General features: G+C 41.2%; 1 protein-coding gene and 1 long non-coding RNA gene across 7 annotated transcripts; one reads left to right on the forward strand and one right to left on the reverse strand.

Moving 5' to 3' along the window:
- The first annotated feature begins 286 nt into the window (after window positions 1-286).
- Window positions 287-113,706, forward strand: TBC1D4 (TBC1 domain family member 4). Of its 5 annotated transcripts, none has more exons than XM_069880063.1 (20): window positions 287-724; window positions 69,892-70,494; window positions 72,099-72,188; window positions 75,789-75,893; window positions 78,772-78,904; window positions 80,725-80,816; window positions 81,594-81,704; window positions 82,335-82,454; window positions 86,901-86,975; window positions 87,970-88,196; window positions 89,989-90,138; window positions 95,405-95,565; window positions 96,464-96,673; window positions 99,832-99,990; window positions 101,766-101,924; window positions 102,258-102,502; window positions 105,338-105,497; window positions 107,576-107,745; window positions 109,368-109,544; window positions 111,456-113,706. In XM_069880063.1, exons 1-20 carry the CDS (start codon window positions 302-304, stop codon window positions 111,681-111,683), a joined length of 3,798 nt encoding a protein of 1,265 aa, XP_069736164.1. In that variant the 5' UTR covers window positions 287-301; the 3' UTR covers window positions 111,684-113,706. The 5 variants fall into 5 exon arrangements, with proteins under 5 accessions (XP_069736164.1, XP_069736174.1, XP_069736201.1 ...); XM_069880100.1 differs by having other exon boundaries at window positions 308-393; XM_069880091.1 differs by lacking the exon at window positions 287-724 and adding an exon at window positions 63,282-63,332.
- Window positions 24,572-28,965, reverse strand: LOC138733147 (uncharacterized). 2 transcript variants are annotated; one of them, XR_011339378.1, is made up of 3 exons: window positions 28,553-28,965; window positions 25,291-25,407; window positions 24,572-25,028 (listed from the first exon to the last, which is right to left on the reverse strand). It is a non-coding gene; the product is annotated as an uncharacterized lncRNA (long non-coding RNA). The 2 variants fall into 2 exon arrangements; XR_011339377.1 differs by having other exon boundaries at window positions 28,652-28,740.
- Window positions 113,707-144,179: the final 30,473 nt, after the last annotated feature.

Below are 144,179 nucleotides of genomic sequence, written 5' to 3' on the forward strand. Positions count from 1 at the left end.
CAAAGGGAGCGGCCCGCTCAGCTCCTCCCTCCTCCTCCTGCTGCTGCTGTCCCCCCGCAGCCGGTCGCGGCGCGGAGCCGCGGGGACGCGGAGCCCGGGTTGTGCTTCTGTTGGGAGCCCGGGGCGCTGCGGGGCCGCCCCTCGGCCGCCCAGCCCGCTAGGGACGCGGCTTCTCCGCTCCTCCCCGGGGCGTGGAGGGAGGTGGAGAAGGAGGAGGAGGAGGACGAGGGGGGTGACTCCGCCGCCCTTCTCCCGTCCGCGGGGAGGGATGCGCGCTTAGCGCAGCCGCGGAGCCCCGGCCATGGAGAGGCGCGGGGAGGGCGAGCCGCTCTCCCACCCGCTGGAGCCGGAGCCCGAGCCGCAGCCGCCGGCGGAGAAGCGCTTCAGGCTGTGGTACGTGGGCTCGTCGTGCCTGGACAGGAGGACCACGCTGCCCATGCTGCCCTGGCTGGTGGCCGAGATCCGGCGCCGCGGGCAGAGGCAGGAGCCCGGCGGGGCCCGCGAGGTGCTGCTGCTGCTGGGCTCGCCCACGCTGCGCTGCGTGCCCGCCGGCCCCGGCCCCGCGCCCGCCGTCTTCATCTTCGAGCACAAGGCGCAGCACATCGCCCGCTTCATCCACAACAGCCACGACCTCACCTACTTCGCCTACCTGATCAAGGCGCAGCCCGACAACCCCGACTCCCCCATGGCCTGCCACGTCTTCCGAGCCACCGACCCCAACCAGGCGAGTGGCGGCGGGAGGGACCGATGCCCGGGACGCCCCCAACCTTGGTCGCTTTGCTTCTCGCCCGGCGCCGCGCGTTTGCGAGCGGGACGGGGCTTGCCGCCCCGTGACACCCCTGTCCACCGCGGGTGAGCGGGGAGGGGGGGAAACACCCACCCGTGTCCGCGCAGAGACACCCCCCAGCCCCGCGGAGCGACGGCTGAGTGCGCTGACACCCGCCCCGTTCCCCGCCGTGGGGCGCCGAGTCACCCCTGCACCGGGGCCGGGGGAGATAGAATCAGAGAATCACTCGGTTGGAAAGGACCCACCGGATCATCGAGTCCAACCATTCCTATCAGCCACTAAACCATGCCCCTCAGCACCTCGTCCACCCGTGCCTTAAACACCTCCAGGGAAGGTGAATCAACCACCTCCCTGGGCAGCCTGTGCCAGTGCCCAATGACCCTTTCTGTGAAAATTTTTTCCTAATGTCCAGCCTAAACCTCCCCTGGTGGAGCTTGAGGCCATTGCCTGTCATCTCATCCCCTGTCACTTGGGAGAAGAGGCCAGCTCCCTCCTCTCCACAACCTCCTTTCAGGTAGTTGAGCCCCTCAGCCTCCTCTTCTCCAGGCTAAACAACCCCAGCTCTCTCAGCCGTTCCTCATAAGGCCTGTTCTCCAGCCCCTTCACCAGCTTCGTTGCTCTTCTCTGGACTCGTTCCAGAGCCTCAACATCCTTCTTGTGGTGAGGGGCCCAGAAATGAACACAGGATTCGAGGAGCGGTCTCACCAGTGCCGAGTGCAGAGGGAGAATAACCTCCCTGCACTTGCTGGTCACATCGTTTCTGATATAAGCCAAGATGCCATTGGCCTTCTTGGCCACCTGGGCACACTGCTGGCTCATGTTCAGTCGGCTGTCAACCAACACCCCCAGGTCCCTCTCCACCAGGGAGCTTTCCAGCCAGACTTCTCCTAGTCTGTAGCACTGCATAGGGTTGTTGTGCCCCAAGTGCAGGACCCGGCATTTGGCCTTGTTAAACCTCATGTCATTGGTCTCAGCCCAGTGGTCCAGCCTGTTCAGATCCCTTTGGAGAGGCTCCCTACCCTCCAGCAGATCCACACTTCCACCCAGCTTAGTGTAATCCGCAAACTTGCTAAGGGTGCAGGGATATGGAGCCCCTTCCATTTGTCCCCACTCCCTCTTCCCCGGGACTGCCTTGCATTCCATCCAGTGGGCAGCGCATGGCTCGTTCTGCCAAGTCTGATGCAGAATTGGCGTTGGACTGGCCGTAGGGTTGGGTTGGAGGAGCCAGGATGGTACTTTGAAGGCTTTGCGGACCCTCAACGGTGTGGAAACCCTCGGTAGTTCTGTTCCCGGGTCACGGCGAGGACGCCTGGCTGTGCTCGGGCACACGGTGTGGTGCTGCAAACAGCCCTGGGGCTGGGCGGAGGTACTGCTGGGAAAGTGCCAATGGGAAAAAAAAAAAAAAGACCAAAGAGTAGGACTGTATTTTCCTGATGTTTTAGCGGGCTTTGGCTCACTCGTTGCATGTGCAGCAGAGTCCTTTCTCCTGCACGTTTAGAGTATGTGAGAGGCAATGGGTTGGCATGTAGGTTTGATCATGGATTTAGTGTGGTGACAGCAGGGAAAAGCACTTTGATTGGGTAAGTTAAGGCGCCTTTGCTGCGTTTTCACAGGCATGTATGGAGGAAAAATACGTGCAATTAGAAATGCTGGATTTTAATGAAACCACTTAGCTGACTTACTAGATCTACCAAACAGTTCCATGTATTCCATGGGTTTGGTGTTTTTCTTTTTTTTTGAGGAGGGAAGTATTAAGAGAACAACTGAAAATTTCTCAGCGTGTTAATTTTGATTTCAGTCAACGTAGTGCCATAGATTATAACATTGGAGGGATTTAGGTTGCATACATAGCCGTGGTTTGACCCATCATCAAAGATAGGACATAAGGTATCCCAAATAGAGGTAACTGTGCTGAACTTGTTGGCAACTGCTGCCCTGGTTGTGCTGTGCCAGGATGATGGCATTCAGGGTCAGGGTAGAGCACGCGGAAGGAGCGTGAAACAGAGGGGATCGTGTCTGGCAAGGGAGGAGCCAAAATGTCCTTTTAGGTGTGTGACCATATGGACTGAAGGGAAACAAGTTCCCTGCTGTTGGCAGAAGGTGCTGAATCAAATTTATTTCTGGGATAGAGCCTGCTCTGGTACCATGACTTTGTAAGACAACCTTATGCTTGTAAGTTAGTGGATCCCCCTTGCTCTTGTGAACATGCAAAATACTATGTACATTTACATTTGAAAGCCACTTTCTGATTAAACCTTTCATCCATATGCCTTCCTTTCTTTCGCTGTGGAGGAAAATGTCCTTATATGCATGGAATTAAATCAAATTACTACAGGTAAATACTACAGGTAAAGCCTTCCTAATGAAAGAAGTTATTACTATGAATGAGTTCTATTTTAGAAACTCTGATCTTGTTCTGGCAAGATTTGTTTTTTATAGCCTTGTTATCATTAATGAAGAATAAGTCCCTTGCATGAGGTTTACTCAGCGCATGATTTCCTGTCAAAAAACTACAATAAGGGTAGTAGGTGCACAGCCAGCAATGTGATTCATGAGTATTTAACAGGAGGGTTTTTTTTAAGATATCAAAAGGAACAGAAGGCAGATTTTTTTCCCCGCATGAGTTTTGCTACTAATTGTTGAGGCTCGGTTGGCTAAGTCCATGCAGGTCTCTAACTGTAGGTCTGTGCTTAAGCCTAGTCCTGAGCAGATGAAATCACGCTGCAGGTTGCTAGCTCTGAAAAGTCTTTAGAAGTTCTTAATTGTGGGGGTTTTTTTGGTTTTTTTTGCTTTTGTTTTATATAAAATAGATGCTACTATTGCTCGCTTTCAAGATCTTCAAGTATGTGCTTCTGTTTCATATTGGTTTTGTGAGCTTTGTAGTGCTGAGAAAGTATTTTTCACAGCTGTTATTTTAAGACGACCTCATTTTCCGTCTTAGGCCATAGTCACTTCCAGCCAATGTAAGTTGGCAACGCTACTGATAGAAGTGATCGTGTCCTCTTCAAGCCTCAACCCCTCGTTCCTTCCTTTTCGCTTTGTCCTCACAGCAGCCCAACTGTTTGTGCAGCCACACTGTGAACAGAAGCAGGGAAATCACTGGCGTTAAACTTGTTTTTATCCCACCTTTACTGGATTAGTTCTAAACCGCTTCACTCATGTAATTTACAATGCAACCCTGGGAACGTTTATTTCAAGACAGGTATGTTGTAGGTAAGCACAAGGTAGGAGTGAGTGGCCAGGAAGGGCAAGGAAGCCTTTCCAGTGGTTATATTGACTTCAGGCTAGCCAGAGATGACCAGAAAGCCGTGGTGTTTTCCATCTTGGCAATATTAAATACAGAAGCATGCTAAGTCATTCTGAAATGAAGGAAGAGTGCACGAGATGTCATGTGGTCTTTGAGTTAGAAGACAGCTAGCTTTAACGATGGATGTAAATTATGAACGGTTGACTTCCAGGAGGGCAGTGCTAGCACAGGAAATAAAACCCCAACATAGTAGAGAATGAAATTTTTGTCTTTGAGCCCACTGCTTTGCCCAGTCTAGGATGGATGTGCAGTCACGTGCCCTCGGAAGGGGATGTTATTTGCAGAAAAAAAGTGATACTTTTTGCCAGTCCCTGCATATTTCCTTAGTAGATGACCAATAAAAGGCCAGTGTGACATGTGCTATGATAACATCATATTGGAAGATGACATCCTTTAATGTGCTTTGCTGTGACTGAAGGAAAATGAAAGAGACAGTATAACAGATCTATTTGAAAGCCTGCAAATTGTAGGCAGAGCTGAAAAGTAGGAGCCAGTGGGTCAACTCCTGTTCTGGAATAGTGCTCTTTGGCACAGTGTCAAGCCTAGAGCTCAGCTGTCAGTGTGGGGGTGGATGCTAAGATGCTTTTATTGGGGGTGGGGTGGTGAGGGGTGTCTCTTTTGCCCTTCAGTTACAAGGGGAATGAAAACTTCTGGAGCCATCTGGCTGATGAGGGTGGTAACAAAAGTTTTTGCCTTTTTTCACTCAACTACTACAGTGTTAGCCACTCCTCATAACTTTTCAAAGCAGCAACCAGCTGAAGTGGATGAGGGTAGTGGTCTGTTTAGTGCTGGCTAGTACCTTCTGAATGGCAGACAGAGATCCGAGTCTTTTATTGCTGTTGTATTAGAATTATTTTGGATGCACAGTGTCTTTCTGTAGGCATCAGATGACAACATTGTCTTGTTTTATATTTGGCAGATTTTCTTCACAACCCCAGGAACAGATGGATTTTGTTTTTAAACCAAAAGTTAGAGTTTATAAATACAGAAGGCATAGCCTTCTCCCAGCCACCAGGAAAAACCTTCTTCAAGCTTAACTTCAGCACATTTTTACCGTGAAATATTGATTTTATTCTAAAATCAGATTTTAATTGTGCAAAACAAATCAATGCTGTTTGACAGTTGTCTTGAGCTCCTTGTTCTCTAGGGGAGAAGCTTATGGTCTGAGCTCTTTCTGCACATTTTTTTTGTAATTATTACACTGGTCTAGACTGTGCATTTTGTTCTCGAAACATGAATAAGCCTGCTTTCAGGAATTCTTTTTTTTTTATCCTGAACTGGCATCCTAAACCTAATTATACTATAATTGATTCTTATTACTGAAGATGGTTGTGTCCTCCAGTTAAGCAAGAATTTACTTGGTGCATTGCATGAAGCCCCATCCCTGGAGGTGTTCAAGGCCAGGTTGGATGGGGCTTTGAGCAACCTGATCCAGTGCGAGGTGTCCCTGCCCTTAGCAGTGGGTTTAGAACTTGATGATCCTTAAGGTCCCTTCCAACCCAAACCATTCTGTGATTCTGTGATTTCTTTTAGGAACATCGTAAGCAAGGATCCACATATATCATTATGGGGTGTCAAAACTACTCCAAGCTGTTTGTGAATGAAATATGTTCTGGTGCACAGACCTCAACAGGATTTCGCTTCTGTGTGTATCATCTGTAGTGTTCTGCTGTAACTGCTTCCTTGGGAGACTAGGCTGTCTCGAGGCAAAGGGAAAAACAATAGAGCGTTTTGCTGTCAATGAAAAGCTGTGATAACTGGAGAAATAGAGGGCCAGAGACAGGAGCCAGAGGCTGCTTGGTCCTAACCCAGCTCCCTGCTCTGTCATCGCTGCATGAGCTAAAAGACAAAAATGTTTGACTGTTACAAGGATGTGCTAATTGCCTGTTAGATAACGTTATTTCCAGCAAGGCTGTAAGATGGTTTATTCTAGAAAAGAAGTCATCAGTACGACATCTTTCATTTTAGCTACTTAAAGGAGGCATTTATGTTGTGATAATGTGTTCGGTAGGGTTTCTTACAGAAGAATGTAAGTTTGAAACATTTGAGCAAGAAAGTTCGTGAACTTTACCTTCATATTTCTTTTGTGCTTTGATTTTTATGTGAGATCGGGCTGAATGGTAGGAAATTCTTGGTGTATTAAGTGCGTATGTATGTATGTACAGCATTGTTGCAGTTCATATTAAAATATGGTACAAGTTGAGTCTTCAGCTGTTATGAATAGGTATAACAGACATGATAAGAAAGACAGGCTCTGACTTTTGATGGATTCTGCAGGAAATGAGAGAGATGCAATGTTTTGTTGCTAGATCAACTGGAGCGCACTTGGACTGCAGAGGAGAGAGGTAATGCTGTTTTCCATGAGAAAGATAAGTTGTCTGGGTTTTATCAAGAAAACAAGTCTTAGAGAGACCAAAAGAAATTCTGTCTTACGATTGTGTAGGTTAGAATTTCATTAATGGGGAGAGAAATTGAAAAACGATGACTCAAAACAAAGCGTGGATGCTGAAGGCTTGCAATGAATGCAGAATTGTTTGGTGAGCAACCTCATTATCTCCAGCCTACACGGGCTGTGCAGCCTCAGATGAAAAGTCTTGAGCTCCCTTTTCTGTTGATGGTTTTGGTTTTGGTTATTTAAACAGTGTCTGACTTAAAATTTGGGAAGTGGAACTAAAAGTTGAGAGATCAGGGGTTTAATTTTTGTTTTCCATAATGATAGATATATCAACTTTTTTTTTTTTTTCCCTCTGAAATTGAGAGCACTTCTTGTTTTAGGCTTGTAAAGCTGTCTTTTTAAGTTCCGTTTTTTAACATCTCCAGGATAATTTTGTGCCATGTCCCAAATATAAGAAATAATAAAAACATTACAATTGTGAACTGTTTCTGAATGCTGATGTGTAGCCTTTTTATCCCAAATTAATGTTTAGGAGAGGAAAGAGGGTTAATTTTAAATACTGTCATATCTGCTGTACTTACAGAAAGAATTAACTCATTTTTCCTTTTGGAATTCCTGAAAACCCCTCTGTTATTTGGAGAGTAGAAGTAATGTTATGGAGGATTCTATTTTCAGAAAGGCAAAATAAAATATAGACTTAAAAATATATGAAATGGCGTGAGCTTACTGAGAGTGGCTGTAGGTAATACAGGGACCAGATACTAAGGCTATTTTATTTAAAGGAAGGAGCTTGTATACAATCTGTCCACACCAAATCAAAGCTCCTCTTCTATTGCTGTATTTTTTCTGTCTCGTGTTTCAAATGTAGAGGCAGTTCCTTTTAAAAATAATTAAGTAATGTAAATATAAAACTGACTAGCTAAAAGGTGTGGCTGGCTTGGCAACAAGGAGATTCTGGTTTTTAGGGATATTAAAGATCTCAGACCCAAATACTTGGAGTTAGCGTTTATAAGTGCGAAGGCTAAAAACCATTCAGTTTCTAAAGAGTCGTTGCAGAATAGTAGTGTAGCTTACTCCTTTTCATCTCTACTCTTTGCTAGAGTTAGCATTTCATGTGCATGGCTCACCCTTCCTTGCGTCTCTTCCATCTGTCTTCTCTGCTTGCTTGGGACTCCCTGAGTATCTTGAGCTTATCTGAAGTGAAGTGATGCACACCACGAAGGATTTTGGAGACTGATGACAAAGATTGCTCTCTAGGCTGTAGGTCATGCAGGATTTTCAGCAGTGTTGGCACGATCTCCTCGTGGCACCAGCCATCTTCTGCCACTTGGGTTTGTTTCCTTCATGGTTTCTGATACTATTTCAATTTCAGAGACAAGAAAAAAAGGAGTGTTTATTTCCATGTGGCTTTTATTATTTGTCCAATATGTGAATTGTGGCATTATCTACCTTCATGTTCTGCAGCGTTCAGAGGCACCTTTAGAGACTTACTGTGTAAAAAGACAAAAAAAGCCGTATTGGAAGTCTTGTGTAGGTCATTATTAGATAATGCAGTGTTTGAGGGCAGCTGGAAAGTGAATTTAAGGCAACAGAGTCAAGTGTCTTAATTCATAATCAGGATCTGTGCTTTTCTGTTCTGTATAGTCCATAATATAACGTCCATTCTGATACAAATAGGTACATCAAGTCCATGCATACCCCATAGACTCTGAAACATGGGTTCTGAAACAAATTAGAGCATCACTATTGGAAGACCGTGTATGATCATGTCATGAACAGCTGTATCTGCCCTGGAGAGAAGTGTAAAAAGACAATGCTGAGTGTCAAAGGGGGGCTGAAAGCACAAAGTGAATAAGTGGTTACCCCAGGGTTGCAAGAAGTTTGTGGCCTTCTGTTTTGTGACCTGTTTGGGGTACCAGAGAACATGCATCAGTTTTGGATATGCATGTTTTTATCCGTGAACATGTATCTATTCCCTTTCCAGATAGGTTAACTAGGTGACAAGTGGCAGATCAATGAGGTGTGCAAACAAACATACTTGGAGATCCTGTAGATCTGAGGGTACTCTGGTAATTCACTTTCCTTCTTGGCGTTGTTCAGAGGTAAACTTGTTTGTGCTGCAGGACAATAGTTCATAGAATCATAGAATGGTTTAGGTTGGAAGGGACCTTAAAGTCCACCCAGATCCAACCCCGTGCCATGGGCAGGGACACCTTCAACTGGATCAGGTTGCTCAATGCCCCATCCAACCTGGCCTTGGACACCTCCAGAGATAGGTCATCTACAAGTTCTTTGGGCAACCTGTGCCAGTGCCTCACCACTCTCACAGGAAAAAAACTTCTTCCTAATATCTAATCTGAATCTCTCCTCTTTCAGCTTACTTTCATTACTCCTCATACTATCCCTGCACTCCCTAATAAAAAGCCCTTCCCCAGCTTCCCTGTAGGTCTCCCTTTAAGAACAGGAAGGCTGCTACAGGGTCTCTGTGGAGTCCTCTCCAGGCTAAACAAGTCCAACTCTCTCAGCCTATCCTTGTATGGGAGGTGCTCCAGTCCTCTGATCATCTTCATGGCCATCCTCTGGACTCGCTCCAACAGATCCACTTCCTCCCTGTGCCGATTTCTAGTAGTACATTTAGGACTACAAAGCAAAAGACAAAAAAACAAACAAGCAAACAAAACCATGTGCATTCACCCCAAAGGGCTCACTGTAGCCCGTAGTAGAGTGTTATTTTTTGTATTTTTTTTGAAGTTAACTATATATCTTGAATAATCCAGTCTGTATTCATTCTGAACAAAGTCGTGCTTTACCAGTACAAAAGCTGCTCCTGCCTGGAGCTGCGCTCCCTCACCTCCACCTCTCCTCAGCAGCTATACTGCATGAAGTGAACAGTGTTATGTCCTGCTGTTTGAATGAAAGCCTACTTAAAGCCATCCGTCTCCTAAGTGAAATCCACTGCTTTGTCCTCTCCTACTGCATGGAATTATGACTTTCAGTAAGAAGTTAATTACTCAAGCCTCTTCTGGAGGGAATGGTGCTGCTAGGATTTCCAGTGCTCCCTGAGCAAACCCTGTTTGAGCGAAAATAAAAAAGGAAACCCATGGCCACAGTGTAGTCTGTTGGTACCATTTCATGGGGCTCAGCTGCTTGAACATGACTTTTCTGTCTTATGTGGTTTTAGTTACCTAGATCAACTGAACAAGAACCAGGGACAGGTACTTCAAAGGCTGTTTGGATGTGGTAGATGATATATAGTAAGTACATATATAACCTGTCTTATGTTTTATTTTTCTGTTCAGAGCCACTGAAAGATGTCACGAACTAATTACTGTTTCCTTCAGTGAGGATCATTTGTAAGAGAGGCAAGTAGAGCCACTGCAGAAAAGGAAAAATTATATATATATTTAAATGGGTTCTCAATGCTATTTATAAGCTCTGCTTTGTGCTTTGAAGGAATGCTATCTACTAAACCATGTTTCCTGATTTTATAAGTTATTTGTGATAGTGAATTGTCTTCATCTCTGTTCAAATCTGGTTGTTTTGTCATGGAATTCATAGTTTCCTTTTTTATAATTTTAATCTCTTCAGAGTTAGACAGGCTTCTAAAAATGATCCTTTCTGGAAACTTGGAAGGACAATATAGTAAGGTTTTTCTTGTTCTGTGTCTCTGGAACCACTGAAGATAAGTAAGATTCTACAGTATTGTGAATGTGGCACTTTTCCGAAGGCTTGAATTAATTTAAAATGCAAATATGAGGGAGACTCCCGTTGAAAGCCTGTGTGTGTGAGACTTGTAGAAGCTATTAGATAAGAGAAAACCAATACCATAGAAGCGTGGCTTTTTCTCAATTCTACCATCTGTGGCTCTGTGGTTTCCCCCTCATGTTACAACTTTAAATAAAGTGCTTTTCAGTCATGCAGCACATTTTTGCACATTGATAAACCTTAACAAGCAGCTTGCTCTGTTAAAATGACTGGGGTTATGTTTTATTTCACTGCTCCTCTCGGCAAGAACGTGCAGATCTGCACAGTGCTGTTCAGAGCTCCTCGATGCATCAAAAAACATGTTGTAGGAAGTCAGAGTATTATCCCCTGGGGCATAGAAGTGACTGCCATCCAGATTGTTCATAATTTTGTTTTTCCTAGCAAGATTAATAAGTATTTATTTTTTAAGATGCTGATGCTAAATATATTTCATGTGCTCTGTGATGCCGCTATGGGTTTCCTGTTATGTTCATTTAAAAAAAAAAAACAAAACAAACAAAAAACAGACAAAAAAAGAGCAATGTCCCAGGAACTTTGGGAATAGTCAGCGGTCTGTGGGTTCTTGAGTATTTTTGAACTAGAGTAAATATTCAGTGACAGAGCAATGAAAGATTAGGATGTGCAGTGCTAGCTCGTTGGTATGTATTTTTATATGCCTCCTTATAGTTGGTTTCTTGCTTAGGCTTAATTACTCTAAGCAACTTGATCTCAAGTTACGGTAGGCATTTTGAATAAAAATAGAAGTAGAGTAGTACATGTTTAACAGAGCTGTATGTGCCAGAGAGGAACCACTTGCTTTCTTTAAAAGTGCTCAGCTGGAAAGGTAGAAAGAAAGCAGGACATAAACACCTGCTAAAACCTGTGTTGAAAGCTGGCGTGACCTTCAGGAGATTGGTGTCCATGGGTGTAATGACACCCACGTGCAAAGCTCTCTGATTCCTGACTGCCTCAGCTTGGTCATAGCATTCAAAATTAGAACTTCGGTAGTCTACGGTGAAAGAATTTGTTCCTGCTAGTGTGCAGATTAGAAGAGAAGGGATTGTGGGCATGACCTGCTGCTGTACTTGGCAATGGAAATAATATTAGACTGCCCTTAGTGTCATGAGACTTCTGTGGCAGTCTAAGCTGTTTAGGATACAAATTGCCAAATGATCATAGAACAGAATCATAGAGTAATTTGGGGTGGAAGGAACTTTAAAGATCATCCAATTCCGACCCTCTAACCATAGGCAGGGACACCTGGATCAGGATGCTCAGAGTCCCAGACCTTGAACACCTAAAGGGATGGGGCATCCATGACTTTCTGGACAACCTGTTCCAGTGCCCAGAGGAAAAAAATTGTTTCTAATTTAAGATGCTGAAATGTTGCTTTAATGTACATAGCCTATAACATTTGATAGGAGAGCTTTCTATGGAAAATACTGCTCTTTTGTAGCATTCAGTTTAGGCCTGCGTATAAAACTTTTTTTTTTTCTTTTTTCTTTTATGGAGAAAGATTTTAAACAAATATCTCTTTTGTAGAAAATACTTCTGGCCTGACTTTGTGGTCGTACTCCATGAGAATCCATTAATTTTCTGGGCAGCAAGACTGCAAGCTTGAGTGGTACAAAATAGTTTGTAAAGAGGATCCACTTTTTTTTTTGTAAACCCACTACGTTATAAATAGAGGCAAGATGTTGGCTACTCTTCAGCAGCACTTTTTTTTGGCAAACCTTGCCAAGTCAGAAAATCAAGTGGGCCTTTCAGTAAGAGCAGCACATCGTACATTTATCTGAATTATTCATGAAGACACACACCCAGGTTATCCGTGGCATATGTGTGCATGTATTCAGATATAGCCTTGAGGAAATTTGCTGACCTAAACATGGGAGCAGGGTGGGAACAAGACAATGTGATTAAAACCAGCTCAGAAGGAGTGGGTTTACACTCTGGCACTGCGCCTCAGATTCCCTGTCTGCTTAGTTCTAGGGAGAACTAAAAATATCATCTGCAATGTAGTGGGGTGGTGTGAAGTTTACAAAATGAATATGTTTCTTCCATAGTGACCTTCTGTCTGTAAAATGACTGCAGAAGAAGGCAGTGTAAAAAATACATAGGAGCACATCAGGCCATCTGTATGAATGCTGGGGTTTTCACTTTGCTCGATATGCAGGTTGCCCTTAAAATATAAAGCATGATAGTTTGGAGTGAAAAAAACGTGTAGACCAGCCCAGACTGCTGGGTTCATGAGCTTGGTGTTTATGTAACCAAGTATTTTGTTTCTGTATGTTCACACACTGTTCTGCACTTAATCTGTTTTACAGAATATCATACATTTGCTCGTTGTTGTTGTATTGAAAGGGAAGTTTCTGTGTTTACTGAAAATTATAGGTTAAAACTTCAGCAATCTTTTTTAACAATACCATCAATGGAAAGCTGAGCTCAGTAGGGTCATTTATTTCTTATCTGAGTCTAAATTTTTCAGATTGGACAGGCTGTTTGACGTGCTTCTGCTGTAAGTTCTCACATGACCACCATAAAAAAGTCAGATTTTGAGAAAAAAAATTAATACTGGATTTCTGCAGCATAGCAGAGTGGATGCTTCAGCTGGGTTCTGTTACTTCTGGAAGCGTCAGCCTTTGTTAGAATGAGTCCAAAGGAGGCCAGGAAGATGATCAGAGGGCTGGGACACCTCTCATATGAGAGAGTTGACGTTGTTCAGCCTGGAGAAGAAGAGAAGGCTCTACGGAGAGCTTCTAGCAGCCTTCCAGTACTTAAAGGGGGCTACAAGAAAGCGAAGATGGAGTCTTTATGAGGGATTGCAGGGATAGGATGAGGGGGAACAGTTTTAAGCTGGAAGAGGAGTATATTTTTTCCTGCGAGGGTGGTGAGGCACTGGCACTGGTTGTCCAGAGAAATTCTGGATGCCCCATCCCTGGGAGTGTTCAAGGCTGGGCTGGATGGGGCTTTGAGCAACCTGATCCAGTAGAAGGTATCCCTGCCCATATCAGGGGGTTTGGAACTGGATGATCTTTAAGGTCTCTTCCAACCCAAACCATTCTAGGATTCTGTGATAATAAGATAAAAACACACTAGTTAAACGCTCAACTCTGTTATATATTTTAGCCTTTTACATAATCCTTTGAAGCATACTTGCATTTATGTCATACTTTGGAGGGGGGTTACTGATTTCAAGTAATACCAGATAGAGTGTAAGTTTTAAACTTACGATCATCTGAGATTTATTTTACAGAAATTTCAAGCATTATTTCTGTACAGTAGTCTTCTGCTAGTCTGTTATAAATTATTTAAGTCTGTTACCTACGTAACATATAGAGAATACTTCCTTTCAAGCTTGTACTGGGCCAGTTTGTTGGGAATAAGGAGTAGGCTTCCTGGTGTAGCGTTACAGAGGTCACTTAATTCTCTTGATTGTACTGCTGCCACGTGGGCTCCCCAGCTGTGTTACAGGGAGCCGTGTACCTAAATTGTAATGGATCACTGCCTCTAGAAAGGCTGGTGTTATGTACCCATAAGTGCTCTGCGTGAAACTATGCAGGGTCTGCTTCATGCTTTCATCCTGAGCTTAATTGCTTTGGGTTGGTTTCAGGGATTGTTGTTCACTCCATAACTTAAGACTCTGTCCAGACAGCCCTGCTCTTAAATAGGAACCAAGTCACACAGGACGTTCTGCCCAGGTTGCACTCTGTTTTCCTGTAGGATCATCATCTGCTGCAAGACTCTATTGCTTTACTGGTCTGGGGTTTGAACTGGGTGATCTTTAAGGTCCTCTCAAATCCAAACCATTCTGGGAGTCTAGAAACATGTTCCTAGGAGATGAGCTTTTCAGATACAGCTATCAAGATTGAAAAATTTTAACTTTATTCTTTCTCATATTGCTAGTTCCAAGTTTCACATTTTAGAAATATCACCAGGACTAATTCCTGTTTTTTCTTTTCTTTTTTTTTTTTGCTACTAAACTATTTTTTTTTACTGTATGTTCTGGTAGCTGCTGTTTATTGACTAAAAACTTGAATTAAAAATATATGTTAAAATAAGCATTTCCATTTTAATATAGCTATTCTAATGTTTTTACTTGCTCAAAATTCTTTTACATTTAAAGTTTGCTTTCATCTTCATGACCTTTTTTAAAACACACAACCTGACACATTTTTATTTTTAATTCGAGACTCTGTAGGGCTGATGAGAAGTGAAAGTTTGCTTCCTGGGTGACCAAGGCAGTTGTATCACCTTTCTGAAACAAGGAGGAAGTAATAAAAAACCCACAAACAAACGAAAAAAAAAACAAACCCAGCCCTTACTGTAGAGGGAAAGGATGCTGTGCTGTATGGTATAAGGCTGTAATATTAGCCAAGTAACTCCTGGAGTGTAACCTGAACAGCTGAGTCATTTATAGCTGAGGCTGAGACAGATTGCTGCTGAAGGATGCTTGGTATTGCATGGCTGCTGCTTCAGCTAGGGGATTGCCTGGTTAAGAGCAAAGTAAATTTGAACCTGGTAAGAACTGCTGTGGAAAAGTACACTACAGATAAGTGCACTTTAATCTCTGGAACATTTAATTGGTTCAATAGCATTTCCTGGTGCCTGAAGTTTTCAGATGTTCAAACATATTAATGACATTGACATAATTATCAATTTCTAATTTATTCTTCTTTGTGAATCCACTAGAAATAGTAGCAGAGGACGCTTTCGCTCTAATAAGAGTGATAGTTTATATATCAAATTATGAAGTTAATATCTGTCCTTGAAAATCTACTGACTATTACTTCTCTGCTTCCTAATGTAGTTCAAGGCTGCTATTGTAGGTCACTGCTGACTTCCTATGTACCTAATGAGGTCTGAATGTGTTTTACATGAGCTTTCCTTGCAACTATGTAAAAATAATCCTTTCAAAAATTTGTATTCAGTTTGTGGTCTTTGAGCATCCTCTGCATTGGAATATTTTTTTTAGTGATTAGTTGTTGATAGTTATTTTTTAAGTATGTTTAACTTTTTATGAAAGGCATTCTGCTAATTATCTATCAAATGTTTTCATATATAAGATACTATCTGAAATTAGATTGCAAGATTAAGAGGGCTTTTACCTTCCTTAATAGTGTCTTTGCTTCCCAGCTCCTAATTGCTTTTTTCCAAGCAAGCAGGTTCAAACCTGAGCATCAAGAATAACTCTAAAGGCTCGGCCCTGGTACATTCTGGCAGGAATGAGAAAGTAGAGTTTTTAACAAGCCCTTGGTTCTTCTGCTGGTCTTAAAGAAGCTGGCAAGTTGACGAGGACATGAAATCATATATCACATAATTTCACACTGGCATTTTCAAGATGATATGGCAGTGTAGGTTAGAGTTAAGGGGAAAGGAGGGAGAAATTCCCCTTCTCCATCAGGGAATTTTAACACTTCCATAGGAGTGCTTGTGGTCTGCTGGAGGAACAAGTAGTGGCAGCTTGGAGGAAAGGGATGCTTCTAGTGTCCTCCATGATAATTGGGCTCCTGAGTAATTAACAAGTGACTTTGACAAATATATTTCCACTAACTTCCACTAACTGAATCATGTTGTTTCTAACACCAAGCATGATTAGTTGCCAGTTTACCTAACACGTGGCTTTACAACTTCACAGGCTAAGTCACTATATACCTTCATGGACATCAGTTTTCCTTTTGATGGTATTTTTTAATCAGTCTTGCATGGTAGTTGATCAGAAGGGTTTAATGTCATGATTATTAATTTGTTTTTCTACTTTAATGAAATCTGTGTAGTTTGAATATAGTAACGTGAAGGAAAGAAAACCCCAAAACACAGTAGTAATTTATTCAAGTAAATTATTTCTAGGCCTTTAAGTACCATAGAGAGCCAAACCCTTGTTCATTTCTCTTGACCAGAGAGCTCAGAGTGCTACAATGAGTCTTTGTCACTCATTCAATCCAGTCTCTTCTTTTGGTCAACTACGATGGTCTCAGCCTTAGCAGTAGTAGTGTATATGACAGTATACATCAGTGCATACCTCTTGCTCCAGCCCACGGGATATAAGCTAACAGATGGCATCAGCTAAGGAAAGAGAAGATATTAACAACATCAAAAAAAAATCACGTATTTTAAAGGGTGCTCTTGCATGAAAATGTGTTTGAATTGCTGAATTGCTGAAGCCTGGAAATGCCTTTCATAAAAGTATTATTTCTCTGTGCTACAGTGGTTTTTTTTTTTAATAAGCTGGAAAAAATTTTATCTAATTAGACAAGATATAATCTTTTAGAGATGAGTAAATTTAAAAGGAAGTAATGGTTGTGTAGGAGTCTTGACTTTATGTGCAGAATGCTTATTAGGACTACAAAAAAGATCATGTATTTTAAGGAATAGATTAAGTCACTAGCAATGTTTAATAGTCCACATTAACAAAAATGCCTCTTTCAAGTCTTTGGGGAGCTCTAATGCTTGTGTGTTTCTCCAGCTTTTTTCTGAAGGATGATTTTGTCTCTGTAAAATTTCCCTGAAGTATATTTTCTTAAGTGTAAGTGACTTTCACTTTCTTCTTTCAGATTCTGAATGTCTAATGTTTATATGAGAGTTACTTCTTTTGCAAGAATTTTGCAATGTAAAGGTTTGAAGTAGAAACATCCATGGCTCAAAAAAACAATACAAAGGAACATCTAGACCTTGTAAATAATCCGGATGTGATCAAGCGTAACTGAGTTTTCTGGCTTGGTTCCGCAGTTCCCCATAAAGGAATCTGCCAATGTGGGACCAATGGCTGCTTTGAACAATGTGAGTCCTGGTTCAACAAATACCAACCTCCTGTTTGTGGAACTGATCCTCCTAAAACCAACCTAGTGGCTTTCTGTGATGGGTTGACCATATCAGTGGACACAGGAAAAGCAATGGATGTAATCAATCTGGAATTCTCTAAAGCCTTTGACATGGTTCTGAACAACATCTTTCTCTCTAAATTGGAGAGAGAGGGATTTGATGGGTGGACTGTTTGGTGGATAAGGAATTGGTCGTATTCAGAGAATAGTGGTCAATGGCTTGACATCCAGATGGAGATTCATGGCAAGTAGTGTCCCTCAGGGGTCCATACTGGGATCAGAGCTGTTTAATATCTTCAACAATGATATTGACAGTGAGATTGAGTGCACCCTCAGCAAGTTTGCAGATGACACCAAGCTGAGTGGTGCAGTTGCCACACCGGAAGGATGGGATGTCATCCTAAGGGACCTGGACAGGCTGGAGAAAAGGGAGAGAACCTCATGAGGTTCAACAAGGCCAAGTGCAAGGTCCTACACCTGGGTCAGGGCAATCCCTGATTTCAGTACATGATGGGGGATGATGTGATTGAGAGCAGCCCTGCAGAGAAGGAATTGGGGGTGCTGGTTGATGAGAAGCTCGATATGAGCTGGCAGTGTGTACCTGCAGCCCAGAAGGACAACCATATCCTGGGCTTGCAAGAAGCGAGGCCAGCAGGTAGAGGAAAGTGATTCTCGCCATCTACATCATCCTTGTGAGACCCCATCTAGACTACTGTGTCCAGTTCTGAAACCCCCAATATAAGAAGAATATGGAGTTGTTGGAACAGGTCCAGAGGAGGGCTATAAAGATGATCAGAGGGCTGGGGCACCTCTGCTATGAGGACAGGCTGAGAGAATTGGGCTTATTCAGCCTGGAGAAGAACAGGATACTCCGAGGATACTTCATAGTGGCCTTCCAGTACCTGAGGGGGGTGTGCAGGAAAGCTGGAGAAGGACTTTTTACAAAGGCATGTCATGATAGAACAAGGAGGAATAGGTTTAAATTGGAAGGGGGAAGATTTGGATTCAATATTAGGAAGAAATTCTTCACAATGAGGGTAGTGAGACACTGGCAGAGGTTGTCCAGGGGAGTCATGGATGCCCTCTCCCTGGAATTGCTGGAAGCCAAGTGGTATCGGGCCTTGGGCAGCCTGATCTAGTGGAAGGTGTCCCTACCCATGGCAGTGGGGTTGGTACTAGATGATCTTTTAGGTCCCTTCCAACCCAAACTGTTCTATGATTCTCTAAAAATGTTCAGCTCTCTGTATAATGTTGTAAATAGTTCCTTTCCTGTAAGCCAGAGCTCTGGATCTCTTCCTAAGAGGGTGCAGCAAGGTTCACATATATAATTTCTAATTAAGTACCTTACTTGAGATTATTTCCCAGCTTGCAAATAACCTTTCTATGTGACCTTGCAGTTGCACCGCCTTTTTATGAGCTGCGGTTCCTGGTTGAACTCAGGGCATGATTGCTCAGTGTAACAGCTGGTCTGGCACAAATACGCCAGTTATTGTGCAGAACTAAACTATTTTGCCAATATCTGAATACTTGTAAGTATTTAAGTGATGATTCTTTTCAAGCTGATGTCTTAAGGCACAGATCTTTTAGGGGTTCTTGGACAAGTCTAGCTGACTTCAGGAAGTTGGCTCACGTTTATAAGTTTTCTTGAAATCAGCTGCAAGCCCAAAATTTGACTGGGAGTATTAACCTGAAGAGCACCATAGCTAGGTCGTTTCTACATGAAAGCTTTTTGTAAAGTTTTCTTTTTATCAAGACCTTTACTTATTTTCTTTTACTTATTTGTTAGCTGATTTGAAACATGCTGTAATAGGAGTATATCTAGGATGTCACCTATCCTCTTCCAGCAGGCAAACTTCAGTAGACTATGAGTATCAACTTCAAATAATTGCAATATATTCTTAAAAAGAAGCTGTTCCTTGATTTGCCACAAATTTAGGTACTCAAGAACCTGCTACTGGATCTTTCTTGCAAATGCTTTTTTTAGTAGATTGCAGTTTTATGTGACATTCTGATAACTCTCAGGATCTGTTGGTAAAAGCAGCTTTGCTAGAGGTGTGCCATACATAGTAAGAGTGAGGACATTGCTCTTTGACAAAGTCCTTTTTTGATTACAGGAGCCCCTGTAGACACCAGAAGGTACAGTGAGTCTGTAGAGAATAACCTGACCACAATTTCTAGTATATTTACTGTTTTTACCAAATATTACCAAATAATTTACCAAATACTTGGTATTATACATTGATGTACTCCTTTTACCTGCTTTAAAGTGTTTTCTGAGCTATTTACTACTACAGCATCTGAATGTTTTCGAAAAGCATTATTAAATGTATTTTCACATTTGTGAGAGAAGGCAAATTTGGGGAGGAGGGAAATCCCAGGAAGGGATTTTTAATTGACTAGAAAGAGGAAATATCTATTATGTGAATACTCAATTTAGGGTGTTTAGGAACTCTTGTCATAGAAGAGAATCATAGAATCGTAGAATGGTTTGAGTTGGAAGGGACCTTATAAATCATCTAGTTCCGAAGCAGCTGATATACCAACTTCTATTCGAGCTCTTACTTCCCAGCCTTCTCGCCCATCAGACTCCAGGACCTTAAATCAGTCACTCAGGCACAGAGAAGTGCACAAAGCGAGACCACAGGAGACCACAGCTGTAGAAGATGACTAGACAGTCTCCTTTACTACAGTTTATCTTCTGTAACTACAAAGTCTTCTTCTCTGCTTTTGTTTTCTCAGGCCATGTACAACAAGCTTGCATATAGATGGAGCAAGCAGATTGTCTTCCCTAGTTCTGAGATTGTCCATTTTTTAATGTAAATGAGCTGGCGGTTTTGCAGAGAGAAAACCATCCATCTTGAACCACTGATTGCAAGTGTAATATGCATTCCTGAAGTCCTGAACAGTTACACAATTGCTGTTGTGTCTTGAATGTTGACTTTGTAAGCTGGATAGTTCTACAGTGGTTTTGCATGCACCAACAGCTTTCAGGAAAAGCAAATGAAAAAAAAGAACAACCCACTACAGCATCGTAAAAGTATATGTGATACTCACAAAACCTGTAAAAAACCTCGCTAGCTTCACTGCATAATCTCTGTCCCTTTAGAGGTATAGGATAACAGATGACAATAGAAGACTCTTGCCCCCTATTGCTAATGAAAAAAAAATTATAAATTCCCAGACGTTTATTGAGACAAAACATTTCATGTGCTAGAGGGAGAATTATAGTGGGTACTATACTGCATTCTACTTCCAGATGGTCTTTGCTTCTCCATCACAGCTCCTTCCCAGTTTGCAGGCTGCTGCCATTGGACTTTTTAGCACTCAGTGAGGCTGTTACATTCTCGAGGTTTTTCTTCCCTGAGCTCTGTGGCTTTATCAGTCTTTTTGTATTGGCAGTTCCTGGTCAGAACAGGTCCTCATCAGTTTCTCTTGCTTGCTTTTAGCTCTTTCTTCCTGTCATTTGTTTGGCCACTTACTCTTTCAGCTCCCTCTGCAGTTCTTGAGTGTATTGCAAATCCACTGCGAGTGGTATTTGCCGGCAGAAATTGCTACATTTTGAATGAAAGTACTTCCACGGTCTGGTTAGCATCCAGGGATTCTTACCACTTGCATATATTTACTACCAAACACCTGTTAGGCAGCATTTGCAGAGGTTTATAATTGGGATAGATTTCAGTGAAGACAAGAACTGCACATTCTACACAAAGATGAATCTGAAGAGTCCAAATCCCCTGGAAGAGTTACTTGTAGTAATTTTTGGGTTTTTTTTACACAGGAGCCAAAATCCAAGGAAAGTTGTATTTCTTTCTTAGCAGTGATGGAACTATTTGGAAGACGTCAGTCCAGAAAGCTTGGCAAAGTTGTGATCTTAAAACAGAACCTTGTAGCATGAATTATTGGCTCAGTTGAGCAGCCTTTCATTCCAGGAGACATATGTAATTTTTATTTTAAAACTATTGATGAGGGATAAGCAGTCCAGGGTGATGCTCTCCCATAGAGGAATAGGCGTTGTCTTAAATTGTTGAATGTGTCATCGAGTTTATTCCATATGGATTTCCTGGGCTACGGAAGTGGAGGGGTGTCTTTTTCTGTAAGAGATCTTCAGCTCAGAAGGGAGGAGAATTTTACTAAAAATGGTGGGGGAAAAAGGAATGAAACTGAATGTGTTATGAATTAATTTAGTCTCAGACATGGGTATGTGGAAATGAGAAATTAAATATGTTGAAAACACATTCAGACTTAATGTAGAGAACGTTTTCTTTTTGTGTTTGAGGTTCATAGAATCGTAGTGTGATTTGAGTTGGAAGGGATCTTAAAGATCATCCAGTTCCAACTACACTGACATGGGCAGGGACACCTTCTTCTGGATCAGGTTGCTCAAAGCCTCATCCAACCTGGCCTTGAACACCTCCAGGGATGGGTCATCCACGACTTCTCTCTGGGCAACCTGTTCCAGTGCCTCACCACCCTCGCAGAAAAACATGTCTTCCTATTATCTATATAATATTATGTTATATATTCTATATATAATCTATAATATTAGGTTTATATAATAAAAGGTCATAATAGAAAAGAAAACATGATTAGAAGAAATTAAAGCTATACTAGTTTCTGTTATTATTTTGAACTTTAGACAAAGATTTCCATCTCTAAGACCAAACTTGTGCTGGTATTCAATAGTAAATGTCCCTGGCTGGTGCTAACAAGTTGATATTATAGAATGATAAATCTATATTTGAAATTCTGCTGATGAGTAAAACCAATTGAAAGCTCAGCTCTTTCACAGAAGATTCTTTCACGTCTGTCCCATTAATGCAGGTTAAACAGGGTCAGTACAAATGCTACATGTGAGGCGGATCTCCAGAAAGGGTAGAAGAGATGAAGATGACTAACGTGCCTTTTTGGCTTCTCATTGGAGTCCAGGTTTGTGATGCTGGTTCTCTGAGAGGGAAGTACAGCATCAGTTTATGCCAAGCCAAGGTGAGGGGTATTTTCTCAGGTGTGGGAGCATGTGCTCACACCTTATTGGCTGTTGCTGGATATGGCAGGGTTACTCTGTGTGTGAAAGCAAGAAATGGGCACAAAATCCACCACTCTGCTTTTCTTTCACTTAAAAGACATTTTTTTCTTTTACGACTGAAATCCACAGATGCTTTTTGTGTTTTGAAAATACAAACCATACAAGTTATTCCTAAACACAGTGGAAAGAGGATGTTTTCCTTGGAACTCAGCAGGGCATTGGGCGTTCATGGCCTCACAACTGCAGATGGGGTGGGCAGCTGGTTTTGCTATGGGAGTGTTAATGTCAGACTTCTCTTGCTTTCTGAAATTTGCCTGTTCAGAAGTGCTGTTTCTATTCATGTTTTACAAGAACGTTTTTTTTTTCTGATGTATTTTAAACACTGGAGCACTGTAGTTTCCCTCCAGATGGACTGAGAAGAGGAACTAGAGAGGAACCCTTTTCTTTGAGGGTAAGAGAAACTCCAAAAAATGGAGTTTTCTTTCTGAGATCATCTTCAGGAAGGACAGAAGATGGTAACACTGTTACCAATCATCTTCCCACTGTCTCCTAAACAGGAGGGGACAGAGCATCTTCCTGGCACTGCAGTTGTAGGGTTATGAAGAAATAAACCTCAGCTGACCTATTGGTTGTCTCTTAAGAGTAGTCAGTAAAGGCAGAACACTTGGCCTATGTATTATATGCAGTCGAGAGAGCTGGATAAACCTGTGTGTGTGAGGTACAGTGCCAAGCCTGCCTTCAAAACAAGAGAGGCCTGAAGAGATGCTTTTCAGGTCAGAGTAAAACTAGGAGGTAATCACACAGCTTAGCTAAAAGCATCTCAAGCTAGCAATGTGGTGCACATTCCCTTGATATTATGGAAATGGTCTGTGAAATTACAGTCTATATGCATAATATTTCAAACCAGCAAAACTGGTAATTTATAGATGATAGGAAATGCTAGAATTAATGAATGTCCTATGCAGTTCAGTCTAAGTAGTTTTATTTTAAAGAGGCAAGCCTTCCAATTGCATTAAAAGTAATTTCACAGGTTAAATGAATTCGGTCATGCCTGTGTACTAAAGAGTGCATTGCCCTTTTTATTATCATCTATGAAAACTGCTCTTAGCTACGTTTGAATTCAAGACACAATGGTTAGACTAGTCTGTTCCTGGTTGAAAGTGACTGATCTCGTTTTTAGAAGATATTTCCTAATAAATACATCTGTTTATCAAATGGAATTTCAGAAGGGAAATGATTAGTAATTTACTAAATTTAAATATAAAGGGCAGCTTTTTATAACCTAACTTTTAGTAATTGCTCCAAACATGCAGCAGAATAGAATCATAGAATCATAGAATCATAGAATAACCAGGTTGGAAGAGACCCACCGGATCATTGAGTCCAACCATTCCTGTCAGACACTAAACCATGCCCCCTAGCACCTCATCCACCCGTGCCTTAAACACCTCCAGGGAAGGTGAATCAACCGCCTCCCTGGGCAGCCTGTGCCAGTGCCCAATGACCCTTTCTGTGAAAAATTTTTTCCTAATGTCCAGCCTAAATCTCCCCTGGCAGAGCTTGAGGCCATTCCCTGTCATCTCATCCCCTGTCACTTGGGAGAAGAGGGCAGCACCCTCCTCTACATGCTTTTAAGGGCTCTCAAAGGGGATCTACAGGAAAGATGGGGAGGGGCTCTTTATCAAGGAGTGCAGGGTTGGGATGAGGGGTAACATTTTTATGCTGAAATAAGGGAGATTTAGATTAGATAGTAGGAAGAAATTTTTTGGTGTGAATGTAGTGAGGCACTGGAACAGGTTGCCCAGAGAAGTCATGGATGCCCCATCCCTGGAGGTGTTAAAGGCCATGTTGGATGAGGCTTTGAGCAACCTGATCCAGGAGAAGGTGTCCTTGCCCATGGCAGGGGGTTGGAACTAGATGATCTTTAAGGTCCCTTCCAACCCAAACCATTCTATGACTAAGGGCAGATATGACTGTCTTTGACAGGAAGAGGGCTGTCAGCTATTAAAAGATCTCCATTTATCTAAAACTAAGTGTAAAATGCTCTGATAGCCCTTTGAGATATATATTTAATAATTTCTAAAAATTTTTTTATAATTTCTTCTAATTTCCTTGGGTTTTCAGTGACTGTAGCACGTAGATTACCTGTAAAGACAGGGCTAATCTGTCTGCACATAAGTCAGTTTCACTTTGAAGTTTCCAGCTATGTTTATTAGTAATGGCCGCGTAGTTTCTTTTCATTCTCATCCCAGAGAAGAGAAACTAACAGTTTTTAATCTCTATCAGGTATTCCTGAATTTGAAAAAATCAGTTTGGAGAGGCTGAATTTGAGGCAAAAGCAAATTTGGTGCCCTGTATCCATTCAGTATTCCAACTTGTTTAATAGATTTAGAATAAGTATGAGCTAGGATGTAAAGATCAAAATTCTTTGCCTACTATGGACAAATGAGCTTAACACAGATTTCTGTTTAAAATATGTAACACTTCTAACTTGCGATATTGTGGACCGTATACTTTATTTTAGAGTTAAGCTTTACAGAAACGTTTGATTTTACATGATGTCTGTTGTTAATACGCTTTTCCTTTCAAGTGGAGTTTATTGTGTGCCTTCGTAGGTCCAGCTGAATTGCACTTGAGAATAATTTTGAAAAAATCTAACCTAACTAGATGCAAAGAGACAAAAAATTCCGAAATAGGCTGAAATGAGAGCATAGTGGAGTCTGATTTCTTTTGGATGCTGCAAAGAGTGCACACTATGTATATAAAGAACAATAAATCCAAATACAGACTCGATGGAGGGTGGTCCTTCAGTCTTCGTGACTTCTGAAGGTTAGAGATGTGCTTCAGAGTGTGTCCCTGTAGGTCAAGATGGTCTAGAAGAAGACTCAGTCCTGCATCCAACGGGCATCCAAAGCACCATATCCTCACCCTTTCAGCAAGAATCTTGCCATTGACTGGGAACAAAAAATGTCATGAGTCTCATTTCTGGGTTTATATATATATATGTATCTTTATATGTGTGTATATATATATATATCTCTTTATATTTATATTTTTATATATATATATGCCCTCAGAGAGAGGAGACATTTAATTAATTAAGACTCCTTCAAAATGATGGGTCTTTTTTTGAGACTGTTAATGAGCTGATGAGGTTTAGAAGCCTTTGCAACAGACTATGTAACTGGAGCAGTTGAGTGTTCAACAGTGACTTACCAGCACTTCGTTGGAATTAGGATTCCATCAGGGAGAAGGTTTCCGCAGGTAGCTTGCCTTACATGGCCAGCAGAATACTGATCCATTTTAGTTGCTTGGTGCAAGTTTTATATAGCTCTAATGTAAATGGAGAAAAATGGCTCTATTTAGCACAGATAAGCTGCCAAAATTAGAATCATAAAATGGTTTGACTTGGAAGGGACCTTAAAGATCAGGCAGTTCCAACCCCTCTGTCATGGGCAGGGACACCTTCCACTGGATGACGTTGCTCAAAGCCTGATCCAGCCTTGAGCACCTCCAGGAATTATGCTAGTTTAATTTTCAAATCAAAAGTAAGTGACAGATTTGTCTTTATTAGGAGAAATCCACAGGGATTGTGTCTTGATGTCAGGAAATAAACCAGGTTCTTACTTGGCACTTGTAAAACAGGAGACACCAGGAATGTTTTTCAGCTCATGATTCTGCTTCGTTCTGTCCGCAGCACAAGATCAGAGTTCACACTACGTCTAGTATCTTTTTTTTTTTTTCATTAGACACACAACCCCCTTGAGCAGGAGGAGAGCTATGCTGTTCTCCAGAAGACACCTCAGTCTGAAGACCAAGTCCTACCTCATTGTTCAGAGAGCACTCTGGACCAAACCTACTCACAGAGTTAACACTGCCTTATCACAGCTGTTTGTAGCATGCTATGGAAAACAGTCAGAATCCGTCTTTGAAAACTGGGTGTACCAAAATAAATCCCTTTTCCTGAGAAATTGGAACAGCTCTGTTATCAGAAGATTTTTTTTTCTGCTTTCTGCATGTTTTTGAAAGTAGATGTTTGGCAACCAACCACTCCCAGACTCCCAGAATGGAAAGATCCAAGCTGCATCCCAGATCTTTTGGTTAGCTGATGCTGGTCCCTAAGCACTAGTTCTGTCCTCTGAGCAATGAGTCAGAATATGAGAGTTCTTGACGTGCATTTCCTTAGCCCGTCATGCATATTTAAAAAAAACAGCCAAACATATATTCTTACTTTACTGTGACTTGAGGTTGACTATGTTTAGCACTTTCTGTTTTAGAGTTCCTAATCTGAATACAGGACTTCAAGCCTTTAGTGGAAACACCAAAATACTTTTGTGGAACCATGGCACCATGGACAACCATGGCACCATGGACAACTATGGTGTTACGCAAGAGCTGTTTCTAATGTATTAAAGATTAACATCTATGTAGAAAGTTAATCAAAAGTAAACGTCCTGTGCCCATAAGGTAAAAATCTCTCTCCATTTAATGATCACCCCTGTTTCTGAGATTTCCCAAAATAGATCATAAATTTAATATTTAGCCAGGCATTGTTCCATGCAGTAATCAGAGAGGAATATAATATTTCTTAAGAATGATGTTATTTACAGTGACCAACCTTTCACTTTGGATTTTCATCTTCATTATTACACAAAACTAAATCTGTTCCTTTACTTTTCCATCGTTGCATTTTCAGTTATAAGCACAGGTAGTCATTCAGACTGATGAAAATATTGATTAATTTCAAAAATATTAGGTTAATTGAACTTGCAAATATTAATTAAGGGAAGAATAAATTTGCCTCAGATCTACTTGTTCAAAAACAATTATTGATGTTTTAGTTTTGAAGTCAGTGTTTTAAAGTATGAGGTGTGTGTACCTGTTTTTATTTTAGTACATGTAGCATACTGTGTTTTAGGTTACACATTTATTTTAAGGTAAAGCATGGGTTTAGATAATAAATTGCACTATAGAGATGGGTAACTCACTATGATAGTAATTGTAGTACTAAAAATCTAGAATGATAAAAAGAAACATAGAATACAGAATACTTCATTCTACCTGTAACGTCAAAAATAATGACATTGCTGCTTCGATGGTGAAAATTTCAAGAACTTTTTTTTTTTAAATTAAAAAAAGATTAAATGGGGAAAAATGGGGCTGAGAAAAAAATTTAGTAAGTTCCTAGGAGTGAATTGAGACTCCAGTTATTAGGGAGGAAAGAACCCCAAATCTAAGGAAGCACTTACTGTAATTGACATTCTTTGATATCTGCAGCATACACAAGAGGAAATGGCCTCAACTGAGTGGTGAAGCATTGGAACAGGCTGCCAGGGGAAGTGGTGGAGACTCCTTCCCTGAAGATGTTGAAAAAATGTGTAGCTGTGGCACTTTAGGACATGGTTTAGTAGGCATAGTGGTTTGGGCTAACAGTTGGACTTGATGACCTTAGAGGGCTTTGCCAACCTTAATGATTCTATGTATATGCTGAGAAACAGTCATTATTCATTTTGGAATATTAATTTGCATTATATGGTTCCCATGAACTGAAGTTCTCAATCTGAGTTTACTTTTGACATAAAATACCACAAAACACAAGAATCAGTAAGGAAGTGCTGAGCATGAAGAACACCAGTGATGCATTCTGAAGGCTTTTCTCTAAAGACAACTTGAAAGCACAGTCATGAGATTTTATAGAATCACAGAATGGTTTGGGTTGGAAGTAACCTAAAATATCATCCAGTTCCAACCACACTGCCATGGGCAGGGTCACCTTCCACTGGATCAGGTTACTCAAAGCCTTATCCAGCCTGACCTTGAACACCTCCAGGGTATTTCCACTTGCTTGTCACTATTTTTGCAAGTCTCAAATCTCTGAGATTCCACTTGGTATGTAACCAAGGAAAAAAGAACACCTATCATCAGGGAAGTCATAGTGTAATACAACTTGAACCTGCTGAACCTTTCTTTGGCCATGTCTAGTATCCAACAGTGTAAGAGTCATAGCTATGTATATTTCTCAATTTGGTCGAGCTGTCAGCATCTTTGCTTATTCATTAGCTGTTACAAGTTCTCTCATAGTCAAAATAAGCTTTTAGCTCTCAGAAGTGGAATAGGAGATTGTCATTTGTACTCCTGAAGATTTTTGGAAGACATTAAATATAACCCTGCTCCTTAGCGTACATTAGAAGGGCTTTAGCATCGGCCCAGAACAGTAGGACTTGCTTTCTCTTCCGTGCATCCTCTCCTAAATGCCAGAAAGTTTTGATTGCTTTCATGATTTTTTTCATTCTCCTGGACACACAATTTGGACGCTTCTCCTCACCATTTAGACGTAAATGAACAAAAACTGGTTTGTGGAAGAAATTTGGAGTAATGGGTAAATGGAAGCAGTGATATTAGGGACATTTTCTCTGTCCAGTACCACAAGAAGAGGAGAAAATCACAGCGAGAACATTTTGTTCCTTACTACCCTTACCTGCATCTTTTTCCATCACAAGCCATATGCTGCTTCTCCTTGGGAAGAAGGAGTATGAAGGAGTATGGAGTATTGATGAGAATGTTACAAGAAAAATACCTTTGAAGAGGCACTACATCTTCACTTGGGGAAGGAGGATGAAAGTGTCGCATCACTGGAACTGCTTCCCTTCAGGCTTTCTTCCAGTGCAAAGGCAGTCCTTCTGGTTTGAAGTTCCTGGTATTTATAGCATTCAGCAGGCTGGTGGCTGGGGTGTTTCAATTTGTGTGTCATTTGAGCTATTTAACTGGAGAGGAAGGATGTCAGTTATTTAAGGCTTCCTCCAAGGGTTTTCAGAAATTAAACCTGCTTTAACAATGATGTTAATTGCACTGATGAAACATTTCTGTATGGGCATAGCTAGCTATTTTGGATGTATTTCTTGGACTATTTCTCTCAGTTGCCAAATTTCACTTGTTCAGGGGCTGTTAGGAAGGTTCCCCAACCAGCTGAAGACATTACATCAGCTAAATACATCGAAAGGTGACTTGACATTTTTAAATCCTATAAAGTTGGAGGGAAACACTGAAGATGTTTCTGCTTTAGTAATTCTGTTGAGGTTATTTATACTTATCTGCTTCTATATTTAATTATGTAGCAATTTAGGTTCCAGTTGGAATACAGCTACAAGATGACATATGATACTTTTAAGCAATAACATTGTGCTGTTCTTTCCTGGAAAAATAGTGTGTCAGATAAATTTTGCCATAGTTGACAGGCAGGATTAATTTTGACAGTAAGCTTTAAAGCAGTGTGGTTGGACAGAAAAATTAGCAGATATGCATATTTGCTGAAGAATCTGGATTTGCAGATTATTACGTGTATTATGAGTTGCAGATTAACATTACTTGAAAGCTTCTCCACCTTCTGTGCCTGCAGCTGTGTTCTTGGTCTCTGTGGTCTGAAAAGCTTTCCTGGTTAGAAAATGCTGGAAGAGTAACTCTCAGCTTTGTCAGCAAGTTGTTTTCTAAAGCATTTTGATAGCCGTAACGGAGTAACAGCAAACTGCAAAAGCATGCGTTTTTCTAGTTATCATTAAAAAAAGTCAAGAACGTGTTTATTTGAGAATGGGAGAAAATTGTAAGAATTTGTCTGTTATAATGCTTTTCTTGTAAAATAAACTTGAACCTTTCTTGAGGATAGGGTGAAGAAGCATGAGCTGTAGAAGAGCTGAGTGAATGGTGACAGAAATTGCCAAAAACCAATTTGGGAACAGCTGAAGGGAAAACAGTTCAGGGGCTGTTCACATATGAGTTTGAGTATCCAGTAACAGATTTGCTGTGACTCTACACAAGAGTCATAGACTCATAGAATGGTTTGGGTGTGAAGGGGCGTTAGAGATCATTCACTTCCAACCCCCTGCCATGGGCAGGGACACCTCCCACTGGATCAGGTTGCTCAGAACCTCATCCACCCTGGCTTTGCACCTCCACAGATGGGGCACCTGTGACTTCTCTGGGCAATGTGTTCCAGTGCCTCACCACCCTCACAGGAAAAAAATTCTTTCCAAAATCTAATCTAAATCTCCCCTCTTTCAGCTTAAAAACATTCCCCCTTGTCCTATCCCTGCACTTGCTGATAAAGAGCCGCTGCCCAGCTTCCCTGTAGGCAAAAGAAAAAAAGAAGCTGTAGAAATCCAGACCACATTATGTATTTTACCACATTATTTCATTTCGTTTTGTATTTCTGTAGGATATGTCCCATCCATATTTTTTTTTAAACATGCTAAATGGTTAGGCACCTTCTATCCAAGCTTATTTTTCTAAATGGGACATCATCATATCTTTGAGTGTACCCTCAGCAGGTTTACTTATGGCACCGAGCTGTGTGGAATGGTTGACACTGGAGAGGTGACTTTGACAGGCTGCCGAGGTTGACCTGTGTGAAACTCATAAAGCTCAACAGTGCAAAGAGCAAGGTCCTACACGTGGGTCAGGGCAATCCTGAGCACAAATACAGGCTGAGTGGAGAATGGCTTGAGAGCAGTCCTGAAGAGGACTTGGGAGTGCTGGTGGATGGGAAGCTCAACATGAGCCAGCAATGTGTGCTTGCAACCCATGAGGCCAACCATATCCTGTGCAGCATCAGAAGAAGTGTAACTAGCAAGTTGAGGGAGTAGATTCTGCCCCTCTGCTCTGCTCACATGAGACCTCACCTGGACTTCAGCATTCAGTTCTGGAGTCCTCGGCACAGGAAGGACATGGATCTGTTAGAGTGGTTCCAGATGAGGGCCATGAGGATCATAATAGGGCTGGAGCACCTCCCATATGAGGAAAGGCTAAGGAGCTGTTTTTTTTAGTGTAGGAAAGAGAAGGTTCCACAGAGACCTTCTAGCATCCTTCTACTACTTAAAGGGGACCTACAGAAAAGCTGAGGAGGGCTGTTTATCAGGAAGTGCAGGGATAGGACTAAGGAGAGCAGCTTTAAGCTGGAAGAGGAGGGACTTAGATTAGGAAGAAATGTTTTCTTGAGAGGGTGGTGAGGCACTGGAAAGGGTTGCCCAGAGAAGTCGTGGATGCCTCATCCCTAGAGGAGTTGAAAACCAGGTTGGATGAGCCTTTGAGCAGCCTGATCCAGTGGAAGGTGTTCCTGCCCATGGCAGGGGATTCGGAACTGGATGATCTTTAAGGTCCCTTCCAACCTAAACTATTCTTGGATTCTGTGATTCTATAGTGCAATTGAAAATAGAAGTTTACCTTATATTTTACAGAATTGTTAGCTTATATTGACAGGAAAAAAGTACACACGCTCCCAAAATAATATAAATGCAGCTTGATTTTTAAAATTTAGGTTAAATTAGCAGAACCACCAGTGGAACCAAAAAATGGTTGAATTAAAATCAGTTGCCATTGGAAGTACCAGCAAGTAAACCCCCTATGCCGTTTTTGCATAGGCTTTATTTGGAATATCAAGGTGTTATATTTCCCTCTTCCTTCCTAATTTTAAGGAAAATCAACTGAGACTTGAAGTACCTGAAAGGAGGTTGTATTGAGATGATTGCTGGCCTTTTCTCCCAATTAACACGTGATAGGATGAGGGGCGATAGTCTCAAGTTGAATCAGGGCTGGTTTACATTGGATATTAGAAAACATTTCTTTACCCAAAGAGTGCTGAAGCAATGGAAGAGGCTGCCCAGGGAACTGCTGGAGTTACCATCCCTGTAGGTATTAAAATACTTGGTAGATGTGGCACTTAGGACATGATTTAATAGGCACAGTGGTGTTCATCTGATGGTTAGACTGGATGATCTTAGAGGTCTTTTCCAGCCTTAATGATTCTATGTATGCAGCCTGGCAATATAGACACCTGCTAACGTTAACACGAAAGAGCTGGTGTACACAGACCCTACAGATAGTTGATGCAGTGGCTGAAAAGTGGCAAAATCCTTGCCAAGTAGATACCTGGAAGCTGAACGTGCACAGCTGACAATTAAAAGTCCAGAGATTATTTGGGATAGCTTTTAAGCACACTGGTCAAAACAAGATGTGTCATGGTTAGTTATGGGATTATAAAGCCTCAGTAAAACAATACCTAGAACAATCAGAAATAATTATAGGGTAAGGGCCTAAAATGCAAAACGTTTTGCTGCTGGATACTTCTTGACATGATGAAAGAATCAAACAAACTCCCCTTACTTAAATGCAGGAGGAACACATTTGAACCTAATCAAATCAGAAAGCATTTTAAGCAATCATGGTATTTTTAATTCTGTATCCAAATCTGAAATTTGCTTTCTGGAAAAGCAAGATAGAACAAAAGTTACTTTTGTTAAACATTATTATAAAGTGATGGTATCTGAACCGTAGGCATGGTGATGTTGGGCTGGTGGTTAGACTGGATAATCTTAGAGGTCTGTTCCAAACTTAATGATTCTATAAAAGTACCGTTCAGATTTAAATTGTTATTCTTTAACTAGAAGATGGTAGCATATTCAATTTGATGATGACTTACACCAGATTTTGCTTATTATGCTAACTTTATTCCTTTTTCATATTAGGAATGTAGGATGTGATGTCTTGTATCGATAAATTTTGAGACAAACTTCAGGAGCATCATTTTCTGGTTAGCTTATAACCACCAAACATTGAAAGTGATCTAACTTAGAAAAATTAATAGTTATTCGTTATATAGCTTCTAGATCAGTGATCTAAAAACATCATATGTTTTCAGGATTAATTAGGGTACTCAAAAAGCTAAATCAAAACCCTCTATATAAGAGAAATATAATGAAATAACTTCTTGAAGTACTAGCTTAAGCAAACATCACCTGAAGTAGATAATTTATATATGCCTTTGAATGTGGTATCAGGTGTTTCCTGTGTAAAATCTTGGCCCCACCTCATTATTGCTCATTTGCCAGCGTTCTTGAGGAGAAATAGAGTATGTAACAGAAGCAGACTTCTAGGAGAAGCAATTAAACTGGGTTAACTTCCTATGTCTGTTTCAATGGAAGTGTTTGGTGTTCGTCAGTATGTTAATAGATACAAACGAAGGACTTGTGTAAAAGTAAGCATTTTTGGTTTTTATTTTGTCCTTTATATTGTAGTTAAGCATCATTTTTATAAAGCTGTGAAAGACAATGGCGGAAATCAAAGAAATTACTTGGATTTAGTAGCTGGTTAAATTATGTAAGTGTTATCTTTTAAGGTATCTAAGAGTTTATTAGGATGTCTCCAGAGCTGACTTGCATGGTGCCTTCTTTGTTCTCTTGCCATGTTCCATCAAAGTAGTTGATAATGTGTCATGTTGTAAACCTATCACTTATTCCCCCTATGTAGTGTAGTGGGTTTTTTACACAAACTGATCTTTTTTTCTTTGTAAATATATATCTAAATCCTAATTCTTGGGGTTTTTATGTAGTATAAATCCACAAATAGTGCTTTCAGGCTTAGGGGTTCTAAGTAAATTGTTATTTCTGCAATGAGGGACTGTAGCTACAAAAAGTGCCTGTCCTAAAGCCGTGGAGATGATATGTACCTGCTGGATTGGAGCTGTTATTTTCCCGTGCAAAATCTATACTCTAGACATAGGATTATTATTCCTTGTTTTTTATCTAGTGGAAAGCGTTGGGCTGGAGGGGTGGAGCAGGATGAGCTTTAAGGTCCTTTCCAACCTGAAACATTCTCTGAGTCTATAGTCTGATAGAGGTGGGGTGTCAGTGCCATGGAACTAGTGCTTCAAAGGTCTAGGAAGGTAGGGGTGATTAAAGGAAAGGAGGTTTGCTCTTGGCAGAGGGGTCTCTTCCTCTAGTATTTTGGCCTAAGCTGTGGAGCCTGATTTTGTTATTTTAGTTACAGGAGAAGGCAAAAGTTGAAGCTAGAAAAAAGTTCCACTCTAGTACAGAGACGTAAGCTTTAGTGCATCAGGTTATGCATCAGGCTTTTACCGTCCTGTATCCAAAGAGCAGCTGGCTGGTACCTTTACTTATAGCCAAGATTTAAAAACAGGGCACATATGGGAGTGAAAATCCTATGACTGTGGGTTGTATTTCACAAAGCACTGCCTTTTTGTAATGAGACCTCCAGCGGTCATACAGAGTGCATCTGTTCACCAAAATAATGTTTCAGTATTCAAACAGGAGCAGGGCTTACATCTGTTACGAGCCCAGTCCCAATAAACTCAGTGTGTTGTGGTGGAGTCCTGCTATTCTAGGAGAACAAAACTGTCAAAAATAGGGAGTGTTAACTGTAGGTACTAAACCTAGAAACATGTGAAGGAATCACTAGTTGTAACATTTGTGGAGGATAATGGCAATCATGAACAGCATGTACCTTGCTACATGTTTTACTGTGCTGTTTGAGTGGCAGATTTTATCTAATTACAACAAAGCTGATAAGATTAACAGTTGGAGTTGCTCGTGCACAGCTGAACAGCTACAGTCAGTGCTGCATTGCAGTAGGAGCTGTGCAGTCATAAAGACACAAACTTGTCCTTGAAGAGCTTCCCATTTGAATTGACATACATTATACTGAAGGCATCCACTCTGGGAAGTGTTTCTTGACTCCAGCACCAAACAGATGGGAGTCCTGTGTTCAAGCTTGCCCGGATAGCTCCCTCCAGAGAGTCCTGGCTGTGTCCACACTGCTTGGCATGTGCTTATCTGGGTCTCTTGTGGAGCAATCACAGGGTGTCTCAGGATAGGTAGGCACGTTGTGTGATTCAGAGTGTTTCGGATATGAGGCTAGAGTTGGTGGCCACAGGAGTGACGTTATACCATGGTATTGAAGTAATCATATTGTGTCCTAGGAGTTGGATGAAGGGAGGGAGTGGGTGACTGAGGGTAGAAAGCAGTGTTTGAGCTTTAGTAATGAAAGTTCAGGGGGAGAAAAGGTCAAGTTTGGTGTTGTGGCACTATTTTCCTTTATTGTCCTGGTGTTCTGCAGCAGATAATAACTTGGCTTAATGCTTCATGTTTGAGCAAACTAACTGGGTAAGATGGTGAAAGCCAATAAGGTGCTTGGGAGTGAATTTGTATGCACAGTGTGGGTGAGCAGAGGTGAACCTGTGGGCTAAAATTGGAAGTAAGTGGCAGGTGGAAAGCCGTCAAGAAACATTTTCAAGGGACTTTATTTAGATGGATGTAAGAGCACCAGTGAAAATATCTGGCTGTCTACTTGCCCATAGTGAACAAGAGAAATCTTCTGAGTGGCTTGATGTGAAGAAGTAAAATGCTGAGGGCCTTTTTTTTTTTTTTTTAAAGGAAAGTAGATATGAGTAGACCTTTTTGACTGACTGTTGCATTTCTCTGGAGAAACTTAAAGGCAGTTGTAGCCACTCAGACTGGCAGTGTAAGAAGCAAATGACTGAATTTGAGGAAATGGCCTCAAGTGAGTTTAGATTGGATATTAGGAAAAATTTCTTTACGGAAAGAGTGGGTGAAGCATTGGAAGAGGCTGCCCAGGGCAGTAGTGTAGTCACCATCCCTGGAGGTGTTCAAAAAATGTGTAGGCATAGTACTTCGGGACATGGTTTGGTATGCACAGTGGTGTTGGGCGGACAGTTGGACTGGATAATCTTAGAGGTCTTTTCCAACCTTAATGATTCTGTGGTTCTATGAATTAATCACAGATAAGTTTGTGTGTGTGGAGAGCTTCGGGTGAAGTTAATTGTTAGGATGCTGGCAGTATCTAACAGCAACTGTGTCTGCTTACAGATGTAAATGAAAGTTTTAGTGATGAAGAGGTAGTTTCCCTCATAATAAAGAGGGAGTTCTTCCAGAAAGCAAATAGATGATGCTGAACCATCTTCTGCTGTCTGATGAATGTGATGTCCATATTTGTGGCTAATTTCCTTTCTATTTACGCACAAAGTAGGATATTTCATTTTATTAATGCAAAATATTTGTAAATCATTGTTTGTATTTGGCAGATTGCATCTTTAGGAATAGTGAGTTTGTTTTACCTAAAGAACATTTATGTATCCATTTATAAAGTTCTAACTTATTTCCAGTATTCTACAGGAGTATGACAGAAGTTACTTGAGTTATTCTTCGTGTCAATTAAGGAGTTTGCCAGTAGCTCTCTTGATTCATGATTGAATGCTCATATGATGCTTGGACTTCCCTGCCTTTGTATTTAATGAGAAAAACTTAGACTCTGAATTTCAGAGCCAAAAGTATTTCCTAATAGTATCAGGAAATATTTCCACAATAAAGATTTCAAATTGCCTGCTGGTTGAAAGCATCATGATGAGGGAAAAACCCCACGGTAATATTTTATTCCAGCATCTATGAATTTTCACACTGTAGTTTAGTGTTGCTATAAAATCATTTCTATGCCAGACTAAAAAGGGGTCTCACACTGTAGACTCGTAACCTGTCCTTGGGTATGATTATGGGATTTGGTTGCTGACTGTCCTGACACTCACTCAGTAACTGTACAGAATAGGAGAACATGTAGTGAAGCTTCTTTTTTATGAAACTATTAATCTCTGACTTTAAGAATGGTCTGTGTCTAACAGTAGCAAACAGAGGCATGTGCTATCGTTCTGCCAGGCACTTGTCTCCTGGGTTCTTTGATGTGTGGTCTCATAACCTTCAAGAAGGAATGCATGTATCACTTATCATGAAATTACAGCAAATGCAAAGTACTGGTTTGAGATCTTCAAGTCTTTAGAACTAGATTATTCTGTGATAGTTGTAGCACCTAATTGGTATTTATGAAGTTTTTAAGGGTTTTTCTGCTGTGTTATGTTGATACTATGACTTCTCTGGCTTATCAAAGCACGTAGGTGAGTGAGGCTCTATCTGCTGCAGGGGTAACAAGTTCAAGTATTGAATCCAAGATTCTAAAGAATTCTTAAGAATTTGTTACACAGATATTGGTGTAAACTATACTTGGTTATGAGTTACAGGCGTGGAACAGGAACGTGGGGTGGTGATGGTGCAGGGGAAAGAATCCAGTAAAACAGCCATGATTTCTTAAAACATTTACAAGTTAGATGTCTTCGTATCCGTTGCTTTGTGGCAACTATAAATGACATTACTGGCCCTGTTGTTTGTTTCTTTGCTTGGTTGCACCGAACTGAACAGCAAAGATGGTTTGTGCCGCTTCAGTGATAAAAGTGTGTGTAATGTTTGCACAAAATACAAACCTCCTGGACATGTGTTTCATCCATAATCTGGTACACGGCAATTACAGCCACCAGCTTCCTAAGGAGTGGGTATTTTATCTGTTTCATTGACCACTGATTAACTCCTTTCACTCTTCCAGCAATTTCTGTTTAAAGAAATGTAAATAGAAGTATTTCATTCTCAGATTAAGGTTTAAGAGATCCAGCAGCAAAGTACATGATAAGGTGTTTGCACTGCATGCACTAGAGAAATGCTAGAGAAGATTATGGGGAGGGAAGGATTATTATTACAGGAAGAGTTGAAATAGGCTGGGGAAAACTGTCTGCATCTGTGTTTAAGGGATGATCTTTGCTTTCTTCTATGTCATTGCGACAGTCTTGAAACTACACTGCAATACTTTACCAAAAAACAAGTCTTAGTCCCTTCTTATAATCCCATATCAATTCATTGTGTTTTTCAATTGACATGCGAGGATTGTGTCTCCAGTAAGGCAGGACACGGCCTTTTGTTTAACTTCTGTGTCTGCTCCTTCAGAGAGTGCTTTAAGCAATGTGCATATGAAATAGGTGCTGAACTATCACGTGTTCCCCTTTTTACTGCTGAAGTTGTAAAAAAGCAATGGAATCGTGTAGTCATGTGCAAGTAAATGCTTTACATGTAACTTGGCTAAAAAGTTTGTAAAATGTTTTACAGTAGCTGAAACCTGAAAAGTTTCAGCCCCCAATTATTTGGTTTCATTTGTCAAAAATGATGAAACCTTAGTTGAAACACATTCTATGCTTCTGTACCTCAGGGTCTATATCTGCTTTTGAGAAGCTGCATGCATTTCATTACTCAAGTGCTTGCATTGATCATTAATATAGTAGATGGTTACATAGCTATATGTCACTTAGAAAAATGCCAGTTCTGTCATGCTTTCCCCTCTCTCCCACCTTATTCCTGAGCATTCTCCTAAAACAGAGCTCTGATCCCATGTCCTCTCCTGCTGCAACATCCTTATGGTACCACTCCTGAAAGGTATGTCCTATCCACCCATGACCGGAGCTATGTCATAGAATTGTTTAGGTTGGAAAAGACCCTTAAGATTGAGTCCAACTGTTAGCCCAGCCCTGCTAGGTCCACCACCAAGCCATGTCCCTAAGCAACACATCTGCACCTCTTTTAGATGCTTCCAGGGATGGTGCCTCAACTACTTCCTTTGGCAGACTGTTGCATTGCTTGGCAACCCTTTCAGTAAAGAAATTTTTTTCTAATTTCCAGTCTAAACCTTCCCCTGGCACAAATTAAGGTCATTTGCTCTTGTCCTATCACTTGTTACTTGGGAAGAGAGACCAGCACCCACCTTGCTACAACCTCCTTTCAGGCAGTTGTAGAGTGACAAGGTCTCTCCCCTCAGCCTCCTCCAGGCTAAACAGCCCCGGGTCCCTCAGCTGCTCCTCTTAACACTTGTGCTGCAGACCCTTCACCAACTTTGCTGCTCTCCTCTGGACACGCTCCAGCTCCTCAATGTCCATCTTGTAGTGAGGGGCCCAAAACTGAACACAGGAGTTGTGGTGCAGCTTCACCGGTGCTAAATACAGGAGCACTACGCTTCCCTGCTTTTGCTGGCCACACCATTTCTCATACAAGCAGAGATGCTGTTTTCCTTCGTGGCTACCTAGGCACACTGCTGGCTCATATTAAGCCAGCTATCTACCAACACCTCCAGGTCTTTTTTTTCCAGGCAGCTTTCCAGCCATGCTTCCAAAGCCTGTATTGTTGCATGGTGATGTGGCCCAAGCGGAGGACCTCATACTGAGCCTTGTCGAACCTCAAACAGTTGACCTCAGCCCATTGATCCAGCCTGTCCAGATATCTCTGTCCTGCCCAACTCAATGTCTTCTGCTGGATATGCGCACCCTGGGCTCATGGGACATGTCCCATGCCGCGTGAAAGAGGTGTCTGAAGTGGCTGCTCACAGGGGTGAGTTGCAGCTGGATATCTGCTTGTATAGCTGCTTTCAAAAACCAAAGCTTTGAAGTGCTTCAAAGAACTCAGTGGTGTGTGTGTGTGTACCTTTTGGTAAAAAGGATGTTCAGTACAAATAAGAGAATACACTGAAATATTAAGATAAGCAAATGTAGTGTTTGTGAACAATGATTCCTAGGGGAGATCTGATGGTGACCAAAGTGTACCTAAGCTAAACCATACTTTCACCCATTTCATAATGGCTGAATAAACAAACAACTTTGATTAAAAATAAAGTGCACCAAAGCATGGTTGTGACTGTTGGTTTTACTGCCCTGTGCTAGATGAAAAAAGTTATGGATAAAATGAAGGTCTTCATGCTACTGAATTTTTCTAAACATCAGATCAAATGTGCCTGAGTTTAGTTTTAGAAATTTTGTTGCTGATACCTAACAAATAATGGGAGTAACTGTATCTTTTTAATTGGATAACTTCCCTAAAAATGTTTTTCCTTACATTGAGGGATTTTTTTTTCTTTTTCCCCCTCTGGAAAAATGAAGTTAGGGTTTTGGCAGAGGGGAGCTGCCTAACCTAACAGAACTTTGTTCATCTCATGCCAAACAACAGCACTTTATATCAATAATCTTTGACTCAAGTATTACTCTTGGGTACATTTATCATTCCCATTGTTCCATAACACAGTGGGGAAAAACGGTCTTTAACAATTGCTAGCAGAGAAAATCTGCACACAGTGGGAGCTGAAATAGTTCTTGCAGTTGTGTAACAAAACCTCAAACTCTTGGCAATGCTTTGGATCTGGAAGGGGATTTTTGTTGGTGAATGCTAGCAGTGGTTTCAGGCTGGTGTGCATTGTTCTTTTCACTCTGTGTGTGGTATTGAGTTACACTGTACATGCAAAATGTAATCCTTAAAGGATGTGATTTTCCCTTCCCCACCCCAAGGGCAGCAATTTGTAGGAAGCGTATGACTGTTAAATTGTGAGGGTATGAATTTGAAGTTCCCCATTGAATGACTGATGATATAAACCTGATGGGACTTTTCTAGCGTTCAGCAGTTCTAGCCTCTGCTTTGGAGCATGTGTACATATTAAGGGAAAAGAGAATACAGGATATATCCTTTCAGTTCCTTCCTAGTAGGAGTGACTAAAGCACAGAATGTTTTCTTCCCTTCTGTACCCCTTTCCCCATTTTAACCACAAACCACGCTTAGAAACAGGAAAATTGCTTACTAAGATAAATAGCTTTAATTAAACTTGAGGTGAAAATCCTTCTGCCTCTAGAGGACCAAGAAAATAATTTGAGAAATTTCTGAGGAAAGAACAGGATGATGTCTCCCCTGCTCCCAGTTAGAGCAACCTAATTCTTAATATCTGGGAAGGAGCTTCAATGTATGAAGCTCTTTTAGGCTTAGGTATGTTGTTGTCTTGATGCTATATGGGTGTGGAAGATGATGAGACTTGGATATCTTTAGGAAGATATCCATATATTCTTTAGGGAGATGTGAAAATGTGCTTCCCTTATTTCCCTCTCTGTCTGTATTCCCATCTTCCGAGTCTTCCATGGAGGAGACCTGCCAGGTGGCATCCCTGTTGCTGGCTGTGCCTGGGTAGGTGCCTGTGATCCACAGACCTAGGAAATTAGTTCAGCACTGCCTTTGAGTATGTTTCTTTTAAACCCAGGTTCTCATCCCTGGGTTTAGGTGGCTGTGGCCCCCGTGTGGAAAGTCTTCAGAGCAATCCTGAGACTGTTAGAGGTGCAGGTCAGAGCACGAGACGCGTTCCAGCTCTTGTTCAGACCTGTCCACTTTGCAGACATGGGGAAAAGAGCTGAAGTGCTGGCAGCTCCACAGTAGCTTTACCATAGCTGTCCTGCACTTGGGGCACAACAACCCTATGCAGTGCTGCAGACTGGGAGAAGCCTGGCTGGAAAGCTGCCTGGAGGAGAGGGACCTGGGGGTGTTGGTTGACAGCCGACTGAACATGAGCCAGCAGTGTGCCCAGGTGGCCAAGAAGGCCAATGGCATCTTGGCTTGTATCAGAAACGGCATGACCAGCAGGTCCAGGGAGGTTATTCTCCCTCTGTACTTGGCACTGGTGAGACTGCAGCTCGAATCCTGTTTTCAGTTCTGGGCCCCTCACCACAAGAAGGATGTTGAGGCTCTGGAGCGAGTCCAGAGAAGTGCAACTAAGCTGGTGAGGGGGCTGGAGAACAAGTCTTACAAGGAGCAACTGAGAGAGCTGGGGTTGTTTAGCCTGGAGAAGAGGAGGCTGAGGGGAGACCTCATTGCTCTCTATAACTACCTGAAAGGAGGTTGTAGAGAGGAGGGTGCTGGCCTCTTCTCCCAAGTGACAGGGGACAGGACAAGAGGGAATGGCCTCAAGCTCCGCCAGGGGAGATTTAGGCTGGACATTAGGAAAAAATTTTTCACAGAAAGGGTCATTGGGCACTGGAAGAGGCTGCCCAGGGAGGTGGTTGATTCACCTTCCCTGGAGGTGTTTAAGGCACGAGTGGATGTGGTGCTAAGGGGCATGGTTTAGTGTTTGATAGGAATGGTTGGACTTGATGATCTGGTGGGTCTCTTCCAACCTGGTTATTCTATGATTTACTCAAGTAATAATACTGCAGGCATACAGCACCTCTCTCCCACCCTCAGAGAGCATAAAATATGTCAGCACAGCCAGCCACGGGAAATAGAAAAAGAGTGTTTAAGCACACTGTGGAGCTATGCTTGGGTAGATTGATATGGTTGCTCATCAGCTGCAAAGATGACAGTTGCTTGATAGCTATGCAGTAAAGATGCGTACTCTAACTTCTAACTGCTTATGGAGACACTTAACATTTTTCAATATCCATTACAATAAGGTTTTAAGCCTCCTTGGTAAGACAGTTTGAGTCAAAGTGTCAGGAGTCAGGGTTAGAGAGGGATTTCTGTATTAGGAATTGACCCTCCCAAGCGTCTTGGCCATTTATTTAAACTTAGTAATTTATTCCAGAAATTGTATCTTCCTCTAGGGGGTTTGCTTGCTTTCTTTCAGATAGCTAGATGCATGCATGGATTATTTCAAAGGATTTTAAAAGGATCTACTAAATGGTCACGTTGTTCTAACTTTGTTGTTTGTTGGGGTCTAGGTAAGTTTTGAGTCCGAGTCTTATGCCTTAGAATGAATGCTCCGCCCACAAGAATAAATTCATATGGTCTCTGTCCATAGAATCATAGAACGGTTTGCGTCAGAAGGGACCTCAAAGATCATCCAGTTCCAACCCCCTGTCATGGGCAGGAACACCTTCCACTGGATCAGGTTGCTCAAAGCCTCATCCAGCCTGGCCTTGAACACCTCCTGGGATTCAGCTTCCACAACTCTGGGCAACCTGTTCCAGTGCCTCACAGGAAAAAAATGTCTTCCTAATATCTCATTTAAATCTCCCCTCTTTCAGCGTAAAACTATTCCTCTCGTCCTACTGCACTCTCTGATAAAAGACTCCATCCTCAGCTTCCCTGTTGAAGTACTGGAAGGCTGCTAAAAGGTCTCCCTAGACCCTTCTCTTCTTCAGGCTGAACAATCCCATCTCTTTCAGCCTGTTGTCATAGGTGAGGTGCTCCAGCCCTCTGATCATCTTTGTGATCCTCCTCTGGACTCTCTCTAACAGCTCTTTGTGCTTCCTGTGTTGAGGACTCCAGAACTGAATGCAGTACTCCAGGTGTGGTCTCACAGGGGCAGAACAGAGAGTCCATCAAAACCACATTTTGTTCTGTGTATGTTCAGCTAGTTTTGCATTTTCTAAGGGGAACAACTGTGTTAAAACCTTATTCAATGTTTCTGGTTGGTACACAAGACCTTTTCTGTTTATGCTGGTGCTTTTGGAGAGACTGCCAGACTGAATCGCTGATGTGGCAAGATATTTTTTCCCTTGACTCATTGTCATTTTCAAGAAAAAAGTCTGGGTAGGGAATTATGTGCTGCCAGGTAGAGTCTGTCTACATATCAGAAGCAACAATGCTGCTCCTCTATCAGAGTTATAGTTTGAGAAAAAATCATGACATCTTTTGGAATATTTAGACATGATAGTCTGCATTTGTGATTGAAATAAAGGGATTTTCTGTCGTAGGTGTTATGGCTGACAGGGTATATTCTTAGTCTATTTTATTGGTCCTTTTAGACAGGAGTTGTAAAGAGAAACTTCTGCCCACTTAGCATCAGAATGGGCTCTCAGTGAAGAACAGATATTACTACTGCCTGTGCAGCTTTCTTCAAAGAACTGGGAAAATACTTGCTGCTGCTCTTCTTCCTTCCCTCCCTGAGAACAACATTTTTGCAGGCTTCCTAAGAAGTGTTTGATTCCTGCCTCTGTAGCTGTTTTAATATAGTAGATAATATATTTTGGATCATAGATAGGGGCAGGAAAAAAAAGGAGAGGGCGACAGTTGAAGTTAGTACAGGTGAAGTTACACTTGATGAAATACTTTGATAATGGCATTTACAGGGATAGAGTGTAGCTTGTTTCGTGGGACCACAGAAATACCTTGTTTCCCAGGTGATGGCGTTGGAAGGTATTCAGTTTGTCTTCAAGATGCCATGCAACTTTCAGCAATCAGGTCCTTCCTGCTAGGTTATTTTATTGTCATCATTTGCAGATGACCATCTCGGACCTCATGTGTATAATTTCTCACATACAGACTTAATTTTTCTGCTGTCAGAAGTCAAATTGCAGAAGACTGTCTCACAAGCTAACTAAAACTAAGTTCTGTATAAATTTGAACCTAGGTACTTCCATTTTTTTAAAAAAATTTTCTTCTCCCAGCTTAGATTAAAGAAAAGAATTTTATTTACTCTGTTAGGCCAGACAGCATCAGCTGGAAGAGAACTTATATGCAATTGGCAATGGTATCATTTGCAGAACTCTTGAGTCTCCATATTGGGGTATTTGGGTCTCTTTTCAGATCTGGTATCCTTTGCTTTGTCTAAAACGAGGAAAAAACAACACTCACCAGAAATGCTGAAATTATAGAAGTAAGATGCTTTATGTGTTTTCCTCAAGTGGGGGTACTAAATTGGAGAAATTGGTTTCGGGATGCAAAAATGGTTTCTTTGTAGGCATAACTTCATCAGTGCTAATAGCTGAATTGGAAAGTTGACTCTACAAATTCAGAGGATGGTAGAAAAAGGGTAAAGGAGGATTTATTTGTACAACTGCTAACTGTATAGACAGATTTTTATTCCTCCAGCTTGCAAGCTAATTGCTTGTGTAGTAGACTGTACTGTTTTCTGAAACAGTGTATGCTGTCATAGAAAACTGTCAATGCAAGGCACGGTTTTGGTGAAGCCAGTCTGCTAATTAGGATCTGTCATAAAGAACCTTTAGCCAACCCTTTAATTTTTTTCTTAATGAGTTCTGTTGCCCAAAGTTAACGATTTGGACATACCAGGACTGTCTTCTGCACAAAGGAAGTCTGTATCTCAGATTGATTTTAAAATGTTTAGTTGCTTTGTGTGAGCAAGGGTCATCAAGAAAAACATTGATTGATGTCTAAAACTTGAGCAAGGATTTCTTGGAAGCTAGAGACCCTCTACTGTAAGGGAAGGGCTGGAAGGTCTTTCTGCAGCTCTAAGAGCTGTCAGTATGAAAACTTGTTCAGTAAGTGGATATGAGCTGATCCTGAAGTGACTTACTAGAACTTTGTGGAGGGACTCTCTTAGCATTCCAGACTCGCTAGACACAATTAAGCTCAAGCCTTCTTGGGATTTATCCTCCTAACCATAAACTATGATCAGAAAGGATCCAGAGCTTGCAGCAGGGAGACTGCTCCCTCTGAAGTCAGTGCCTTTTTCCAGGCTTACACATTAAGAAGGAAACTGCCTCTATACGAGTGCATGAGGGCACGGTGGAGATTATAGGGCAGAAAGTTGTTATGCTGCGTGCTGTGGTACAGATGTGTGACCTTACTATTAGAGTATACTTATTACCAGAGACTGAGGTGGAAGCCTTTGAAATGCATCTGTCAGGTAATGCCAAATGCAATAGGATATGTCCTGCGTTCCTGGTTGTATATGCTTTGGATGTTAGCAGGTTGTAACACTGGTCAGCCAGCAGCTCAAGTGGCAGTTCCTCCTTTAGCTGTGCTAGAGGGATAAAAAAAGTTTTGGATAATCATAGAATGGTTTGAGTTGCAAGAGACCTTAAAGCCCATCCAGTTCAACCCTCCTGACATGGGAGCTACAGGCTGAAGTTCCATCTCCTATATCAGGTGACTACTGTACTTCATTCATGTGTAGTATAAAATTTCTCTCCATCTTTTATTCACCACCCACTAAATAATTAATGCAATCTGTTTACTCATGATAAATAGTCTTGTCTAAAGCAAGATAAACTTATATTTTGATCAACAGTCACAGCAACAATGTATGCATTAATTGCCCTAGCTTATTTTATCAAAAACAATCAGTGTAAACCCCAGACTAAGTATTTAAATACTGCATAGCTGCCTAGGATTTGAAGATCCTTGACTAGCCAAGCACAGTATTTCTGTATCAGTGTCATTGCTATTTAGAGTCCATCTTTCTGTTGAAAACGTGCCAAAAAGTCAACTAATTTTTAATATTGAATTTTATTGTAGTTTCACTAGCTGTGGCGTTGTATTACAAAATCCTTGCTGTCTATGCCAAGGTTTAAGAATTGTTTCTGTGTGCGAGTTGTGTAACACTCCTTGAATTCAACCACTTCATCATCTCAGTCCTTAAAGACACACAACAGATATTCCAGCTTGGTAGTGTAACACCTTTGAAAACACTCTGTGGAAGGAGGTGAGGGGTAGTTCTTACATATTTGGAGAACAGATTTGGTGAAGCACTGGAACAGGTTGCCCAGAGAAGGTGTGGATGTCCCATCCCTGGAGGTGTTCAAGACCCAGCTGGGGTGAGGCTTTGAGCAACCTGATCTAGTGCAAGATGTGCAGGCCCGTGGCAGGTGGGGTGGAACTGGATGGTGTTTAAGGTCCCTTCCAACCCAAAACATTTCATGGTTCTGTGAATTCAAAGTCTTTACGTCTAGAAGCTGTGGACATCCATTGTGAAACAAACTGATGGAGATACATTAGGCTCACTGCTGTCCCACTGGGGATGCAGCTCCATTCTGTAGCTCCTGCAAAGTCCAGCTGTTAAGTCTCCAGTTTGGCTTCAGAAGTGGTGTCTAAGCTAGGGAAATGGTGTCCAGTGATTTCAGTATTCTTAAATAGCGGGTGATGTTGAGTGACATCCTGCAGAGCATAAATATAAACAAGTCAAGCTTTAATACACTGAATTGATACAGCATGTGTGATTACTAATAATGTAGTCTGTGTGTGATCTTATCAGCTGTTTGAATCATTTGGCTTGGTGTTCTAGAGAGCTATGACTGTGTGTGGCTAAAAGGGAGTAGGAAGGAGTAATTGAACCTTTGAAGCGGTCTTCACCATTCCTGAAATGACTAATACTGTGGTAGTGTTCATGTAAAACTGTGATACAGCTTTTCATTCGGTAATGGGAGAAGTCCAGATTGCTGCAGAACAAACACTCCTGCCATTTCATGAGTTACAGGCTTTCTTGTTTTGATCCGCTTCCTTCTGCTTAAAAGAGATAAGAAAGTTGTGCTGTAATCTTCTGGATAGCTCAAAAAATTTATGTTAGGCTTCTAGCGCTGCCTGGAAAATGAACATGAAATGGTCTGGTGAGATGAAGCAGAAATAAGAGGGAAAGGAAAACACAAACAAAATGCATGATATGAATTTCTTTCATATAAAGCAATTTATTAGTTTGTTGGGTATTTTTTTTAAGCAGTCTTTTAGTTTTCCAGCTTACCTTATGTTCTCAGCTAGTTGCTGGGTGAGAAACTGTGTGTTACGCCAGCTGCAGCTGATGTTTGCTGTGCACGTAGTTATGTGTGCATTGGCCAGCTGAGTGAAACAGATGCCTTCAGTATGTGCTTGACAGTTCTATGTGTTGACATCTCTGTTTTACCCAGCCACCTGCTTACTTTCTCTTCTCCCTCACTCTCCCCAAGAAAGGTGGTGAGATTGCAGTCAAATTCGATGGAAGACATGGACCCTAGGTGCTTATGAGAATAGGGAAGACAAGAAGGAACTGATAATGCAATTTGAGAAAGCTTTTTTTTTTTTTTTTTTTTTTAGCCAGGAAATGAGGCTTCTGAGGTGCCCGTAGACAGTCCTTGATGTTTCATATAGGACCTATGATTATTCCTTCCAGTCCTCCTGGCCTGGCCATGCAACTCTTCCATTGTGAGAAGTCTGCCAGTACAGTATGATAAGTTGCAAAGGCAGACGGGGCAACTCCAAATGAGCTGTGGAGATCCCAATAAGGTCTTTCACTCTCTTTTCTGAATGTGTAGGTGCTTCCTTCCAAACATTCTCTCCTTTTACTGTCTAGGATTTGGGGAGTTCTATTTTTCCTTGATAGGATCAGATATCTAAAGAAAGGAATGAAGTGTAAGCAGTACACATCGGATTGCTTCTAGCAAAAGGAGACCACTGAACTGGTGTTCTCTCTGTCTGTGCTTCAGGATGTAGTTTCTTAGTATTATCATTCCATTCGTCATGATGCTAGGATGGGACATAACTGGTTGTCTGCAGGCTATGTTATGTGTGTTTTTGACTGTCTCCTATGAAATAGCTTCAGATTCTGCCTGTTAGCAGTAACAGATACACCCTGTGAGTGACAGGGCTTGTCTAAGACCAGAACTAAGTCAGGCAATGTGGAATTCCAGTCCAAGTTCTGTTTCCAAACACTAGTGTTATGCAAAAAGGAAAATAAAAATGAGCATAGTTATGTTCTGTTACACTGCACATTTATTTAAATAGCTTAATTCTGTGAAATGATAAATGATAATGCTTTGTAAACAGAAATCAGCCTTGCTTACTGCCCTGGAATTTAATAGGAAACTAAGAGTGTATGAAGACATTCATTGTTGGCCCAATATGCCATGTATATTAAATCGTATTCCAATGTGCCACATCTACATGCTTTTTGAACACCTCTGGGGATGGTAACTCCACCACTTCCTTGCACAGCCTCTTCCAGTGCTTGACTGCTGTTTCGGTAATAACACGGTTTGTTTGGGTTTTTTTTATATCCAATCTAAACCGCCCGTGGCACAACTTGAGGCCATTTCCTCTCAACCTATCACTTGTTACTTTGGAGAAAAGACCAACACCCTCCTCACTACAGTCTCCTTTCAGGTAGGTATAGAGAGTGTTGAGGTCTCCCCTCAACCTTCCTTTCTCCAGGCTAAACAATCTCTGTTCACTCAGCCGCTCCTCATAAGACTCGCTCTCCAGACCATTCACCAGTTCTGTTGCCGTCCTCTGGACATAATTCAGCAACCCATTGTCCGTCTTGTACTTCTCGTCCTTTTTGTCCTCTCTTGTCATCTTAGTCTGTTTAAAAAAAAAAATCACGAGTTAAACATATTCCATAATTTGATTAATTTTGTATGAATACGCAGTGCAATTAGTAACTGTCTAAAAATGTTTGCCTTCTCAGCTAGCGCTCTTTCAGACTTGTGGGTGTGCAGAGACTTTACTCAGCAGCTGCTGATTACATCTAATCTGAAAGTATAAACCTGAAATTGGCTCTTTCTGTGGTGCTTGTGGGACTTGGGGCACGTGTTCACATGCTGGTGGGAAGTTAAGGCCGCCTTAGCACAGAGTGTTTTACCACGGAAGCACAATATGTGTTTTGCTGGATAGTGTAGGGTGGTGTTCAGATAAGCAGTGGAGTATTATAAATAAAGCTTTGTTCTTAATGTGATAAAGGAACCTGTTGTATTATGGGATTTTTTTTTTTAGCCTGGAGAAGAGGAGGCTGAGGAGAGACTTTATTGCTCTCTACAGCTACCTGAAAGGAGGTTATAGTGAGGTGGGTGCAGGTCTCTTCTCCCACATAAGAAGTGATAGGATTAGAGGAAATGGCCTCAAGTTGTGCCAGGGGAGGTTTAGGTTGGATATTAGAAAAATTTTTTTTACTGAAAGAGTGGTGAAACATTGGAACAGCGTGTCCAGGGCAGCAGTGGAATCTCCATCCCTGGAGGTGTTCAAAGAGCACATAGATGTGGCATTTCAGGGCATGGTTTAGTGGGCTGACAGTTGGACTGGATGATCTTAGACATCTTTTCCAACCTTAATAATTCCATGATTCTCTGATTATTAAGAGCAGCTTCCTCCCTCATTCCATCTGTTAGATATTTTTAAATTATTTTGGGACTTAAAGCTCTGAAACTCCATTTTAGCCAGTTTCTGAGCAGCAGCCTCTGGGTAGAGTCTGACAGCAGCACTTCTTAGGCTGTATGCAGGGAAAGCCTGCTCACAAAGCCTGTGAAAGTGGTGGGGACAGCTGCGGTGGCAAAACTTCATGATTTTTTTAAACATGTGTGTGGAAATACCTTCTGTGGGTGTGGGCATCCCGCCAGTCCTTGTAGAAACATAACTCTGTCTGCAGTCATATTTATATGTAGTTATAGTTACTCCTAATTATTTATTGTTATATTTGGTGTGATATCTTGAGGAAGTACTGGGGAGGTGGTGTTTGGGAAGTTCTTCAGCCTCTCAGCTTCTGGGTGCATGTAGGTACCCTTCTAGAGACCAACTGTTTAAGCAGGGGTTTGCCTTGTGCTAGGAGTTTGATCTATCCTCTTGTCACCACTGCAGTAAGTCTTCTGGTAAATTTGAAGATTTATAATCTTGTTACATATAATTATGGGATAAAAAATACTTGTGCTGTGTTGTCCACTGCAGTTTTCATAGATGCTTAGGAGTTTTGAAGTTGACATACAATGTGAGTGTGCTTTTAGCAGCTGGAGTTTCTTGCTCTTTAATCCCTTCCCCGGACACATTTCACGCTTTAAAATATCAGGCTTTGCTCTGAAGGCAAAGCTCTGTTTGGTTTGAGAGGATGAGCACTGTGTCAGTAATTGTGTGCTTTTTCTGCTTATGCCTTATTACTGAGCTGTCAGCTGTATGAACCATGACTTCAGCTTTCAAGTAGGTTCCTTCCAAGAACTGAAGAATTTTCAGCTCTGTAGTCTTCCACATTTCAACATCACAAGTGATTTGTAAAAGTGTAATTAGCATATACTCTTCTTAGCAAATACCACATCTTGGGATTTGACAGCTATTATATCTGCACATCCTTGCTTTTCCTCCTTGAATAGTATGTAAAAAAACCAAACCCTGAGAAAAGAAGACTCAGAAGAGTATGAATGAAAAGCAGTAGGTTATTGCTTTCTCCATCAAGTAACTCATTTAGTTGTCCACAGCTTTTTTTTTGTAGAATCATAGAATGGTTTGGGTCAGAAGGGACCTTTAAAGATCATCCAGTTCCAACCACGTGCCATGGGCAAGGACACCTTCCACCAGATCAAGTTGCTCAAATCCTTATCCAGACCTAGTTTTGAACACCTCCACAGATGGGACGTGCACAGTTTCTGTGGGCAACCTGTGCCAGTGCCTCTCCACACTCACAAGAAAAAATTTCTTTCTAGTAGCTAATCTAAATTTCCTCTTCTCCAGCTTAAAACCATTACCACTCATCCTATTACTGTACTCCTTGATAAAGAGGCCCTCCCCTGTGTTCCTGAAGGCCCCCTTTGAGTACTGGAAGGCTCCTAGATCTCCCTGGAACCTTCTCTTCTCTAAGCTGAACAATCCCAGCTCTCTCAGCCTGTCCTTGTAAGGGAGGTGCTCCAGCCCCCGGATAATCTTTGCTTTCCATGTTCTTGTAAGTTCTGAAGCTGATGCATCATAACTGTAAAGCAAATAAAAGTGCTCTTTTTAAATCCTTCTGTAATATATAAATATTCTTCCTGCTATCTGTGTGGCTTTTTTGCAAGATGAAACTTCAGGGTATTCAGTAAACTGAGTCAAATTATAATTTTTTTTTTCTTAGAAGAGTAGGTGAAAGCTTTTTTACTGTAAGTTTCTAGACTGAGAAATAAGAATTTAAAGTGTAGGAGTAATCCTAATTTCTGAGTGGGAAGTGTGTGTGCCTCAGATTTTATTGAGGTGGGGCTATTTGTGGAGCTTGTGCATCCTGAACAATTCTCAGCTGCTTGGAAATCTACAGCAAGCAATCAGCATAGCTATATGTTAAAAATACAGGACTCTTGTAAAAGTTGCTTGCAAAGATGACTCTACCCTGTTTATTTCTGGTAAAATATTTGTTATAGTCAACATGTATTATTGCTGCATGGCCTCAATTTGATTTTAATTTCCTACCTGTATTGAAAGATAGAGGAAAAAAAAACCAAATAAAAGAGTAGCACTGCCTATTGTTCTTTGTCATTATCTGAATCATATAGTAGTCAGATACTTACCTGTGGAAATAAACCTTGTACGTCTGAAATCCTGTATTTAACCTTCATGTCACTGAAGAATACTTGCTGTAATACCAGGTTGTTGTTACATGTCATGTATCTGCTATTACCAAACGTATCTCTTTGAAATGCTGCCTTATAATTAGCCTCCTAGTTATGTATTTATCCACTTAAACCAATGACTGATTTCAAGAAGTCAAGATCACTCGGCTTTGAATATTTGTTTTTTAAGCTCAAAAGACTTGTACCTCACTTGTACCTCAAAGTTTAAAGACCTGTCTATCCAGCAATTTACAATGAACTTTTTTCTGTGTCCCTATAATTAACTGAATTTGTAGGTAGCTATCTTTTTTTTTTTTTCCTTTTGGTTAGCTCTTATTTTAGTATATTCTTAACATGGATTGATTTCTAATGGATGCTCAAAGTGCTTTCCTCTTGTTCTTTAGGCAAAACAAGGTCTATAGTTTTAAATTTCCTCATTGTATTGTGCCTTATAATTTTCTTGCAGCAACTGCGTGTCTTTCTAGAATCCCTGTCCACTGTGGTCAGCCTCAGAGCAGGCATCATCTAAAGAAATTAGGCTAACCATCATCATGAAGCTGCTATTAATAGGAATTAATAGAGTTTCTGGGATGTCATGTGCTGGTGAGCAATTCCAAATTGTTTAATTCCAAGATGTGATGCATCTTTGAAGCAGTCAGACAGGCCAAACAGGGATTGTGATAGGCATAAGGACCTTGGCACAGAATGGGTTCTGTCAGACTTCCTTGCTTCTCGAGAAAAGGAAGCGTGTTGAAAAAATGTGATCACAGATGAAATTCAGAAAAATGAAAATCTCAGCTCTGCATAGTGTGAAACGTGGGTTAATTGTCTTATGTAGTAGAGTCAGTAGAAGCTCCTTTTACATCACCATGTAGCCTTTTCTGAAGTGCAGGAGTGCAGTACTTTTAGTATGATATTAAGCTGAACATTCGAGTCTGATCTAGTCATTCCCAGTGTTCCCACGAAGGGAAAAGGATGTAAAAATCTCTACAGGATGTAGGCTCAAGCATCTGTGGAGAGCAGCCTGAACAGAAAGCTGCGATCTTAAGCTACGTTGAATGTATTTACATACCAAGTGCCAAATTTGGGAGCAAATATGCCTGTTGTTATGTTTTTGTACTTCTTTAAGTTAAATTTTTTTCATTGTTTGCTCCAATGCATTGTAACTTCTTATAGCAGTCCCCTCACTTAAAAAAAACAATGAACTTTAACCAAAAAAAAATACCTCTACTTGGGTCAACTGGCTCTCTCCATGTAAGAACATGAAGAAAAATAGGTTAATATGCTCAGTTTTACTAATTTCTGTTCTTGTAAATCCCTATGAACTAAACTCCATCTTGGTCAATGAATTTAATTGGGCTTCTCAAATGAATCGTATGTTTTTCATATTTTGCTTCTAGGTGACTGTCCATATTAATTTCCAAGCTTTTGTAGTTCTGATAGAATTTTCACGATAGACCGTGAGTCTGTTACACCTACTTATTTTATCACAATTCTGTATAAATTAGGTAATTTCAAAACAAGGTGCTAAGTTTTTCTGAGAGCAAAAACAACATAGAAATGAGCCAACTTGTATCCTATGCTGGCCTCAGCTCCCTGAGAGCTCATGAACAGCCAGGAGCACCTGGGGACTGTGACAGATGGTTTAAGATCTCCCTAGAGAGTAATAAATCTAACTAGTGCTGTATATTTCTGTTATGTTTGGGATAACCCTTGAAGTTGAGGTTTCTCTTTCTCCTCACAGAATGGTTTGGGTTGGAAGGGACCTTAAAAATCATCCAGTTCCAACCCCCTTGCAATGGGCAGGGACGCCTTCCACTGGATCAGGTTGCTCGAAGCCTCGTTCAACCTGGCCTTGAACACCTACAGTGATGGGGCATCCACCGCTTCTGTGGGCAACCTGTGCCAGTGCCTCACTACCCTCCACCCTTGCAAGAAAGAATTCCTTCCTAATGTCTAATCGAAATCTCTCCTCTTTCAGCTTAAAATTGTTCCATTTGTCCTGTCCCTGCAGTCCTTGATAAAGACCCCCTCCCCAGCTTTCCATTTGTTTTTGGAAGCCTTTGTGGGTGTAAGAGCTGAAATCGGGATGCATGCATGCAAACCACACAGAAGATTGAGGCTTGATGAGTAAGTCATATCTTGCTTTCCTAATTATGATGCTGGGAAGCACAGAACAGTTATATTATGAAATGTGCTCGCTCTTATTGATACAGCTAACGTGTTTCCTCACTGGCTTTGCAAAACAAGTTTCAGCCTTGACTTCAGTAAGAACAGGACATCCAGACATGACCAAGAATATATTTCTACTGTAGATAATTCCCAGATAGTCTAAGCTCCCCCAGGGGAAGGGGGAGTTGATGTTTGAAAGGAATGAAGTTCACTCCTCAGGGGATCTTATGTTCTGATTTCTACTAATACTTACATGTTCACTGCTAATTCTCATCGGCAAACTGACTTTCAGTTGCAAAGTGAAGTATTTCACAATCTGGGATAAAAAATAGCTTCAGCTCTAGGATGACAAAATGATGAAAAAAGAGTTTTAAGTTCATCAGTCCAGAGAAAACAGTCATCATCTATGAAAGAAATTGAATACTTATTTCTGAAATTTTAAGGTACTTGAAACTGTATCTGGCTTTGATTGCAGGTAAGCATAACAAGTAATACCTTGGCTGAAATGATTTAAAACACTCTGAATGGGTTTTATGGGCTGCGTGACAAGAAGTGTTACGCAGGCTGAAGTACTTAATGCCTGCTTTGCTTCAGTCTTTAATAGTAAGGAAAGTCATACCCTCTACGCACAGCCCCAGGGGTTGGAGGAGCAGAACGAGGTTCCCACGATCCAAGAGGAGGTGGTTAGAGACTTGCTTGCCCGGCTAGACGTCTACAAGTCTATGGGGCCGGATGGAGTCCACCCAAGAGTTTTGAGGGAACTGGCAGATGTGCTTGCCGAACCCCTTTCCATCATCTTTCAGCGGTCCTGGATTACTGAGGAGGTACCACTGGACTGGAGGCTGGCTGATGTCGTGCCCGTCTATAAGAAGGGGCACAAGGCAGATCCGGGGAACTACAGGCCTGTCAGTCTGACCTCAGTGCTAGGGAAAGTCATGGAGCAGGTGATCTTGAGTGCTATCACGAAGCACATGCAAGAGAGCCGGGTGATCAGGCCCAGTCAACATGGGTTCACAAAAGGCAGGCCTTGCCAAGCTAACCTGATCGCCTTCTATGACAAAGTCACTCGGCTGCTGGATGAGGGAAAGGCTGTGGATGTGGTCTTCCTGGACTTCAGTAAAGCCTTTGACACAGTTTCTCACAGCGTTCTGCTTGAGAAACTGTCAGCCTCTGGCCTGGACAGGCGCACACTCTCCTGGGTGGAAAACTGGTTGGCTGGCCGGGCCCAGAGAGTGGTGGGAAATGGTGTGAAATCCAGCTGGAGGCCAGTGACAAGTGGGGTTCCCCAGGGCTCAGTGCTGGGTCCAGCCCTGTTCAATGTCTTCATCAATGACCTGGATGAAGGCATCGAGTGCACCCTTAGCAAGTTTGCGGACGACACTAAGCTGGGTGGAAGTGTGGATCTGCTGGAGGGTCGGGAGGCTCTGCAAAGGGATCTGAACAGGCTGGACCGCTGGGCAGAGTCCAACGGCATGAGGTTTAACAAGACCAAATGCCGGGTCCTGCACTTGGGGCACAGCAACCCTATGCAGTGCTACAGACTAGGAGAAGTCTGTCTAGAAAGCTGCCTGGAGGAGAGGGACCTGGGGGTGTTGGTTGACAGCTGACTGAATATGAGCCAGCAGTGTGCCCAGGTGGCCAAGAAGGCCAATGGCATCTTGGCTTGTATCAGAAACGGTGTGACCAGCAGGTCCAGGGAGGTTATTCTCCTTCTGTACTCGACACTGGTGAGACCGCTCCTCGAATCCTGTGTTCATTTCTGGGCCCCTCACCACAAGAAGGATGTTGAGGCTCTGGAACGAGTCCAGAGAAGAGCAACGAAGCTGGTGAAGGGGCTGGAGAACAAGTCTTATGAGGAGCAGCTGAAGGAACTGGGGTTGTTTAGCCTGGAGAAGAGGAGGCTGAAGGGAGACGTTATTGCTGTCTACAAGTACCTGAAGGGAGGTTGTGGAGAGGAGGGTGCTGGCCTCTTCTCCCAAGTGACAGGGGACAGGACCAGGGGGAATGGCCTCAGGCTCCACCAGGGGAGGTTCAGGCTCGACATAAGGAAAACTTCTTCACTGAAAGGGTCATTAGGCAATGGAACGGTCTGCCCAGGGAGGTGGTTGACTCGCCTTCCCTGGAGGTGTTTAAGGTGTGGGTGGATGAGGTACTGAGAGGCATGGTTTAGAGATTGGTGGGAATGGTTGGACTTGATGGTCCAGTGCATCTCTTCCAACTTGGTGATTCTATGATTCTAAGTGTGACCAGCAGGCTAAAGGGACATGATTCTTCCTCTCAACTCTCATGACGCTTCATCGGGAGTATTGCATTTAGTTCTGGAATCCTAAGCATAGAAAGGGCATGAAGCTGTTAGAGCAAGTCCAGAGAAGGGCCATGAAGATGATCAGGGGTCTGGAGCACTTGCCTTATGAAGACAGACTGAGAGGGTTGGGTTTGTTTAACCTAGAGAAGAGAAGGTTCCAGGGAGATCTTCGAACAGCCTTTGAGTACTTAAAGGGGACCTAGAGGAAAGCTGGGGAGGGGCTCTTTATCAGGCAGTGCAGGTATAGGATGAGAGGTGGTGGTTTTAAGCTGAAAGAGGGGATATTTGGATTAGATATTAGGAAGAATTTTTTTTTCCTGTGAGGCTGGTGAGGTGCTGGAACAGGTTGTCCAGAAAAGCTGTGTAAGCCGAATCCATGGAGGTGTTCAAGGCCAGGTTGAAAAATATTTTGAGCAACCTCATCCAGTGGAAGGTTTTCCTGCGCATGGCAAGGGGGTTGAAACTGGGTGGTTTCTCCCAACCTAAACCATTCTATTAATCTATATTATCCTTTAAAATTACTTTCTAAATGTCATGAGAACATGGTTGTGTCAGTAGGAAAACCACTCTTCCCTTCTCATCCCTCCCCCACTTCAAGCCAGAAATGGGAGATTAATTCCCAAGAGCCTCATAATGGGGATTGCCATGTTGTATCTAAAAATACTTTTGCCAAAATCTAGACCTTGAAGCTGTGCTTCCCTTCTCCTCTATGTGCAAGCAATGTAACTTAATATATAGGTACCCAAGTAAGATGTGCTAACAGTACTAGTGAAAAGATGGTGCTGGCACAAGAAGTGAAGCAGTCTGTGCTTTGCTGTGCTTCAATATTCAACTTAAATTCCAGAAATCCTGGGTATGTCAGTGATCGTATTGCTAGGACATGGTAAAGCCTCTGATGCTCTTCCTATGAATGTTGTTAGCAACATTAGCTCTATTTAGTTAATACAGCCTACCTGTTCTACTCACCTGTGTAGTCTCAAGCCAGTTCCAAAAGGTGGTTCCCCAACTCTTACAGTTTATGCTGTTAGACAGTGCTGTGCAATTGCTGGTTTGGAAAGATCTATCATGCATCAGGCATGCTAAAATGAAGCTTAGCAGTACTGAAACAAGTATTATCTGCCAGAAGCAGCAATTAGCAAAGCACTACAGAAGTTACTTTACCCGAGGGATACAAAAACGTTGCCTGAAAAACCAACAGAAACTCGCCACCTAGCCTCGGAAACAACTCCTTCCCATCTGTCTTGATTCTCTGTATTCATCACCTAGTGTGTTTGTTTTCTTCCTTATGCAGTAAGTGAGTGCTTTAGTGCTTCCCTCCTCACTACAGTTTTATAGAACTCGGATTCATAACCAAACAAGAACACATACCCGGAAGTTTTTTGGGGACAAATGCAAATGGTCTCATGAATCTTTATCAATCCCTTATCTTATTCATTGTGTGGATCATTATTGGCGTAGGAATCTTGCCTTTTCTTTTGAGTGAGTCCTACTGTCTCTTTGCTTCATTTACTCATTTGTCTACAAGCTTTCTGGGAAAGTGTTTCCATTTCTGTTGTCCCTGAGCCTTGTGGGTTTGGGATTTTTATTATTACTAACAGTAACTTCGTAGCTCTTTTGGAACCCCTCTGTGTGAAAAAGTAAAGCAGCCATGCATACAATTACTTAAAGCTATTAAATTGGAAATACCCATTCAACCATGTCTGTACTTCCACCTATATGTGGCTCTGATGGGGCCAAACCCTGAATACTGCAATCAGAAGGACATCAAGGTGCTGGAGCATGTCCAGAGAAGGGCAATGAAGCTGGTGAAGGAGGTGGAGAATAAGTATCTACAACTACCTGAAAGGAGATTTTAGCATGGTGAGTGTTTTTCTCTTCTCCCAAGTAACAAGTGATGGAAGACAGGAAATGGCATTAAGTTGCGCCAGGGGAGGTTTAGGCTGGATATTAGGAAAAATCTCTTTGCTGAAAGAGTGGTGAAGCACTGGAACAGGCTGCTCAGGGAAGTGGTTGAACCACCATCCATGAAGGGGTTAAAAAAATGTGTAGATATGGCAGTTTGACATGGTTTGGTAGGTGTGGTGATGTGGAGGTGATGGTTAGGCTTGGTGATCTTAGAGGTCTTTTCCAACCTTAATGATTCTATGTATGGATTTACCTTTGAACGCTGTGACTATCTAACTGTATTTAATTCTTTTTACAGCTAATGAAAGCAGCTAATGAAATCTTAGTGTTTTTACTAGTTAGTGATTGACAAGATCAGACTATTATGACTCCTAGCAAGAGCAGTGCTTGATGTTCTGTGGCATGTTAACTCTGCCTTCAGGTATGTTATTCGTGATTCCTCTGCCTCCATCAGGCAAAGTGGTGATTCAAGAGTTTGGTGCTGCAGTAAGTCTCGTTGGGTGGAAGCTCCCTGCTCTGCCCAGCACCTGGTTTTGAAGTGGTTGGAAATTTAGCATCTGGATCAATATGGCTTTGAAGTCCTCTTCACTTTATGCTTAGGGTTGCTTGCTGGTTGTTATCTAGGAAAAGTTAATGGTACTATTGGTTGCTTGGGCATTTTATATTGGTTTAAGATAATGCAGTTGCTCTTGTGAATTGTGAGACTAGGAGACAAGCTGAAACTTGTGCAGGTATGTATTCCCAAAGTACTAGAAAACTAATGAACTTGGTAGGGATAAAGAAGCTGTTGAAAGTCTATTAGGTTACAACCTATTTTTTCCTACTCTATGCAATCTGTCTGATAAATTTTGTGCATTTGTCTTTCACGGTTTTAGTGAATGTCCTTTCGAGAAAAGGAACCTTGAACCTGATAGTAACATTTTTTGTGTCTCTGCTGCAGTGTCACCTGCTACTTGACACTGGTTTTGATGTCCACCTTCCTATAAGCATATCTTTTTTTAAGGAAAAGCTGTTATCTGGAACCTCTTGATACTGTAGTCAAGAGTTTCTGGAAAACATCAAAGGAAAAGGCCTAACTCCTTGGTTTCATATCCTTGAGGACCTTCTAGCCTCATTAAAAGGGTTAGAAGTTATTGTAGTGCCTGACGTTTTCTGGACCAAATATAGACACCTACTAGATCTGCCCATGTGTAGGCTTGGTAGTGTTGGGCTGACAGTTGGACTTGATCTTAACGATTGTTTCCAACCTTAGTGATTTTGTGATTCTTGAACTGAATAATGTCTGTAATTTTTCCCATCTCCCAGCGTGAGTGCTGAATTACTGCTAGCTTACCATTTTCACCTTCAGTGATAGAAGAAGAGAGTTGTTATTGCTATAAATAAGTTATAAAGGTGGTGGCACCAGGGAAATCTGATGCAAGTGGTCTTCAACCAGAAGTGGGCTGATATTCACTTCAGGAGTCTTCATGGTTTGCCATTTAACATCTTGAGAGCTTGTATCAAAAACTACTGAATTAAAAAGCTGCTGCTTTCTTAAACATGGTGCGTGAAGCACTTATTTCAGTCTTAGCACTTGTGCTTTAAATCTGCTGAAATGAAGTTCAGTGTTGTCCTGGTTTCAGCTTGGATGGAGTTAAATTTTCTTCATCTTCTCATACTGGATTGCCAGTGAGAAGGTAGAGGCTGCACAAGAAGCTGGGAGGGGACACAGACAGGACAGCTGACCTAGTCCAGACAGAGGGGTATGCGATACCGTTTGATATCATGCTCAGTATATGAACTAGAGGAGTTGACTGGGGGAGCAGGGGGAATTGCTGCTGGATAGTGGGCTGGGCATCAGTTTCTGGGTGGTGAGCAATTGCACGGTGTGTTACTCAGTCTGTATATTCTTTCTTTGTTCTTATTACTGTTGTTGTTATTTTTTTCTCTTCCTTTGCTGTTCTATTAAACTGTCTTTATTCCAACTCACAAGTGTTACCTTTTTTCTTGCTGATTCTCCTCCCCATCCCACCGAAGAGGAGAGGGAGTTAAGTGAGTGGCTGCATGGTACTTCAGTTGCTGACTGGGGCTAAACCACAACTACTGTCTTCTGATCTGTATTTGAGAAGTGGATAGTGACCATAAGTGGGCAAAATACTTCATTGAGCTCTCTAACAGTATAACCCCCCAACCCTGCAAAGGAAATGAATGTAGAGAATGCATTAATTGCTTGGGACTGTCTACCTGACAGTCTTATCTTCTCAGGCAAGCCCTTTTAATAAAAATAGATGTGTGATAAATATGATGGAGTTCAAAAAAACCCCATCTTCTTAATAAATCTCATACCAGAAATGAAGTTAAATATGGAGAGATTCCAGGAGGAAATTCCTGGTTAATATCTGAATTTGTGCTTTCGCGGTTTGGAAACCTTGGGTTAAAGCAGTTGGAAAGTTTAAGATGAACAACTGATGATACAAGCAAGTTGTAGTTTGCTAAATTTTTCACTGGGAACTATTTCCTAAACTTAGAAAAAATGCTTGAGAGTACTTGCATATGCTGAAAGTATATAACTAAGAGATGAATTGAGACTTGTTCTGCATATTCAAAGAACATAAAGATCATCATGAGAGTGCCGTGCTGACGTTTCTAAGGGTTGCATAGTCATGAAGCAGTGTGAGTTGTATGATTAACGTGGAAAGACTAAGTTTGGCTGGCCTAAACACAGGAGCAAAATACTGAATGCAAGAACCTTCTTTATTTAAAGCAATGTTCCTGTTGGACTATGCTGTCCCTGCCATCTATGATATTCTCTGATGTACCAATGTAGAGTGCTTGCATGCAAGTATAAAAAAGGCCTCCGTTGCCTGCCCAGGCATCTGAACAATCCTGTAAGTCTTACACATTCTTTCCTCTTAAGTAACTTGATCTACCTGCTATCGTTATACTTATTTAAATTTGGATACTTGGCAAAGCAGCATCCTCTGTTAGCACATGTTAGGTGATCCACGATTTTCCAGTGTCAAATTAGATAATGGTGGGTGGAGTCTGTAAGTGTAAGCCCTGCAACTACAAGTGACGCTTCTGCCCAGTGGCTGCATCAAAACTAAACAACACAAATAATTCCTGAGTAGATATCAAGGAAGAATTATTTTGAGAACTGAATCTTATTTTTTAATTTTAATTTACCTATCTGAAAATATCTCTCTCTTTATGCTGGTCTAGTGGTAGTCTTCAGCTTTGTCTTTAGCAGGAGTATATATCTCCTCAGTACATAGCATGAGGTTGAACGTCAGTGTAATACAAGCTCTGTAGTAGCTGTTTAGAAACAAACCTAATTGGGTCCTGACGAGTCAGCTGGAAAATATTGTAGGCCAGGGGAATAGGAGAAAGAATCTGTCCACTGAAAGCAAAACTTCACTATGTGCAGTTTTTTAATGGATGTTTGGCTTGTTCTCATGTGTTTTCTCTTGCTGTAAGCTTTGGCTACGCTCAGACCTGTAGAGAAGAACAGAAATATGAAAGCACTGGCTGCCAGGGGTGACTGTCAGCTTAGAAGTCCGAAAGTTTTCACTGGGTGTTTCTTTGCCAGCTCCTGTGTTTTAGCTTTCCTGCTGTTGGGTTGTGCTGTGTTAGTCCAGACTTTCAGTAGAATGGATCAAAGTTGATGGCAGATGCTTATTGCTGTCTGCTGAGAACCCGACTTTTGTTTTCTGAAACTGTGGTTGTAGAAGTATGCTAAGTGCAGGTGGGTTATAGAAATCTTTAGCAATTAAGCTGTTATTCTTCTCCTATTGTGATAGCACTTCTCTTTACTACAAATCTCCCATGTTTCTATAAAACTGAAGATGTTCTGTGTTCATTCAGCACTAATTCAGTCAATGGAGACAAATTATTCTGTTCTAGTTTCTATGTGTCTCTAGCATAGATGAAGTCATAAAATCATAGAATGGTTTGGGTTGGAAGGGGACTTAAAGATCATCCATTTCCAACCCCTTGCTATAAGCAGGGACATCTTCCACTGGGTCAGGTTGCTTAAAGCCTCATCCAACCTGACCTTGAATGTGTCCAGGTATGGCGCATCCATGACTTCTCCTGGCAGCCTGTTCCAGTGCCTCAGCTCCATTACAGGAAAAAATATCATCCCAGTATGTAATCTAAATCTCCCCTCTTCCAGCTTAAAATCAATCCCCTTCATCCTATCCCTGCACTCCCTGACGAAGAGCCCCTCCCCAGCTTTCCTATAAGCCCTCTGTAAGTATTGGAAGTACTGCTGTAAGATCTCCCCTGACACTTCCCTTCTCTAGGCTGAACAAGCCCAACTCTCTCAGCCTGTCCTCGTACGGGATGTGCTTCAGCCCTCTGATCATCTATGTGGCTCTCTTCTGGACTCACTCCAACAGTTCCATGTCCTTCCTTTGCTGAGGACTCCAGAACTGAATGCAGTGCTCTTGGTGAGGTGTCATGCAAGCAGAGTAGAGGGGTAGAATCACCTTCTTCAACTAAGTACTTGTCAACAAATTGCTTGTGTGACTGCCTGAATTGAACCACTCTAAGGTGGTCTCTTATATCTTTATTGGAAAGATGCACTTTTAATAGTGAAAACTGATCCACGGAGCACTGTCATCACTGTGTGAAGTAGCAGACTGCAGTCAATTTAGAAGTAGAAAAGCTCTAGATGAGCAGTGCTCTACTAACTGGATGGTAGTAGGAACATTTGTAGCAGTTAAAAGAAATTGTTTTTTTTTCCCTTTCCCCACCCTTTTTTTCTGGTTGAGAATAGTTATTGATATCTGCACTTCGGCTGGCGTTTAAGTGTGTTTTTGTGCAAGATAAAAACTTTGCCTTCCTGTTGAAAGCCTAATACATAACAGGATGCAATATACAGTTCATTTTGTCTCTTTTCATATTTCACAGCTGTGGCTGGGTTCTTCTGTCTTGTGGACATGCAACATAATGCTAACTTAAATGAAAGTCACATCTGACTGCTGTACAAAAAATCCTAATACTTTTCTCCCACTATGCTGGTTTCTCATTGTCTTATGTCAGATTCTTCCAGGAATTAGCAAATGTCAGGGTGGATGCTGCTTTATGGATGGTATCCTGTTTCTTTTTGTTCTTTTTTTTAAGTATATGTAGCTAGTTCATGAGTGGGACTCGTTATTCAAATCCAAGGCAGTACGGGTGCTTCCAGCCCGAAGTCAGGAAATACTTGGCTTTTGAAATGTAACGGTTACTGTGCGAGCTCTGTCTGTGCTGTGATATCAGGAACTGAGCCTGAGGAAATGCTGTGACAGTGCTGCCAGCCCATTGTGAGAGGTGGATATTTCTGCACTTGTTCATTGTAGGAATCTGCTCCCAAGTTCTCATGTTTGTGACACCAAAGTTCGGTGACAGTTTCATTTGGATATGCCTGTGCTTCTGAACTGGATCCCATACCAGAAGGTACTGACGGTTCCTAGCATGTGTGTGAAGTCTCATCTCGTATCTCTGGGTGATGGAAGGGATCTGACTCTGCACCTCGTCTGGTGATGGAGTGAGAGGGGCTGAACTTCTTCCTTGCTTTGAAAATAATCGTCTTGCTAGAACTGCTGTCATTAAGTAGCCTGATGTTAGGCATGTTTGTCAGATTAGTACTTCACAGTCATGCTAATGTTTATAATGCATACAGCATGAAGAGGGGTTTTGCTTTGTTAATAAATTCCAGACTGAAATTTTCCATGTAGAAGCTAGAAAGAAACTAATGAGATGCAGCTTCTCTGCACATTCTGTCCAGCTGTGGAAATAGCAAAATTCACTTTTTTATATAATTCTTACTTGCAATTTTGATAGTGTTAAGGTTCTAAGTTTGGGTTAAAAATGAAAGCATTGCATGGTAATTACTATGGGATGCATTTGAATGTTACCCCTATTGCAAAAAGGGGAGTTCCACCTTTGTTCTCTGGAGGGTGTTGTAATTTCAGAGGGAGAGTGTTGTTTGGGTGTTTTTTTAAGTGCTTCAACTTCTGTCACTGCTATTCCAGAAAGCATGCAGTGTCACCATGGAGGTACTGGACTTGTGACAAACTCAAACTCTTCCAGTGTTACACTGCAGCATGCATGATTCAGTAGGCTTGGCGGCCTCTTTGTTTTGCAACTTCCAGATACTGGTGACAAACACCTAATAACTAAAGTTCTTCCTTGGGGTTTTAAGGCAGGGTGGATAAAGTTGGAATTAATTTTAACAAAAACTTAGTTGCATGACCTGAGAAGGCATGCAAAATTTCAATTTGATGTTAATTATTTTCCTGTAGTCCTCTCTGGTTTTAATCAAGTCAGATTAAAGAGCTTGCATTAGTTACATCAGTTAAATTGATGTTTCCAACATGAAAAAAAGTTTGTGTTGCACACAGTGATGTTTCTAGATGTATAGTAGAATAGTTCTTGTAACACTATTGACATTCACTTTGAGCAGTGTACTATTTATGCAAAGGGAAGGTGTTTGCCCTCTGTTATGTATTCACCCTGTTGTAGGTGTAGTCACAAGGGGCAGGAAGAACTGAATGGAGCCCATGAATGGCAGAGCAGGAATTAGCAGATCTAGGGTATTAATATATTTGTCTTCTAGCCAGGGTAGTGTGCTGCAGTTTTATGGTAAACTGAGTAGACAAATGGATGATACACTGCAGTAGTGCATAAGGTCCAAGGTTATGGGGCAGGTGGCATGGAGGGAGTGTAAGGTGCAAGTGGAGGGCAGTTTGGTTGAAGTTGATGATGTTGTTTTCAGCTTACCAAAACCCTACTGTCTGTAGTAAACAGTTTGTGATAGTGTAACACCTTTCACACTTTGCATCTTATGGTTGTATATGAGATTCGACAGAAAAAAACCCCAAGACTAACAGTATAGCTCAGGAACCAAGAGTGAGAGAGAGACAAGAAGGTGGTTATAGAACATGTTCTAAACTGTCACAGTGAGACAAGGCTCAACTTGATCGTTTCACTCAATATGAGTGGATGTGTGCTCAAATAGAGATGTTTTCTTACCCTTGGTTGGAAAAACGTTGCTGTGCAACAGCAAGAGAATGTGCCAGCCCACAACGCTTTGTCCATGAAGCAGTTTTTAGCTAGTAACAACTTCACTGTGCTTGACGACCCACGCCATTTGCCAGACTTGTCTCCCTCTTACAAAGGTCAAGTAAGTCAGTGCTCGAAGGAACCCATTTTTTATCAACGGAAAATGTGAAAGCAAAACCAATGGAGATTCTCCATAACCTTTCAGCAAATGATCTGCAGAATTGCTTTGAATGTTGGCAGCATCATATGTAACTGTGTGTCAACTCAGAAGGGAACTATTTTGAAGGTGATCATAGTTTATTTTCTTAATTTGTTAAATAAAAAAGGTTACACACTTTGTTTATTGAATTGCCACATATTGAGTCAGACCTAATTGGTTTGAAGTGTAATTCATACAATCTTAGGCTATTCAAATGCGAATAATAACAAATTTAGCTTGGATGCCCAAGTGAGTTTTCTCCTCCTTAGACTTGTTAGATAAACCATATTTCCCTGGAGAGAAATATTGCATCTTTAATGTCGTGAGGAAACTCTTCTCATCTTCCTACTTGCCCCATAACTTAGTGTTATGTGTTTTGCTTTCTTTTTTCTCCTCAAACAAGTTTTGGAGCGTCCCTCTCACCAAGGAACTGAACCAGTGTCACATGTCTGGTTTTGTACTTACGGTGCCTGTCGTCCATCCTTGTCTTTTTGGCTTCTTGCATTTGTAGGGGTTTTGGTAAAGGCCCTGAAGGAGGATTTCTGCTCTTCTTTTTGCTCTATTCGGAGATTTAGGACTTAACTATAAGCACTTTTCCAAAGGTCTTAATGTTTACGTGCCGCTGTTGTTTCCTGACAGGCATGTGGAGCTCTTGGTGTGCTGGAGGAGAGGAAAGCTTATCTGAACCTCTTGGATCCATTTTGTTTACTAGTATCAGTATCATATCAGTTTACTAGTACCTGCCAGAGTTCAGTGTGCCCGTAACTGTTTAAGCATGAGGTCACTGTTGTATTAGAGAAAGCTATGTGTGTGCTGTTCCAATGTATTTGAGTAAGCATGTTGTTTAATCCCTTTGTCTAGATAATGTACCGCACCTATGAAGCTTGTCAGGATTCTAGTTTGGTTTTTTCTGCCAACTTTTCAGGTTTTGCCTGATGATGTGTGCGCTCCTGGGTTTTAGCTCTTGAGGAACCTGAGGCTTCATCCTCTTCTCTTAAATATTTAATGTGAGCGGTTAATAAACTTTTTACATTCTGTGGTCAGTAAATACAATGTGTTAAACAAATTATGTGTAGAATGTCAGTTTAAGATGCTTATAAAGCTAATTTGCATAGTCTGGGAGTATGTCTGTCTAACAAGCTTGTGTTATCACAGAATCACCAGGTTGGAAAAGACCCGCTGGATCATCGAGTCCAACCATTCCTATCAATCACTAAACCAACTAGTTTCCATTAACTCTGTTTCCAACAATTGAAGCCAAGAGGGCAGCCCGGCTTAGTACACCTTCAAGGGATTAAAGAAAGTGCTTCTGTTCTTGCAAGCAGGTTTAAAGCTGAACAAGACGTGTTTATGTATTCATAGACTAAATAGGGCCTCAGACAGATCTCTGAGCGGTTGTCAGTATCTCGTGTACTTAGTTAAAATTCTTTTTGGAGGAAAGGGTAACTGCCTTGTTCAATTTGATGTAATAGTCTGCCACTCCTCAACAGTTAAGAGAAACTTCCTTTCAGTTTGAGAACTGCTGTCCAGTCATGGCACCATCTACCTCTCTGCCTGAAAAGCCCTCTGCAACTCCCTTTGGGTTGTAGTCATCTTCTCCTTCTCTGGCCAGTAGTATTTCCAAAAAGGTGATAGGCTCTTTGATCACGGAACTTGGGAGAGATAAAGATGGGAGAATTAAGTCTTCTAGCATTGTTCCAGCACTGGCACTGCTGGGTTTGTTCCATCTCGAAATGTGTCTCTCATCCTGCAAATATGTGTAATTATCTTCAAGGCTTGATGACAAAAATTCTAAGTGAATTAAATATATTAATTGCTTAAATTTGATAAGGATTTAATAGAATTGTATGATGTCCCAAGTTCAAAGGGTCATTGAGTCCGACTCCTGTCCCTGCACAGGACAACCCCAAAATTCACACCATACCACCTGCCTGAGGGTGTTGCCTAAATGCTTTTTGAATATTTTCAGGCTTGGTGCCATGAGTGCTTCTCTGGGGAGCCTGTTCCAGTGTTCCACCACCCTCTGAGTGAAGAACCTTTTCCTAATATCCAACGTAAACCTCCCCTGGCACATCTTCCCGACATTCCCTTGGGTCCTATCATTGGTTATCAGAGAGAAGGGATTAGCGTCTGCTCCTGCTCCTCCTCCCCTTGTGAGGAAGCTGTAGAGTATGATGAGGTCTGCCCTCAGTCTCTCCTTCCAGGTGGAACAGGGGAAGTGACTTTAACCACTCCTCATCTGGCTTCCCCTCTAAACCCTTCACCAACTTTGTGACCCTCCTCTGGGCACTCTCCAGTAGCTTCATGTCCTTTTTATACTGTGGTGCCCACAACTGCACACAGTGCTCAAGGTGGGGATATAGAAATGTGGTTTTTATTTCGTGATAACTCACTTAACCTTTTTCTTTTGCTCTACTGTAACAGCTGGTAGTATATGCTCAGGAAAGTCTGCAATGGCTCTGTGGGTTTCAGGAATTAGAATCCCATTTCTCCCCTTTAGCTGCCTAATTTTATGAGGCTGCTGCAGGGAAATAATATAACTTGGAAATACTTCCAAGTTTTGATTGTTTCAGAAATCTGTCTTAATATTACTGAAATGATTTCTAAAAATAGTTGAGTGGTTTCATCCTATTAATTCAGTATTTTCACGTCACCAGTCTGCTTGCTATCTTGTCTAACTTTGCCCTGCAATTTCAACATTAACAGCTAATAAGGTAATAATCAAATCCAAACAAAGTTGCACAACTTTGATGGCAAAAACTTTTGTGACTTGGACTTTTTGATATACAGAGGAACAAAATGTTAAAAACCAATAATATATGGCAAAGAAATATGTAAAATGGTACACTTTTTTAAAAATCCAAATTGCCAATTAAGCAGCTGACATTGCATGTAATCAACAAGAATAAGCAGAATTTTGTTTTTGCATAAAATGATAATTTCTCACTCTACTTTGAAGAGAAATGTAAGTGATAAGTGTCCTGTAACCATTTCTGGGTTCTAGGAAAGGAAATTTTTATTAAAAGAAAGCTAGTTTATGACTTTTGCTAAAATAGAGAGCTAAGAGATTTAAACTCTAGAACTTCTTTAAACACAGGCCTGGGAAACAGTGGGAGGAGTGATCAGTGGAAAGAGCTGTATCTTGGAATATGAACTGGTGTATATAAAGTGAGCTGGCGTGGCTGGGAAGAAGAACAACTTGGATGGTAGTAAATCAGCCTGATAGTGAGAACCAGTGAAGATTTAAATACACTGTAATATCTGTGTCATACCAAGACTAACTCTTGGCCTCAATGAAAATTGAGATGATAGTGGTGTCTGTAGAGGTGAAAGCCAAACAATCAGTGGATCTTAGGGTAATTAAACTTCATTTTGCAATAAATGAACTGGAAGCAGATTTGAGTTGAATGCCCAATGGAGGAGAAGGGTATAATGGGAGATGGGGATTAAGACGAGTAATTTTCCACTGTGACTTGCAAAAGTATTGGACCAGGAGGGTTACTGCTACATCAGCAAATTTCAACTGGTGGTGTGTACAGACATACTGTAGGGAGCATGGATCATTTACTTCAGTTATCTCTTTTTTTAAATAGAAAAAATACTTTGAAACAAATTATCAAATAATATAGATAAGGGAAGCTGTATGCAACACAAAAGCTGTATTCAATTGCATTGAATTGAGTGTTGAGACCTCATTTCTCTTGTGAAGAATATCAGATAGATAGCCTCTCTTGATGTCATTGTCACTAGTAACTTCCTCAAGGCAGGTGATATGATGCCATTCATTATCCTTCCAGAGAAAATGAGACCTTTTGAGAAAGAGGTTTGTTTAAGCAGTGGTAGGTATTGACAGAGCAACTGGAATCATTCTGTGGTCAGTAGAGTTGGACAAGTCCTTGTTTTCTTTAGTGAAGGCAAAATGAAAATGACACTTGTATATAAAATATGCTGATACTGAAGACAGACATCTCGCCAAGGTGACTGAGATGAAATGGGAGGAAGAACCAGGTGACTTTAAAAGACTAGGTGATACAGGGCTGAAATTGAGAGTTTCTACTGGAAATGTGCAGTGTGGCCTTGCAGGGCGTAGTAGGAATCTGAAGAGAGACCTGGGTATGCTGCTTAATTACAGCAGGGAAGCATGACCTTAAAGTAAGCTATGCCATGAGATGGTTAGGTTGAGGTTTTTGTAGTAGATAATAAGTGAGAGCTAATGCAGTTGTGCAGGGTACTTCAGCAAAATTTCCATACACTTGTTGCCTGTATTCCAAAACTGTCAGTTGAAACTAATGGGGATTGCTAGTTCGTTTTTAATTCACAGAACCGTTTCCACAATTGTCCTGAGAATGGAATATCTGCATCTGCGAAATAAAATCAAAGAAACAGTGATGGCCTTATGTAGAATGCATCAGCAAGATGTGAGAAGAGGGCTACAGAAAAGAGAATCAATAAATAGAAAAAAAGGAGAGGAAGAAGAAAAGGTTGTGAACGTTTGTCCTTAGACCTTCTGGTAATTTAAAACCTTATGTTCTCAAACAGGTCCCAGTAAAAATTTTAGAATTTATGTTTTCCACTGTGTAAATCCTCTATGCAAAATTTAGAATTTACTATTTTTATTGTGTCAGCCAAGAAGCCAGTGGCTACTCTACTGAAGAAATAAGTTGTGTAAATAATTGCATTGATGAATGTTTGATCTGTCACTGTGCTATCTCATTTGAGGCTACTAAACAGATTTTTCAAACTGTCCCTTAGGTTCCTGATGTCATAAGCAGCATAAGACAGGTCTCCAAAGCAGCACTGAAAGAAGATGCCAAACCGAGTAAGGACAGTGAAGATGCCTTCTATGACTCTCAAAAATTTGAGGTCTTATACTGTGGAAAGGTGACAGTGGCTCACAAGAAAGCTCCCTCCACGCTAATTGATGATTGCATTGAGAAATTCAGTCTTCATGAACGCCAGCGCCTGAAACTATTAAGTGAGCAGCGGAATAACGAGTCGAGTTTGGACTTACCCCTTGATGAAGGAAATGTGCCAACTACTCCACTGGAGAGCCCATTTGAGGAGCTGGATAGCCCAAATAACACCACAGGGCATGCTGTGATGTTTACAGTTGGCAGCCAGACCAACTTGACCAGCCTGGCCAGCACTCGTGGCTCCTTTCCAGAGCGAATCTTAGAGGACTCTGGTTTTGATGAGCAGCAAGAGTTTCGCTCCCGGTGCAGCAGTGTCACTGCAGTTATGCAAAGAAGGGTTCATGACACAAACCTGAAAATACAGCCACGGAGAAGACATGCAAGTGCACCCAGTCATGTTCAGCCCTCTGATTCCGAGAAGAACAGGACAATGTTGTTCCAGGTGTGTGCCAGGATGAGTGATTTCATGTCAGTTTTGTACTGTATCTTCCCCTGTGCCATTTGAAGCTGAGACAAGTTTTGCAAGATAAGTAATATGGATCCAGCCAGTATGGTTTCATAATTTCTCATAAATATTTACATGTCTGTTCATAAATGATTGGAACGTAAGTAGCTGGCCTTTCTTAAGGAAGTCACCTCAATTTATTTTTAAGGAAAAAGTAATTACATATGGAGTAATCATTTAGACGAGCAGAATTTCTAGTGGGATTATTATTTTATATGCAGTTCTGGTTTGTCTGTACTGGTGAGATCTAGGACCTAGCTGAAAAAAGTGAATATTCTTTCAAAACTAAAATCAATTAAGACCTGTATGTGAACAAATCTTCTTTTCTGTGCAATTAAAAAGAAGCTTACAGCTTCACTTGAGGCTTTCACAGCCTTATGTTTGAGCCAGCCCTTTTATGATAACTTGTACCGGTATTCAGCTTGTCTTTCCCAGGTGAGGACTCAAATGCCTCTGCTTACAATGAAGGCTGCTTCTTTAGGCCTTATGGTTATGTTTTCTCTTGCCTGAAGTGCGTTTGACATCTTCAGAGCTTGAATAGAGAAAACAAAAGGACATTTAAAGGAAGTGACCCATAAATGGAAAGATCTTTGGACCTTAAAATAACAGAGAGTTAAATGCCAAGGATTTGGTTTTCTGTGTGCTTTAGAGATGATTCTTTTATTTTTTTTGGGAAATGCTAACTGAAGTGAGAATGTGTTGCCCTTTAGAAAGCCGCAGCTATCACTAGTAATGAAAAGGATTTCATTTCATCTTTATGGAATAAGTTCATTATGCTTGAGAGGCAGTTTGGGAAAGCTGGAGGGGTAGCTTGCTGCAGAATCTACTCTTTCTCATCCAGAGTTGTGACAAAACCCAAAAGTATCACCTTAAGATCAATGTAGTTTCTCAGTTGATCTATGGTATGGTTTAAAAAAAAGAAATAAATCCAGAAATTCTGGGTTTTATTGAAGCTTTTAATTTAGCCACATTATTTACTAAAGGTGTTAATACTAATCATAGAGTGGTTTGGGTTGGAAGGGACCTTAAAGATCATCCAGTTCCAAATCCCCTGCCACAGGCAGGGGCGCCTTCCACTGGATCGGGCTGCTCAAAGCCTCATCCAGCCTGGCTTTGAAAACCTTCAGGGATGGGGTATTCATGATTTCTCTGGACAGCCTGTTCCAGTGCCTTACCACCCCTCGCAGGAAAAGATTTCTTCCTAATATCTAATGTAAATCTCTCCTCTTTCAGCTTAAAGTTAAACTGATTTATTGTCTGTCAAATGTGATCTTTGAACCAAAATAACTTGAGGAGGGGTGGGGGAAAGCCATCTTCTTTCCAAGTCTTTTTCCCATTCAACTGAGTAAATTGTTCTTATTGAAATATTCTTATTCAACATGTCCTGAATTATGACATCCTTGATCCTGTTGAGTAAGCTGTTGTACTGAAGCTGCTCTATCTGAACAAGAAGGGGCTAGATTGTGACATTTTTATTGCTGTTAATATTATGCCTCCAGGACAGTCATAAATTAGACTTATTTTTCTTCTCCTGCCCCAAGGTTGGAAGGTTTGAAGTTAACCTCATCAGTCCAGACACCAAATCTGTTGTGCTGGAAAAGAATTTTAAAGATATCTCCTCATGTTCTCAGGTAAGCATTAATAAAAAGCAGCATGTAGATCATCAGGAAAAAAGAGGAATTTATTTGTTCTTCAGTTGGGTTGCCTTGCTGGTTATTGGGCAGCAGAAGGAAAATACAGAATTCTTTTTCAACATTATTTTCCTTTATTCAGTCTCAAAAGCCTCTCTTAAACAATTTATCCTATCTAAATTACCCTGAATGAAAGTAAGTTGCTGTTTTACCCCACTGGCTACTTAAATAAAAAAAAGAGGATAGGAAGGGATTTGCAGCAATTGACTAATGTGTATACAAATTCTAGGTCATGTTTGATGCATTTGCTTCTTTGGAGAACACAGCTGAAGAAACTGGATATTTAACTATGATTGCTTCATGAATACTTGCAGCAGACATGAAATACTTATTTGCCTTTACAAGAGCAAGAGCTGTTATTCAAATCGGGGCTTTCACTTAACTGGTAACAGTTTCCAGTAGATATTGCACAAAAATAATGCAATGTCATTCCCAAAGGGTTTAAGTACAGAAAACATAAGTGCAAAATAACCAGCCTGAGCTGTAGCAGTAGCAACTTTGATTATTGAACAGCAAACAAAGTATAAACTGTTCTGCTTTGGGAGAGCATTGGACATTCTGTTGGAAGTAGCTTAATCTCTGTTTAGGATGCTCTGAGTCTGCTGTCTCTGAGCAGCTAAGCTCCTGAAAGCCTCTGGAATGAAAGGAGGAGAGCATCAGATCGGCCCTGCAGAATGACGGTGGTTCACTGGCATAATTTCTTCTGGGAAAAATATGGCAGTTGATGAACCTAACTATTTACAGCAATAAATACATGACTCTTACAAAGTTCAGTGGCAGGGCAAAGGAATTCACATTTCTATCCTGCTGTTGTTCGGCAAGTGTTACTTCTGGCACTTTCTGGTTTGAGGTCTCGTTTTCTTATGTTATTAATTCATTTGCCATGCACATGCATCATTTCCAGGCTCTTTACACATTATTCTAGTTTAAAGTACACTTTCTGGTACACTGTGAACCTATATTTCACCCTCAAGTGCTTTCATCTTAATAATAATAATAAATCCGCTCTTGCCTGACTGTGCTACCACTGCTGATACAGATAAGAACTGGTCAGTACTTGTAACTCAAATAGAGTTTTGAGCTACCAAATGAAGGTCTTAAGTCTGCTGGTGAGCTACAATTTGTATTGCTCTTGGTAGGAAAAAAAAAAGCAACTGCTAAATAGAATGGGACCGTATAATCAAAAATGAAGTATTAATAGCTTTATAATAAAACAAATGAAAGAGATTCTTAAAACAGTGGTATGGAAGGCAAAATCTGCAAGCAGTTTGAATCTTCTCACATTTTGTGTGTATATTGAGCTGAATACAAGTAATACTTCAGCCTCATGTATTGGGATCCTGGGTTGAGTTTACATACTGGTAACAGTCAAAAAGAAGCAGTCCTAAGCAGGATCAGCCTTTGTTCTGCTGACTTTAAAGCATAGTGGAGACCAGCAGGAACATGGCAAATCTTCAAGACCTGGTTTTTCTTCAATAAAATAACTGTGTGCAGTAAATAGTGTTAGGCAATGCTCTGTATTGGGCTTTGGAGGTTGAGTTTTTCACTCCACTTCTTCACTTTCATTTGGAGCAAAGCTTTTGTTACTTTGCATTCTTGAATAACTCAAACAGGCACTAACAATGCTTCGGGGTTTTTTGTTTGTAGCATTTTTTTTAATGCAAAAATGGCTACTTTAGAGATTTTTTTTTTTCTGCGTTCAATAGAAATGAAACATTAATTAGTTCAAGACCAGGATTTGGTTGCGTGAGCCTCATCAGCACTTTTTATAAGTACTTGGTGTTAGCCACAGGGCTTCTCTGTTGTGGATTTATAGGGCAGTGATTTACTGCATATTGTAAGACTGCAGCTTAGGAGTGTTTTTTCTAAGCTTTACAAACGATGAAAAGGAGATGTTCTCTTCAGCTTGCTTTCTTGATTCTTAGTCTGGTCTAATAAATGTATTTTTGTTCTATAGCTTAAGTACGGTTGATCTGCTGCATTAAATTAATTATCTGCACTTGATTTGTCAAAGCAGTGAATATAATTGATGATAAAACCCTGTGTGTGCTGTCTAAGCTCAGGTGTCAGACAACTGTAGAAATTTTTTTGTTGCAGCCTTCCTGACTTTCTGGGAACCCAGAAAAGCAAACAACTTAGCTTTTTTTCATCAAGTCTCACCACCCTCTTAAAGAAATGCAGTGGAGGTACTGATAGTTGGGGAACATAATGTACTATTTACGCTTCAGTGGTGTGAGTGTCATGCACATCTGCCCCCTCAAATGTTCCCCTGTGGAGGTTGAGAAATCAGCAGCAGTAGACACGTTTAGGCACTGTCAGCAGCAAGGGAATTGGCATCTTACAGAACCGCTTTAAATAAATATGGTTTGTTTGCAAAACAGAGGGTAACATGTCACTGTTTTATAGATCAACATACATATATGCAGCTGTTCTTTTTCCTTTTATGCTTTTGAAGACTTCATGCGTTACAGGGAAACAAGTTTAATTAAGTCACAGTTAATGTGGAGTACTGTAAGTGAATGCCATTTGTGCCATCTTAGGTGCCCTCTGCACCTTTTTAAAGTATTGTTTAAGTAGCACAAATGAAACTTCTGGAATTTTGTTTTTAAAAACTACAGCATGTAGGGACAATATGTTCAGTTTCTCACGTACTGCATTACCAATTTTATCTAGAGTGTTTTCTGTAGTGACAAGCAGGTTGTTTTGCCTCTTTTACGATATTGGTGTTTTCTTTGGAGATGGATCCAAGCAACCAAGCTCTGCTTTCTGTTGTATTTGAACTTGAGGGATTAGGCTTTCTTTTGGAGAAAACCTACTGTTACCATGCTCTGATGATAAAAAAACGTTGGCAAAAGCTTTAACAATAGTGAGTCATGTTCCATGAATTGAGACTGTGAATATAGTGCTTCTTAGGAAGCAGCTCTCTTTGATCTTCTTAGTGCTGTTTTTAGCAGGGCAGTGTTCCCTGTCAAGAAGTTAGACTAAGATCTTGAAAGAAAACATCAGTAGTAACGTGTAATAAGTCTTGAAATTTCTGGTATGTAATTCAGTCTCAAAGAATTTAAGAATTTGGTTGGAATTCTGCATGTCACCACTCATTCCCTGCTCTTATTGGTCTAGTCTGAACTTGTATTACAGGAAAGTGAAGCTCTGTTGCTACTTTGATGCTACTCCAGTCCCATGTTTTAGGGTGGGCTTATTACATCAAGTTTTCACTGCAGAGGCAATTCCAGATACAGTCGAGGACTCTTTAGTTTGCTCTCTGAAAACCCAATTTTCCTAATGGAAGAAAATCAGATCCAGTTCTACTGCCATGTAACTTTTGATTGTGTAAAGAGCTTTATGTAGCTTTTAAATGCAAAAACCAATTTGAGAGATCACTATTATAAATGTAAAATAGATCATTAGGAGTATGCGTTTACAGTTTCTTACATTTTTGGATTGACAAGTGTTGGAGTCTGGTAACTATTTTTAGGATCACTTTGGAAACCAAACCTGTTTATTAAATAGTCCACTAATGCTCTTCTCATACTCTCTTAGGGTATAAAACACGTTGATCACTTTGGTTTCATTTGCCGGGAATCTCTTGAATCTGGGCTAAGCCAGTATGTTTGCTATGTGTTCCAGTGTGCCAGTGAGTCTCTGGTGAGTATTTATTAATGATCCAAACCTTTCCATTGGAGGATGTCTGAGGCATTTCCTAAACCATGGGAGTCTCTATTATTCTGCTATGTCAGCTGAGCCTCAGTGACCACGTTTTCTCAGGTGTGAGACAGTTATGAATATGACAGTATGCAATAGGAAATGCATACATTGTGTTCACATATGTGATGTTCATATATAGCCATATTCTGCTACTCTGCTGATGCATATGTCAACAAGAAATAGAAAAATATATAGATGGATGAGTACACACATGCGGGGTGTATTTGGACTCTGTATTTGATTGTAGTTGTTTCATTTCTAATTGTTGATACATTTGTTTCCCTATTAAACATGTAGTTCCATTATTGAATCAGTAATAAAGCTGATGGTAAAACCCAAGTGTACTTCTCAGGGTAGGGTTTATACTACTGGCTGATCCTGCATTAGCCTGAATGTGACTTTAGCGTTTTCCCTGTAGTCAGTTTTGTTCCTCAGGAGAAGAAATAGCAGCATTTGATCAGAGAAGAAGAAAATCGTGAAATGTGTGGATGTGTGTAACTATAAAACAGTCCATTGACATTTGATGAAGTATGTATCAATCAACTGAATTTCCAGGTGTTGGTGATTTAACTGATATTGGTAACTTAATAACATGAGACACGTATAGGAAATCATTTAGGCTACTGTATTTTTATATTAAAACTCTGACACCTTAAAAGAAATCGGTTTCTGTTCTGAAACGTGTTTGTTCCTGATGGCTGTACTAACGGCTGTGAACTCTTTTTCAGCTAAACTTAAAAAATCACTGTTCTAGGTAGATAAAAAATGTAATTTATAAATCCATTGACTAGCTTGAGAGTGAATAGATTTACGTCAATAAAACTTCGAACAGCTAACGGACCTAAATGTACAACAGTAGCTGGGGCTGCGCTTTCATCAAAGAGGGAACTTGTTATGAAATCAGCTCTAGCTTTGTACTGAAAATATTGCATTTGACCTATTGATAAATCTGATGATACATGATTCAATCATGGTGTATAAAGAAGCCAAGTATTCATGATCCTCATTCTGTATTGTAGTGTTGATTCGTGTGGATAGTCCCACATTGCAGTAAGAAAATTAACATTCCTGAGCTACTTTCAAATGCAGTCACTCTGATCCCAGTGGCAGTTTGGCATTGGCAGGGCAGAGATCTAAAAACTCATGCTTTCCAGATTCTTTGCTGCCAGGCTGTCTTGGTAGGCTTGCGCATATTTGCTCTTAAATGAGCTACAGGCTGTAGCTACAGTTCTCGTGGTTTTAGCGTAGGCACAATCTAAATGTTTAGCACTATTCTGTGCATCTTCTGTTTGAGAGGGATTGTTGCCAGCTTTAAAAAAACCTGTATTGCAAGTCAGATACTCGCTATCCGATACCCTGATTTATTGCTAAGAAGAAAGAGCACCCAGAAATTGCTAGCTATGCTTAAAACTGGTATTTTTTGTTTTTAACCAGGCAACCAAAAACCCCACACAAAGCCACTACTAAACATTTTGGGATGGAAACTAATTCACATTTCCACATTCAGGTGCCCTTCTTCTCCCTCTTCCTCCTCAAGTGATAAACCCTCAAAAAAGTCTATATTTTTGGTGTTAGGTTGCATGATTTTGGTCTCAAATATTTCAGCTTTCATCTTCCTGCTTAAAAAAAAAGGAATAGGTATGAGCAAGGATCTGCTGCTGAAGTAGCATACTGATTTCTTTCCCAAGATTGTCGTCAAGCTCTAGTCTCCTTTCCATGCTAAACCAGAAGCTCAAATAAGCAGCTTTAAATAAGGATTTTATTCTCCTAAAATGCAGACAGGAGAACTTCAAGTGCTTTCTGTATAAGGTCTAGAAGTTTATTTGAATAAGTGCAGAGAAGCACTGTCATATTGACCTTTCTTGCACAAAAGTTGAGCTCTTTCAGTGCTGACATATTGGGAGTACAGCACTGCTGTATTTGTGGTGTTGGCAGAGGAAAGATCAGGAGTCCAGCAATACTTAAAGATAAGTTTGTAGAATCATAGGATCAATAAGGTTGGAAAAGATCTCTAAGATCATTCAGTTCAACTGTTAACCCAACACCACCATACTTACTAAAACATGTCCCAAGTGCCATGTCTGCATGTTTTTTGAACACTTCTAGGGATGGAGACTCCACTGCTTCCCTGGGCAGCTTGTTCCAGTGCTTCAGCCCTCTTTTAGTAGTGAAAATTTCCCTAATATCCAATCTAAACCTCCCTTGGTGCAACTTGAGGCCATTTCCACTCATCCTGTTGCTTGTCACTTGAGCAAAGAGACCAACACCTACCTTGCCATAACCTCCTTTCAGGTAGTTGTAGAGAGCCGTAAAGTCTCTCTTAAGTCTCCTTTTCTCCAGGCTAAACAACCATAGTTCCCTCAGATGCTCCTCATAAGACTTGAGAAGTTCTTGTTTGTTGGCAGGAGTTTTGTTCTAAGACAGTACAGCAGTAGGAGGAAAATCATTGAGAGGGAGCACATGAAGTTTGCAGGAGAAACTTGATACTAAAGGAAAAGAAATCAGTGCTTTTTATTTAGCCAGCATATATTCAAGCCAAAAATTTCTACTCGTAGCTTCTTAAAACAGCAGCTGCGTGCTCAGTAAGCTTGAGTAGTGTTAGATATTCAAAATTACGGTGTCTGACTGAACTTGAAGTTGGTGAGCATCCACAGAAGAGGCAGAAAGGCTGGAAATACAACCCTGATCTCTTTCAAAGACAGCAAATGGGTATTTTTGATGGTAAAGCACCTGTCTATGATGTGATTTATAAATCTAATTTAATGTATATGTCTTGTATTTTTGTTTATGTACTGTCTTTTCCTTCCATCCCCTTTAGGTTGATGAGGTAATGCTTACCCTGAAACAAGCCTTTAGCACTGCTGCAGCTCTGCAAAATGCCAAGACACAAATAAAGCTATGTGAGGCCTGCCCTATGCATTCATTGCACAAACTTTGTGAAAGAATTGAAGGTAGCAGCTTAGTTTATTTTCTAATTGTATTTATCTGATTTATTCTAGAAGAATTTTTCTGTATGTGTTAATTTTAATTGTCAACCATGCACTTTGAGTTTCAACAGTGTAAGAACAGAGGGAAAAGTATCACAATACGCAGCTTTTACCATCACTTTGCACTTTCAGTAATCAAGTGGAGGTGGTAGCAGTAATGCTATTGCAGCTGAATATAGTATAGTCTGTGTTATAAATACATACTATAAATACATTGTTGTACCTCTACTAAATACTAAGCAGAGCAGAAAACCCGACCAGTTCATCTTTCTTTCATTCAAAAATGAATGTGTCATAAAAGAGCAGTTGTGATCAAAAAAGGGTCTATCTTTCTTATGTGTTCATTGTTTCCTTTGTGGGATTATTTTTTCACTTCTTTGTGTTTATTCTCTTAATGTGCTTCAAAACCTAGTTTTATTATGGGAAATAAATTAGTAAGTTAGGAGATAAATATCTGTTAGAGAGTTAAAGCGACTACCTGGCTTCAAGTATGCATACACATACCTTTGTAGTTTCTGTGGAACTTAGTTATGCCAGAACACATGCTAAAAAGATAGATTTTAAAAAAAATAATAGCAGGATACTGGTTTTATAGAGACGATGTTATGGCTCCTTGCAAAGCATATGCAAAAACCCCAAATACGTTATGCTAGTCTTGTATCTTCTCGTCCAGTGGTGATGGTGCTGATAATGGCCAGTTCTTCTATTCTTGAAAGTCACTGTTGGTACTTACCTCCCTCTGGAGGATGAAAAGCACAGTATAAAATCTTAGGGGAGTAAAATTCTGTTAGTACATGACTGGTATTTTCTGGGTTTAACAACAAATATTCAGAACTGATAAAGCTTAACTAGGAAGGTCTTATGTCAATGGAAAACTATAAAGGCAGTGTAAATATCTTGAATACAGGTACTTGCAAGCCGAGGATAACGATCCAGTATCCAAATAACATCTCTTCTGGGGTAAAAATTTGAGTACCATAGTAGTAGCTTTGCATACTTAGTGACTGAGACACTTCTTTTAGCGTACCCTTCTTTTTATCTGCCTGCTTTCTTTAGAGTCTGGAAGTTTACCAAAATCAAACCCAGGGCTTCAGGACTTTGGATAATATTTGTTCTGATTGCAATTATCTATGAATGATATCTACCTTGGATTAAAAAATCATATATCATCATCGGATCTGAGGGGTTTGTTTTCCCCCGTGTTTTTTTGTAGTTTTCTAGAACAAGTTCTCTGAGTGCATGTGCACTTTATCCATCATCAGGAATTCTTTCCCTTAGTCCTATGGCTTTTATGTTGCTCTTGCTTCTAGAAGTGTCTTCAGTTCTCTAGTATGGCCTGTACCTTACCCTTTCCTTGTGTAGAAATACATCTAAACTTTTCAGTTAAAAGTATCTGAAAACTTCTGAGTATCCTGTGCATCTTTCCAGTTACATCCCCGATCTGTTCCTCCCTTCCTCCTATCCCATACAGTTGTCAGACTCCCATCTTAGTGACCTCTAGGACAGATGATATCGGGGAGTAGTGAGCGCAAACTTTTATACAGACAACAGACACTTAGTTGCTGCTTGTTCTTTTTTTACTGCTAAAGATAAGAGACAAAACCATGTGGTTTAGCAAAACCAGAAGTATTTTGTATCATGTATACTGCAGATATACAACTGTCACAAGTTAAACTTCTATAGACTTAGATGCAGGCTTATATTTTCTACTGTCATTTTTTCCAAAGTTTTTTGAGAGGTCATTTTAGAATCTAGAAGCTTTAATATTATTTTTTTCCCCTCAGGACTCTATCCACCAAGAGCCAAACTTGTAATTCAGAGTCATCTGTCATCGCTAACAGATAATGAGCAAGCAGACATTTTTGAACGTGTTCAGGTAATGCATTAGAAGCTGTTGTTTCACATTTGAAAGACCATGATAAAATGAACTAGATATTTATTCTTTTGATTATGTTTGTTTTGTTATTTAATTGACCTACATTTCCTGTTGTTTCACCAGACATCATACTGAAATAACATGTACAAACTTAACCTCATGTGTGATATAATGCTCTCAGAAAAGTTTTGGCTCCCAAGCCTGCTGAGATGCTCTGTGTGTTCATACCTAGAGTATTTTTTTCCTGAGCTTAGTTCTTCATCTATAAACACATTTCCTTACTTGAAAGTGATGTGGGAGCGAGTTGAGAGCAGGTCAGACATGCAGGAATGTGTCTGGCATTTTCAGAAGCTTTGTTTTTTGACTAACTCAGAGGAAAGACTCTGGTGTAAGCAAGTGCACTCAAGTGGATGAAGTATAAGCTAATTTAGGCCTCCAGAGGCTATATTCTTTCTAGCTGCCTGAAGAATAAAGTGGCTGTTTGTTTTTTCTGGGTTCCTTATTCCATTTATAAGGCTGTACATTGCAGACAATCATAGAAAACAAAATGTGTGGAGGTAAGGGTCTCTTCTCCCTGTACTATTCTCCGTATGGGAAGTTTTGGTCTATTTTGTTCAGGAGTATGAAGGCACACAAAGAACAGTGCAATTTGGCATGCTAATGTGCTTTGGCATCTGGCATACCAGTGTATTAACTTCAAAGAATACATATGTGTGGAGGGAAAAATAAGTAAATACTGGCTGGAAAGACAACTTTTTTCTTTGCTGTTACTGACAGAAAATGAAGCCTGAGAATGACCAGGAAGAAAATGAACTTGTGATCTTATATCTACGCCAGCTCTGTGAAACTAAGCAGAAAACACACGTTCACATTGGTGAAACACCATTGGTAAAGCTTATTTTTTGTATTATTCCTCTCTCTCCTCCCACTCTGTTCAAATGCAACCTTGAATGCTACCAGGGCCACTGCTGAAGTTCATCATGGGTAGCTGGAAGCTGGGTATTGTAATTAAGAGAGGACTGTGAGAGAGAAATAATTTGATTTGATTTACAGTGGCTTGATTGGGGATTTTTGAATTTGGGGGGCAGGAAGGGAAGAAAGACAACCAATTATTTTTAGGTCTAGATTTCCTTACAGTATGAGAATACCTCTTTTGTCCTTTTGCTGCCTCCCTGATCTCCACTCCCAAACACTTATTTCTAGAGAGAATAAAGATAAAAAGTGCAGTGGTTTCAGTGTAAACTACAAACTTATTTAGCAGAGGAAATGAGTAACAGTATTGTTATATTGATATGCTTTTACAGGATAGTCTTTAGGGATGAAATGTGCCTTTAATTGGTTTTTGTGGGCATGATTTATTGCGGGTTTGGGGGTTTGTTTGGGGTTCTTTTTTGTGTTTAAAAAAATAAAGGCCAAGGTTATGTTGTTTATGTAACTTGCTTCAGCTCTAGTCTGTGGAGGTCTGCAATTGTGAAAAGAATTGCCAGAGCTGAATTGTGCCCTTGCTCATTTCAACAGACCATTTCTAACAATGCGATTCCAGAAAACACCACCAGCGGTGGCAGGTTTAAACTTGACATTCTGAAAAACAAGGCCAAGAAATCCTTGACTAGCTCTCTGGAAAATATCTTCTCAAGGGTAAGATTAAAAACTCATTGTTAGCAGCTCTCTCAGATGTCCTTGACAGTAAAGACCTATCAGATATTTCTGGTTTTTTATTTTTTCTGGTTTTATGGCCTCAGTGTGGTAAATACTTAATGAGGTGATATCCCTGTGGTGAAATCTGAGTGTTATAGCTGGGTTGATTCTGACTTAACTGTACTATGAAATGGTGATAAGGCCACACCTACAGAGGGGGGAAAAGGGAACCTTTTCTGAATATTGAATGTTTATTATTCATAGCTGGGGAGGGGCTTTTTATCAGGGAATGAAGTGATAGAACAAGGGGAATGATTTTAAGCTGAAGGAGGGGAGATTTAGATTACATATTAGGAAGAATTTTTTATCCTGTGGGGGTAACAGGTTACCCAGAGATGTCATGGATGCCCCATCCCTGGAGGTGTTCACGACCAAGCTGGATGAGCCTTTGAGCAACCTGATCCCATAAGGAGACTTTTTTTTTTTTTTTTTCAGAAGTGTGACTAAATGTGCCTGCATAAACTGGAAATCTTCCTGTTCTGAGAAGTAATGCTTTACCTCTCATATTGTGGTCACTGCAAATCTTTAGAAAGTAGTACAAAGCTGTCATTTTGCAGGGAAAAAAAAGCAATGGAGCTAAAAAAATAATTCTTCATTTCAGTTGTGCTAGCCAGGTATGATGTGGAATTGCAGATAATTACTGTAATTACTGGAACTGTCTTATGTTAAATAGATTTTTAAATACGAAGTCTGAGTTGCAAGTTTTGCTTAGTGTCCCCTGCTCAGTAGAGAGAGCCCTGAACGCAGAGAAGAGGTAGATAGAGAAGTAACTGAAGAAGGTGGAGTTCCTGCAATCCAGAGTGATGTTATAAAGAGAGCATGATGAATGGTGAATACTGGATGGCAAGGTATAAACAGAATTCGGAGCAGTGAAATTAAGTTCCTTCCCCTAGTAATTTTAAAAGTACTGTGCTAAAACAAGGCCTGAGTTGTGGTTGTCCTGTAGCTCATATGGTTGTCAGTTGAAAATTGGTTGGGTGGCTTGGCCCGGAGAGTGATGGTAAGTGGAGTTAACTCCAGCAGGAGGCCAGTGACAAGTGGGGTTCCCCAGGGCTCAGTGCTGGGTCCAGCCCTGTTCAATGTCTTTATCAATGACCTGGATGAAGGGAGTGAGTGCACCCTTTGCAAGTTTGTGGATGACACTAAGCTGGGTGGAAGTGTTGATCTGCTGGAGGGTAGGGAGGCTCTGCAAAGGGATCTGAACAGGCTGGACCACTGGGCTGTGACCAATGGCATGAAGTTTAAGAAGACCAAATGCTGGATCCTGCACTTGGGGCACAACAACCCTATGCAGTGCTACAGACTAGGAGAAGAGTGGCTAGAAAGCTGCCTGGAGGAGAGGGACCTGGGGGTGTTGGTTGACAGCCGACTGAACATGAGCCAGCAGTGTGCCCAGGTGGCCAAGAAGCATCTTGGCTTGTATCTGAAACGGTGTGACCAGCAGGTCCAGGGAGGTTATTCTCCCTCTGTACTCGGCACTGGTGAGACCGCTCCTTGAATCCTGTGTTCAGTTCTGGGCCCCTCACCACAAGAAGGATTTTGAGGCTCTGGAGCGAGTCCAGAGAAGAGCAACGAAGCTGGTGAAGGGGCTGGAGAACAAGTCTTACGAGGAACAGCTGAAGGAACTGGGGTTGTTTAGCCTTGAGAAGAGGAGGCTGAGGGGAGACCTTATTGCTCTCTACAACTACCTGAAAGGAGGTTGTAGAGAGGAGGGAGCTGGCCTCTTCTCCCAAGTGATGGGGGACAGGACAAGAGGCAGTGGCCTCAAGCTCTGCCAGGGGAGGTTCAGGCTTGACATCAGGAAAAAAATATTTCATGGAAAGGGTCATTTGGTACTGCAACAGGCTGCCCAGGGAGGTGGTTTATTCACCTTCCCTGGCAGTGTTTAAAAGACAGGTGGATGAGGTGCTGAGGGGCATGGTTTAGTGATTTGTAGGAATGGTTGGATTCTATGATCCTGTGGGTCCTTTCCAACCAAGTGGTTCTATGATTCTATAAAGCAACCTGTAAATGTAGGATGCCACAGATGTTCTCTACACAGGAGGTAAAATACTATCTGCTAAGGAGATTCCTTAGAATTGGTTGTACTTAAGGTTAGGTGTGAATGTGACCTAGAACTGAAGTTAGTATTAAAACTCTCCTGGTCAAATCTGACCTGTGTTGTGTAGTAAGTTTTATTTGCTAGGGACTCGGTCTGAAGAGAGAGAGATTGTGCAAAAGAAGGTGGTGACAGTCATAAGATCTGGATAATTTCAGCAGTTTGGAGTATCACTGGATGGTGACAGCTACAGTCATGCCTGTGCCGAGTCTGATTTCTTTTCCACATCTAAAGGACATGTGACTGGAAAGCAAACGATCTAGCTCTGACGGTGGGTCACTAACCCTGCAGTGGTTGTGGAACAGGCGTGCATCACTGGGAATAACACAGTAAAGCAGCCCTACCATATATGGGCACACTAGCACTCCGGTCATGTCAAGGAGGAGTTATTTAGATGAAATGAAGAGTCTCTGAAGGGAAGTTGCATATATATTGTTGGTTTTGATACGGTATGTTCCTCTCACTGGGGCCACTGTGATGTGCTGCGTGTTATAGCATAAGGGTTTATACCATCCATGACTGAGTTCAAGAGAAGCGGACACCCAAGTATGGATTAGGGCTATTTTAAGTTTGCTGTTTATGAAGCGGACTTGCTCTTTTGAGGAAGGTTGTCTCATCTTTAACTTGGAACTGCAAGAGACCAGGAACAGCAGTATGTTTTAGTGAATCATGATAATGCATAGGAGTCCATCCTTACAGATCCATTTAAAGGTTTCACAATGCAAGACTGAGAGAAATAATTTACAGTGCAGCTCAACCACTTTATTTGGTTAAAGCAGGTATATATGATAAGTGTCTCTGCTTGTGTATACTGTGTTGTGTGCATACATGTTATACAATGCCTGTTTCAATAGTTCTTATTCTTCATCTGGCCATTACAAGAAGCCTGATGGGTTGTGGCTAATTACTAAAGGTGTTTAGGCACCAAATACCTATTGGTGTGGTGGGTTTTCCCCTCCTTAAGCTGCGAATGACATGGGATTGATGTAATGACATGCTAATTATTGCATGACTTACCGTCTCTATTTTAAAGTATATTTTGTAACAGAGAGACCAGGAAGGAAATTAAGTTTTGTTAAAATAAGCTGGCATTTAGCATCTTTTTGTAGATAAAAAGATTTAAGTAAAAAGTAAAAGTTGCTATATATGGGGGAGAAACTTACACAGCCTCAATCTTAGCAAAATTAGAAATTAGTAGTAATGAAATGTCTAGAAACACTTTAGGTGGATAGCTTCTTAGCTAGATCAATAGCATCAAGTGACAGTTTAAGCCACTTGAAGTAGTAGCTGCTCACTCACTACTCACCATAGGGAAGCATACTGGGTTCTGTGCTCTGGCTTCCTTTAGTCCCAGAGGAATGTAACTTTTTCACTTGTTTGTTTTGCTGGACTGATCTTATTTTTGCCAGGTTTGAACTGAAAACAGGCTGTGGCTTCCTAATGAGGTACCTCAGAAAAATAAATAGAACCTCTGCTTGACCTTATAAACAGTTTTCTTTCAGTCCCTGCTGCACTGACATCTTCTGTTGTTGTTTTTTTCTGAAAGCCGTTCTTGCAGTGCCGAAAGTGTGTGTTTTTAAAGCTATTGAGAAACTTCCAAGTTATTCTTTGCTTTTGTTTTATTGTGAGAGTCAGTGAAGAGATGCTTCAGGCAAGGGTATTCATTGGTAATGAGCTTAAATGGGATGATGTTGTTCAAGAGCACTATAAGTCTTGAAAATAAACCTTGCCAGGAAAAAGTAGGCTAAATAAATGCTGCTGATGTTGACAAAACTTCTGCTGTAGTTGCAAGTATACCAAGAGGAGCTTTACCTACGGTTTTTCTAAAACCTGGCGTTGGTTTTATTGCTTTTACTGCTTTTGCCCAGGTGGATTTATTTTTTCTGAAAGGTCCATATAGGGAGTAAGCTCTCTGAGATCATAGCATATCAAATGCATCTGTTAGCTACATTACATGTAAAGTACTTAAGTCTGAACCTTTTTCAACCTCAGTTGTTTAAGCTAACTCAGTTTGCTTCAAATAGATCAGGAAATGCTGAGTTGCTTCAGACAACAAAGTGGTAGATTTAAAACTCCTGGGAGCAAGCAGGGAGAAGATATGCTTTTGCCAGCTAAAGGTGTCACTGCTTCTAAAATCCAGTGCTTGCCCCATGATCTGTGATCTTATAGCAAATGTTTTGCGTGCCTGAACTGTCCTGTGTTCACCTGCACAGCTGTTGCCATCTTTGCTGATCCCTCAGAAAAAGAGGAAAAAGAGCAGATTAAATTACTCGCCTTTTGTCTTGCAGGGAGCCAACAGAATGCGAGGCCGCCTGGGAAGCGTGGACAGCTTTGAGCGCTGCAACAGTCTTGCTTCTGACAAAGTACGTAAGGAGCTTAGTTAAAATTGGCACATTTTCATGCACAGGCGTTAATGAAGCATAAGTACCGCACTCTGATTCAGTTTGAAGGAAGTAGCACAAAGCACATCAATGTACAAAACTCAAGAGTTTCCACTGGGAGGCAGAGGGTCTAAGAAAGGTGGCATATATGTTGAAGCCTCAGTGTTAATCTATTGTTTGATTTTCAGTCCTCTTTTTGTCTGCATTTGCCTTGCTTGTACAAAAAGCAGGGAATTTCTGGTCATCTTCTGCCTTGTTTCACTGAAGTAATTAAAAAAGGTCATATCTTAACAAAAGGAAGTGTTCTGAAGGTGAAGAATCCTTTCTGTAAGTAGCAATTGCTTTAGGGAAGTAAGAATTTTCGACTAAAACCAGCTGTTTGGGGATGCTGTATGGGGCAAGCGGGCAGAACTCTGTTCACTTTCTTTTTATTTCCTGTTTTTAACATTTTACCTCACATGAGGGTTGGTTGCTTGTTTTCCCGGGAGGTGAAGATTCTTTTATGGTTTTCCTGCTGCAGTAACTCATGAACTGGCTGTGCAATAACAGTTTCTTTTCCAGGATATCGCTGTGACGGTACAGGAAGTATGCTCATGATATGTCGAGGAAACTAGCTGAAAACTGTTTCCCTGGTCTTTTCAATTCCTGTGTTTTCCTGAAAGAGACAGAAGTCTGGTAGCTGGAATGCCGATCCCTGAGAGAGGATGCCTAGAGTAATTAGCGTGTTGTTTGAATTGTACATATATATTTATTCCTTCCTCTACTTTCTTTTTGTTTTTTTAAAGAAGGACGCTGCTAGTTTGGAGTAAGTTATCAAAGGATGTGTGGTTTTGGTGATAATTAGCATACAATAGGCCAGGACCAAGAAGGGGGAGAGGCTTTGGTGCCCCGATGCCGTGCATGACCCGTGGAGTTAGGCGAAAGATCTCGCAGGGCGCAGAGCGGCAGGCCTCACTCCTTCGGCACTTCCTTTCAGGACGCTTCGCCGAGCGATTCCCCACCAGCTACTCCTCCAGCGTCCCCCATATCCTCAGCCTGGCAACCTTTTCCTGAGGAGGACTCGGATTCCCCCCAGTTCAGGAGACGTGCGCATACCTTCAGCCACCCCCCCTCCAGCACCAGGAGGAGAATAACCTTCCAGAACGGGAGGTCCCAGAGTGTTCGGTCCCCGCTGCTGCGGCAGAGCTGCGTCGAGACGACAAGGTGAGTCAGGGCGTGCTGCACCCTGCGCCTGCTGTCTCCTGCAGTTTCAGGACATGAGTTCCTACCCATGTTTCTTCATGTGGAAGCTGTTTCTATAGCACTCTGCGTTTTATTTACTTATTTATTTATTTATTTTCAACCTGTCTCCTCCACCTCAGAGCGGTGTTAGGTGCTTTACAGTAGTTCGCTAATCTCTGAATTATCCATTCAAGGGCACTATCAATCCAGTGAATTGATCATCGAGCTGGGTGCTGGTGACGATCTATTTATTTATCACCTAGGAGCTGAGCCTTTTCGGCAGTGTCAGTAGTTGGGCTCTTGAGAAGACGTCTTTACTGCTTTAAAGAGATGATAGCATGACTGTTTTATGGCAGGATATAAAATGCACCGACAGCTTCACGTGTCAGTTGCCAGAGGGTATGTCCAGAATTAAAACTGGTGAGGAGTTTCACTAAAGGATTTGAGGAATCTCACAAAAGGACTTAAGGATTAAGCATCTCCACTGAACTGTGAAGCATGCTATTTGCCTGTTCCTCTTTTCCCAGAGTTTCCCTCTGTAACTTCTTTCACCTTCCTTTCTGGAGACTCTTCTGCTATTAACATGTGAAATACTGTTGGAATATTTCTTCAGGACTTCCTTCAGTCAGTCAGAAGAGGTCCCCACAGCTCATGGGCCTCTTTGGTTGTACTTTCATTCTCTGCCTCCGTCCTGGCTATCTGCAGTAAGTGACAGTGCCAGCTCCAAAACCCTTGCAGGATTCCCACTCGGATGAGCTGGGTTTTTTTTTTTTTTGCTTGACTGCAAATGCTTTTTGTGGACTCTTTTTAAAAATAACTTGAAGTAATAATTTCTCACGCGTTTTATGTTTAGATCAAAATACCAGTACGAATGCCATACCACCTCATAGAGAAAGGCAAAAAGTTTATTTTGTTCAAGAAAATGGAGGGGGTTGAAGGATAGCCTTGAAATAGCTGTGTTACATTGTGTTTCTGGAGAGATAAATAATGCGTTTTTTGTGGAGATAAACGTTGCTTATATTTTTTCCACTGACCACGTTGTACGCAAACAGGAAACCCGAGCAGTTCAAACTGAAGGACTTGCTGACTTCACTTCTTTGTAATAACTTTAAAGAAGTCACTGATTAAGAGGCACCATCAGCAGATTTTCAGTCAAAACAGTTTGTAACAATTTGGTTCTGGGATGGGATTTTTCCTTTTATCCTTTGCTATTGAGGACTGATTAAAAATGTTTACTGAAAGAAACTGAATTAATTAATTAATTAACACTAGTTACTATTAAGTAATGTTTAACTGTATAATAGGACTGTCTTGATTTAAACACTTCACAAAAATTTATCCAAAAATATTTCACTTAACCTCTGCTTCCTAAGTGTTCCAGCAATACAAACAATTTACAAGAGCAAGAGAAAAGTGAAGGGAAGAAACAATGTGGCTCATGTTATTGAAGCAGGTTTCTAGGGATGTTTGCTGAAACTTTCAGAGATTCTTTTTCTGAATTTGCTTTGAGAATAAATAAGGCTAAAGAAATAAGATGATCTGCCCTTTCTGCAATGTCATTGAAATGTTTCGTAGAAGAAATCAGCTGTAACAGGAAAATCAATATCATTAGGGAAACTGCCTAGTAGTGCTCTTGGTACGATTTATCTTCTGGGAGGCAAAGTTGCTGTAAGCCAAGAGGAGGTACTTGGTCATTATCGCTAATCTGGGTGTTTTGTTGTTGTATCTGAATCCATGCTGACCGATCTGCTCTATTCTCTTGTTGCCCGCACAGCCCTATTGTTGGGGTTCGGCGCGCTCTCAGTGAGAGTGGATCTGCGTCACCTGGTCTCCCCTCCTCTGTCTCTGCCCCTTCTTTCCTGAAAAGCTTTTACCCAGGCTCAGGAAGGTTGCTCCAGCACTCAGAAAGTGACCTCTCCAAGAGGTGAGAGCATTGTATGCTGCCTGGTTCTTCAGTGCCACCACCTTAACAACAGGATTCCTAGTGCAGCGCAGCATATGGGATCTCTCCTATTCTGCCTTGTGCTCCTGCATTTCTAACCGACTTACCAAGCACTTGATGCAAATGGGCCAACAGGCTTTTGGCCAGAAAAGCCTGTCAACAATAGAGGCTTGTCTGCTGACATCTAATAGCTGTCACCGATTTCTGTTGTGATGTTGCGTTGGTTTGTCACTTGAGATAGAGTGAGTTTTAGGAGTATTTCACCAGTGTAACGCTTTCTCTGCTGAATGCAAACCAGCATGTGTTGCTGTGAACTTTGGCATGCAAAAATAAGAAAAAAAAACAATGTGAAGAGTGTACAGTGCTAACATGGGATGCTTGTGCATGAGGAAGGGGAAACGCCAGGGTAGCTGGGTGATACTAGCTGTGAGATGCTTAGAAAGACTAGGAAAATAACTTCCAATTGAAGAGGAGTGGGGAAGAATCGAATGTACGAGAAGGGCTTTCTGGCATCAGTTTGGAAGAGTGAGTATCTGAATGAAAGTCATACTTGTTTTTGCTGCAAGAATAGGCTCTTCTTCAGGAGGGTGCTCAAGGAAACTGCATGGATTATTTTTATGGAGGAGGCCTGAAGTGAAAAAAGTGGATCATAGTTATGAACTTTATGATGATGTCTTTTTTGCCAGTTGTGGGCCTTTCTATTTCTCTACTGTCGGTGACAATTCCTTTTTCCCTCTTCAGTCTGTCCTTTTATACAGAGCTATACTTGTGTTTCTGGTACTTATCATCTCTGAGTGTGGCTCTTCCCTGATCATTCCCGACAGGAAACTAGAGTTGTAGATGGTGCTTTTGTGACTGTTTCTTCATGGAAAAATAACAGTAGGTTGCATTCTTACCAAAACCAAGTGTGGATAAGATCTGGATTCTGAATGTGTTAGAACTTTAATACAAATACTTTAAATAGCATTGCAAATCAATTTATCTCTTTCTGGCCTCTAATCTGTAATTGGTGTTCAGCATGCAGCCAAAAACTGTAATGCAGGCACAACTACAAAGCACCTAATGGGAAATTCCTACAGTCTAGGTCCTTCCAGCAGAATAAACTTGTACAGAAATGGAATAAGATGAGTGACCCTTACAAGAAAGTGACTACAAAGTGCCAGGACTTCTCCTGCTACCTCCCTCATCCCCCAAATCCCACAGTTTTAAAAAAGTAAACATTAAATTGTCTAGATTCACTTTCTCATAGAAGGGTAATGTAAACTAACCATACTTAATTTTAGGAAGTCTTTTGAAAGCCGGTCTTAGGAACATTTAAGAGGAAGTCACTTTAAGGTGCCTCCACCTTTCTACCCAGGATAAATGAATAAAGAATAAGCAGTACGTGTTTTTGAAATGTGAGAGGAGAGGTTGAGGTCTCATGTAGAAATAGGCTTTAAATATCGCCTATTCTAAATTTATGTCCAGTAATAGTTACTTTATAAGTGAATCGGATGCCTAGATTTTCCATTCCCTACTACACTGCAGTAACACTAGACTAAGTAGCAGGTGAATGTATCTCAGTTGGAATTAAAGAGACTAGTGAGTGCACACCAGGGTGTGCAGACAAATGGCAAAAAAACAACACGTCTCTTACAGGCTGTCCCTGTTTTGTGTTTCAGTCCAAGTTTGTTTCTGTGTTCCCTTCAGTTAGCAGACTTGGTCCAAGCTGAACCAGTGCCCAGGTCAGTTTGTACAAGCAGCTGGATCCTATTAAACCTGGCTTTCTGGATTCTGGGAATGTAGGTATTGATTAGTGAAACTTTTTTTTCTCTCCCTGAATCTTGCCCATAATATTCACCTACTCCACTTTCCTGCTGTTAATAGCTTCGTCATATGACTGCAACAACATGAAATGGACATTTTGGATAACTTAAGAGCTGGATACAGGCTTTCTGAAAAGCAGTAACTGGACTTGCAGTCTTGTGATTACCCGTGGCTGCTTCTTGTTAAAGCGCGGCTGTGCAAAAGCTGAAACACTGGAACTGCCTTCTTGCAGGACCAGGAATGCTGTGCTGTCTGCATCAGTCAAATTTCCGAGTGAAAGTTAGTAACACCTTTTATAACTGAAAAGATAGGACTGCGTTTTAAGTTTTAAACAGAAGTTGTGGAGTTTCATAGTATAGGTCTTCATGGTCACCTTAATGAACCAAGCTGAAATGTCTGAGAGATTACTCTTTCTAGATTTGCTGATCTACGCTAGTCAAGATAGTGTGTTTCATTATAATGGAGTTTTAACTGTAAGGTGGGGAGAATTTCAAATTAGGGGTGATTCCTGGAAGACCACCCAGTTTCTACTTAGATTTCATAGTATACAGGTTTCTGATACCATTTAATCTTCAATTTGTGTGAGAACTCTTTAGCTGGGAGCAACTGATCCTGAACGATCATGGTAAAGAAATTGTAGTAGCAAAGGTGAAGTGTTGGAATTTAGTTGAGTACACGAGGTGAATACAACAAATATACTCAGAAAGAAGTGCCAAATAAATAATGCTGATGTGGTAGGTATGATCAAGGTAATCCAACTGTCACTTGAACTGGCTAACAGAGAACAAAATATATATTGTCCAACTTATGGTGAATGAAGCTCTCTAAACTTTACCAGATTTAGTTTGCAAATATGTGTTGTGTCATCAGGTTTATGAATGAGAAGAAGTTCAAGTCTTTCACAGTGTGTTTCTTCTTGTATTAGTTTGTAGTTTCATTGGTTTTTTTTTTCCTTCGACTGTCTTCCATAGAGAAGACAGTCTCTTATCTCTGATAGTCTCAACATGAGGTGTTCTTAGCATTCTCATGTGAGTGTATTTTAAGTTGGAATTGAGCACAATGTGACGGTCCTTTACAATCTGAAGACTATAAGCTATTTAACTGTCAGGAAACCTCATTAAAACTTCAGTGCATTTTTCTGTCTAAGAATTAGCATGGTTACTCGTGTATTCCTAGAGTGCATCTTATCCACATTGCACTGGAGGAAAATTCTTTATGGTCTGACTTCCCATATCATGTGGCTCTGAGATTACATGTGATGCAAAAGGCAGCTTTTCTTGATGTCTGGTGAACTTCAATGTGCAGGAGCAGAGCAAGTTTCAGTTGGAGTTAAATTCAGAAAGGTGTTTGATTTGTAGCAGTCAAATGGGCCTATGCAAAGCTAGGGAGCTGTGTATTGAAAAGTAACTTTGCTTATTATGTGTGTGTCTTTAAGTATTGACCACTGGATAGAAAGTGATTGTGATCCATGTGTACATCACATGTGGGCAGAAAATCAAAAACTGATGCTATGGTGTTGGACATATAGGGTACAGTGTCTCTCATCTGATTGTAGACGTCTTCCTCTCAGCTAATCAATGGAGAGAAGTTGGTGTTTTCTGCAGCATAGTTGCTCTTATGCTAATGTGATTGTCTTTAATATTGTGACATTTACAGATCTGATCGTGCCTATTTATCTACCCTCCTTCCTGAACTCCAGTACGGCCCGTTGTGTCCTTCCTCTGTTGATCACAGAATAGTTTGGGTTGGAAGGGACCTTAAAGATCATCTAGTTCTAACCCCACTGCCATGGGCAGGGATAACTCTCACTAGATCAGGGTGCCCAAGACCCCATCCAACCTGGCCTTGAACACCTCCAGGGATGGGGCAGCCACGACTTCCCTGGGCAGCCTGTTTCTGTGCTTCACTGCTCTCATGGTGAAGAAATTCTTCCTTATGTCTAGCCTAAATCTGTCCCTCTCCAGTTTATACCCATTCCCCTTCGTACTATCACTATAAGTCTTTGTAAACAGTCACTTCCCAGCTTTCCTGTAGGCCCCTTCAGGTATTGGAAGGTCACTACAAGGTCCTTTTGGAGCCTTCTGTTGTCCAAGCTGAACAAGCCCAATTCTCTCGGCCTGTCCTCGTGTGGGAGGTGCTCCAGCCCTCTGATCATCTTTGTAGCCTTTCTCTGGACCTGTTCCAACAGTTTCATATCCTTCCTATGTTGAGGATTCCAAAACTGGACACACAGGACTCCAGATGAGGTCTCACAAGAGAGGAATAGAGGGGCAGAATCACCTCCCTTGACATGCTGGCCACGCTTCTTTTGATGGAGCCCAGGAGACAGTTGGCCTTCTGGGCTGTGAGTGCATGTTGCCGGCTCATGTTGAGCTTTTCATTGACCAGTACCCCCAAGTCCCTCTCTGTAGGGCTGCTCTCAATCACATCATCCCCCTTCCTGTACTGACATCGAGGATTGCCCTGACCCAGGTCCCCTCATGGGGTTCACACAGATCCACTTCTCCAGCTTGTCCAGGTCCCTCTGGATGACATCCCATCCTTCCGGTGTGGCAACTGCACCACTCAGCCTGGTTGTCATCTCCAAATTTGCTGAGGGGGTGCACTTAATCTCGCTGTCAATATCATTGATGACGATATTAAACAGCACTGGTATTGATAGTCAGTAGACACATCTGGTTGGTGTCCTCTTAAAATGACCTCCCAGCAAAGCTTCCCTGTGTCCTCTCCTTGCCTCTTCCTGTAGCATAAGTTACTTTTATAAAATTACTGTGTAAATAGAGTTTTACATGGCAACTCAGGTCCTTTTTGTGGGAACTGAGCTTGCCCTCTGTTTGTAGAGGCTCTGTGCTGTCTGCTGGAAATGCTCATGACACATGAGGACATTTGGCCTCATTTGTGCAAGTGAAGTGTTCACTTTTAAAGCATAGGAAAGAGATGATATAAGAAGCCTAGAACATTACCTCCAGTGAAATATTCACCTGTGAGCTCATCATGCCTCTTAAAATGGCACTAAATGGAGCACTGTGCTCTGCTAAAGCAGCATCTGTGGTTTTAGGGGCATTGCATCAGGTCGCCCATGTAAGACTAATGTATGGCAAAGCGAAACCCATTGCTGTCTGTTTTGGAGACTAGATGTTACTATGTTTCTCTTTTAGCTTTTCAGAAAACTTAGCTTTTATTATGATCTTCCAGCTGAGCATTTTATGAAGGCTATGAATTCTTCCTGGTGGTACATAGTGCAAACTTCACAGCACTGTCTTACAAGGAAACTACTGGGCACTTCTGTATTCAAGGTGAAGCTCACGCACAGCACGCTTTGCTTTCTAAAGCTTCCCAGCAAATGTTCCTGCAGGCTTGGCTGTACATTAGACAGACTTAAAGTTATTTCTTCCAGAGGTGACTGACTTTGATCACTACATCTGCTTTTTCTTTCCTTCAGTGATGGGGAGGGAAAGAAAAGAACACCAACCATCTGCAGCAGTGAATCTCTAAATGCTGTGGGGGTCACGCTCACGCCTCGCCGCATCTCCTGGCGGCGGAGAATATTCCTGCAGGTAGCTTCACCTATGAATAAATCTCCTTCCAAGATGCACCATCCAGGTCTGTGTGTGTTTTTAAAGAAAATAAACAAGCGGTTGTTACTGAATAGTTATTACTATAATGAACTGCAACGTGTGAAAATATGAAAGAGAACAAAGTCATCTTGATGCGATAAGAACATGCTAGAAGCTCACTAGACAGCAGTTGGGCTCAGTTGACTTTGTTGCTTTGAGCAGAAGTTTCTGTCATCAAAATCAAATGAATTGTAGTCTGCTGTGGCTGCACTCTTAGCAACGAAATGAAGAACTGCCTCTTGCTGACAAAAGATATCCTCGTTAACAGTTAGCCAGTTTTTACTCTGGGCTGATTACATAATAGCACTGTTTGCAGAAAATGGTATATTTTCTGCCTTGTCTTTGTATTGCATGTAGCACCTGTTAAGTGTGTTAATAATTTTTATAGGTTTAGGTGATTTAAAATAGAAACCTGTGAAGTGCTGCTGTGTTGATAGAGTTCCATTGGTAGAATTCATGACCATAAGTAAATGACAAACTCTATAGTAACTGTGAAATGCTATAGCACTGCCTATAGTGCAGCTCAGAAGATGGGGAAAAAATTGCTTTTAGTATACAGCCTGTGGTAAATCACAATCATGAACAAGCTCAGCTGTAAAGGAGACTTTATAGATAAATGCTTCTTTAACTCTACAAAGAGCTAGCAGGGAGTAATACTGGATGACTCCTAGTTTAGCTTTATTTCATTTAGATAGAACTAATTTAAATAAACCACTGTATTTAAAAATAATTCTGTACTGCTGAATTTCATTTTCTCTGTCTTTGGAAGCAGCACCTCACTGCTAAATGTGGAGGATAGCTATTTTTGTTCTGCTGTGACTTAGATTTTCATGATATGCTGAACAATCTTGAGTTTCCTATAATAGCTTTCTGATTCTTTGCAGATGGTCATGACGGAAGTGAATTGTTACCATTATCGCCTCTTGCTCCACCTTTGGAGGAGGACCCTCTTGTTCTAGTATTGCAAAATGAGGATGGTCCAGATAAACCTGGAGAGAGGAAAAACTCGGAAGAACTACAAAGTCTGTGGAGAAAAGCCATCCATCAACAAATTCTGTTGCTTCGAATGGAAAAAGAAAACCAGAAGCTGGAAGGTTAGCTATTTAGAAAATACCCCTAAAAACTATTACAAATTTTGCTGCCTGGAGGTGAAAATTGTGCTGGTGTTGGGTGCCTCAAACAGAGATATGATTGTGTAACGTTTAACTTAACAGTGCTATAAAAAATGATGTTCACCCAGTTCTATCTCACAGTCTACCGATTTCTCTGTCCACCTGCCAAATCTTCATGAGTCACCTTAGTTAAAGAAGAAAGTGATAACTTTTCCTTTCGTAGTGCGTGTTAGACAAAGGTTGTTACAGTTGGTGTTACAACTGACTGAGTCTAGGAATTCTAATGTGAAGGGGAGTCAGGAGAACAGGTGCCCTGTGAACTCTTAGGTATGATAGACCTTGCTATTTACATCTCATTTCAGTCCTTTGCAGTGCATGCCACTTCTGTCCAGGTTTTCTATCCTTTATTAACCACATCACAGTGGTAATTTGTAAATATTTGAATCCAAATATGATTTTTGAGCAGCTGTCTCTTGAGGTTTGTTAGAAGCTTCTTTTTTTCAGGTGAGCACTGTACACTGAACACAGCGTGATGTTACTGATGGATCTGCAGTTGGCCATGCTGACTTGTCAGCTGCCTGAGCTTCTGGCTAAGACAATTTATTATGGCTGGTCAAGTCTCACCAAATAGAAAATGTGTTGCAATGTCTATCTTAGCATGCAGAAGTTCAGTGTAATAGACCAGTAGCTTTCAGTGCAAGTTGAAAATTTCAAATGTCCTCTCTGCAATTGCTTTCTGCTTCTTCTCCCATATGGTGTATAACCTCATTATATGATAGTCTGATTCTTGAAATAAAACATAATAATCATGTTAAGGTCAGCTAACTTTTTTTCCTTCTTTAATGGTGCTTACTGAGAAGGCAGGGAGAGGAAAGGAAAAAAGCAAGACAGAAGTCTTTCCGTGTCCCTACAAGCATATATCCTTGAATGTATTTCCGACACATGTAGCATATTTCTCTGTGCACTCTCTCTACAGTTTGTCTCCCTGTTGGCACACACTTCTGTGGAAACTCCTAGATTCATAGGGGACATCTACAGAGAAGTCTGTTTTAACTTCAGCCAAAATCTTCGTTTATTGTTTTAGCAAACGGTTAGTCTGCTGTTGTGGGGTGGGGAAGTTGGACATCTAATATCATGTTATTCCCTCTGGTAGCACAAGCTGCTGAGAGACACACTCTTTTCTGTACCTGCTCTGCATGGCTGGAATTTATATCAGTTCCTTACAACTCAATTATAAGCCATTTCCATTCAGTGACGGGTATGTTGAAAATAAGTTCTGCTTGCAGGATCATTTGTGGTGAAAACAGGAATGTTGGCAGTGGTGACTCCAAACTGGCACTCATCTGACAGCCCACGTCTTGGTTTGTGCTCCAAGGAGCACATCTCCGTTTTTGCACACAGGTTCATCAGTACTGCTAGTGGAGCTCTGATTAGTTGGATTATCGTCATCATCTGATTTTCTAAGGGCGAAAAATAAACTGTCTTAATAAGTATCTTTAGGCTTCCTTCCTGTGGGTTGCTGTAATGTGCACCATTTTATGGACAGGACATGCAGAACTGATACATTCCAAACAAATGCTGGTTTAGGCAGTGGTTGGCATTCTAGCCTACAATTAAATGTAGATCTTAGGAATGGGAAATGTAATAACAGAAAAGCAGCCTCTACTTGAAGTCAGGTATTTATCTCCGAGTTCATCAGCTGTATATGACTGGTTTAAGACTGGAATTGCTGTGGAATTGTTTTCAGTGGTTTTCTGTTAATGCTTTGTTGATTTTTATTTACAAAATATTAATAGAACTTCTTTCCCTGTTCTTTTTGCTGTCGAGGAGACTTGAATACTATTAGTTCTTTTTTTTATAGAAGGTAAGTTCAGTGAATTGCACAAACTAATTTTTTCTGAGTGGCTAAGTGTTCCTTTATTCAGTAGATCAAATATAACTATAAGAACTATAAAAAGTAGCAGGCCACCCAGCAGTGATTACGAAGAATGTTAACAAGGATGGTTACAAGCAACCAAAGTTGGCATAGGATGGTAGGGCAAGTATGATCTATGAGCAAGCATGTTGACTTTCATACAATCATCACAGAATCACAGGGTTTGAAGGGACCTCAAAGGTCATCGAGTTCCAACCCCCTTGCCGTGAACAGGGATACCTTCCTCTAGACGAGGTTGCTGAAAACCTCATTCAACTCTCTGTGGAGCCTTGTCTTGTCTAGGCTGACTAAGCCCAACTCTCTCAGCCTGTCCTCATACGGGAGGTGCTTCAGCCCTCTGATCATCTTTGTGGCCATCCTCTGGACTCACTCTAATAGATTCCAGTCCTTCCTGTGCTGAAGACTCCAGAACTGACTTCTGCTAGTGTTAACTGCAGATCCAAAGTAGAATTCAGAAATGAACCTGTGCATTTAATTGTAGAGTTTATTGTTACACTGAAATATGTTGGTGTTGGATCGAATCTGTCACATACTGCTTATATAAATCAGTATGCTCAAATTAAATCATGCAGCAATGAAGTAGCATTTAAAATTGCCCCAAGTGGACTGCAGATTCTTGTGGTGAGATCACATGCCCATTTTTATGGAAGTGTACTGCACCCTGCATAATGGTTGCTTCTCCAAGATTACAAGTGCCCTTGTATGGATAAGATCTTACTGATGTAATATCCAGCTTTTGGAAATAAAAAAAGAATTTTCACCGATGTTTTTGGAGTGGGCTCGGCAATGATCTTGTGGATTCATCTAGTACTGGCTGTATCCAAAATGTGCTCATTAGGCAAAAAAACTGATTGCCCTGTTTTGCACGTTGTGTAATAATGTGAGTGAGAGTTTGCTTTCACCTAGAAATGATGATGGGAAGGGTGCTACATCTGAAAGAGGAAGGAGTCACTTGCAAGGAGCAAGGCAAATTCAGAATAAACTCAATTATAGATTTCAGAGAGCACATTATGAAGTGTACAATTCAGTCCAGTGATAATGAAACCTATCTCTAAGTTAAGATACGTTCAGGTCTTGAATTCAGTTATTTTATACCAGTATCTAGGTGTATCGAACTTGAATACGTTTTGCACGTTTAATGTTTCTTGTAATTTTCTGATGTTCTGGTTTTTCATGTGTTCTTCCTTTGTGTTCTGTCCTCCAGCAAGCAGAGATGAACTCCAATCAAGAAAAGTCAAACTGGACTATGATGAAGTTGGTACATGTCAGAAAGATGCCATAAACATTTGGGATAAGAAGTTACTAAACTGCAGAGCCAAAATCCGATGTGACATGGAAGATATTCATTCAACTTTAAAAGAAGGTATTTACGTAGAATGGCTTTTAACTGTGAAATTGGAAGATTTTGTTGTTGTTGCCTTTTGATACCAAAGGAAATGTGCTAAGAATACGCTTTTTGCAGTAGCAAAAAATTGTGGAAAAAATTGCTTTTTTTAATGTGAATGCACTTACCTCCTGCTGCCAAACAGACAATAAGTTCTGCTGTGTCTACAGCTTTCAATGTCAGCAATGTAGAAACATGTATATTCATACTCACGAAAGGTAGCATCTTGTGCCCATGTATTATTACATCAAAGATTGAACTTAGAGCTTCTGCAGCTGACACGGTGACGTTCTGGTTTCTGGTCGGTGGCTCCTATCCAATTGACTCTGAGTTTCAGGTGCCCTGATTTTACTTACTGGTGCCCAAAACCTAGGGGAATCACAACCAAGCTTAAGAGAGTCAGAAGGACCGCATCTTGTGGAGTCTGGGCTATGGTCTTACAGTATTTTGTTTCCTTGCGTGAAAGATTGGAGATTTTGGCTTGAAATAAATCTTCCTGTGGCCTAGCCCTTCCAATATTTAAAGGGGGCCTACAGGAAAGGTGGGGAGGGGCTTTTTATCACAGAGTGCAGGGGTAGGATGAGGGGTAACGATTTTAAGCTGAAAGAGGTGAGATTAGATATTAGGAAGAATTTTTTTCTTGTGAGGGTGGTGAGGCACTGGAACAGGTTGCCCAGAGAAATCCTGGATGCCCCATCCCTGGAGCTGCTGAAGGCCAGGTTGAATGAGGCTTTGAGCAAGCCGATCCAGTGGAAGGTATCCTTGCCCATGGCAGGGGGGTTGGAACTGGATGATCTTTGATGTCCCTTCTGACCCAAACTATCCTATGAGTCTAGCTGTGGTCTGAAAGGAGAGCCAGAGGGTCTTTAATATAATGCAGATACTGAGCCTGAGTGCACAGGCGTGCCCTCCACCATAGGATCTCATGTCTGTACTACAGACACTGAAAGATAATTTTTCATTGTAATCTGGCTGCGGTACAGAAGGAAGTTTAAATTGCTACCAAAGAAAATAGTGGTAGAAATAGGGAGGCTCCTGTTAGTGACCGGCAGAAGACTGCCAACAAATGACTTCCCTTATTACCCTATCTTCTGCTGCTGTACTGCAGTTCAGAGTTGGGGACAAGGATATGCTTTTTTTCCTAACTTGTATTCTAGTTAAGTAATTATTTGTCTGGAAAGTGTTGGGAGAGTTGGCAATTTATTTTTACTTTCAAAGATCAGTTTGCAGGGTCAGGGGCATGTATGGAAAAGTCTGAAAGTAGTGTTTTAGTTTAGTTTATGCTTTCACAGATGCTTGGCTGACTTAGGAGGAATATTGTCTTTCAATATGAGTGTTTCTGTGTTCTCCCTTTGGTATACAGCATTAATGCTTTTAGATTTGAACTGAGCATTTTGTAATCTGTACTTCTTTTGGGTTGCCCAGGGAGGTAGTGGAGGCTCCATCCCTGGCAACAATCGAGGTCAGGTTGGAAGATGTCCCTGCTTCTGCTGGGGGGGTAGCCTAGATGACCTGTAAAAGTTCCTTCCAACCCAAAGCATTCTCTGATGCAATGGCAAGTTTGTAGTTAATGTCTAGTTAATAGGACCGAACTGTGGCTACTGAGGGAAAACTGCAGAATGAACAACTTCTGAAGCTGTTTCTAAGGCATCCTCCAGAGTGGTTCAGCCAAGAATATGACAAAGCAAATTCTTGTATTACAGCACTAAAAATATGTCCCTGCTTAGGCTTCTTGTTTTTGGACTGACCTGCAGGTGTACCAAAAAGTCGTCGAGGAGAAATTTGGCAGTTTTTGGCTGTGCAACATCGAGTCAGACACAGGCTACCAAACAAGCAGCAGCCTCCCGACATCTCTTACAAAGAACTCCTGAAACAACTGACTGCGCAACAGCACGCTATCCTTGTAGATCTAGGTTTGTAGCTAGGAGATTTTTCTGACTTGTTTCTTGTGTGTTTCTTTGTATTTACGCTCTTCTGCATCTGTCAGAAAAGAGAAATCAAGCAGTTGTTTCTGAAAGTTCTGTGCACAGAGGAGAATATGAAATGAGCTCAATGTATAGTCTAAAATCAGTGGTAAAATACAATCGATCTGATTAAAAATAACATGTGTGTGAAAGCAAAGAGAAAAGGTCTATGAGAAAGAGAAAAGTGCTGGTTGTCAGATGAATCTGGGTTTTTTTTGTTGGTTTTTTGTTTTTCTTAATGAGAAGAATTAAGTACCAACCACTTTTCTCCCTTTCCATCAGGACGAACATTCCCTACGCATCCTTACTTTTCTGCCCACCTGGGAGCAGGGCAGCTATCACTCTTTAATCTTCTGAAAGCTTACTCTTTGCTGGACAAAGAAGTGGGTTATTGTCAAGGTATAAGCTTTGTAGCTGGAGTGCTGCTTCTACATATGAGTGAGGAACAGGCCTTCGAAATGCTGAAATTCCTTATGTATGACCTTGGATTCCGTAAGCAGTACAGGCCAGACATGATGTCACTACAGGTAAGTCAGTCCTTCTAAAGCAGAGTCTTAAATGAGCTGTCAGAGGTTGCTTATGTTTTCCAGGACCTTATGAAGCTTCTTGTGCTGTTTTGGAGGTTGAGGGATATGCAAATGTTACTGACGCACCCCTCTCTGACTCTGAATTTGCAAACGGAGAAGTTCAGAACTTGCAGACTTTTCCTGTCACACGTCCCCATCATCTCCTGTTTGCAAACTTTTTCTGCTATTTTGCACTTCATTTTCCTCACTTCTCTCTTCCTTATGCCAAAAAAACCCGTATATGCTTACATCTGTAAATATGGAGTTTAAAAATAAGTTTGATTTTATTTTCCTTCAGTCCTTAAGCACTTAAAAGTAGATTTTTCTCTTGTAACTCTAAGTCAAATCAATAGTGACACCGAGTGGCCAGTCAATGTACTCCACAGGCATCCGTGCTTTGGGCTGCTCTGCCTTGCTTCATCATTTACACATCGTTTCTCTCATTGTCCTTTACACCACCATCCCTAAACACAGTGAAAAAACAGACAAATTTTTAATGATTTAGTTTGCTTGTGAAACGATTTGTGCTCTGCAATATTAGTCTTTAATGGATGCTCAAGGTTGCTTAGGAAGGAGACAAAGTCTTTCAGATTTGTATAAACTTCAAGATTTGAGGGCTCTTTCACCTTGAGATGCAACTGTCCACTGACTTGGGTGTCTGTAAGTCTTGTATGTCTTCTGTAAGTCCCTAGTGTTATGAGGGGATATATCAATGCAGAGTTAAAGCTTGTAATCCACAGTGAAGAAAGAGAAAGCTACGAGACTAAAAGTTCTGTATGCTAATCCCAAAAATGAGGAGGAGTGTTTTACTGTGGATAGAAGTATAATGTAACAAATTTTTTGTGATGAATTAAGGATGAACAACCATGAAGAACATAATTTTGCCTCTTCCCTGTCTTGTTCCCCTCCACCCTTCCAAATGTTTTGAACTAGTGGGTGTCAAATTGTGATAAATGTGTGGTTGTGGGATTTTTTTCCCCCCCCAAAAATGCTCTCTTAGTGTTTGTATGTTATACTGCAGTTGTAGACTTTCAATAACATCTGATGATTCGAGAGCATTCAAGATATCTGGGATTTCACCTTTTGATTTAAATAAGTCTGAAACTTTCACTGACAGGACATCTTAGGAGGAATGCTTTTTAAGTTTGAGAAGGCTTACTGAGTATAGTACTGTTTGTCCTTTAAATGAGGTGAAATTTCTTTCCCCACAGTTTGCTCCTAGGCAGTTATCCTGTACTAGACAGAGGTACAAGTTTTGTCTGCCCAAGACAAACTAGACTACTGAAGGTGACTTAGAGGACATCACTGAAGTCTAACCGTTTGTTTTGTTTTTTAACAGGACTAGAGCGCTTGCAAATTCTTTTGCATTTACAAAACTGAAACACAAAATAAGCTTATATGCAAAATTAGCCTTTGTCCTATAGGAGAAAAATGCTAGGTATTTTTGATGGTTAAGTTGTCTGGAAAAGTAATAAGCTAGATCCCTAGTTCATAATGAACCCATCCAATTTGTTTGTGGCCTCTGTGATACTACTCTAATTTCATATGTAAATGTGTTTGTTATTGATGCCATCCATAGAATGGTTTGGGTTGGAAGGGACCTTAAAGAGTATCCAGTTCCAAACCCCTTGCCATGGGCAAGGACGCCTTCCACTGGATCAGGTTGCTCAAAGCCTCATTCAACCCCCTTTTTTAACACCTCCAGGTCAACCTATTCCAAACTATGCTAATTGGTGTCTTTGCAGCTAAAGCAAGGACTTGAATCATGTGCAAATTTAACTAATGTGCCTGAATGAGAAGTGATCTGTCTGCTTGCAAACACTGCTGACTGATAGATAATTTCATGAGCAGCCAGTTTGTGGTAGGGAAAAATCATGACCACTAAAAGCAGGAAGATAGTGAGACCCCCTAAGTCATTTTCTTATTGAGGAATGGATTCACCTGAGCATAAGGCACTGTTGACAGCATAATTGGACCTGACAGCTAATCAATGTATGTCTGCTTTTCATCTTTTGCGCTCTGAGAGAAGCATTACTCTGGGCTATGGACAACATAACTGTGGAATATTAGCTATCAAAATTTTAAGGAAATAATTAGCCATATAGTGATATTTTTAGAAATGAAGAGCAACTTTTAACCACTTTTCTTTGCAACCTTTTATAGGTTGTATAGCAGCACTTGTTGCATCAGTATCTTAGATTTCTCTGGACCACTGGCAGATGGGAGGTATGCTGGGAAATATGTATATGCTAAACCTTTAATGATTCACTGTATGTAATGTACTTTGTGGGTACAGAAGCTGTCTGAAGTGATGACTGTAGCATATGAATTTTAAATGCAGCAAAAATGTGGACAAAATTCAAAGGATGAAATCTGGAAAGGGTAAATTTAGCCAGAAATCATTTAACTCTGTAATGGAGAGTTTGGGCATCTTGGAAAAAGTACTTCTACTTTCATTGTTGCAAGACTGTAAGTTCTGGTTTGTTGATGAAGTTAGATAAATATATATTCTCCTCTTACCTTAAGCCTGTGAATCTGAAATGATACGTTAATAATCAAGTTCAAACTGTTCTTTGTTATTGACTGCTGTGTTGGTTTGAATTCATTAGGGGTTGGTTGTTTATACATGAGTAGATGTCCCTGAGGCCCTAGGCAACAATTGAGCTTTATTTTACAGTGCCATCTGTACTGGAGTTAATTTCCCTCGAGTGAAAGGTGAGTAGTTTGGAAAAATGAGTAAAACTGAACTTCTCTTTCTCTACCTCCTTCCCCCTCCGAACCCCTCATGCTCTGTAGATTCAGATGTATCAGCTCTCAAGGCTTCTTCATGATTATCACAGAGACCTGTATAATCATCTTGAAGAAAATGAAATCAGTCCCAGTCTTTATGCTGCACCATGGTTTCTTACACTGTTCGCGTCTCAGTTTCCATTAGGATTTGTAGCCAGAGTATTTGGTAAGAAAGTTTTATTCTATTTCAATAATAAACAGAAAATGTCGTCTATTGTATTTTGAAACTTTCAAGGGGTCGTTTTCTGCATACTAGGGACATTTAGGGTGACTATTGTGGGTGGCAAGTAACAACACTCTTCATGGTGAGGTGTCAGCTTGGTTTTGAAGAGGAAAACCAAAATGTATTCTTTGAAACATCAGACTTGAACAGTTAAGTCTGTTTGCTGTTATTAACCAAGAGACTTTTGAAGTGTGAACAGCAGGAATTTCATTGTTACAAATATGTTTTATGTATCAAGTATTCAGTCTATGTCTATTCAAAAGTTCAGCATGTTGAACTAGCAAATTGAAAAACGACAACATACTGGGTTTCAATAAAGGTGTCTGAATAACTGATTCTAAAGTCCTTTTAATAAAAACTCAAGTAAACTTGAAATTGAAGGCTGTTTCCGTTATTCATGTGTATATTGAACAGTTTCCCAGTTTTATTATGCCTCTTGTTCCATTTAGATAGTTTTTTCAGGGTACTCTACTTTTTAGATAACGTCTAGTACAGCATCTTAAATATTGATTGTGCCTTGTAGTGTTTGCAGTATCAGTATGTCAGGTACTTGGTTTGTGTTCTTTTTTTTTCAATAAGAACTGCCAGCTTAATCAGATCTCTAGTAACAAAGCATTTTTCTGAAAAACATCCATTTGTTAATGTAAAACTCATTGCTTTCGGATATGCACCAAGAAGCTAGACGTATATCATGTACTTTCACTTAAATCAGACTTCCATCCCCCCCGAGCTGTTTTTTCCGTTTCCATGTGACACCTTTTGTATTTTCTTAAGAAATTCAATCTGAGTTTTGTTTCATGATTTATTACGGGAAGGTGTTGAGTTTACTTTGATGTGGTAGTCTGGGGGCAAGAGGGGCTTATTCGTTTGGTTTTTGGTTTTGTTCTTCGGTCTATAGATTTCTCCATTACGGTTCTTTCTTTTTACAGTGAACTTCTATGACTGTTCTTTGGGTGAAAAAACAATTTCTGTATCTGCTTCTCAGATTTTATTTTATTTTATTTTATTTTATTTTATTTTATTTTATTTTATTTTATTTTATTTTATTTTATTTTATTTTATTTTATTTTATTTTATTTTATTTTATTTTATTTTATTTTATTTTCAGGGATGAAGTGCTTTTCTCTTTCTTTGTATCTAATTTTAACTCCAGTAGGCTTTGAGTTGGCAAATACATTCTTTTAGGAGTGAGGAGGGTCAGTGTTCATTTCTTTGTAAATGAGCTGAGCCAAGGCATGTTCACATGTTAAAATTGAAAAGTCACTGTGGCACTTTGGATTCCTGCATCTTCAGTGTCTTATTGGGACATTGTCTCATACCAGGAACAGGTGTTTAGTGTCTGCCCATCACAAATTACTTACATACACTGCTTGAATGCCTATCGTAGACTTGAGAAGAGAGGCTTTTAGGAATGGTACATGAGTGAAGTGACTGCCTCACTGATATTCTAGTGCTACCCTGTGATACTGGATTAGGGCCAAGGATGACCTCTCAGTGTCAAGATCAGAAATTGAGGTTGTTCCCTAGCCCTACTCTTGGTAGTGTTGACAGAGCCAACAGCACAGGAAGCTTATTCGAACTGCTTATGTGCTGTGTTCATCCCAGTAACTGCAAGTCTGCTGCTGCTACTGGGACAGAGTTCCTAGTTACTATAATGAGATTTGTAAAACGTCAATTGTGTTGTGATCCACTTCCCGATTGCTTTTTAGTCATAGGTGCACTTAAAAACAGTTAGCTGTTAGTTAACTATCTATAGTCTACAGGAGGCGATAATGAAATGCTTATTACAGACATAACAAGCATGTGGTATTTTCTTTAATGCTCTCTCGTATCTGTAAGATGACAGAAAATGCTTTTAAATGCTTTAACATCACATTGAAATAAGACAGATTGCACTTCTCCTGAACTCGATAGATCTGCAGAAAGCTTGATTAAAAACATCTCAGCAAAGATATATATGTATATTTAGCTAATGACTTCAGCTCTTGTTTTCACAATATTTCAATGATTTTCTTTTTTAGACATTATTTTTCTTCAAGGAACTGAAGTCATATTTAAAGTAGCACTGAGCCTACTTAGCAGTCAAGAAACATCTATAATGGGATGTGAGAGTTTTGAGAACATTGTTGATTTTCTTAAAACCACTATTCCAGATATGACTCAGCCTCAAATGGAAAAAATTATTACCCAGGTAAGTTTTGATTTTCTCTTTACCTTCCTCCTTCCCCTTGGTTAGTTCACTTATAAAAGAACATGCCTAAGGTGTATGTAAGACTCTTCTCAGTATGTTCTTTTTGGTTTATAATGCAAAGGAAAATCCTTTTCTCAGTAACTTGTATAGAAATAGGATGTGAGCTAATTTCAGTAGGTTTTGAACTGCAATTTTAGCAAGACTTCAGTTCTTGTCTCAAGGTTTAGTACCAAGATTCTTTTGTGTCCCAGCTGTTGGTAAAACATGATCTTGATAATAAATTTCATGTCACCACTACGAGAGTAGAAGTCGCCTGTCTTTCAAACCTGGACCCAGCTCCTTGCTAGTGGATGAGCAGTCCAACAGTTTGTGATGGGAAGCACAATTTGCCCTGGTGGGAAGAGGCAGCATCACAGCAACTTCTACCGATCCTTCAAAATTCTGGCTGCATTGGGCCAGGTACCTTTGTAGGAGCTTTTCTGACATTCACTTAAGCTAGGATGTTGCTGAGGCCCTGTTTTTATGGTCTGTGTTAGAATCAAGGTCAAGCAAACCTTTGCTGTTCTGTTGTGTGAGCAGCTTCTACCCTCTTTTTAGGGTGCCTTCATGCAGCTTCCCCTTTTCACCTCAGCTGTGTCCTTGGAGGGATCACATCTGGCAGGTGCTTGGTACCATAGATAAAAGTCCTTCAGGAATGAGAGGCTGCTATAGCAGCTTTCCAGTACTTAAAAGGGGGGACTAGAGGAAAGCTGGGGAATGGCTCTCTGTCAGGGAGTGCAGGGATACGAGGAGGGGGAGTGTTTTAAGCTGAAAGTGAGGAGATTAAGTTTAGGTATTAGGAATAATTTTTTTCCTGAGGGTGTGGTGAGGCACTCTTCTGTTGGTGTAACATTTGTGATCTCTAGAACAAGGAACAGAATTAATGTCGTTGTAGATATCTTTTACTTCCTAGTCTAAACTGTTGGTTATATTCAGAAGCTGAGAGGCTGTGACTAGATGTATAAATGTTGAAGAGTCATATGATCTCATCACTGCTAGATGCTCAGTTCCATAATCTTCATAATACTTTGTCACAGAAGCATTCCGATAAGAAAATAGTTTATCTTCGTGCAGAGACAGAACACAGGGAAGGCTAACCATAAAGACTTACTTGTACTTAACTTAGAGTTAAGACATCTAGTTCTGAGGGTGGAATCTTATGACTTCTGGATTATTCTTCCTCATTGTGTTATCCTGCTCTCATTGCAAGCTGGTGAGACCCGAATTTAAAAATTTCACCTTGAATGTCTTAATATTCCTGAGCAAGAGATAAAACTTGGTCATGTAATAAAATTCTTGGATTATGTAGGATTTTTCTGCTGATACATCTCATAGTAAGAGATAATATTTGATAATTGTAAAAATGATGATGCATTTTATTCTAAAATCTATGATTTATTATGACTACACTAAGAACTCTAGGTGCTAAAATGCTCTTACTGTGGACTTCCCCTTAAAATACATTTTTAAGATGAACAGGAAAAAACATTAAGTTCATCATGCAGAGTTGCCTCTTAGCCAAACATTCTTGTGGAAAAAGTGTCTTCTGTTGTACTTAAAAATTGTGTTTTCCCTGATGGCAGGTGTTTGAGATGGATATTTCAAAGCAGCTCCATGCCTACGAAGTTGAATATCATGTTCTTCAGGATGAGCTGCAGGAAAATGTGAATACCTGTGATGAGGGTGAACCCCTAGAGAAGCTGGAAAGGGCAAACAGTCATCTGAAGAGACAAAACATGGATTTGTTGGAGAAGCTACAGGTAAATGATTTAAGAATATAAACTCATGGAGAGGTCATTTTTATGATACAGCCAATAGACTAGTAAGTGTCTTTTTTAAATGTATGTGAGAAGTTTCCTAACTGCAAGACCTTATGCAGTTGAGCAGTTCTCTCAGTTACAGTAATTTACTTCTTTTAAACATATTTTTAACTCCTTTGTCGTTCCTTGGACTTTTCTTTCTTGATTTAGATTTCTTTTTCTTAAAATATCTCTATCCCCATCTCCCATAAAACCTGTTGGCAAAATTTGTGGATCTTGCTGAAAAATAAGTTCTCCGTCCCTTCATCTCTTCCCTTCCCTACTGGGAAGTCTTAAGAAATAATTAATCGTACAATAGGCTTGCTTTCTCCAGAGTTTTGTAGGCAGTATTATTCTATTTCCTTCTGCTGAAGCTTATAGTCTGCTTTTGAAAGATGGTTTCTCTGGCAGACTTGAATACAGCTGAGTGCCCACCAGACTGCCTGATAAAGTAAAGTTTTAAAAAGACCATTTATTCTTTCTTCACTATTCACCCTTTCTTCCATAGCCTGGCCAAGACTTATTTTTGTTTTCAATATGTATTGTCTTGCATCTTCCTGAAAGACAAGCTCGCTCTTTTGCATCACCAGGCAATTTCTTGTTATATTTTCAATTTGAATGAGCACTGGGAAGAGCTTGGAGAACACCTTCAGAGTCTGAAGCCTGAAAATAGAAGCAAGGGAAAAAGGAAAGATTATTATTATCTTTGTGTTTCGGGACCAAGGGTGCTATTCTGTATTCTTTTGATATGGAAAAGAGGGATCACTTTTTTGCAGTTAATACCTTTGCTTTATTTTCTTATTATTGTTTACTTTATACTGCTACCTATGCTTTTGCCTCTGTTTTGACAATGCACCATGGGCATAAAATAGTTATGAATGACTGATTTGAAAGGCTTTTTCAAAGTTCCCTGTTCTTCCAGAGTGCCATGCTGTAATTCATCTTCATCTCTTTGTATAGCTTCTTCATTCCTCTGCCCTTTCCTAGGAATGGTCAGAATTCCCTCACTTCCCACAGAGACACATTTGCTGCTGCTGCTGAGGTCCAGGGTTTCTGATTATCAGTCAGTAGATTTTTTTTTTTCCCTCAGAGGAAACTGTAGTTCTTTTATTAGAGAGTAGGAAAAGCTGTCTGCTTCTAGACTTAATGTTGAGGTTCTCTTTCCCTCTAACCTCTCTGTCCTGCTAATTCACTTCATTGCATACGGTTTCCATTGCTCCACCACTGTTAGACAGGCCATCTCTTCCAGTGCTACTCCAGGTGCCAATGTCCCTTTTTTTCTCTGCAGTTCCAGTTCTGTCCCTTGCTTTACTGCAACTTGCATGTCTCCTTTCTACTGTAAATCTTTCAGAAATCCTTAAGATTGATCTGGCCGCTCTAAGGACATACTGTGTGATAAGTAGGCGTGCTTTGTCTTGTCTGCCTGCACAGATGTCATTGAATCATAGAATCACTGAGGTTGGAAAAGACTTCTAATACCATCCAGTCCAATCGTCATCCCAATGCCACCATGCCTACTAAACCATGGCCCACAGCACCATGTCTACATGCTTTTTTGAACAACTGCAGGAATGGAGACTCCGCCAGTTCCCTCGGCAGCCTCTTCCAATGCTTCACCACTCTTTCTGTAAAGAAATTTTCCCTAATATCCCATCTAAACCTTCCCTGGTGCAACTTCAATCCATTGCGTATCATCCTATCACTTGTTACTTGGGAGAAGAGACCAACATCCACCTCACTACAACCTCCCTTCAGGTTTCTTTTAGAAACCTGTGTAATTAAGTTTTTTTCCTTAACATACAGAATATCATAATACGAAAACAATATTCAGAATGTCTCAATTTATTATAAAAATAATGTTTTTGATTACAGGTTGCGCATGCTAAAATTCAGAGTCTGGAATCCAGCCTGGAGACTATTTTGACTCGAGAGAACAAAATGACGACTGTAATTCAGTCCCTGGAACAGGAGAAGATAGCATATCAAAAGACTCTTGAGCAGATAGTAAACTATTTGCCAGCAGAAGCACTGTCTGACTGTGAACTGCTCCTGAAGGAAGTAAACTACAATCCCAATAATAAAATAAGGAGTAAGCCATAAACCAGAGTTTTCTCAGCAGCATTTCTTCAAAAAAAGGGAAAGAAAAGATGAGCATGCTGCTTTCCAAGGACTTAGCAATAGGCAATGGTAACATCCAAAACTAGTGCTGGGACACTTATAGCTACAGACGGGCCTTCAAATGTCAATATGCAAATTCAGGCTATTAATTTTTTTATGATTGTGTAAATAAATCCCAAGGGGGAAATAAAGGATTCTCACATGTAATTATGATGAGTAGATGTATATTTAGAATTGACCTAAAGGAAAAGAGAAATTTCAGTAGTCAAAGCCAAGGTAACAGTGATCTACAGATTCACTCTGGATGTGCTTGTAGTGAAATGAGGGTAGCTTGTCTTTATATATAATGTATGTTGAATAATACTTGAAGAAAAAAAAAAAGAATGTAATTTTCCCTCCAAAGAGCAGCATGTTTCACATTTTCTGTGGAAAATCTATGTGAACTCATGCGAGCTTCTCTTTAATTCTACTGACATTGTGCGCACAGACCAATAAGCAGAATAAGTATCTTCAGTTGGTTCATGTAGAAAGAACTCTAGTGCCATCCTCTGCCTGGGCTGTACCAGTCAGCAATATAATTCCACATGCATGTTGGAACTGGAAACAGAATGTATCACATCATAGCTCCGCCTCTGTAACTCAGAGCTAAGAAATAGTTATCTATACACACATGCAGAACTTGTCAAGGCAAGAGCTAGCAATGACTGCTACTTCCTTCCCGGCCTTTTAGCTTCCACCTCTCCTGGGGTTGGTCATTATGACAGGAGGAAGGAAGAAAGTCTGTAGGATGGCATTTATTCTGATGTTAATTTTCCACAGGAGACTTGGCTGTCATAAGATTTAGGTGTGTAAGAGGTTCTCATTTAACCAAAGAAATACTGCAAGAAGCCTTGTCTTATTATAGTGCGAGCCAGGAAGCTACTCTTAAATTGTATTTCAAAGGAAAATTGAGGCAGGTTACAGGGAGTTGAGCTCAAGTGCACAAGAGAGGACCAAGCAAGTTTCAAATATTCTGTACTTTTCAGTTTTCACATACACAGTGGATATACATTTCAAAGGGGATCCTGAAGTACAAGTGCAGTTTTAATAGTGCTTTCCAGGTTATCCCTGTTTTTAATACTGCTTTGTGGTCTTCTTTTTTAAAACAGAAGTCATGACATTGTGTATTCTGGGCAGAAGGTGTGAGATAAGCTCTGATCGTTTCAAGGGAGAAAATATGTTTATAAAAGATCTATATAGATATGAAAATGTTTTTGAGTTGAATTTTTGAGAAGGCTTAGACAAATGTGTAATAGTTATGTGTTTTGGAGTGCATATCTGAACTGTTAATTGAGTGTTACCATGGCTCATGTTATCTCTTACCATTTATATACTGTATTTCAGGAAACACTTATTCTTTTTATTAAGAATATCAATTAAGCAAAGTGCCAAATCCAGCAGTGTCTTTATCATAAGATTGTCTAATCTAGAAAGCAAGGACTGAATATCACTGCTTTCTAAGTAAAATGCATTATGTTAACATAAAAGTGAGGAACAACAATGTTGATGTGTTGCACACTGCTGTGGAACTTAGGGGCTTGGGGGATCCTGGGGGTTTGTTGTTGTTGGTTTTACTTCCACAGTGTTTTATTTGATTAAAGATGCTGATTTACTTAACAGTCTTTCTTTTTACAGTTGGGGTGAAAGATCTTAACACTGTGTATAAAATTATGTGGAGTCTGTCTAGATATTTCAAGAATATTGTATTGTACTAGGTGGGGAAATGCCAAGTGAAAATGCAGTTCTTTGCAGTTTTATTCAGAGTACATTTTAGCTGGTGTGTACACGCAAAGCCAATCCCAGGAACTGCAGTAGTAGTACTACAAAGAATCGAGGTTATTCAGATACATTTATTTTTTTCTTTATTTTTTTTAAGAGGCACTGAATGTGCTTTATCCTGTTTCACTTATAAGATTTTTCATGTAATGCCTGGAGAAATTCCAATAAATGTCATCGCTGCATTTCCCATGGCCTCTGGCTAGTTTCATTTTTCTACACTTCAAGTACTAATCTCCTCCTCAATCATACTGTTTACATGAAAGATGAAAAGGATGTCTTTAGTTTCTAGTTGTCGCGGAAAAAAAGCCACAGGATTTGTAGAGGGCTGGGGAGGATAGCAGTTCTTATTGAGGAAAATAGTCTTGCATTGTTCTTAACTGAAGATGAAATGATTAAACAGTATTTTTCTTCTGTAGCAGTTCATTTGGTACATATCCCTCTTGAGAATAGTAATTTGATGAACTCTACACTGTACATCTAGCCTGGGAGGAGGACACCAAATCGACAAGTAGGAATAAACTACAGAAGTAAAATCACAATGAGGTAAGTGCGTCATGATGTTAGGACACTTGTGACAGCATTTGTATTCTGGACACAGGCATGGCTTGTGATGGGGTATCTCTAGGATGTCTAGCTTGAAGCCTCCACTTAAGCAGGTCTGCTTCATACCATCTTCAGATGAATAACCAGCAAGATTATCTAGAAGACTGTGAGCGGCTTGTGTGTTTGTGTCCATCTGTTTGTCTCTCCCTGTCTATCAAATAGTTTCACAGCTGTTCTGTTCTGGTTTCAGTTGTGTGACTGTGGAGAAGGAACTCTAAAGAACAGTGGGCCAGAGGCAGAGCTGGAAGGATATTTTTTTGGGAAAAGGGATGGTTCCTGGATTTGGATAAATTGTTTATTCATGTATCTTGTTCTTCTGCTTGGAAAGAGTTTTCATAATAAAGCTATTGTTCTGTCTGCGCTAAGCATGCTTGTTTTTTTTCTGCAGTCAACTTGCAGAACTAACTTGGGAGGAAAAGGTATCTGCCACTTCCAGGTGCTGGTTTCTGCTGAGAAGGGGCTTTTTTAAGTTTTGGAAGACATCCGTCCTTTTAGCTAACAAACTAGCTTGTATTGCTTGCCAGGCATACAGTTGAAATAGGTCAGTCTGGTAAAGAATGATAATGTAGGGAATATGGAAACTTGGCCAAAAAGTTCTTTGCTTTGTTTTTTGGGGTTTTTTCTTTCCTTAAAAGGAGAGTATTTATTTTTCTCGGGAAAAGAGGAATATTTATTTAATGTGCCTGTAAGTTGTATTTTGTTCACTTTTCTCTAAATAAACATTAGATTTCACTGAAAAAACAGTCGGTGTGTTCCAGTCAAAGACTTGAAATCATAAATCTAGCTAATCTTTAATGGTTTGATTATGTCCACTTCAGCATGATACTGCTTTGCTTAATAGCACTGCAAGCAAGCCAAACAGTGTGTAACATAGGAGGGAATTTCAGTAATTTAGTCTGTTATTACAAGTATGATCCAGAGGGTCTACATTTGGACACTTAATCTAAACCTAAAACCACATAGGTGTTAGTGTGAATAGCCTCTTGTATTGAGGTGAATAACCCCAGGCACTGTTAATACTGATTATCCACTCAGTCTTTGTAGTCACAGATGTGTGCTGACAGGCATGTCCAGGCCATAACATTTCAAGCTTCGTGCCAGGCTAAACCAACCATTTGAAGAATTGTAATTGATTCTGTATTTTGGTAGTTCAGCTTTTACTGTCAGTGTTTGCTATTGAATGCATTTAACACATGCTTTGCCTTCCGCAGTCTTTCTAGTGACTAGAAAGAAAACAATTTAACTTTCTTTTCCAAAAAGGCATATTGAATGCTTAGTTATATCCTTCCTCCAGACATCTGGTGTGCAAGGGATAGAGTTTAAATGCTTAAAGTTTAATATGTTAACTCACTTTGTCTGAAAACATGTTAAACTTGGCAGTGACAGTTAATAGCTGGGGAGTAAAGTAGAGATTACTGTGTGCCTTGAGCAGCTAATGGGTTGTGTGTTGACTGGCTTGCAACGGAGTGGAATCTGGATGGATTGACATATGGTGTGTTGCTTGGTTTTATTTTAATATTTACCTTAATTCTGGACCAAATGAGCTAGGGATGCTCCTTTGCCAAAATGTTGTGTTGGAGTTTCCCTTGAGTTGAGAAAGTTTTCCACTCTTACTGTTCTCTTCAGAACTCTCGCTTAGCAACCACTTTTTAACAAGGGAATGGGGAATTGTTGTTCGTAGTCTTACCATTAGAAGAACTCCTCTTGTGGCTTATACAAGCTGTTCCTGTGCTCAAATTACAGCTTCTGCAAGTCTTCACTCTGATAAAAGAAAGTAAGATGGTTTTAATATATTAGTTTTATTTCTGGTTACAGTGTGTGCGGAGAAATGACATAAATAGCATACATCATATCCTGCTGGATTGCACATAGGGAAAAGTGTCAAGTGAGCTTGTGCTTGTAAAATGTTGGACTAAGATCTTGATGTGGGCGATCAATCTGTATCTGACTTCAGAAGAGAGACCTAGTTGCATTGGCTGTATGTACTATAAGCTGTTACTTTTCCGAATAATTACTTCCATTACCTGCACACAGTATATGGAGTTGCGAATTAGTTAGATGTGTATGGCCATTATTGGGTAAAAAGTTTAAAATGCTTGTACCATCCAATTTTGAGTATGAATGAAGCATTCTGTATAGTATAAGCATTCTCTTCACTTCCAAAGCAGCTGTCCAGCTGAAAACCATGCTTCAGAACAGAGGAAGCATCCAGGGAGGAAAGAGCTGGCTTGAGCCTATAGTTACTGTTCCCTTGGCTGGGCAAATGGGCTACCCAAAATAGAGTAATAGAATATCTCCAGTTGGAAGGGACCCATAAGTATCATTGAGTCCAACTCTCTGCTCCTTGCGGGACTACCTAACACTAAATCACATGACTGAGAGCATCATCCAGATGCCAGTTGAACTCTGATAGGCTTGGTGTTGTGACCACTTCCCTGGGGAGCCTGTTCCAGTGACCATCCAACCTCTTGTTGAAGAACCTTTGCCTAATATCCAGTCTGAGCTTCCTCTGATGCAGCTTCATTCCATTTCCTTGTGTCCTTGTGTCCTTCTGGTCACCAGAAAGAGATCAACACTTTCCCCTCCACTGCCCGTCTTGAGGAAGTTGTAGATGCTCATGAGGTCACCCCTCAGCCTTCTCTTCTTCACGCTGGACAAACCACAGATCTCTTTTTGCAGGGCTACTGTCCTGCCTCTCATCCTCCAAATTGTATGTATAACCAGGATTGCTGTGTCCCAGGTGAAGAATCCTGCACTTGCTCTTGTTTAGTTTCATATGTCTGGGTATGGCTTAGCTCTCTAGTTTATCCAGATCTCTCTGTAAGGCCTGTCTGTCCTTGAGGGCGTCCGCAGCTCCTCCTAGTTTATCATCGTCTGCAGTCCTTGGCAATAGAAGTACTCAGTGACACAGTGTGAAATGAAGAGTAGAACCAGGCTAACCAGAGCCTTGAAGCAGCCACAATGGCACCATGCAAAGCCTGGCTTGCTAAACATCCCAGGAATGCAATATACACGTGGTTCTGGGAGGGCTGGATGTCAGAGCTGTGTTGCATGTTGGGCCTCCTTGCTTCATGTGAGGACAGGTTAGCTCCTGTGCCCATACAGTTTGTGCTACTGGAAGATGCCTTCCATTACAGTTGAAGATGCTGAGGCAGGACTATGTTGCAAACCAAATCAGAGTAAATGGGAATGAGTTTAATTTCTAATGAAAACCCTGCTGTAGGGCTCCACGTGCAGTCAGCGTCCCATCAACGCTTCTCCAGGAGGACCTGACTAGTTTTGTATGAAGCTGCTGGGCTGTTTGCACTATCCTCTCCAGCACTCAATAAAAACTAATTTATTTTTTTTTTTAGTCCAACAAAGACTGTTTGCTGTAACTTTTTAGTGATCAGTCTGCTAAAGCTGGTGCTTCAGAGGAGATTGTAGTTACTAAATGTGTACTTGAGTGCTGTCCACGAGGTGTCACTGCTGCTTTGTACGTGGAGCTCATAACCAAGTGGTGGTGTTGGGGTTGCACTGCTCCTGTGCAATTTGTGAGTAGCACGCTGTGGCTCTTATTTTAGAGAGGAGAATTAACTTATTCTCCTGCCTAATGACACATGATACTCTGCACACTATTTAGTAAAATACGATGTTTGTGGTCAAAGAATTTATTGTGATGAGAGGACTTGCTAAATGACAGATACAGCCTTCTCAGAAACGGATGCCTCAGTTTCAGTGTTTAGCCTCTGTTCTTGTGTTAGAGAACTGCGGAAGCACTTTTACACTCTACAACAGGCATATTGTCCCCAGCAATCTGATCCTGGGTGTCTTCTTTTGTACCGTTCTGGTGAAGCAGGTTTTATTTCTGTGTCTCTTGAAATAAGCATTGAGCTGATCTGGTCTAACTGCAGTCTGCTTCTGCACTTACTCATAATTATTTTTTTTTTTCAAATAAGGCTTCCTTGCAATAAGCTTCCCTATGTCCACTAAGTCTCAAAGAACCAGTTTTTCCCAAGTTTTCTTTTACTAAATCATAAGATCATTGAATGGTTTGGAGTGGAAGGGATCTTAAAGATCACAGAATCACTAGGTTGGAAAAGACCCACAGGATCACCGAGTCCAACCATTCCCGTCAACCACTAAACCATGCCCCTCAGCACCTCATCCACCCGTGCCTTAAACACCTCCAGGGAAGGGGACTCAACTACCTCCCTGGGCAGCCTGTTCCAGTGCCCAATGACCCTTTCCATGAAAAATTTTTTTCTGATGTCTAGCCTGAACCTCCCCTGGCAGAGCTTGAGGCCATTCCCTCTTGTCCTGTCCCCTGTCACTTGGGAGAAGAGGCCAGCTCCCTCCTCTTCACAACCTCCTTTCAGGTGGTTATAGAGAGCAATGAGGTCTCCCCTCAGCCTCCTCTTCTCCAGGCTAAACAACCCCAGCTCTATCAGCCGCTCCTCATAAGGCCTGTTCTCCAGCCCCCTCACCAGCTTCATTGCTTTTCTCTGGACTTGTTCCAGAGCCTCAACATCCTTCTTGTGGTGAGGGGCCCAGAACTGAACACAGGATTCAAGGAGCGGTCTCACCAGTGCCGAGTACAGAGGGAGGATAACCTCCCTGGACCTGCTGGTCACGCTGTTTCTGATCCAAGCCAAGATGCCATTGGCCTTCTTGGCCACCTGGGCACACTGCTGGCTCATGTTCAGTCGGCTGTCAACCAACACCCCCAGGTCCCTCTCCTCCAGGCAGCTTTCTAGACAGACTTCTCCTAGTCTGTAGCACTGCATAGGGTTGTTGTGCCCCAAGTGCAGGACCCGGCACTTGGCCTTGTTAAACCTCATGCCATTGGTCTCAGCCCAGTGGTCCAGCCCGTTCAGATCCCTTTGCAGAGCCTCCCTACCCTCCAGCAGATCCACACTTCCACCCAGCTTAGTGTCGTCTGCAAACTTGCTAAGGGTGCACTCGATGCCTTCATCCAGGTCATTGATAAAGACATTGAGCAGGGCTGGACCCAGCAAGGCTGGTGAACCCTCTGCTCTTGTAAAGATCATCCAGTTCCAGATCCCCTGCCGTGGGCAGCAACACCTTCCACTGGATCAGGTTGCTCAAAGTCTCATCCAACCTGGCTTCCAACGCTTCCAGGCACAGGTCATACACATCTTCTCTGGGCAACTTGTACTAGCGCCTCACCACCCTCACAGGAAAAGATTTCTTTCTAAATTCTTCTTCTAAATCTACCCTCTTCCAGCTTAAAACCATTAAAAAAAACCCCTCATACTATCCCTGCACTCCCTGATAAAAAGCCCCTCCCCAGCTTTCCTGTAGGGCCCCCTTAAGTACTGGTAGGCTGCTAGAAGGTCTCCTCAGAGCCTTCTCTTCTGCAAGTTGAACAACCCCAACTCTCTCAGCTTGTCCTTGTATGAGAGGGGCTCCAGCCCTCTGTTCGTCTGTGGTCTCCTCTGGACTCACTCTAACAGATCCATGTCCTTTCTGTGATGGACAGGACTAAAGGATTAAAGGAACGGAATCACCTCCCTCAACCTGGTGATTGCACTTCTTGTGATGCAGCCCAGGATACAGTTGGCTTTCTGGCCTGCAAGTGCACATTGCTGGCTCATGATGAGCTTCTCATCCATCAACAAAGTCTTACTGGATTTTCAATGATTGGAACAGAAATGCCGAATCTGTTCCAATTTTTCTGAGAGCTACAGAGAAAACGTTATTTGCTACTTTCAATTTCCAGTTAACATCTTTCCCTCCATCTGCATTGCATTTAGTTGTCACACTTGCTCTGAAATGGAGAGGGCACATTCAAGGTAAGGTGATGTTCCAGCCACCAAGACCCAGCTATTCTCAAATATATCTGGACAACAAGTGCAAGGTATGTTTACTTCCCAACCAGAGCATAATTTTCGAACCAGCCTCAGGTAATTTTGGCATCAGCATGTCCCTGGGAACTTCTGGGCATAAACAAAGAGACCACATCTCTTCTACAATGTGTTTGCATTTCTAAAAGCACCAAATTGTAGATGGGCCTGATGGGTTGGAGGTGCTTAAAGCAGGGCCAGTGCACTTCACATGCAATATACCGTCATTTGAAAAGCTATCACGTTGTGGAAACATCATTCAAGTGCTAATTTAAATAATACTAACATCTAAAATGAAGGCGTGCTTTGACATTTATAGGTTTAATGTCTATTTCTGCACTCTACCAAAATAGATGGGCTGGGGGTGGATCTATGATTATTGCTGTGCATTAGCAAGACAAAAATTGTGTAGGCAGCTGGTATTATGCCTGAGTAAATGCAGATAAGGGAGAATCTACAGAGTAATTTTTTGATGTCACATGTTTATTTAAGATACAATTAGAAACAACGTTTACTTCACTGCTGCTTAAGGCTTTGGAGATGGGGAGAGGATCTTAAAAGTTTGGTGACCAAGCACCTCTCCATCCTGTGTAGCCTGCAGTCCTGGTAGCAGGGATGGAGTTGTGCAGCTCAGGGAGCAGTGATTTTGTATCTTTCCTATCTTCTTTGCCTATTGAGCAGTTATGGCTGTTGGAAGTGGATGCATTGCCAGATCATTGTCCTGACTGTAATTTATAATGTTTGTGTCCTCTTCCCTTGTGGTAATCCTGAAAACTTCAGAGGGCTCTGATAGACTGAAACAGATATTTTTATACCGACTCCTGGTATTGTGTGTTATGGAAGGAGCAAAGGTAGGAGTCTTTTTGGAAGAACATCAATTTAACACTTTCTGGCTAAACCAAGTAAAAGCTACGTGATACTTCCTCTTCCAAATGGACCAGTGAAGGGAAGCAAGGTATGCTACTCCCAACTAACTTAGTGATAGGACAAAAGGAAAGGGATTAAAGTTGCACCAGGGGAAGTCTAGATGGGATATTAGGGAAAATTTCTTTGAGAAGAGTGGTAAAGCATTGGAACAGGCTGCCCAGGGAAGTGGGAGAATCTTCATCCCTGGAGATGTTAAAAAAATGTGTAGCTGTGGTACTTTGGGACAGAGTTTAGTAGGCATGGTAGTGTTGGGCTGATCTTAGAGGTTTTTTCCAACCTTAATGATTCTATGCTGGACCATTGAATTGCTTACAGTGGTATAACTGCTTTCACAATAACGTGTTTGTTCATAACTCTACTCTGTGCAAGAACAAACTTAATGTAGCGCTACGATAAACTCCTGCTTTGTAGGAAAGGGTTGGCTTATTTGGTTATGTCAACAGGTAGAGGGAAATGTGAGAGTGCAGCTCTGACATTTGGTACCAGCTATTTTTACAGATTGATCTAGGTGTATTCCCATTGACTTTCTTCTCAGAACAAAATGTACAAACTAGTATTAAACTTTTTATCCTCTGTGGGAGGATGGAATACTGCTGTGTACTTTGTTTTCCTTTCAGACCAGCTGATCCCTGCTTGCTTAATCTTTCCCTCCTGCGCATATTCTTCACAAGGGATGAGGTAGCTGACCATTTCCTTGGTTTGTGGGCAGTGCTCTTGCCAACCTCCGCCTAGTGGAGAAATGTAGCATCAAAGCTCTGTGGGGTGTTTTGCCCAATGGCCTGTAGCATTGCTGCTCATCTTGGGAAGATGCAGGGCACCTTGTCTGGCATTTCCTTGGGATTAGGTGTTATGCTTCTGCAGAGGTTATGCACAAGCAGTGCAGAAGGATGCTTCTTATGCCTGGAGCAGCTGGCTTCTTGTTAAAGATCCAGGATTTGGATCATTGAATCATAGAATGATTTGGTTGAAAGGGACCTAAAAGCCCATCCAGTTCCAACCCCCTGCAGGGACACCTCCCACCAGACCAGGCTGCCCAAGGCCCCATCCAACCTGGCCTTGAACACTTCCAGGGATGGGGCATCCACAGCTTCCCTGGGCAACCTGTTCCAGTGCCTCCCCACCCTCATTGTGAAGAATTTCTTCCTAAGGCCTAGTCTAAATCTTACCCCCCTCCAATTTATAGCCATTCCCCTTCATCCTATCACCAAAAGCCTTTATGAATAGTCCCTCTCCAGCTTTCCTGTAGGCTCCTTTCAGGTACAGGAAGGTCACTATAAGGTCTCCTCGGAGCCTTCTCTTCTCCAGGCTGATCAACCCCAACTCTCTCAGCCTGTCCTCATATGGGAGGTGCTCTGGCCCTCTGATCATCTTTGTAGCCCTCCTCTGGACCCATTCCAACAGTTCCAGATCCTTCTAATGTTGAGGATTCTGGATGACTGTAACACCAATAGTTCACAAAGGCGTTAGGACTTCTGAACTGTCTCTAGTGCAAGAAAGCCTGACGTAGTTAAACAGCCCTGAAAGAAACTAGTTTATTTGGGAGGGTGGAGATGTGTGAAGTAGTTGTGTGTGAGTAGGCAGGAAGAAATGCAATTATGTCAGGACATCATAAAGTAGATATGACAAATGCTTCTACTGTACCAACAGCTTATTTATACCAAACCACATGATAATGTGTGAATTTTTGAGGATTTCTGACTTCTTGACATTTGTTCTACTTAGTCTTTACAAAACACATGTATTTTTCCTAGCACCACCTGGAATGAATCATAGCATCCTAGAGAAACAAAGCGCTTGAATGATGCAAGGTTGCTAAGTGGAGAACCCTGTATTTTGGAAACAGTATATTTTTTGTGATATAACAGGCCCCAGGCAGATGCCGCAACATAAATCTGGCAAGACATCAAAAGAGTATCCCAAGAAATTTACCATTAAATCAAAGAGGTGGGAAGAAGGGTGAGAGTGAGTTGATAAGATGACCAGTGTGGTCCCAGGCCAGTTATCAGTTTAGGCAGACACACAACTATATTGTAGATGCCTGTTTATAGAAGTAGGAAGGCTTGATTTAGTCTTTATCAGACTTTCTGTCTCAGCACTGACTTTCTAGGGACACCTCCAAAGATTAAATCTCATTCATCTGATTTTGATAGCCACCTTTCTCTGGGTTTGGTAGGTGCTAAAACATTGCCCAGAGAAGTTGTAGATGCCTCATCGCTGGAGGTGTTCAAGGCCAGGCTGGATGAGGCTTTGAGCAACCTGATCCAGTGGAAGGTGTTCTTGCCTGTGGCAGGGGGGTTGGAACAGGATGATCTTTATGGTCCCTTGTGACCCAAACCATTTGATGATTCTATGATTTTTTCTGTTCCTTTCTTCTCTCTCACACACTCCAAATACCAGCAAGAAAAGCAGAGATACCTACTTTCTCTCCTTCTCTATAGTGCCGTAATAGTTAGCACAATTGTTAAGGAAGTGAAAGGCTTCATTCCTGGTCAGAATTGCACCTTGGAAGAAGATTCAAGTGGAAATATATAACATGGACAGTCTCCATGGCCTGCTTGCTTATTCTTATTCAAATAACAAGCTTGATTAGACCCTCAAAGGATCTCAATTACTGACTCTCTCCCATTTATGATGTGCTTTGAGGGGAATTATAATGAACATGCTATTAAACAAAACATGAACCCTCAGGCTATCTGGGCTATGGCAGATTCCCTGCTCCTTGGAGCGTGCATACATTTCTCTCCCTGCTCCCCTGGGTGAGCCAGGATCCTGGCAGGACTTTCTGGCCCTTCCTTACCCCTGGACCTCAGATTCAGGATCTCTAGCCACCATGTCAGGGACAGCAGGAGAGGGAGAGACTAGGGGAGTGTTGTTTTCTCACTGTCCATCCATGCGTGCCAAGACCTGAGGCGCTGCTGTTCTCCAGCTGTGATGTCATCCAAGCTAGCAGTTTTTTTCTTTCCTTTTTCTTTCCCCTCATCTCAGGGGAGTCAGAGTCTGAAAAAGGTCTCAATGTAAACCTCTGAACATGGAAATAAACTGTAGTCAATCCTGTATGCGATAGGAAGATTAATAGCACAGAAACTTTGCCTGGAGCTGTGGGGAAAGGTGGAGAAGGATTCACTGCTGCAGATGCCTGAAGTAGATAGAGTGTGCTGGAGTCCAGGTCCTTGTTCAATACATCTACTGTAAAAGAATTGTGTGCTCTACCACCATCTATAATGCATGTATAATAGAAAACCACTCCAGATGTGGGTAAAAGTGTTGGTGGCCCAAAGGAAGGGAAAGAAATAGAGAAACAAAGTTTAAGGAAGGAACATTCCTGAAGGTGTTCAGGGCCAGGCTGGATGAGGCTTTGAGCAACCTAATCCAGTGGGAGGTGTCCCTTCCCATGGCAGGGGGTCTGTAACTGGATGATTTTTAAGGTCCCTTCCAACTCAAACCATTCTATCATTAAAATATACGTTGCTCTATGATTATTAAAATATATAAGCTCTGTGCATGTAGATGGTAAATACAATTTCAGTGCAGAGTGCACAAGGATGTGGAGCATATTTCTTTTGTTTTGCAGAGCTACTAAAACTTGAGTGCTGAAAGGTGCCTCCACATAAAAGCCACAGAGTCCTGGTTAGTACAGCATGCAGGATTAACTTAAAGTACAGAACTGAGTTTGCAAAGGTTTGGAGTGTTGAGCTTCCTGCAAAGTCTGCTACCTACGTATTTAAGTACTCATTTATATAACTGAATTGTTATATTCATTAGCAGTTATCTTCTATTCTAAGTTCTACATCTGATCTCCACTTGGCAAATGTTGTCAGAGCAATTAAATTGAAATGCATTACTTGTAGATGGGACAAAACAGAAAGCAAAAAGGTGATCACCAGTTTCTCAGCAAGGTTTACAGCCCTTTAACCACAGTGCAGAGCTCATGTGGTTACTGATTTACCTCCTTATTCAATTTTGTCCCTAATAACTATAGAAATAAAGAAATGTCAATAAAAGTAACCATTTCACTCAGTTCCTTTCTGACCACAGCCTGCACTAAAAGCTTTGTCTTTTGCTCTCTGCTCTGTATGCTGGAGGGGAAGGAAGGAGAATGCAAGGTAGCTCACGGAGGACAAAGATCGCTGCAGATGTGACAGGGCAGCGGGGCACCAGGCAGAGATGGTGATGACCGACCCAGGCAACTGAGAAGTGATGTCATCTTCAGAGGAAACAAGGCCATCTCAATGTGCTCTCCCTGTCTGTCTCATAGACCTGCTCCTTACACTCCTGCCCAGAAACCTAAAGTGAAGGGGCAGATGCAGGTGGTGGTGGAACAAACCAGCAGCAGCAGAGCTCCATGGAGAACTGTGGACAGCAAAGGTGAGGTATATTCTTTGGAGTCTGAGGAGTGGTCCCTGCTTTCCTTTGCTCTTTCTCCAGCCTCTTAGCAAATGATGAAGGTGGAGATCAGGCTGGAAAGCAAGAGGGGAATAGGGACCTTGAAGGCTGAGGAAGGAGAAGACCTGGTGGACAGCAGTTGTCAGTGTGGGCAAGAGACAGGAGGAAGTGAAGGATATGAAGCTGTGAGAAAGGAGAAAACCTTTTATTTAAGAAATTGGCTGGAGGGGGAAAAACCCAAAAGAGGTGAAGTGTATGTGTGGGTTGTGGAGGAGGTGTCAAGCAGGACAACGTTGGTGTTTCCCAGATGAAGGCCATGCAATGCCCTGGCTGGAGTGTGAGGTTCAGCAGGCTTTATTATTTTTTTTTTTTTTTTGAAAAAGAAGGCAAAAGATGATTGTATGTAATAGCTACCAGTAGTGTCAGGCTATGAATAGGAGTACTTGAACGTAGTGATTAAACATTTCCTGGTCTTTTTGCAAAATCTGCGATTGTGAAGAATCTCAGTAGAAAACAGTCAAAACTGTGAGTCATTCTCTATCTGGTTTCTGTCACTTACATTGAAAAATAGTGCCAAAATAATTCAATCCTCAGAATTTTATTCATTGCTGTAACAAAGAGTTATGGGTTTGCTGCTAGGTTTTGGGAGACTGAAAAGACCAATGAATCTGAAAGTCAGGCCTTGTGTAAATTTGCAAAAAATACACGGTAACAAATGCTATAGAATGCTTTAAAAAAAAAAATCTATGATTATTAGCTTAACCACAGTGCTGTTGACTGTAGTATCTACTCGTTATCATCTTGAATTTCCAGATAAATTCTTTCCAGAGACTCCCGCCAAGCGGAGATACCTACTCAAACCCGAATTTGCCCTGTGTAGTCAAGAGTTGTCACCTCAGTAGTGCCACCGAGTTATTCCCTAGAAATGGATGACCAGTACCTAATGTTAATGAGGATTATATTAGAGTATTGAGCCATGACTCAGCTTTCTTAAATCCAAAGGGGAGTGGGTGTATATGAAAAATGATTGCTACTAGAAGCAGGATTGAAAGGGAAGTCTTGTATTAGTTATATACTTAGATGCTTCACAAAATACTAAATAGAATATATACTTACATTTACTAAAGTATATGCTAGAAGAGGAGGGTGTCCCACCAGGATAGTTGGGTAAGGCTAGAAACCTTGGCCATGTCTTGGATGTCCTTCAAACCACTGCGAAAGAGGAAGTCTCATCTCGAAGCTCAGGAAGGATGGTGGGCTGGAGGACAGTTACTCTCCAGATTTACCCCATAACATGAAGGTAAATCTCGTCATTCTCTGCAGAAGGGAAGGGGTGGGAGACCTCCAGAGGATAATCCAGAACTTATGCTACTTTTCAAGTAATTTAGTCTGTCTGAGACTGGAATTGCTCTCTGGAGGGACCTCTCTTGTTTCACTGACATTTGAGAAAGAGTTAAATTAATTGGGTGTGCCTAAATTACTTGGGTAAACCTAGGTCTAAATGATGGGACTTCCCTTTTTGTTGAAACAGTGCTATCATGGCATGCTGCATCCTGGCCAGTGAACACCTCTCATGTCATATATTACATAAAAGGGTAAAGCGTCTGCATATAACCCATCCTACTTGGACCTGCTAGCTGAGGGTGACCTTGTGGTGGAGCCATTAGGCTAAGGACCTTCTGCTCTTCAGAGCAAACCTTGATTTGGGAGGTACTTGATTGCAGGGGACTATCGCTGAAATGGTCAGATGCACAGGACGAGGTTGCCGCCAACCAAGCGCTAGCATTGAAGGTTGTTTCAGTGTGGCGTCCTACTGCAGATGAGAACATCCAACCCCAGCCAGGACTGATGCTGGTACTGTGACTACACTGGGAAATGGCAATGAAACACGTATGTGGTCCTGTTATGTGTCACCAGCAGGTGACACAAATAGAGATCTGATCTACTGTACATGCTCAGCTGAGGTTGCCTCGACATAAGATTTGTGTATGTATGGATGCCATTGGGTCAAATTTGATGGTGGCCTTACAAGTCTTTCTCATAACCTTGGCTGTGTATGACACCTCTGTTGAAAGCCTTCTGGAGCTCTTGGTTCTCCTCAGTTCTCCTTGCTGATGGTGGGTTTAAGTTCTGGGTTCCCAAGGGGAAATTAACAGTTCTCACAAAATTCTCCTTAAGTTTCTAAATGAAAATATACGAGCATGAGAAGTATTAGGAAACCTCCACACATCAGATTTAAATCTTTGCTTATGTCATGTAATTTCTGTTGGCTCTCAATAGCAGCACTAACCTGTGCTGTTCAACGCAGCTGGAGACAACAGGGTAAATATTGCAATAAGGATAAATGCCAATACGTTGCACATGCAATTTTAAAGGTGTCTGCTGTATTACTATAAGTTATTTAAACAAGAGTTTCTTTCTCTGAAGCCTGAAAACAGCATAGCAAAATGTTAATGTTGTGGAGGTTTTTACTTTTTTTTTTTTTTTTTTTTGTTAACTTTAATCATATTTCTGTGTTTCAGGGCTACAATGTACTCATAAAAGTTAACATGGTTCTTCAGATTGTTCTTCTTTCTGTAAGCATGGCTTCATAATGGAGATTTAGTGGGCTGTAAACAGGATGTCGTATGGTGCTCTCTGTCAAAAATTAATGATGGCAATGAAGATTAAATTATTCTTCCGTGAAAATACAGCACATACACATAGAGATGTTTGCAAGCAGGCTTAAAATAGGCCATTCCCTGAGGACAGCCTAGGGAGTTTACTGGCTGCCCCATGTTCCTGGTGAAAGTCTGGGTCTGCCACAAAGGGGAGCTGTGTTTAATTCCTGCAAAAACCTAGGACACAAAGGGAGGCTTTTGTTTCTCTTCCTTCCAGGTAGAAGCTGTAGGCTGTAGTGCTTGGATAATCTGCTATTCAGCTACCTGCTGTGTACTCCCATTGCTGCAATTTGCACTGCTGGCCTCCTTTAGTTGCCCTTCGTTGTCAGAGCTCTGAATGTTTCAGTCTGTGGGGACTCATTGTGAATTCAACTGTGCATGTAGGAGGAGGGGTGAAGGGAGAGGGAGAGGGGATTTTCCACAAATGGAAAATGAAAACATGCAGCATATCAATATGGAAAAGGCTTCCACTCCATCATCTGCTTCTGATTTTTTTCCCCCTAGATGCAGCATGAACATGTCGGTGAGAGAAAAAAAATATTATGTTTCTTGAGACAGATTTGTTCTGCTGCTGGCTAGTATGGATTATCTGGTGTGCCAAGCAAAGCTGTTTCATGTGAAGCATGGTTTTCTGTAATGCAGCTCTCTGGAATCCTGTGTGGCTGCTTTCTATTTCATTTTTTGGCAGTAGGTGGCTGTCTGCCTCTGCAGAGGCTGAACCCAGGCCAGAGTATTCCCCAAGCTGTCTGCTTCTCCATTCCCAAGACCTGTTTTCTGTATTACCACCCAGTAAAGATGTAAATATTAAGCAGAAGATTTCATGCCTTCCACAAGGCTTTTTCAGTGAATTCTTTCCTCGTACCGACAAGAAAATTAGGAAAATACATCTTGGCAAGAAGACGTCATTGTGACCTTTTATTCCCTTGTGGAAGAACTATTAACAATATTCCAGCTCAATGATTTTTGTCTTTTCACAGTTTTGGTGGTTATTGGTTAAGATCCCGAAAAGCATCATGTTTGGGGATTTTTACCTTTGTGAACACCTTATTTTTTCCTCTTACTTTATTGAGCTGCCTTGATATTTTTTTTGTTTTTCTTTATCCCATCATATCTTGTGTGTCTTCTCATGTGAATGCCCTTGTGGGTAGATTTTTGTGGCTGTATAATCCTTTGAGCTGTCAAGAGCTGGGAAAATACGTCTTTCCCCCTTGTTTTTTAAAGCCTGTTGTCTAAGAAGACACTGTGTTTGTGTATGCACAGAATATATGAGCTGATAGAAACGAAAGGGGAAAAAGAAGTGACTACGGTGTCGACTCCATCCCCTCACATGGAGAGCGTGGTCCTTTGTGGCTAGAAGCAACTCATTTCAAACAGGTACTGCACTGGACCTTCGGCACACATGGATATGTAAACTGAAACTCTCCTTTGAAGCACCATCACAGTAGTGAACACAAACTGAGGTTGGATGAGGCTGTAAGCAACCTGATCCAGTGAAAAGTATCCATGTCCATGGCAGGGGGGTTGGAACTGAATGATCTTTAAGGTTCCTTCCAACCCAAAACAGTCTATGATTCTGTGAAATGTATCTGATATGCAAACCCTGAACATTCCTGTCTCTTTGCGAAGATCTCTGCTCCTTAAATTACTTGTGTATTTCAGGGGGAAAATTACTACCCTGATAGAGTTAATCTTTCAGTAAGCAGTAAATAGTGTTGTAGTTGCTCAGGAATTAGATGAATAACATAAATTATGCTGGTAAAGTTAACCCATCCAGTGTGGAAGAACGTCTTTCTGTTTTGATCCATCTGTTGGACCAGCACTGGCTCCTGCTTCGGGGCAGAGATGACCTTTTCTGCCATAGGCAAGGGAACCTAGCAGGGTTTCTCAGGTTTGCCTTTCAAATATGCCCTCCATACCTGGGGCATTTTTGATATTGCTCATTCTTTGATATGGGGAATGGTGTCTTTAATGATGTGCCTTTTCTCAGAAAACTGTATTTTACTTTATATGCTAAGACAGGATCCTTGACTCTTCCAGTTGTATTGAGATGAACTGTAACTGGGAAGTAGCCACCTATTAGGGACTGACTAGAAAGACAGAATGAGGACAAAATACCTGTCCTGTGCCTCTGTGACCATTGTCCAATACATTGCATACTCCCGTGCTATGTCATGGGCAGCTGCCTGCACCAATTTTCATCCTCTGCCGCACACATACTTTCACAGTTTTGTGAAAGTCACTATATTGATATCTCTGCCATGCCTCCAAAATATGCATTTTGTGTCTCTGGATTCAGGTCTGATGCAGGTGCAGCAGGTCTGATTAGGTCCTGTAAGCTGTGTAGCCCCTTCTATCTCTGCAGGATGAATGCAGGTGAAATCTAAAACACCTTAACAATAAAGTCCTCTCAGCCCTGGCAGGGATCAGGGATTTGCCACCTGCTCTGTACGTCCAAGCGATTTGCAGTTGCTGTCACAGCCCAGGGACAAGTGTCTGTGGGCCTGGGACAGAGACCAGACTTGTGGACAGCCTTCCTTACTGAATAAAAGCCAAAATAACTTTTCCCTTAATCCAATCTCCTTCCCCAGTTCAGCGAAGGAATCTTCTTTCTGCATTTCTGTGCTCAGCAATGTAAGTCTAGTCAATAAATTCAACTCCATATATCCAGTTGCAGTATAGAAAGGCTGATACAGCTGGGACATCACTTTTAATAACTCATACTCTTCGTGTTTGTGTTGATCTTAGAGAAGTACAAAGAGAGATAAATATATCTCTTCTCATCAGAGCACGCTATATTTGGAAGACCTCATGTGATGTAAATTTCCATTGTTAAATCATTGCAGAAGAAAAACCACAACAGAACCACAAAAAACTTCATAAGTTCTCAATCCCTGAATCACTGATAGAAAATCATGCTGTCCCACAGTGTCTGTGGGTCAATGTGCCCTTCAGGAAATTACAGGTACCTTTGTGCAGCATTTACAACACCACTGTGAAACTAAACAAGGGCTCTCTTTCACTTTTGAGTTCCTAATGAACCTGATATAATAAGCAGGTCTATGTATGGGGGGCAGAACAGGCTGTCAAATGAACTAACAACTAGGTGCTGTAATGGAAAATGTGTAACAGAAAATGTCAAAGGGAAACAGACCAGAAGAATGGTGTCTCAAACATAACTGGCTAGTCTTGCTTGGTCTGTTTCTCAGGTTTTACTGCAGAAATAAAAGAAGTGATCTTTCTTAAAATAAAGCTCGCTCATATAAAGGGCAGATCCTTGTAGTGGAGACTCTCTAAAATCTCCTCCTCTTTATTCTGGAGCTGACAGGCAGCATGACTAATGTAGCTGTGTCTTTGTTCTTTCTCCTAAATGTTGCAGTTTCATTCACCCTCTCTTTCCCCAGAAAGACCTAGATTAGTGTGATTGATTACCTGCTTGGATCTACAGCAAATTATCTCATTTAAAATGTTAATTTGGACCCATTCATGCTCAAGTGAGAGAGTACAATTTAGAAGGTTTTTTAAGAAGCCTCTTTCAGCTCCTAAGTTCATGATAAGAATTGGGGGTCTTCATGAATCTTGAATTTTTTCATCATATTGTCCTACTCTGTCAGGTCCGTAAGATACATCATGGGTGGCTGTGACAAGAACAGTCATCTGAAAGATACATTCATACTTATATGAGACTTGGTGTGGACATGGCACTGTGATCCATGCAACCCCACATCACTATTATTTAGTCTCAAATTTGATTGTTTTGCTAAAGTTAGACTTGGAGAAGTAGAGCTAAGTGACAAAAAACTTCGCACTGGAAAAAAGTGCGTCACCACAACAGTTATATGGCTGGACTTTGTTTAGGGGTTACAAGTAGGATTGCATTAGCATGCAGAAAATAAACATAGAATCATAGAATTGTTAAGGTTAGAAAAGACCTTTAAGATAATCAAGCCCAACCATCAGCATAGTGCCATAAAACATCTGAATTTGATAAATTAATCCCACCTTAGTGATGTGATTACCAATCATTATAATAACATCCAGATTTTCGTGGAATGGGAAGCTCTTTATAGGGGAGGTAGGTATTGATAGCCCTGTTAAAGGTGTGGAAACTGGGGTGTAGCAAAGGAACCGGCCCAGCATCATACAGCCATACAGCGATGAAAGTGACAAGAACAGAGCCGAGACCCTCTTCACCTCAAACCGGTGAACTTAACATAGGACACTAGACGTTGCTATCCTCATTTTGTGAAGGGTAAAAACTAAGAAGAATGGAAAGGCATGGGACCTGTGACCTAGCTGGCATCCCAAACCTGGGTCTCTCACCTGGGGCACCACTGCCCCAGCTTAGAGTCTCTGTGTACTCTTCCATTCCTTGTATTGTTGTTCCCCCTGATTTCTATGTTATCTGTTCTGGCATTTTGGGGGGAAAAAATAAAAGGAAAGAAAAAAACCACTTGATTTTCTTTTCTGAATCCCAACCAGACCATTATGCTGAGCTGAGCATTTCTGAATTGAAGCAAATCCAACTGCAGTGGCCTTGCCATAGGCACACCCTAATTAACAGCAAAAATTCCATATGTTCCACACTTCACGCAGGCATGACTGTTCTGTGACCTAAATGGTCTGATTTGTCTTGTGTAGGAGAGTTTTCACAGTGGGGACAACTTTGACTTGTATCATTGCCTGCATCTGGTTACCTTTCAGGTGGTTTATCTTCATTTCCCCCAAAGCTTTGTGGCTTCTTTTCAAAGGCAGTTGTTTGCTTCACTAGGTATTGTTAACCTCACAGCCTGTTTTCTCTTTCTCCGTCTCACAGTGAAGTTGTAAAGCTGAGTTTATAACACAGCAATTATTTTCATGGCAACGGACTGTGGCATCATAAAACAGGATTATGACGACTTCACTGCAGGATCAAGAAGCAGCAGACAGGTTCTAAGTAGGGAAGTTCTTCATTAACAAAATGTTAATATCTTCGAAAACAATAGGAGAAAAATAATTGTTATAGTCAAATTACGATTTGCACAAACAAGATTTGTTGTCTTTCTCCTGGTGAGCAAAGCCTTCCAGTGATGCCAAGTAAACCCTTGAGAAACTCTTAAACGCTGGAAAACGCTTTAGTGCCTAAAGGTAGTTTATTTTGATGTCTTTGGACTATTTTTTTTTTTTGTTAAATGGGTAGGGATGGGTCTTGAAATCTCCAAAGAGTAAACTTTCACTAGAGCTTTCTGTTGCTGCTATAGTAACAATATTTTACTGTACGTATGGGGCAAGAGATTTACATGATACTTTATAGATAAATAAAATTACAAGTCTTTGCTTCTAGCTGCCCTGAACCACCTTAGAAATGGAGAAAGTGAAGCTTTGGCTGGGCTGGAAATCAACTCTGCTGTGGTAGTTCTGTACTTTGAACTTCTAACTTCTAGGCAGTTAATGATGTTTTACTATTTGCTCCAGGTTTTTAACCATTTTCTCAAAACAATCATGTTCTTTCTTAGGTCTTATCAAATTTCAGGCAACTTCTTATATGAATTCTGCTCTTATTTCCTTTTTTTTCTGGATATGTTCTCTTTGGAAGTCATCTCTAGGCAGTTACTATGACTTACTCAGGGCAATAAATGCACTCTGCTGGCCAGGTAGGATGAGGCTATGAGCAACCTGATCTTATGGAAAGTGTCCCTGCCCATGGCAGAGGGTTTGGAACTGAATGAGTTTTAAGGTTCCATCTAACCCAAACCGTTCTATGATTCTATGGGTTGAGACTAGTGCTCCAGTGCACTACAGCTAGGACCACAGGTACAGATGGGAACAAACAGCGAACCAGTGCAGGCAGTGGGAAGCCAAAGCAGAGCTGAAGCAAAGCCACAAGGCTGAATGAGAGAGGTTTTGAAATATCATAAGGCATTTCAATTCAGTAGAAATCTTTTGACTGAAGCACCGCATGCCTCACTGTAGTATGGGAACAGGCAGGGACAGGCGTGGCAGGAGCTTGGCAAAGGCCTTCTTCCTCCTTTTTTCATGCAACAATTGTATACAAAGGCAATCTCTTAGATTCCTAGACTTTTGACAGGATGTGACAAGTAGAGTATCATGTAGAAATAACTGACAGGAAAGAATGAAACCTGAAAATGTTGGTTTTGTGAACATATGGTTTCTATGTTATCTGTGAACATGCAGTGAACAAATCACAGAGAAGTGGAGGATTCTTGTAACTTGACTTCTAGTGCATAAATTCGTCACTTCTGACCCCTTGTATTCCTGACTAATAATGGCTGTTCCTGTGTAGGAGAAAATTGCTGTGATATCTCTATCCTCCCTTCCAGGTTCTAGTGATGGAAGAATCACTAGATTCTTATGTACTTGCACATAATATCAGTGTATGCCGACACTGCATTGCATCTTTTTGGAGTCAGCTGGAAACACTGTGGAAATCCCAACCAGACTGCTCTTTTTTAACAGGTTATTTTATCTGTGTGAAGGATCTGCTTTAGCTATGGAGCTATCGGGGTTTAATGGGGTGTTTCATGGGACTCAAACTATCCCTCTGCAACAAGGATGTATTTCACTCTGATCCCATTTTTGTTAAAACCTATGCAAATGTGGCGTTCAACATTTCCCCCCTCCCAGCTCCATAGCACCTATCTTTATTTTTCACTAACTCCCCAAAGCCCTAATTTGCAGTGCTACTGTGAAAAATCTGTCAGGAACATATGACAGCTCTGTCCAACCTTTCCCCTAAGATGTAAGTAAGACAGTTAATAACCTTTTTAGAAGGATGAGGCAGAAAGCCTGTATATTTCATCTCTCTGTATTAATAGGCTATATATGTGGCCCATCCACCACATCTGTCTGGGGAAAACAGAGGTTTCTGATGTTGCTATAGGTTGCTATTTTTGTGGTGCAGCTGAAGAAGATGTTGGTGCCATCTTAGCTGGTTCTGTCAATCAGACACCTTGAAGCACCTCCACGACTCACGCAGTTCAACCATTCCAGCCAATATGAACACTCCTGCTACAATTGTCAGCATTTGGATTTTAAAAAGGGAGCATAAGGACGTTCTTTAGATTGCAGATGTCCTTAGTTTTCTGTGTATTTGAGGGGAAAAAAACCCAGCCCTTAATATTTGAAATAGTTGTAATAATTCTTGAAACTTAAATGTACTGCAGTTCTTGCATACGTAGATTCTAATGCACGTTAGTGCACCACATATTCAGTGCCTAATCCTGAAAGAATTTTGTAGGACTACAGAGCTGTACAGAGTTTTGTGTGCACTGTCCAAAGGAAAGGCAAATTCTTGGGAATGTAAATCCAGACGCGTTTGGCACTGATCTCTCTCTGGAAAAAATAAGGTGAGATGCCCGTCTCTCAGCTTTCCTTTAGGGTAATACAGCAGCCAGAGTCAACCTGGATGCCGCACAGAGATTTAGCATCAGCATCTGAACTGCTTCAGCCTTGGTGAAGCAGGACTATGTGTTGGTCCTATGTTTCCATTAAACTCTGCTTGCAAGGAGTCCCACGGAGTGAAAGAAAAAGTGTTTCATTCATGGAACGCAAAGCCAAACTGCAACTCAGATTTAGCTGGATAGCCAAGAATATTAACTCACAAATGAGGATGAAAACAGTCCCCCAGCAGAGTTCAAGATTCTTTGGCAGCCTTGCTTGTTCCAGGGCTGCTGATACTGCAAATTAACAGAAATCGGTGCAAAGGGTGTATCTGTGCGTGCTTGCTGTCTGCGGACTGAATGGCCCACGGCTGACAGTTTTGATGCAAATCCACTGAAGACTCAACTGCCGTGCCACGGGGTCATGTTGAACAAATCAGATGCCGGGACTCTGCTGGCAAGCAGAGAGGAAGCAATGCGCAATCTGTTATCTTGTCTCAATATCTGTGGCATCAACAACCGCTTTATAATGATTACAGTTATTTGATCCCCTGATTTAATTGTGTTATAAGAATCTACTTATTACGTGGCTGCCTGGTTTATGAGGGTGATGGAACAAAAGACTTGGCATGGCAAAAGCCTCTGTGTTTGTCGGTAATTTGCAAGCCTCGCCTACCGAGTGCTAATTTCAGCAGGGTGCGAGAGGACAGCCAGTGGAGAGTATCTTTGTTGAGTGAGCAGCATCAGCAGCGCAAGGGTGTCTGCAGCGAGTGATGGCTGGAAAGAAGGGAACAAAGGGAGGCAGAAATGCACATCCTAATCTGAGGGAGCCAGAGAAACTAATCGCCTGCCCATTTGCCGGGAGTGATGGAGGCAGGAGCAGAACGGAGACTTTCAATCTCCTCCGTTGCCTCCTCCCAGGGCTGGGGACTGGTTGCTATGGATATCTGCTGATGGGAGGGCACTGGCAGTGCTGCAACCAGAGGGACTGTCTGGGGTGAAAGATGAAGTGGAGGAGGCCCGTGTGTGGGGTAGGCAGCAGCAAGGATGTTTCCAGTGACAAAGAAGCCAAGGGGCTTGGGGGCTGGGCAAGGCTTTCTGCAGAGTGGGCATCCCCCCTTCAGCAGTGCTGGTGGAGTCACTCTGATGACACTGAGCCTTAGGATGAATTAACTGTGTCCCAAGAGCTCAGAGGGTTATTTCTGAGCCATACTTTTGACATTTCTCTGTGTGTTTGTGTGTGTATGCATGCAAACTTTGGCTGGGTTGTGCTTTGGAGCCTCTGGTTCTGCTCTCCTGCCATGACGCAGATGCAGAGCTGTCACTGGCAATGAAATTGGTGGTGCGGGAATGTGTGTCTGCGTGTGCACGTATGCAGTGCTGTCCTAGAGATTATGGTGTGTGAGGGTTTTGTTGTTGTTGTTGGCTTTTTTTTTCTCTCTTGAACAAAGAACCCAATTCTACAACTTTATTTTTGAGACCCTGGCTGCTGCTTTCAACAGTTTGTTTGGGTAGATATGAGTATTTCTTGTACAAGAAAAACATTGTGATTGCCTGAAACTGTGTATTTCTTGCTCTGCCTCTCACGTGCCACTGTTTTACTGTTGCTCAGAAATGGTAAATGCCCATGTGAAGAATAATAACCTGCAGTTATTCTTCAGTTTGCTGAATCAGCATGAATGAGCTCTAGGTATGCTCTTCTGCAACTATATTTAATAATGATATATGAGTAATGCTTTTTTACAGCCCTGATATTTTCAAACACTGTACTCATTGGATTGTCCTCTGCCACAGTAATTTAAATCAAAACACCGTATTTGAGTCCCATCCAGTAAAAAACATCCCTATAAAACATTCCTATAAAAACAGGAAGGAACTTGCCTGGAATATATAAAACACACAGATTTGAACCAATAGTCAGATTCTCCACCAAGTAAAAGTCCTGACGAGGTGCTGCTAAATGATGTATTTGTGGTGGGTAGAAACCAATGTGCAATGTGAAAGTGAGGACTGAGGAGACAGGACTGGCCTTAGCTGAATCGTGATTCATTTAGGTGTGATATACTGGTGATAAACTGCTCTTGCTGAGGACACAGGCTGGATTTATTTTCATTTAATGAAAAGAAATACATACATCATTGACTCTTTTTACATTGTGCATGGAAGCACAATGAAGGCTTATTCCCAGAGGTATCCTCATCTCTATGCAATGTTCCTGCTTCAAGATGCTTAGGAGCTAAGGAGTGGTCCAGTGGGCATGAATGCACTTAACGTTAGAAATGGGAGTAATAGCCACACTCAAGTGTCCCTGAAGTCAAGCATTTTCAGAATCAGGGACTTAAAGGGGGGAGTCTTATAGAAACACTCATAGAATCACCAGGTTGGAAGAGACCCACTGGATCATCGAGCCCAACCATTCCTAGCAATCACTAAACCATGCCCCTCAGCACCTCATCCACTCATCCCTTAAACACCTCCAGGGCAGGTGACTCAACCACCTCCATTCACACATTCTGCTCTGTTGAACGAAAGTATTTACAAATGGCAGTATTTTATGGCTAAGGACATTTTTTAAATATGAAACACTAGCACAGCTAATATGTGAAATACCAAAAGCAGCAACTGCCTGGAGTATGTTTTTTATGACTATTTTCTACAGAGGTGATTATGGGTACTGGTGGATTTTCACTGGAAGACCTTAAGCTAGTGAAAGGTCTGATTGTCAGGTACATTAATGGGTGCCCATGTATACCCTTGGTAAGTGCAATATGTGTTTAAATGTCACAAGAAAAAATAATCTCTGTTATAATATTGTTAATTGATATGGTTGTGTGAACAATTAGTTCACTATGAGTCATTGTAAAGCCATTCCAACAATTGGACAGATATTCCTGTTTGTGGGAATAAAAAGAAGCAGGAATCCTGCTTCTAATCTGCTTTCATGGTCTAAATGATGAGGTTAGTACTGAATCATGATTTGCTTTATTTAATAAAAGAGGGTTCTATACGAAGACGAAGGAAAAAGGAGATAATCCATCCAATATACTAATTTCCTAAAACTGAGGACACCAATACTATAATTAAAACAATTATAACTTAGAAGTAGGTTCAACTGAAAATTAAGAGTGGGAAGCTATGTATTTTTAAACAGTAACATATTTATATTGACATAACTGAGCAGAATTTAGGTTATTAAATATAATTTCTCTATGGAAGAGAAAATTCTACCAAAACAGGGATGAACACACAGCTACTCTAATTACTTTTGAAAGAAAAGTATGTTGCAGCCATTAGAAAGAAAGAAATTCAGGATAACATATAAAATTAAGGGGATTTAAAGATAAAATGTGAGTCCTTGGCATGCACTATCCCAATATAACTTGTCAAGATGGGAAGGTGTCTGGCTTTAAGAAGGAGGGCAATTCCACAGATAAGATCTGCTGAACATTGGAACCCACTTTGTATCTGGAGTCTCTTTTGCATGTTAATAGGCTACCTGCCATTGCACATGGAAAAGCAGATAACAATCATGGAAAAACTGATTGTCTTACACCATAATTCACTAAGATAAACATACCACTGTTTTGGGAAATGTCCTTAATCTGGTCCTTGGACACCTTTCTGTAGGAAAATGACAACTGTTTTCAGGATTTCCCCACTGTAACTTGGTTTAGAAATTGGTCTACAGCCTCTTGTCCTGCTGCATTGCTCATCACTACATCATTATCCTGCCTGTCTTTGCCATATTCTAGCTTTTTGTTCTGCCCATCTGTCATTTGCAGTATTATATCTTACTACCCACAGACCAGCACACACAAGACAGTTCTGCAGTGATTTAATCATTTTACATAATTCTTAATCTGCAAGGAAATTTAATATGAAGTGTGGGTAGCTGAAGTGGACGTTTGACTTCAAAGCAGTAGTGTCCTTTCTCAACAGCAAGGGCAAGTTAATGAGCCAAAGCAGCAAATCATTTAGGTCTTCATTGCAGAAGCATAGTTAAGAAGCATAACATACCTTGTCCAAGAGAACTGACATATCTAACACAGAAATCAAGGGAGGCATTGCTAGCAGACAAGTAATACTGCAGTCTACAAGAGATATACGACAATTGAAATACTGAAATAACGTTGGTGTTTCTCTATGTCTTTTAACCTGAAGAGAAGGACTCGGGGGTGCTGGTGGATGAGAAGCTCGACATGAGCCAGTAATGTGTGCATGCAGCCCAGAAAGACAAGGGTATCCTGGGCTGCATCACAAGAAATAGAACCAGCAGGTTGAGGGAGGTGATTCTGCCCCTCTACTCTACTCTTGTGAGACCTCACCTGGAGTCCTGTGTTCAGTTCTGGAATCCTCAGCACAGGAAGGACATGAATCTGTTGGAGTGAGTCCAGAAGAGGCCATAAAGATGATCAGAGGGCTGAGCACCTTCCATTCAAGGACAGGCTGAGAGGTTTGGGGTTGTTCAACCTGGAGAAGAAAAGGCTCAGTTGACAGCTTCTAGCAGACTTCCAGTATTTAAAGGGGCCCTACAGGGAAGCTGAGGAGGGTTTTTTTATCAGAGAGTGCAGGGATAGGATGAAGGGTAGTGGTTCTATGCTGAAAGAAGGGACATTTAGATTAGATATTAGGAAGAAATTCTTTCCTGCGAGGATGGTAAGGGACTGGCACAGGTTGCCCAGAGAAGTGGTAGATGACCCATCCCTGAAAGTGTTCAAGTCCAGGTTGAGGCTTTCGGCAACCTGATCCAGTGGAAAGTGTCCCTGCTCATGGCGGGGGGGTCAGAACTGGATGAGCTTTAAGGATTCTTCCAACTCAAACCATTTTATGATTCTATGGTTCTGTATTTTGACTGGATAATGTTGAAAGATGTGGGGAGCAATAGTACAGAATTACTTGACCTCTTCTCCTGGTACCTACAGAACAGACTCTGGCAGTATTATCTCTGTACACTGTCTAGCCATATCCATTGAGCCAATTTTTGGAGTTAAGGGAGTATTCAATCATTACCTGCGTGCTGAAACCTCCAGGAGTATCGTCTGGGGTGAGCTTTGAAATGGAGGCCTGTCATAGAATCATAGAATAGTTTAGGTTGGAAGGGGCCTTAAAGATCAACTAGTTCCAGCCCCCCAGCATCCCACTGGATCAGGCTGCCCAAGTCCCCATCCAACCTGGCCTGTCACTTTGTTCTGGACTCAGGGTGCTGGGTCATTACACTAGAGAATTAATTTCTCTTGAGCTTCATGAAGGTGAAAATCTTCCCTCTATCCCAGTGCCATTGCATAGTTATAACACTGAAGGCAACAAACCTGCAGACAAAAATCAGTAGCTGTGTAATGGTTGGAAGTGCTCACAAGGGCTCTTTCTTCGATTCTGGTCTTCACGGTGACACTGATTTTAAGAAGGTAGGTCCTATGCTTTGTTGGGAAATGTGGCTGCTATGAATTTTACAGCTGAAAATGTCAGCATGAAATAGTAGCAGAATTTCCCTATTTTTTCCATTGCATTTCGTGGTGGTGCACTCTTACATGCTATGATTTGAGTATTGTGACATTGTGATGCAGGTAGCTGCCAAGTTATACAGTAACGTGTCTCACAAGTCAGCTACACAGGAGTCATTGCCTTTCTAGAGGCTTGCACATGAAAGGTATCGCTTTGATAAACTGAATGCTCCCATGCATAATTAGGCAGCTACATGGTGGTTTGTGTTGTATCAATTTGATGATCAAGATGAAGTGCAATAATTTTCCAAAGGAATAAGGAAAACATAAAGCAGCGATAATATAGCTATGTACAGCAGGAACAAGACAGGACAGGCATTAGTCTTTGTTAGAACAAGGGAATGTCTTTGGAGATCCACAAACGTTATGATCTCAATAATTTCTGAACTTGGAAACAGATGTACAATGTCTTCCCTCCAGCAGTAAGATTTGATTTTCGGCTCCTCTGCCAGAGAAATTACAAACAATGAGAAAGCAAGTGGGAGGGGAAGGAAATAAAGAAACCCCCATATTCCAAGTGTCTTGCTGTGGCAGTGCAAATTCAAAAGCCACATTACCTGAGTTACTCAGTACTCTGAGATATTCCTTATTGAAACGAGACAAAATTTTCCTTACATCATAACAACTTTAATATCACAAGCTTCATAGAACGTAAAAAAATTAAGCAGAAGAAGGAACTGGGAACCTATTATGCATCCAGCTTTAGGAAATCCTTTGTCATAAGCAAAGAAATAGCCCTCTACTTGCCAAAGCATGCTTGCAATTCAGTTCCCTACCATCTGAGGGAGGGAGCACCCTTAAGGCAGGGAATCTATACTCACCTTGTCCTTAGGCACAGTCTTCATGTTAAGCATGTATATGCTGTAAAATACAGGTACTTGCTATGAATAGGTCTGTTGCAGGTGACAAAATCTCTGGAAAGGAAGCCCTCGTCTTTTCCCTGGAGCAAGGCAGGAACTGTGAAGAGATTGGCCAGTAGTTCTCTATTTTAGTCACTCAAAGTTAAGTCCAAGGTCAGCTCACTGAATACTTCTCAGACTTTTGTTTCTACACAGCTCTTGCTGGTGAGTTGCTCATGTTTTCCACTAAACCAGAGCAAACTATCTTTTTCTTGCGATACATGAGTCATAGAATCATAGAATGCTTTGGGTATAGAATGATCTTAAAGATCATCCCATTCCAACTGCCTTGCCATGGACACGACTTCCACTGGACCAGGTTGCTCAAAGCCTCATCCAACCTGGACTTGAACATCTCCAGGGATGGGGCATCTACGACTTCTCTGGACAACCTGTACCAGTGCCTTGCCACTCTCATAGTAAACAATTTCTTCCTAATATCTCATCTAAATCTCCCCTCTTCCAGATTAAAACTGTTCCTCCTTGTCCTACCCCTACACCCTCTGATAAGGAGCCCCTCTCCTTCTTTCTTGTAGGCCCCATGAAATATGAATAAAGGCTGGAAGACCATAGCACTGTTGAAATACATTGGAATGTGTTGAGATATGAAATAGCTTCCATATTTCCAGGCTTCTGGTGGAGCAGGGCTGCATCAGTAAACCATTGTAGCCACTTTCAGCTGCCCAGCTCCTCTGCTTTGATTTGAATCATCTTTTTCTCCCTCCCTTAGAATGTTGACATCAGCCATAAGACAGTCCACACCCTTCAGATAGAGAGGTTGTATGTTAGATGTATGGTAGTACTAAAGATTTCAGACTATTGCCTGCTGAATGCCTGCAGCATGTCTTACCACTAGTGAAGCTGTTTCCAACATAGGGGCCAAAGAGTTTTCCTCCATGTGAGGCTGGCAGGGACCACTGGAGGGCATTTTTGACCATAGAATGGAAGCTTGGACAACTTTTTAAGAACTTTTGTGTGTGTGTGTTGGTTTTTTTTTAAAACACATGCTCTTGACCACTTCTGATAGTTACTTCTTGAGCAATCCCACTTTTGTCCGTGGCTCATTATAGTTGTGGTTTTAGTCTTTACTGTAGACTTAATGCTCAGTACCAGACATTAAAGGTGTTCTGTGATCTGAGGTGAACTTGGAGAAGACTTTCTATGAACTTTTATGGTTTCATCTGCTCTAAGCTAGGCATCTAACATAGCACCAAAAGCCTAACCTAGTCCCCTCATAGACCCTTTAGGAGTAGAAATCCTCAGAAGACAATTCATCTCACTCTGGTGGAGCTGTCTGTGTAGGTTAGTTACAATACCTGCACTCTCTGCTATATATAAAGCTTCTTTATGGAACCTGGGCAAACTTAGATGGCTAATGATTCCTATCCTGAATGTCTAAAAGCTGTTTTTTCTCTGAATGTGGCTGTGGCAGCTATTTCCATCTCCATGTCCCAATATTATGCAGTTTCTGGGTTATCCTAAGAGAAGAGATTTTGATGTATAACTGTTTGTGGCTGTTCCAGGCCCTGCTTGCACCACAGACAGCAGGAGAAGGAAAATACTGCAGTGGCAGCTTGGTGAGGACACAGAATCCAGCTTCAGCCCAATGGGAGGATCTCCTTTTCACTAAGTTTTTACACTGAACAGTGAAAATGGGTGAGAAGGTCTAACTCAGGAAGAGTTAAAACACCAGGAGATACTCAAAATAGATGGAGGGAAGATTTATATCTTCTTATTTAGACAATTTTACTTCCTGTTGCATAATGAATATTTATCTTGTGCCTTGCAGGGCTTGCTGCTCTGCCTTCCTTTTCAATACTTTGTGTCACCAAGAAGGACAAAGGAAATAAGTTAATTTTACCAAGTTTGAAGCACTACTTTATTTGGGTTTTCTAAATACTGCAGTTATTATTTCTGACCTACAGCGCTCGGGAACAAGTGAAATGAGGAAATATTTTCCGCTCACAAATCCCAGTTTTCTCTTACTCAGAAGTTTGTGGTAAGAGGCAAGCAAAGGTGTAGCTTGCAAAACGAATTTTAGCAAACAACACAGGCTTTTACCTTTCTGTGTCTGAAAATTCATTTCCTGTGGGTTAGTATCAACTTTCTTGTGGTTCAAAATATTACTGGCTTGCTGATTCTCTTCTCTACCCGCAGATGCAGCACATCAAGTTCTGACAGCGTGCTGTACCAACGCTGAGATTCAGTGGATGAACTGAAAGCTAGCCAGAAGTGTTTCAGGCATGTATGACTCCCTTTCCATGGTTTCTTTCCAAACAGAATGGCAAAGCAATTCTGAGTCAGATCGGGAGAGATGTCCACCCACGCGTCCATGTGGCTTAGGCTATTAATGTTTATTACCACTTTTTGACACAAATCTAGCCTATGGTACATGGCTTTCCTATAAAAAGAAATTACTTGGGTCTGTCAATAATAATAATTCAGCACTTAATGGGCTAGTGTAA

The sequence above is a fragment of the Phaenicophaeus curvirostris genome, chromosome 1 (genome assembly GCF_032191515.1).
Source record: "Phaenicophaeus curvirostris isolate KB17595 chromosome 1, BPBGC_Pcur_1.0, whole genome shotgun sequence".
Lineage (NCBI taxonomy): Eukaryota > Metazoa > Chordata > Aves > Cuculiformes > Cuculidae > Phaenicophaeus > Phaenicophaeus curvirostris.

Excerpts from the sequence above, each read along its gene's own strand:
- TBC1D4 (XM_069880063.1), top strand. The coding sequence starts at position 302 with ATGGAGAGGCGCGGGGAGGGCGAGCCGCTCTCCCACCCGCTGGAGCCG. Across the intron at positions 72,189-75,788 it reads ATATCTCCTCATGTTCTCAG|GGTATAAAACACGTTGATCA; the intron begins GTAAGCATTAAT and ends ATACTCTCTTAG. Across the intron at positions 86,976-87,969 it reads ACAGTCTTGCTTCTGACAAA|GACGCTTCGCCGAGCGATTC; the intron begins GTACGTAAGGAG and ends ACTTCCTTTCAG.